This window comes from Loxodonta africana, chromosome 8 (genome assembly GCF_030014295.1).
Source record: "Loxodonta africana isolate mLoxAfr1 chromosome 8, mLoxAfr1.hap2, whole genome shotgun sequence".
Lineage (NCBI taxonomy): Eukaryota > Metazoa > Chordata > Mammalia > Proboscidea > Elephantidae > Loxodonta > Loxodonta africana.
Window position 1 is genome coordinate 73,028,960 of NC_087349.1, and position 144,179 is coordinate 73,173,138.

The 144,179-nt window shown below is 38.3% G+C and overlaps 2 protein-coding genes and 1 pseudogene across 5 annotated transcripts; 2 read left to right on the forward strand and 1 right to left on the reverse strand.

The window, feature by feature from the left end:
- The first annotated feature begins 9,554 nt into the window (after positions 1-9,554).
- Positions 9,555-14,803, forward strand: ARL4A (ADP ribosylation factor like GTPase 4A). 4 transcript variants are annotated; one of them, XM_010587240.3, is made up of 2 exons: positions 9,555-9,760; positions 10,899-14,803. In XM_010587240.3, the coding sequence occupies exon 2, from the start codon at positions 10,988-10,990 to the stop codon at positions 11,588-11,590; it is 603 nt and encodes a 200-aa protein (XP_010585542.1). In that variant the 5' UTR covers positions 9,555-9,760; positions 10,899-10,987; the 3' UTR covers positions 11,591-14,803. The 4 variants fall into 4 exon arrangements, with proteins under 4 accessions (XP_010585542.1, XP_003407154.1, XP_010585543.1 ...); XM_003407106.4 differs by having other exon boundaries at positions 10,902-14,803; XM_010587241.3 differs by lacking the exon at positions 9,555-9,760 and adding an exon at positions 10,025-10,464.
- A 16,855-nt stretch (positions 14,804-31,658) lies between these two features.
- Positions 31,659-32,308, reverse strand: LOC100668052 (protein BUD31 homolog). Its single transcript, XM_064290025.1, has one exon. It carries the CDS (start codon positions 32,142-32,144, stop codon positions 31,734-31,736), a length of 411 nt encoding a protein of 136 aa, XP_064146095.1. The 5' UTR covers positions 32,145-32,308; the 3' UTR covers positions 31,659-31,733.
- A 20,201-nt stretch (positions 32,309-52,509) lies between these two features.
- On the forward strand, positions 52,510-54,629 carry LOC100660663 (small ribosomal subunit protein eS4-like; annotated as a pseudogene).
- The last annotated feature ends 89,550 nt before the right edge of the window (positions 54,630-144,179 follow it).

Genomic DNA, 144,179 nt, shown 5'->3' on the forward strand with positions numbered 1-144,179 from the left:
AAGCTGCTTTAGTGTGTAATTTTAGCTGTCTCAAAAATCCAAGAAAGAGCCAAAATTTTCTCCCTCCAAGTCTGAAATGATGTCCAAGCTCCTCAGGATGGAAAAAATGAAATCTGGTGCCCTCATCCCTTTTAAGTCACTTAGAGTCATGTGTACTTAAGAGGAACAAGTGGAAAACAAAGAAAATTGAAGCTTTAGTGTTCCAAGTATTTCATTAAATAATTTATAATGTACTTAGGGCTAAAATCACAAGGAAAGATAATACATGGTACGATATATTATACCAATGCTTAAAGATCACATTGTATTCCCTTTACATGTTTCTTATTAATAGGTATTGTCATGTGTTTTTAATGCCCCACAGCCACTGTACAACTTTGGCAAACAGACTCTTTCTCAATATTATACATATGTACTGATATACTCTGTTTTTGCATAAATATATGTTTAACTTCCAAGACACAAATATCAGGCTGCAAAAGGAGTCCGTATATATAACACTGTCTGTGTTTACCCCAAAGTTTCACAAGTCACAAATGTGTTCAGCTTGGTAAGGATTCCGAACTTTCAGCCTAGTTTAGAATGTATACAAACACAACTGCCAAAACTGAGATTTGTGTCTCCATCTGCTGGCATAAAGGATTGCCAAATACCTTTGCTTAATCTTTGTTTAGTCCACTTCTTTGATGTAGCAGCACGGTTTTTATACTTCATTTGGAATGGATTATCTGTGAGATGAAAATACATAGAGGACACCATCTTAAACTGAATTCCTCAAAGACATTCTGTTGTTTTATGAAGTCTTGCAAATGTACTGGAGATAGTCAGCTAGTACATGCTAATTATTTGCTGATCAGCAAATCATTCTTCAGATGGCCAGATGTTTTGAACCAAAAACTCAGAGATCTATCAAAACATGATGATCTTTTCCCTTTGAAGTAAAAGAACAGTAGTGAATTCATTCAAAATGTTTCTTCTGAGAACAACATGAATAATAGTCTACATATCTATTTTGAGGAGTTGGAGTATTGCGTATGGCTTTTTTTTTTTAACCTCTATAGATATGCTGGAAACCATGGTGGTGGCATAATGATTAAGAGCTATGGCTGCTAACCAAAAGGTTGGCAGTTCAAATCTGCCAGGCGCTCCCTGGAAGCCGTATGAGGCAGTTCTACCCTGTCCTATAGAGTCGCTATGAGTTGGAATCGACTCAATGGCAATGTGTTTTTTTTTTTGGTATAGATATGCTAGATTTTAATATCCTTGTGCATAGGCAAATGTACAGACCTTTTTAAACGTTACGTGATTTACTTGCATGAAGTGATCAGTTTTGAGATCTAGCTATTGTTTTTTTTTTTTTAAATTCAATGGTTTTTGGTATATCCAGAGAATTTGTGTAACTGTCATCACAATTAATTTTAGAACATTTTTATTACCCCCAAAAGAAATCTTGTATTCATTAAAAGTCACTCCCCATAGTCCCCAAACCTCTTCCTTCCCCATTCCTGGGCAATCACCAATATACTTTCTGTCTTCAGCCTGTCTATGGATTTGTCTATTCCGGACATTTCATATAAATGTAAGCATACAATACGTGATCCTTTGTGACTGACTCCATAATGTTTTCAAGGTTCACCCATATTGTAACATGCATTAGTATTTCATATCTTTTAATTTGCTAAGTAAGATTTCTTTGTATGGATACAACTAATTTTATTTGTAACTTGATGGCCATTTGGGTTGTTTCCCCATTTTGGCTACAATGAATAAAGTTGCTATGAACATTTATGTACAAAGTTTTGTGGGGACATATATTTTCATTTGTCTTGGGTATATACCTAAAAGTGACATTGTGGGGCCACACAGTCATTCTATGTTTAACTCTTTGAGGAACTAGCAGGCTGTTTTCCAAAGCAGCTGTACCATTTTACATTCCTATCAGCAGTAACATATATTTTTTACTTGTAAAACAAAACAAAACAAAACAAAACTGCTTATTAGAGAGAATTAAAATGCTTTATTTAAATTATAGAACTAGGAATCGATTGGATTATTTCAAACTCCCCTCATTGAGCAAAATTACATTCACAAAAAAATAGTATCAATGCTTGGCTTTCCCATTTTAAATGGTAGGTGCCAAACTTAAGTATAGCATAAAAATTTAATTTGTAAAAGATAAGATCTATGTATGAGGGTGCATACACATACATGTCTATTCATTTATACATGTCAAAAACTAAAATAATTCTTTTCTGCTATGAAGGTTCTTTTTTTAATCAATCCCAGGAAAAAGGAGCCTGCTTAAAGGTAGTTTTGAGAGTTTACTTTCCAGTTTGATTCAAATAGTGGTGAGTAGATGAAAGAACTTGAGTTGAAGTGCATACAATTTTTTAGTATCAAATTATTTTATGTTCTTGAACTTTATTAAAACGGAATTTTCATACTCAAGAATATAATACTTCTTAATCAAATTTTTCTTTTTTAATCATTGGGTAAAATCTAAACAAATAAGGTTTTTTAAATTGTTTGAAAATTACAGCTTAGAATACAAAATATTAAATAGTAGCTGATTTTTAGAATAATGACCTTATCCATTTCTTCTAAGAAAGGAAAATTATTTTTATTACTTATAATTCTACATTGTAAGTTCACAAATTGCAAGCAAAATTCAAAAGAATCAATTCCTACCTTTCATTCCTGTATTATGAGCTAATCAACATCTCCTCTAATCTCCCACTGAATAAATGGGAAGATCTCGTAGTGACAAAAAGTAGAAAATATTAACTAAGTCCATTATTTATAGTTTCCTTTTTTATAACATATACAAAATTCTTTAAAATTTCCCCATATATTTACCACTTATGTAAATAAATAGAACTAAGCAATAGCTATAATTTTTCTCTTCTCTGTACAAAACATGGGGTGGCTGGGTGGCGTAAACTTTAAGTACTCCACTACTAGCCAAAGGTTGTCGGTTCAAACTTACCCAGAGGCACCTGGGAAGACAGGCCTGGCAATCTGCTTCTGGAAGATCATAGCCTTGAAAACATAAACAGCAGTTTTTCTCTGCACAAGTGGGGTCACTGTGAGTAGGAATACACTCAATGACAACAACATACAAAACATTGTTTTTTATATTGATTGATCTCCTGATATTGATGATTTAGCAACCACTGTTATGATCAGATTCTGACATCCTGAGATATTTAAGTTCCTGAAGAACCACATTTACTCTAAATTTAATATGCCATCCAGCACATTTTCAATTTATATCATAGATTGTTGATAAATATATAAACCCATAAGTATGTGGAACATCAAGATAACCCTCAATTTTCTATTAATAGGCAGTGCTATCTTTAAACAGAAGACAGCAGGGCAGTTTCTAATATAAGTTGTTTCTGTTGTGTGAAACTTTAAACTTTATTGCATTCCCTGATTCTGAAACTACATCTGGGTATGCCTTAAGACTATGAAATCCTTTTGGACTGAGAATATCATAAATTTGCTGCCAATTCTCAATAGATTCCAGACCAATAGCTATCAATCTTTAAATATTACACTCTCATGATAAATAAAGCATACTGAGGGATTATTTTTGCTAAAAACAAGAAATGTACTTTCAAAATAAGGACATGCTGATCTTCCATATTTATCCATTGATCTCATCTGTTTAGTTGAAAATTTCTAAAGGAACGTTCTTCCCTCCCTTGGTGGATCTGTTCACAATGCGTTACCCTGCACTCCACATCCCAAAGCCAATCAGCATGTGGTTACAAACACAGGTCTTACCCGGAGTCAGCCAAGTTACAAGTCAACCACTTAACCTCACCAAGCCACAGTTTCTTCATCTATAGAGACGACCACAATGACCTTGCTTTTCTTGTAGGGCACTTTGAAGATAATGGATATATGTGAAAATCTTTCTTTGTAAATAACTTGGTAAACTGTAACTGCTGTTCATTAATTTATTTACCTATTGATTTTTATAGAGATGTTTGATGTATCAAATATCACACTTAGGTCTCAGGGTGCTTATTAAATATTTGCAAATAGCAATTTTATCTCTCTCTTCTAATAGGTCAAAGTTATAGGGCATCTTTGCTCAGTTAATCTGTTTCATACCAAAAACTTCAGCAGCTTAATGTTTCAATATTAGCTACTTGTGACTAAATAGCTTTTTAGTTAATAAGTTCTGTGATCTTTAGGGAGATAAGAAAGTTAAAGTAATATATCAACAAAATACTATTTTATCTAACAATTACTGTTATACATATAGTAATTCTTTCAATTCTTCCCCCCAAAAAACAATGCACTGAGGAAAGTGAGGCACAAAGACTCTAAAACACACTTAATTTGCTCGTTAATTCATTCTATAAATATTTTCTAAAAGCCTATACCAATTGCAGATGTGGGACTAGTGGTAGAACCTTTTGAGAGCTAAGGTTCTGTTTGATTGTTCATTTGGTCCTATACAACCTAAAGAGGGTGCACTTACCACTCATATCAGGTCTTTTCTGAAAGCTTTTACTGTCACAGCACAGCCTGTTGTACCAGGGACAACTCATATTCACTTCAAGTAAAAGTCTTTTGTTTGCATATACCTTGGAACTTGGGAAACTCCATTACTATTGAGACAATGAACTGAGGTAACCCGGAATAGGAGGCAGCACATAAAAATAAGGAGTGGAAAAGATCATTTCAGTATGTGCAATGCTTAACTAAACTAACCCAGTGCCGTCAAGTCGATTAAAGTACATAAAAGAAAATCAGGATTATGGAAAAGACGCAGAATGCCACAGGCTTGCTCTGAGCATCAGATTTGATCTGGGTCCTAGTAAAAAAAAAAAAACTAGTCTTCAAAAAGGGAAACAAGGTAAATTACTCAGTTGTTGTTATTTGAAAGGAGAAAACATATCCATTTTTTAAGGTAGTGTTTTCTCAAATTTGTCTAATAATTAATTAATAATTAATTACGTGGGGGTAATTGTTGGAATAGCCCCTCCCCTGAAGATTCTGATTTGGGAGGTGTTACCTGGCCAACTGACTGGAAGATATCCATATACATGCCCATTTCAAAGAAAGACGATCCAACAGAATGCAGAAATTATGGCATAATATCATTAATATCACACTCAAGTAAAGTTTTGCTGAAGATCATTCAAAAACAGTTGTAGCAGTACATCAACAGGGGACTGCCAGAAATTCAAGAAGAGGACATGGAAGGAGGGATAAAATTGCTGGTGGCAGATGAATCTTGGTTGAAAGCAGGAAATGCTACAAAGATGTTTACTTGTGTGTTATTGACTACGCAAAGGCATTTGACTGTGTGGATCATACCAAATTATAGATAACATTGCAAAGAGTGGGAATTCCTGAACACTTAATTGTGCTCACGTGGAACCCGTACATAGGCCAAGAGGAAGTTGTTCAAATGGAACAAGGGAATACCGTGTGGTTTAAATTAGAAAAAGTGTGTCTGGGCTGTATCCTTTAACCATACTTATTCAATCTGTACGCTGGACTATATGAAGAAGAACTTGGCATCAGGAAGAGGGAAGAGGGCTTGAAGCACTTACTAGTGAAGATCAAAAACTACAGCCTTCAATATGGATAACATCTCAACATAAAGAAAACAAAAATTCTTACGAGTGGACGAGTAAGCAACATCATGATAAATGGAGAAAATACTGAAGTTGTCAAAGATTTCATTTTACTTGGATCCACAAACAATGCTCATGGAAGCAGTAGTCAAGAAATCAAATGACATATTGCATTGGGCAAATCTGCTGCAAAAGACCTCTTTAAAGTTTTGAAAAGCAAAGATGTCACTTTGAAGATAAGGTGCCCCTGACCCTAAGCCATGGTGTTTTCAATGGCTTCGCATGCATGTAAAAGCGGGACAATAAACAAGGAGGAATAAAGAAGAATTGATGCATATGAATTATAGTATTGGCTAAGAATACTGAATATGCCATGGACTGCCAGAAGAATGAGCAAATCTGTCTTGGAAGAAGTATAGCCAAGATGTTCCTTAGAAGCAAGGATGGTGAGATTTAGTCTTGCTTACTTTGGATATGTTAACAGGAGGAACCAGTTGCTGGACAAGGACATCATGCTTGGTAAAGCAGAGGGCCAGCGAAAAAGAGGAAGACCCTTAAGTAGATGGATTGATATAGCGGCTACAACAACAGGCTCAAACACAGCAAGGATTGTGAGGATAGCACAGAACCGGGCAGCATTTCCTTCTGTTGTATACAGGGATGCTATGAGTCAGAGCAGACTCAGCAGTACCTAAAAACAACAAATGAAATTAAAATGGAGTCGTGTGGTTCACAAAATGGTGGTGGTGGTTGAGTGGACAATGCCCCTAAAGCTTGTCTTTACCAAAACTTAAGCCTAACTTTCCTGTAAATCAGGTCACCCTAGTTGATCAAAAAGATTCCAAGAGTGCTTCCACCCTCATTGGCCAATGGAATCCTGAAAGCATTTCAATAGTAAATTACATAAGCCAATTAGAAATAAGCTTCTTTGCTTCCAAGTTTTGTCAGTAAAAAGCCAGTCACTGCTGATACTTGGTGGAGTACCTTTCCATATGCAGTTTGGTGCTATCTGATTCTCAAACCTCCTGCTTGAAAAAATCTCATCTAATAAATTTATTGTTGACTCTTTTGACAGAGGTATGGAACAAACCCTACCCAACCCAACCCATCGCCATCGAGTCGATTCCAACTCATAGAGACCCTATACGACAGAGTAGAGCTGCCCCATAGAGTTTCCGAGGAGCACCTGGTGGATTTGAACTCCCAGCCCTTTGGTTAGCAGCCGTAGCACTTAACCACTACACCAGCAGGGTTTCCCCACAGAGGAACAGGGACCAAGAATTTGTAACTTTACAATCACTACCAGGGGATTCCCATTATCAGCCAAGCTTGGAAAACCAGAGTCCCTAGTGTCTCAGTAATTTTTTCCTGGTGCCCCAACCCAAAAACCAAACCCGTTGCCGTTGAGTTGATTACAACTCATAGCGACCCTATAACGACCTTATAGGATAGAGTAGTACTGTCCCGTAGGGTTTCCAAGGAGCACCTGGTGGACTCAAACTGCTGACCTTTTGGTTAGCAGGCATAGGTCTTAACCACTTTGCCACCAGGGTTTCCTTTCATGGTGCCCAGGCCAAGGGAAATACCCAAAAGTTCCATTTATTAAATAAACCCACTGCCGTCGAGGACAGAGCCAAACAACCTAACAGTTGTAGTTATTAACATGGTCCAACAGATGTCACTATGTTTCCCTCAAAAAGTTAAAATACCCCACAGAGCCTCTCTGAGTTCTCTGAGGCAACCCAGGCCACCTCAGCACAAAGTCTGGAAAAAAAAAAAAAAGCTACAGTCTAATGGCAACAAAGATTTTCCTGGTGCAGCATCTAAATAAAATGTCTGAATGAGGCTTCCATAGGAAGATTATGCAATAAAGTAGCCATGTATTCTAAAAATTTCATCACTTTTTACATCATTTGTTGCAGTTTCCATATGGTTGTTATTGCTCTAGAATAGGAGTAGGCAAACACTACCAGTAAAGAGCCAAAGTGTAGTTATTTTAGGATTTGTGGTCTACATATGGTCTCTGTTGCATATCCTTTTCTTACTTTTTCTTTTACAGCCCTCTAAACATGTTTAACTGTTCAGGGATTTGGCTGATCCTGTCCCAGTTAAAAACCTAGTATAACATTAAAGATCAATTAAATAAAATTGATTCCACGAGGTCAGAGGCTCTCAGTATTTTTATATCGGATTTTTTATGCTCCAGGAAACACTATACAGAATTGTACCTTTGTGAGGACTATGGGAAGGGTATATCTGATTTCAAAGCTATTGTAAAAAAAAAAAAAAAAAATGGCTGTTTTTCATGGAATTTTCTTGCTTTAAATTCTTGATTTTTGGAGAATTGGCAACTTTTTCCAGTTTAAGAAGCACTATAAAGTTCCCAAGAAAGTGCTACCAGTCATTGAACTAAGTCCCTTACCATTTACTTGCTGATTACTATAAAGGGCTAATAAAATCTCATGATTTAAGCAAGGCTTGTTAGGTGTCATTGAGTGGGTTTCAGCTCATAGTGACCCCATGTGAAAGAGGAGAACTGCCCCATAGGGTTTCCTAGGCTTTAATCTTTATGGGAGCAGATGGGCAGGTCTTTCTCCAGCAGAGCTGCTGGGTGGGTTCAAACCAGGAACCTTTTGATTAGCAGCCAGCATGTTACCCATTTGCATCACCTAGGGAAAAATATGGTAAATATCACTGGAATAGTGCTTTTGAGAAAAGTCAGGAAGTTTCTTTAGAAGATTTCGATCCCATATTAAAAAAGAATTACCCAACCCCTTCAAAAAGATGTACTATGTTGGATTCTTCCAAGTCACAACCTCTTAAGCCTCCATCAAAAAGATGTTGCTCATTGAAGCTTTCTGAGAATGTCAAGTCAGTATCCCTCTTCTACGCTGTCACACCAAACCCAAAACCAAACCTGTTGCTGGCCAGTAGATTCCGACTTATAGTAACCCTATAGGGCAGAGTAGAGTTGCCTCATACGGTTTCCAAATAGTGACTTGTGGATTTGAACTGCCGACCTTTTGGCTAGCGCCAGCCAGGGCTCTTAACCCCGTGCCACCAAGGTTCCATGTTGTTGTAAACCAAAAAACTCACTGCTGTCGAGTCGATTCCAACTCAATAAAAAAGCACCCTGCAATTACCACTGATCACATTTTGAAATTAAATTTATTCATGTGACAATTTGGTTACTTTCACTTTTCTTCCAGGAGATTCTATCATTCCACAAGAGCAGAGACAGTGTCTGTTTTGCTCATCATTCTATCCTCGGGCACACAGAATTGTGCCTATTGTGTCCAATGAATATTAGTGAAGGGACACAATTACATTTAGAATCAGAATCATCCAATAGAAAGTATTATGCATTTAATGACCAGTAGACTTCAGTTTACTACTAGATCTTAGTTTCAGAGCCACCATTAATTTTCCTTGGGTCATTAGGAACAACTATTTAAACTTTCAAAGTGTATCTCCTTATCTATAAAACTGGGACATTTCTACCTGTCGCCACCTCTCGGGGATGCTGCCAGGATCATGTGGGAGGCAGATTGTTAATTTGCTTTGCAAAAGGAAGGCGCCTTACAGGCACCTGTCCTGCCTAGGTTGCTCAGCGCTGCCACAGAGGCAAGTCCACGTCACCCCATTATATAAGGGGCCCGCCCGTCCGGTGTCCGCTGGATTCCCTGACCCTGCGTCACGAGGCCGCCGCCCTGAAGACGTCCAACAGTGCCCTGAACAGAAGCGCTGCAGGGTGGGGCCTGCCCGAGGCTAACTGCCAGCTGCTAAAATCTCTGGCTACTGCAACCGCTCCGGGTCTGAGGCCGGAAGCCCCACCCGCCCTCGCCTGCCGCCAGCTCGAGGTCGGTTCGAAAGTGACCTTGTTTTGGCGTTGCTAGGAGACCTGGCTTCCGCGCGCCCCCTACTGGCCCGCGCGGGGGTGACGCGCGGGAAAGGGGCGGACCCGCGGCAGGCGCGGGGAGCTACAGGCGAGCACCGTTAGAGCGGCCTGGCACGGCGCCCCCCTCGGCGCCCCTGGAAGCGGCATCTCTTCCTCTACCACCGTCCGGCTTCGCTGGTGCCCGAGGGCAGATAACAGCGCGCCTCTTAAGTGGCTGGGAGCGACATTTGTTCAGGACTGGGGAAGGACGGTCAGTCAGGTGAGTCGCAGCGGGACTAGCAGCTGTGGTGGCCACGCCCTACCGAGGGAGCAGAGCCGGCTGGGTGCCGAGGAGCGCGGTGAAGGGGTCCAGCTGTGGAAAGGGTGGGCCTACCGTGGTGGGTGCCACAGGCCACATCGTTCACGCCTGAAGAGCCGGCGCGGCCGCAGTGAGCGCCCTCCGGCCAGCAGACAAAGAGTTAACGCGCCGGCAGTGACCGTGGGCCCCGGATGTGAGAACCGCGGCGCGGCGTCTGTCGGCCGCGCTGCAGGTGCGCCCGGGAGGGCGGAGCGGGCGGACTGGCGGCGACCTGAGCTCCCGAAGCTGTCTGTCATCGTGCAGGGGCCGCTAGGCTTCCTCCACGGGAGCCCTGTTTTCTAACTTGAGGGCAACAGGTGGTGCCTGTGGACCGCGAGATAGCCGGGCTTCGCCGCTGGGAGAGCGACAGTTAAGCTGGCCAATTAGGGCGCCGGGGCGGGAGTTGTGTGGACATTCTGGTTGGACTGACCAATGGGATTTGGGATCATGGGTGGGCTGCGAGGAGTGGGCGTGGTCGGAGTCTCAGTCCAAGGTTTCTAGTGCAGCGATTGCCAGAGCTGTGTGGAGAGCTAAGCCGAGCGGGCATGGGGTGCTTTCCACCCGTGTAGTAACGCCTTCCTGCCAGCCAATGCTTACTCGTTTGGACACAGACTCCAATTCAGGAGGTGAGAGCGTTGTTATATTTCTGGGTCGCGGGAGGGAGTAATAGTGACCTTGGTTATCCTTTGAACATGTGGAATTAGATCCCCAAGATTGTGTATTGTGAGTTTTCTGCCAGAAGAGGTACTTCTGTGGTTACGGCGACTTGGAGCAGATACTGGTGACAGGGTTGTCTCCGGAATGAGATCATTGAGTTTGGGGACCCAGGGGAGTATGAAAAGTACTTATTACTGTAATTTAAGTGAGTCTTAAAGAATTCCCATCAGTTATTTTGTCGTTTGTCTTAAAGATTGCCTGCGTTTCATATCTAAGTTTGTTGACTAAAGCAAGTTTTATCCATCAGGTTCCCCGTGTTGCTTATCAGAAATTGAGAAAAACAGTTATAGTGCGTTATTTCACAAAAATAACTTATTCATTCCCCTCCTTCACGTTCCCCCAGCAGTCTTGTAGCTGAATCACCTAGGAAGAGAAATTCAAAAGCCTTACGAAGAAATCGTTTCAACTTGGGATACTTATTTGCTACTGGAAATGGGGAATGGACTGTCAGACCAGAATTCTATCCTGTCCAGCTTGCCTTCATTTCAGTCCTTCCACATTGTTATTCTGGGTTTGGACTGTGCTGGAAAGACAACTGTATTATACAGGCTGCAGTTCAATGAATTTGTAAATACCGTACCTACCAAAGGATTTAACACAGAGAAAATTAAGGTAACCTTGGGAAATTCTAAAACAGTCACTTTTCACTTTTGGGATGTAGGTGGTCAGGAGAAATTAAGGCCCCTGTGGAAATCATATACCAGATGCACAGATGGCATTGTGTTTGTTGTGGACTCTGTTGATGTTGAAAGGATGGAAGAAGCCAAAACTGAACTTCACAAAATAACTAGGATATCAGAGAATCAAGGAGTCCCTGTACTTATAGTTGCTAACAAACAAGACCTAAGGAACTCATTGTCTCTCTCGGAAATTGAGAAATTGTTAGCAATGGGTGAACTGAGCTCATCAACTCCTTGGCATTTGCAGCCTACCTGTGCAATCATAGGAGATGGACTAAAGGAAGGACTTGAGAAGTTACATGATATGATAATTAAAAGAAGAAAAATGTTGCGGCAACAGAAAAAGAAAAGATGAATAGTAATACCTTTTATATCTGTGTGGAGTAGGTTTTCTTTGGTCTGATTTTGACAAATGGAAGAGTGTCTACAGCCTGGATTGCCTGCCTGCCCTCCTGGATGCTATCGCATTTTTGTTTTGTTGAACAATCAGATGCCCAACTCTGTTGCCTTGTGGAAGACGAGTAAACGCAGTGCTCCTTAAAGTGGTCTCTTCTGCACTCCCTGCACCTCCCCCGGCCCGCCCCCCCCCCCCCCCGCCATCTTTTGGTACTACCATTTTTTGAAAGCCAAGCAAGGATAGTAAATTGACCAGGAAAACAGTTGTGGAAATTTGACCTGAAGTTAGTGAAATAAAACTTTGAAGAGTGTCTACCTAGTGTTGTGCTTACATCTTTTTGGGGGAATCTTTTGCAGGGACTTTGCATAGAAGGCTTTTTAAGTTAAGATGAAATGCTAATGAATGGAAATGTTAAGATAGATTAATATAAACAGTTATGTGGGTCATGTTTGTCCATTTGGCCCTTTTTTTTTTTTGATGTAAGAACAAAGTGTTTGCTTTTTTAGATTTTGACCGAATTATTTTTATCAGTTTCTGAAATCAAACAATTCAATGCTATGTCTGAATTCTAGACAATATTTAAGTTGGTCTAAACTTAAAATAATCAAATGAAGGCATTTGGGGGCATATTCAAGTGCATGGATTAGTTTTCCTGACAAAGCATGTTTTGGTGTGTAGTCTTACTTTTTAGAAATAACTATGCATCTTTTACATGGTCAGATTTAGAACACCTTTTTTGGGGTTTAGGTTTATTGTAGAAATAGTTTGCTGTCAGAAGCACTTTCACTTGAATAACCTAAAATTACTTACTTGACTCTTTTATATAGTAAATTTGGGCATGTAGATGCGTATGCTTGGATACGTTTTTGGATTTATAAAGAAAGTAATTGATGAATTAAGTCAAAAGGATGTAATTGTGATAAATGGTCTCTAAAATATTAAAAAATATTCTATTAATATTTGCTAGCTGAACACAGATGTGGTTTTTCACATCATATTTTTGTAGTGTTTTGGGAGGAGCAAAAGCTTTATAAACACCACCTGATGCACTGTGGAGTGAAAATGTAAAAAATGTCATATGTGCGCTAAGCTTTAGTTTTTTGTTTACAAGCTGAACAGTGTTATATGGGCAGTCCGCTCCTGATTATAAGGAAGGAAGAAGTGGTTCAATACTGCAGATAAGAACTTCAATTATAGAAAATGAAGGGGAAAATAACAAAGCTCTGTTCTATGAAAATTCGCTGGTGCTGTTTACATTGGAATAAATTATTACAAGGAAACACCTTTACCAAATGTTTTGTCAATAGGCAAAGACTTCCATTGTATTCCATATGTTACTTCCAATGTAATTCCACGTATTAATAAATTTTTCTATTTCTATGTGTAAAGCCAACAGCTGTTTGTTCCGAAGATAACCAAAAGAAATGCACTTTGCTAGGTTTGGTTTTGGTTTCTAGTTTTGGTTTATTTCATTTTTCTTTAGTGGCACAGCTGAGTTTTTGGAACCTTGATTCTTGTTACACACAAAATGAAGTAGCTTCCTGTGGAGCTTTCATATGTTAAATGTACCTGCACTAGTGACAGTCACTTAGAATGTTTATATTTCTAGGAATGTGGATAACCTAACTACCAATAAACTCTACTTGAGGCACTAGGAGAACAGTGTTTGAGTTTTCATGTACTTCCATTTTTGCTTAAGCTTTTAATTAAATATGTGAAAACAACTTTGACAGCTGGGTTATATAAGTTCTATAGTAGTTGGGTTCATCTGCTCCTGTGTGACAGAGGCACTGAAAGCTATCTTCTGGGAGGACTTTTTTTTTTTTTTTTTTTTAACCCTTCGTTAATACTGAAATCGTGGTATATACTCTAAACATGACCAGCTAAACTCATGAAAGGTTAATAAAGCTTGCTTGAAAAAAAAAAAAACAAAAAACTTTGAGTCAATTTAAATTTTCAGCCTGCCTGGACTTTCCATATACTTCCTGTATAAAATAGTGTTGTTTTAACTATCTCTTGGTAATTTAAGGGTATTGACCATTATTTTCTAGGCTAAGAATTTGATAAGCAAATCCATGCTAAATTTTTCATATTTAGTGAATGAAAATGGCATGAACAATATATTTGTTTTTATTTCTAAGATACATTTTCAACTTTATTGTTGAAAAGTCTTTAAGATTTTTCAGTTTGCCAAATTCAAGTTCCTTACCATCTATTGTAGCTATTCATCCCAGAAGATAGTAAGATTGGGGGGGGGGTCTCAAGGTAAGTCCTGAAGAGTTTAGACAGTGCTTTTGTACTAGTTTTCTGTTGTTTAAAATGTACCTTTTTTTCCTAAAGTATATTTTTGAAATTTTTTTTATATTTGATGTTCCTTGGTTTAATACTAAACATTAATTCAAATTTACTATCAAAGAACAAAATTTAAAAAAATACTTGGTATTTTAAAAGGTTTAATGAAAAGTTAAATGTCCAGAGTTGTTCTAAAACAAATTATAACATTTAGGGGAAAAAAAAAGTTGTATACTTTTAAGTTTCCAGCATAGGTTCACTAAGAATTAAACATGTAAAAATGAACCTAAATCCTAATTGAAAGCCACAAAGTGATTAGTATAAATGTATATACAGAGATAATTAATATTAATGAATGATGGTTTATGAATATAGGGAAAGGCATAGACTTAGAATATTTTTGTTTTTACAAGGTATTTGACACTAGAAGGGTGTTTTCATTAAATTATTCATGTTGACTTCAAAAGAGGTCTTTGGTAGTAGAGTGTTTCAAGGTTCTTTTCAATATAACATTGTCAACACTAACAATTTTCGTCAGTGATAATAACAAAAATACAATATGTTCCTTAAAACTTTAGATGATGGAAAACTCAGCATTTAGGTAATAAAACTTAAAGTCTCAAGTATACCATCGTTTGAGATTGTAATTTTAAGTCCAACCCAATTAAATTTAGCAGAACAATAAATGTTTCAAAGAATCAGCTAAGAGAAGATTGAGGGCAACCAGATTTAGTTGCAAATTATGTGGAAATGTCTGGAGTGAGTAAATTAAAGCTTAATGTGGAACAGTAGTATGCCAAGCTAATAATCGTAAAGTTAATGTAAAAATGTTTGAAAATCAGAGATAATGGTTTCAATAAACCACTGTTAGAATATATATCAGATCCTGTTCATGCAAGTTAGAAATGTAGGGATATCTATATAGAAGGTTCATTTATAAGGATGTCCAATACACTGGCTGAAAAGAGCATGAGCTTTGGAGTTCGATCAGGGTTCAAATCCCGGCTCTTCTGCTGTTACACAGGTGACCTTTTGGTAAGTTAACTTGAAACGTCTCAGACTGTGAATGCCCTCCTGGTAAGATTAAAACTGTCATAGAGAATTTTGAGAGGATTGAATGAAATAATGTGTATAAACTATTTAGCACTTAAAGCCCTTAATCCATTGCTGTTGAGTTGATTCCAACTCATATAATAATAAAACTGAGAAAACCAAAAACCCACTGCTGTCAAGTCATTTCCAAGTCAAAGTGACCCTATATGAGAAAACAGCCCCACAGGGTTTCCAAGGAGCGGCTGGTGAATTAGAACTGCTGACCTTTTGGTTAGCAGGTGAGCTCTTCACCACACCGCCACCAAGGCTCCAGGTATGTAAGAGCTCAATAAATGGTAGATATCATTAGCATGTATGAATCAATATGTTTTAAAGAACAGAACGGTATCGTTGTTAATGGCATGCAAGCCCAGATTTGAATCCTGGATCCACCACTTAACTAGTTTCATCCTGGGTAATTTATTCAGCTACTCTCAGCCGTAGTTTCTTCACTTGTAACCTGAGGATTATGTCTATAAATCCTTACAATTGATTGAAAGGATTAAGGAAAATATGATTTCTAGCAGAGTGCCTGACACATAGTAAGCATAGTAAGATGACAGAAAAAACTCTTGATTTTTTTTCATAGTGTTTATATAGCATGGCATGAAACGGCAACTTGGTGGAATTTGGGAAAGTCTGTTAGCTGCCATTGAGTAGCTCCATGACTCATAGTGACCCCCTGCACAATGAAACTATTGTACTATTGTGATTCATACTGTTCTCACTGACTGATTTTTGAAAATAAATTGCCAGGCCTTTCTTCCTAGTCTGTCTTAGTCTGGAAGCACCACTGAAACCTGTTCAACATCATAGCAACACGCAAGCCTCCACTGACAGGTGCGTGATGGCATGAGTTGCATGGGCTGAAATCAAACCCAGGTCTCCCACATGGAAAGTGTGAATGTTACTGTAGAACCAATGCCCCTGCCTGTAGGGGATTAGGTATCTTAGGCAAGATTGGTTATAAACCAGGTAAGTTGAAAATTCTGGGTTATTAATCAAAATAAATCCATCCTTTCTTCGTTGGGTCCTCTCTTCCCTAGCTCTGTAATAAGGAAGAAATTGAAGAATGTCAAAACACAAGTATTACCTAGAGCTTTGTCCCTCAGCATTTCCTTCCTGCTTGAAGACTCAATCAGGTAATGCAGATTAACTGGCTGCAGTTGAGTCGGTTCCAACTCAGGGCAACCCCATGTGATTCAGAGTAGAACTCTATTCCATAGGGTTCTCAATGGCTGATTTTTTGGAAATAGATCACCAGGCCTCTTTGGGTAGTCTTGAACCCCCAGACTTTTGAGTGGCAGCTGAACACATTAGATGTTGTCTTAGTTGTCTAGTGCTGCTCTAACAGAAATACCACAAGTGGATGGCTTTAACAAATTTATCCTCTCACAGTCGTAGGCTAGAAGTCTGAATTCAGGGTGCCAGCTCCAGGGGGAAGACTTTCTGTCTGTCATCAATCTTGGTTGAGGAGCTTCTTAGCACAGGGACCCTGGGTCCAAAGGACATGCTGTGCTCCTGGTGCTTCTTTCTTGCTGATATGAGATCCTCATGTCTCTCTGCTCGAGCCTTTTATATGTCAAAAGAGATTGGCTTAAAACACAACCTAATGTTGCAGATTGAGTCCTGCCTCATTAACATCATAGGAGATTTACAACACATAGGAAAATCACATCAGATGACAAAGTGCTAGACAATCACACAATACTGGGAATTGTGGCCTAGCTGAGTGGACAGGTATTTTGAAGGGACACAATTCAATCCATGACAAATATATACTTAATTATTAATTATAAATGATTGGCACTGGTATAGGTTAATTAACACAATGTTTCTCAATGTGTGATCCCTGGACCAAAAGCATCAGAATTACCTGGGGACTTGTTAGAAATGCAAATACTCAAGCTCTGCCCCAGACCTAAGAAACAAGCTCTGGGGATAGGTCCAGTCTGTGTTCGCAAAAGTTGCACTAAATAAGGGGCACAGCGAACAAAGTCCACCTTCATTGCTAACTGAATGGATCAGCCTGAATCCAATTCCCAAAGTGTGGAAATGTATCCAGTCCTCACCTTCCCACTTCTTCATCCTCGCTACCAGCCATTCAACGGGGCACATTCTCTCTCTGATCCCAGCCACCTGGAGCTGGGTCGGAGCTCACAAGTTAGAAGGACACCTTCTTTCAGACTGCTGAAAAGGCAGATGCTGGCACCTGCTGGCTGTCACTGTCCCTGTTGGTTCTTTAACCCACAGAATTGGAACAACTCAAAATTCATGGAGAGTGTACTTAAGGAGCCCTGGTGGTGCAGTGGTTAGGCACTTAGCTGCTAACCTAAAGGTCAGTTGTTCAAACCCACCAGTTGCTCCACAGGAGAAAGATGAGGCAGTCTGCTTTCATACAGATTTACAGTCTTGGAGAGCCCATGTGGCAGTTCTACTTGTCCTATTGGGTGGTTATGAGTTGGAATTGACAATCAAAGATACAAATGAAGAGACACATAAGGTGAGGTCCGGGAAGTTTTACAGCCTGGAGCTTCCATGTCCCCAAAGAGGGATGTGTTTGCTACCCTTTCCCGTGCATAGTCACCAACCAGGAAACTCATCACAGCTTTAGGGTTCAGAGCTCTCATCAGCCTATCTATGTGGCTATAATAGATTACATTATGACTCCTGAGGCTTAGCATGGCCCTGAGGTGGTCCCTGTTAGCCTCCTCTCATTAGCTTTAGGTGTTGGTCCAGCTGGAGAGAAGCAAGAACAAAGGCCAAATTGCTTCCTGCAAGGTGATTCCACACCTCATAAAAGCCTTCCAGTTAACTCTGAGGTGCAATAAAGTTAACCACTGCGTTTACAGAAAATCCAGTCATTTATCATACTTAAGGAGCCCTAGTGGTACAGTGGTTAATCAACAGTTGAAATCCACCAGCCACTCCTTGGAAACCCTATGGGGCAGTTCAGATCTGTCCTGTAGGGTTGCTATGAGATGGAATCGACTCAATGGCAATGGGCTTGGATCATGCTTAAAAAAAGAAAAAAAGAATTTGGATTAAGATAAATTTTTTTTTTATTTCCAATGCTATAAAATTCAGACCTTTTTAAAAAAGCGCTTCTTCAGCAGCACAATGTTTACTTTATAGCAGGCTTCCAGTAAAACGTTACTGAATGAACTAATTGGTACCAGCACAACCACTGCTATCTGTCACATCTTACAGATTTGTTTAGTTTTTAAACATACATGCATACATACACTTAAATACAAAAGAAGGGAGCTTTGCTTGTGGACTGTGCTAAATATCCTAAGATGCTCAGCATTCTAAGGATGGGTGGTTGAAGAGCGATGTTGAAATTGACTAGTTGTAAATAAAATCTTAACTTTTTATTATGGAAAATTTCAAACTTGTACAAAAGTAGAATAGCATAATCAACACCCACGTATCTCTCATCTAACTAACTAACCCATTGCCTTCAAGTCGATTCCAACTCGTAGCAACCCTATAGGACAGAGCAGAACTGCACTGTAGGGTTTCCAGGGAGTGGCTGGTGGATTTGAGCTGTCGACCTTTTTGGTTTGCAGCCATAGCTCTTAACCACTGCGCCACCAGGGCTCCATCTCTCATCTAATAATTATCAACTCATTACCAGTCTGATTTCTTCTATACTCCCATCCACTTCCTTCCTGGCCACATTCCCTTTCCCCCTACACCTTAAGCAAGTCCTAGAAATTATATTTTGTTTATAAATATCTTGGCATAGCTTTTTAGGATCCTCCAAGAGTGACCGATGAGGTTTGTTTTGTTTTGAGTTGCATAATGAACTTACAGATTTAAACATATATAAAAAAAAAATTTTTTTTAATATGTTTTAACCCTTTGTAGCTTATTATCCTCATTTATGCTTAAATTGTTCCATCTTTAGAGAAGTGAATCCTTTTATGTAACCCTAGAAATCTTTGATAATTTCCTTCCTTTCTGGTATGACATAAATCTCCTACCTCATCTTATAGATTTCCCACTCCAGATCTGTCAATTTTCTAGGCGCCTGGGTTCCTTTTAATGGGAAATGGCAGAATCCATAATTTAGACTACTGGATTTGTCATTGCTTCTAGGCCTTTTCAGTGGATGGAGCTAGCTAATCTTTTTTAAAGATTAGATACATGATTAATTCAAACTGACACTTCTAATTCAAAGTTTTAAATTTAGAACGTTGGGGGTTTTACTTAACCTCAGTAATATTACTGATCTCCTTTCACCTGTGCAAAAAAATCCTAGTTATCAGTGACACAGAATTATTCATTTGCTTTTATTCCACCTTACTGTCATTGCAGTCTCAAAATAATACAGCACTACCGCCAACAATATGATTACTGAAAGAGGCTTAGAATCAGTTGTAGTTCCTTCTATCCTTAGAGCATATCTCCCCAGAGATATATAATAAATTCTTGTATTTTAATGTCAAGTAGGATTATTTAAGTGTTATTATGTCATCAACTGGTACATGTTAAGTATATTCACAAAACCTTTTATTTACTTTAAAGAAATGTTGACCCTGATTTATTTAATATGTAGAGTTCTTCCAGTATATTTTAAGATATGCAACTTGGGATAAAAAATTTTACACCTAATACTTTAGTAGCCTCTCTCTTATAAACTGAGATGTGTGAATATTTTCCAGAATAAAGAATTTTTTATAGGGATTTTTTTCCCATTTTCTGTCCAAGACCCACACTGGGTGGTAGAATTGTTTTGTGAAAATTTAAGTACTTTGCTTTGGAAGACATCCGATGGAAAATAGTCTCTGGCTGAAAAAGGACTCTTACCTTTCTGTTGTAGCTCTATGTAACATCACCAAGAATATGAATAGTCATTTGTTTTATTTTTTCTTATGTTTAAATGCAGAAACTGAATAGCTAAATAATAAGCAATTAGAAATCATGAAACATCCAGTGGGCCAAAGCATTTTTTTAAATATTAAAATGAGAAATGCTTGTTTCCCTTAGTCCATCATCTACCGCTAGGTACCCTGAAATGGGTCATAACAAAATGGAGTTTCCTAGAACAGCATTTTTCCACTGGTTATGTTCAGAATAGTTTAAGGAATGTTTTACAGTTCCTGGACTCTACCTTAGACATTTTGAATCACATCTCTAGGGGATGTGCACAGTACTTTATTTTCTTATTCTTCCTAGGTTTTTTAATTCATCTAAATCAGACAGATTTAGAAACCATCGCTTTGCAGCTTAAAAATAGTCAGCTACAATGCCAGAGAGATGGTACTTTTAGTGGCAGGAATACAACCCCCCCACCCTGAAACCCAAACCCACTGCCATTGAGTTGTTCCCTATTCATAGCAACCCTATAGGGCAGAGTAGAACTGCCCCATGGGGTTCCTAAGACTGTATCTTTATGGAAGCAGACTGCCACATCTTTCTTCCACGGAGCAGCTCATGGGTTTGAACCACTGACCTTTCAGTTAGAGCCAGGCTCTTAACTACTGTGCTACCAAGGCTTCTAGCGGCAGAAGTAAAGGGATTATAGGTAGAACTGGACTAGCAAAAATTGGCCTCCTGTCTTGGATCCCTTTTCTTCTGTATGTTGTGATTTATTTATTTATTTTCAATTTTTATTGGTTTGGCACTGATGTCATAGTAACCAGACTGAGAACATCGTCTGATTCAGGGGATGTCTCAAATGATTTAGGGGAAATCTGAGTAAGCCCAGCAGAAAGGCAATATGAAAGACACTTGCCTTTTATTGACCTTGTATACACTAGCATAATTTATGCTAAAGAGGCATAAAGTTTCCTCGAAGTTTATAAGTGGTCCTGCCCATCTCAGGAGAGAGAGAGAATAGCTAGGGATTTAGAGATGAAGTCCTAACTAGTCCCAGTGACTATTTGCCTACAGCCTGCAATGTTCTTTTTCTGGAACTGTCTTGGGAGCTTTGAGTGTTACGGATTTCAGTAGTCATAATCAGCCAATTATTTTGGGACTAACAGGTATGATAAGGAAAAATGAAAGGCATCTGACAGTATTAACACCTGAAGTAAAAGGGCAGTACCAAATAGTCTATAGCCAGTGGGCTACACCCAGACCCATTTGATTAATCAAATAAATAAATATATAAAACACATTCAGTTTATCAGCTTGGTAAACAAAGATTGCTGCTCTTGCTTGATCAACCTGCCAACAACTCCCCTCTTCAGGAACTGGTTGTTGGTTTTAAATTTTGGAGATAAACATTATATCTTGGCTTTGACAAGTATGTCAAATAACATGACATATTAGCTGTCAAAGTAACTTGACTGCAAGTTACTTAATTTCTCTGAGCTGCAGCTTTCTCAACTATAAAATGGTAATACTACCAGTTTTGCAGGGTTAAGTTATGGGAGAAGGTTTATAAATCATCTGACATGGTTCCTGGCACATAAATCAAACATAAACTCAAGAAGTATTTGAATGACTACTTCATGCTTCCAGGTATTTGGATTACAGAAATGAGCAAAACAGAAATGCGTACTGTATCTGTCTTCTGCACTAGAAAGTCAGCTCCACAGGACGAGGAATTTATCCATCGCCATATCCCTAGCTTTACAACATTGTGTGGCTTATTCTAAGCACTCAGAAATATGTGTGTCATGAACAAATGGATGAAGCTTAATTCTAATGGAGGAGTAAGACAAAAGTTAGTAAACAAAATAAATGCAAAAGGTAGAAGTGCTATGAAGGAAATAAAGGGCTGAGGATGGGAAAGCAATGGGATGTGTAAAGGTCCTGAGATAAAAAAGCATTTACTGGAGGTAAGAATAGAGAGTAGACTAGAATGGTTGGGACTGATGAGAAAAGGAGAGGATGGCTGGAGATGAAATTGAAACATCAGAGTAAGGCATTTATCCAGTCTGACAATTGTATCTTGAATGAAAGAGTTTAACTTGTTTTTATTTAATCTATATTTAAATTACAGATTACTGATGTTTGTGCTTAAATCTGCTATACTGTTTTCAATTTGTTCAACCATTTCTGTTTCTTTTTATATTCTTTCTTCTTTAGTTTCGATAAGTATTTTTATTCTTTTCCCTCTCTGTTAACTTGTTATATATTCTTCTACTATTCTTTTTCTTGTCTGCATAGTTAGAGCATACATCTTTGACTTATTAAAGCCAATTCCAATTTTCGGGCAATGTAAAATGTAGAACACTTTTTAGCTGTATTTATCTCCCTTGTGATATATGTGTTATTGTTGTTGTATATTTTAGGTCTATACATTTAAGATCCTCTTATACATAATTATTTGGATTTGCAAACATTATGTTTTTTCTTGAATCTCTAAGCTACAAAGAACTTCTTTATGTACTTTGGTCTACTGGTAACGAATTTTTCCATTTTTGGTTTCTGGAATATTTATTTTACTCTTAGATGATATTTTCACTAGGTATAGAACTTTAGATTAGTAGTTGTTTTCTTTTAAAATTTAAAGCTTGTCATTTTGTTGACTTCTTGCTTTCAGTGTTTTTTTTTGGAGATCAGCTCTTAGTATAATTGTTGCTCTTTTGAACGTACTATGTCTTTTATTCTCCGGTTGCTTGTAGGATTTATCTTTGTGTTTGGTTTTTGCACTTTGACTATGTTCTCTTTGTATGTATCCTACTTGGGATTTATAGACCTTCTCGAATGTGTGACTTGAAACCCCTGTCAGATAACACCAACATACTGATATCTGTGAGTCTGTTTGGAGCCTTGGTGGTACAGTGGTTAAGAGCTCAGCTGCTAACCAAAAGACTGACAGTTCAAATTCACCAGGCATTCCTTGGAAACCCTATGGGGCAGTTCTACTTACAGGGTCACTATGAGTCGGAATCAACTTGACAGGTGGGTCTGCTTATCTCTTTTTTTTTTCAAAAAAATTAAAATTTGTATTTCCCTCTTTTTTTCTGATTGACTGCCGTGCATTGTGCATAAAAACTTTAGAGATGATTTGAGGCCCTATAAGATGTCATTTTTCCTCAGAGTGATTTATTTTTGCTACAGGCAGTAACAGTTGGGTTAGATCATCTCTTTGGGCCTCCTTTTTCTTTTAGACCTTTCCCTCAAGTCTTCACTGTCTTTATAGTTCTCCAGTGCCTTCAAAGAGATTTTAAACAAAAATATGCTGTCTAGCTTTTCTACCTTCTCTTAGCTAGAAGTTTGGTCTGAAAAAGTAAAAATAAAAAAATTTTATTCTGAAAGCAATAAAACCCTCTGCCATCGAGTCGATTCTGACTCATGGTGACCCTATAGGACAGAATAGAACTGCCCCATGGGGTTTCCAAGGCTGTAAATCTTTACAGAAGCAGACTGTCACATCTCTCTACTGAGGAGCAATTGGTAGATTTGAACCAGTGACTTTTCAGTTAGCAGCCAAGTGTGGCATCAGGGTTCTTTTCTAAAAGCTATAGAAAGGTATTAAAGAGTTTTAAATGAGGGATTGACATAATCTGATTCAGATTTTAAAATGATTTTTAAATAAATATATTGCTTGTTTTGTGATCTCTTCCTTTAAAATGTCTCTAAAGTTGCCTTTTATCTTTATTTCCATTGTTATCATTCTAGTTTAAGTTCTAGTCACTAGCTCGGATTTTTTCTCAGTTTATCTCACTTTCTTGATCCCCTAAAGGCCATGTAAGGTATCAATGTTAGATTCATTGTCCTGAGATCCTGTTTGTTTTATGTTTAGATTTAAAAATTAAAAGTAACTATGCAGTCCTTTTCGACGGCACTGGGTTTGGTTTTGTTTTTTTTTATGCAGTCTTTTAAGTAAGTAGTATTCTAAGTTTTTTATAGCAAACCAGTTTAAGGTGGTTAAGCAACTTGCTCAGGGTGATGTAGCTAGTCGGGGCTACATTGAATCTAGGCCTCTTTTCAGAACCTGGATTCATTATTTAATATTACAGACATATAGTCTATCCAGACTGTATTTACTATAAATGTAGCTGCGTTTATATTCTGTTACTGCTATAGTCAAAATGAAGTTAAAATTTAAGTAATAATAAAGTGTTAAAACTTTTCTGATTGTTCATCCTTATCGATGTCAAGGTTGCTGGAGCTGGCCTTGATTGCGACACAGAAAGAGCTTTGGAAACAAGTGATTGGGGCTGTCAGGATGGCAAAAACCATGTTGGAAATGAAGCCACAAAGGGAGAAACTTTTCTCCGTGAACATTTCTTTCTTTCTTACTTGGTAACCCTGGATTTTAAGGCATAAATAAAAAATCCTGAATATGTGTAAGCAAGGCTGCTAAGGTCTTTAACCAGAATTTTTCTATAAGGGCTGTAAGGCATGAAGGAAATACAAAAAGTTACTACACTGGATAATGAAATAATAATAAAAAAAGTTTTATATCAAAATACTGAGAGGTTTCACTTTCTCTTATTTAAAAAAAAAAAAGGAAAGAAAAAATAAGGCAGTTTATCACGATGTGGTTGCTGACAGGTACTACTGTCATGTGAAGGCCTGGGCCATGAAAAACTCCAAAACCAAAAAACCAAACCCATTGCCATTAAGTCGATTCTGACTCATAGCGACCCTACAGGACAGAGTAGAACTGCCCCATGGGGTTTCCGAGGATATGTGTCTTTTTTTTAAAATAAAGTTGCTATTAATGTTCTGCCCATTAATCTACGCTCTTGTATCTGCTGTTCACTATTTTTAATTTAAATTGTCAGTTCAATTTTAAATATATTGTGAATTCTTGATGTGATTTGAATCTAGCTAACATAGTTTGAACAATAACTGGTTTCCCTATATATCCTGGAGTATTTACTTTGAATTCCGTAGATTTGAAATGGTACAATATCAGACCTGACAGAATAGAAAAGTTAATCTAAAAGAGTGGTGATGGTGATGACTTGGAAGAGCTCTCCAGAGAGAGGAAGTATGGCTAGAGAGAGGAATGCTCAGGAAGCTCTGGCTTGATGGGTGGAGCAGCAGCAGCCACAGGTTTTTACGGGTTCTGCTTTTATTGTGCTCCTCTGAGTGCTTTTTGTAACTGAAATCAGGTAGACAGAGGGCTTGTGCTGCATCTTGGGAGTCACCAATATTTCCAAGCAGTAAGTGTTACCATTTTGATTGCACAGCCTTGCCTAAATGTTTACAGCCCAGGCTTTCACAAGTATAGTGTAATACTAAATTGACCATGACCGTGAACAGGATGTCATTGTCATTCCTTTTAAACGACAGAGCAGTAATTTGGTAATGTGCGAACACCTGGATTTGTGTCTCCCTTAACCTGGATTAAAAGGGAGAGGAATAGTCTGAGTCTAGATACGTCTTTGTGAGATCTGACCCATGGCTCTCTATCCCTTTTTAAACATTATACTTGAATACACACCTATCTACATTCATTTTATTTCTTAGAACAGTGACTCCTTGAGGGAACCATCAGTTTTGCTATAGTATGTACAACAATGTGGGTGCTAAATGAATGTTAAGTACTAATAATAATGACTAATAACTCATGGGTGAGGCATTTGGTGACTCACCATTTATTATGTATTCACAGTGTTTAAACTTGGTTGTACAAATGTATCAGATTATTTCCTATATAAAGTTGGCTATTATTTTTTATTAGAATAGTCAACCACCTGAGTCATAGTCAAGGAATAGTACCTTTTTTTCCTTACTTTTAATTTTGAAACAATTTCAAACTTGCAGAAATGATGCAAGAATAATAGAAATGGGATGAAGTTTCTAGGGTCGAAGGCAGAGGACCATAGGCTCAAGGAACTTCTATGTCAGCTGACACAACATAGTTCCTAAAGACAATGTTCTACATCCTACTTTGGTGAGTAGCGTCTGGGGTTTTGAATGCTTGAGAGCGGCCCACTAAGATACAACTATTGGACTCTTCCAGTGTGGAGCAAAGGATAGTGAAAAAAACCAAAGACTCAAGGGAGCAATTAGTGCAAATGACTAACAGACCACATAAACCACAGCTTGCACCACTGCCAGTCCAGAAGAACTAGATGGTGTCAGGCTACCATTACCAACCGATCTGACTGGAATCACAACAGAGAGGGTCCTGGACAGTGTGGGAGAAAAATGTAGAACAAATAACCAAATTTGCAAAAAAAGGCCACACTTGCAGGTGTGACAGAGACTGCAGGAACTCCTGAGACTGTGGCCCTAAGACACACTTCTTTTTTTTTTTTTTTTAATTTTTATTGTGCTTTAAGTGAAAGTTTACAAATCAAGTCAGTCTCTCACCCAAAAACCCATATACACCTTGCTACACACTCTCAATTACTCTCCCCCTAATGAGACAGCCTGCTCTCTCCCTCCACTCTCTCTTTTTGTGGCCATTTTGCCAGCTTCTAACCCCCTCCACCCTCTCATCTCCCCTCCAGGCAGGAGATGCCAACATAGTCTCAAGTGTCCACCTGATCCAAGAAGCTCACTGCTCATCAGCATCCCTCTCCAACCCATTGTCCAGTCCAATCCATGTCTGAAGAGTTGGCTTCAGGAATGGTTCCTGTCCTGGGCCAACAGAAGGTCTGGGGGCCATGACCATGGGGGTCCTTCTAGTCTCAGAAGACCATTAAGCCTGGTCTTATGAGAATTTGAGGTCTGCATCCCACTGCTCTCCTGCTCCCTCAGGGGTTCTCTGTTGTGTTCCCTGTCGGGGCAGTCATCAGTTGTAGCTGAGCACCATCTAGTTCTTCTGGTCTCAGGATGACGTAGTTGCTGGTTCATGTGGCCTTTTCTGTCTCTTGGGCTCATAATCACCTTGTGTCCTTGGTGTTGTTCATTCTCCTTTGATCCAGGTGGGCTGTGACCAATTAATGCATCTTAGATGGTTGCTTGCTAGTGTTTAAGACCCCAGACACCACTCTTGAAAGTGGGAATGTAGAATGTTTTCTTAATAGATTTTATTATGCCAGTTGACTTAGATGTCCCCTGAAACCATGGTCCCCAGACCCCTGCCCCTGCTACACTGGCCTTTGAAGCATTCAGTTTATTCAGGAAACTTCTTTGCTTTTGGTTTAGTCCAATTGTGCTGACTTCCCCTGTATTGTGTGCTGTCTTTCCCTTCACCTAAAGTAGTTATTATCTACTATCTAATTAGTGGATGTCCCTTTCCCATCCTCCCTCCCTCTCCCTTCTCGTAACGACAAAAGAATGTTTTCTTCTCAGTTTGAACTATTTCTCAAGTTCTTATAATAGTGGTCTTATACAATATTTGTCCTTTTGCAACTGACTGATTTCACTCAGCATAATGCCTTCCAGGTTCCTCCATGTTAAGAAATGTTTCACAGATTCCTCACTGTTCTTTATCGATGCGTAGTATTCCATTGTGTGAATATACAATTATTTATCCATTCATCTGCTGATGGGCACCTTGGTTGCTTCCATGTTTTTGCTATTGTAAACAGTGCTGCAGTAAACATGGTTGTGCATATATCTGTTCGTGTAAAGGCTCTTATTTCTCTACGATATATTCCAAGGAGCAGAATTGCTGGATCCTATGGTAGTTCTATTCCTAGCTTTTTAAGGAAGCGCCAAATCGATTTCCAAAGTGGTTGTACCATTTTATATTCCCACCAGCAGTGTATAAGTATTCCAATCTCTCCACAGCCTCTCCAACATTTATTGTTTTGTGTCTTTTGGATTATTGCCAGCCTTGTTGGAGTGAGATGAAATCTCATTGTAGTTTTGATCTGCCTTTCTCTAATGGCTAATGATTGTGAACATTTCCTCATGTATCTGTTAGCTACCTGAATGTCTTCTTTGGTGAAGTGTCTATTCATATCTTTTGCCAATTTTTTAATTGGGTTATTTCTTCAGACACATTTCTGACCTGTAACTGAAGCCATTCCCCCAGACCACCTTCCAGCCAAACAATAGACAAGCCCATAAAATAAACAATAACACTCAAGAGGAACATGTTTCTTAGAACCATCAATTGTACGAGATTAAAAGGGCAATATTTACCCCAAAGCAAAGATGAGAAGTCAGGAAAGGGTAGAAAATCGGGGCAAAAGGAAAAGGGGAACCCAGGATGGAAATGGGGAGAGGGCTGACACGTTGTGGGGAATGAAGCCAAGGCCGTGAAACACTATCGAGTGCGAATCTAATTTTCTCTGTAAACCTAATTCCCAATTGGAAACCCTGGTGGTGTAGTGGTTTAGAGCTCCGGCTGCTAACCAAAAGGTTGGCAGTTAAAATCCACCGGGCACTCCTTGGAAACCTTATAGGGCAGTTCTATTCTGTCCCATAGGGTTGCTATGAGTTGAAATAGACTCGACAGCAATGGGTTTTGTTTGGTTTTTTAATGTACAATTAAAAAAAAAAAAATTCCTGTATACCCTTCACCCAGAGACTCCATTCAAGTTTTACCAATTATCTCAATAATGTCCTTTATAACAAAAGGTTCCAATCCATAATCAAGTGTTGTACTCAGTTATCTCATTTACACTGGGACAGTTCCCCCACTTTTTGTTAACTTTTGTGACTATGCCATTTTTGAAGAATAATATTTTGGAGACTGTCCCTCAATTTGAGTTTATCTAATGCTGCCTCTTAGTTATACCCAGCTTAAGCATTTTTTTCACGTAAGTGATGCTTAATTCTTCTCCTTGCATCCTATCATATGGCACATGGTGTCCTTTTCCCCAATACTGGTGACGTTAATTTTAATCACTTAAATAAAATGATGTCCATGAGGTTTCCCTACTGTAACATTTTGATAATTTTTACCTTTTGGATTTTGTAATTATTTTGTGGGGAGAAATTTTGAGACTATATAAAATCTTGTTCTTTGTTCCACTTTCACCCATTATTTTAGCATCCATTGCTATTTCTTACCTGATTGATAATTAATGTAGTGGTTGAGAAATGCCAATTTTCTAATTCCTTCATTCCTTTACATTTATTAGTATTATACACTAAGGCAGTGAATTCCCTTCTCCCCACTTATTTATTTGTTATTTCTATCATTGAGGTCTATTAATTCCTATTTTATTCCATGAGCTTTAATTTAGTACCTTCATTATTTATTTTGATGCTTTAATTGTCTCAATTTGACCAGGAGGAGTCTCTTCAATGTGGTTTCTGTATCCTTTTGATATGTCCCCATCATTCTTTACGCACTTCCTTACTTCCTGGCACAGAAAGATGTTCCAAGTTCATCTTGTTCCTTCCTAGTCCCAGCACTGGTGTCAGCCATTTCTTCAGGAAATCCCGTTTTAGTAGAGTGGTATGTGGAAACCAAGATCAAAGTGCTAGATGTGCTCATTTTTATTGGTATACTATGGCTTACAGATCCCTTTCCGGGGACAGAAAAATAAATTTATGCACGTACTTCTCTCTCTCCTCTCTTTCTCATTTATTTATAGCCTTAAGGAGTAAAGAGAAATCTGGCTTCCATGATCTCATTATATTATTTGCTTAATCCCTCTATGTGTAGCCAGTGTCACAAACATGCTGGGCTGCCTTTCTGCCCCACTTGGGCCTACCTAATGACTTTTTGGCTACATAGTAAGTAATGGAGGAAGGAAGGCAAGAAAGAAGGAAAGAAAAAAGGAGTTCTAAATTTAAATATATATATTTTTTGTGTGAAAATAATTTTTATGTGTAGGTATTATAGCTGTTAGTTTCCAGGAATGAACTTTATTCTTAATTTCTTATAGATCTTCAGAATGTATTCTAAATATTTTTGTCTTGTTATAGTCATTCATAGTACTCAATGGTAGCAGGCATTCGGTATACAAAGATGCATAAGGCAAAATCTGCAAAGAGCTCAGAATTTGATAAGGCAAGCAAGGAGGCATGTTAATTACTGTAATAATCTGATAAGGGTTATAGAAGAGGAATACTAAGTGTTTAAGGAGCACAGAGAAGGGATTAATAAATTTTGACACAGGCAGCTGAATGATTTTCTTCTCCATTAAGAATAAGAATCGAGAAAAAAAATAATAAATGGAAGGACATCTTATGTTCGTGGATTGGAAGGCAAATACAGTTAAGATTTGTTGTTGTTGCTATTAGGTGCCATCTAGTTGGTTCCAATATATAGCAACCCTACGTACAACAGAACGCACACTGTCTTCCTTTTTTGTGCCGACCCTCTATTTTACCAAGGATGACATCCTTCTCCAGGGACTGGTCAATTTTGATAACATGTCCAAACTATGTGAGATGGAAGTCTCACCATCCTCACTTCTAAGGAGCATTCTGGCTGTACTTCTTCTAAGACAGACTTGTCTGTTCTTCTGGCAGTCCATGGTATATTCAGTAGTTTTCGCCAACACCGTAGGTCCAAGGTATCAGTTCTTCTTAGGTCTTCCTTATTCATTGTCCAACTTTCTCATGCATATGAGGTGGTTGCAAACGTGGCTTGAGCCAGGCCCACCTTAGTCCTCAAAGTGACATCTTTGCATTTTAACACTTTAAAGAGGTCCTTTGCAGAAGATTTGCCCAGTGCAATGTGTCTTTTGATTTCTTGACTGCTGCTTTCATGGGTATTGATTATGGACCCAAGTAAAGTAAAATCCTTGACAACCTCGATGTTTTCTCCATTTATCATGATGTTGCATATTGCTCCAGTTGTGAGGATTTTTGTTTTCTTTATGTTGAGGTGTAATTCATACTGAAGGTTGTAGTCTTTGGTCTTCATCATTAAGTGCCTCAAGTCCTCTTCACCTTCACCAGGCAAGGTTGTATCATCTGCATATCACAGGTTGTTAATGAGTCTTCCACCAATCTTGATGCTGTGTTCTTCTTCACATAGTCTAGCTTCTGGAATTATTTGCTCATCATGCAGATAGAATACGTTTGGTAAAAGGATACAACCCTGATGCATACGTTTCCTGATTTTGAGCCGTGCAGTATCCGCTTGTTCTGTTTGAATGACTGCCTCTTGGTCTATGTACAGGTTCTGCATGAATGCATTTAAGTGTACTGAAACTCCCATTCTCCACAATGTGATCCATAATTTTTTACAATCCGCGAAGTCGAATTCATTTACATAGTCAATAAAACACAGGTAAACATCTTTCTGGTATTCTCTGCTTTCAGCCAAGATCCATCTGACATCAGCAATGATATCCCCTGTTCCACATTCTCTTCTGAATCCGGCTTGAGTTTCTGGCACTTCCTGGTTGGTGTACTGCTACAATTGCTTTTGAATGATCGTCAGCAAAATTTTATATGTGTGTGATATTACTGATATTGTTTGATAATTTCCACATTCTATTGGATCACCTTTCTTTGGCCAGGTAGCAGCCTTCTAAATTTCTTGGTATAGGTGAGGGAGCATTTCCAGCACTGCATCTGTTTGTTGAAGCATCTCAGTTGGCATTCTGTCAATTCCTAGAGCCTTGTTTTTTTGCCAATGTCTTCAGTGTACCTTGGACTTCTAGTTCTTGATCACATGCTACCTCCTGAAATGTTAGAACGTAGATCAATTCTTTTTGGTACAGTGACTCTGTGTATTCCTTCCATCTTCTTCTTCTTCTTTTTTTTTTTTTTTTTTTGAGGCTGAGAGGTTTTATTTTTACAAATCACGGCTGATGAACACCAAAGTCTTCCCCAGGGGAGCCCATGCTCCGGTGCGGGTCTGGGATAGTGCTGGCAGCTAAGAGCGACTCCCACGAGGGGGGGAAGAGCAAACACAGAGTCTGCGAAGTCCGAAGTCCAGGGTGGAGTGGAGTAAGGCTGGGGGGCCTCAGCCAGAGCACCCCCGGCAGCCTCAGTGCATGCACTCGATGATCCGGCCCACTTCCAGCTTGCTTTTGGGGACCCGGCAGATGCAGTTGGTCCCGAAGTTGGTGTCCCGAGTCTGAATGCAGCGCAGGCAGCACAGGTTCTCGTAGCCTTGCTTCTTCCACTTGGCGATCAGGTTTTTATCGGCGTAGCCTTCCTTAATGCAGTATTCGTACAGCTCTCTGCTTATGGCCTTCTGCTTATAAAAGAGATCAAAGATGTATCGGGTTTTCTGGTGGTGGATCCTGAAGATGGGCCACAGAGACTCCACTTTCCTTTTCCCCTCATGAGGCTCTGTCTCCGCTTCTCTCATCTTTTGATCTAATTCATCCAGTGTTGGTTCAATCAACTCCCAGCCATCTGGGGGAGCTTTCCGGCTTCTTTTGACTTTAGGCATTTTTATTCACAAAATAATTTGTAAAGATCTCTGGATTCTGCAGTCACAGGCTTGGGTTCTTGTTCAGCTCTACCATGTATTTGCTGTGACTTTGGGAAGGTCACTTTCCCTCTCTGGTCCTCAGTCTCCTCATCGAAAACGCTGTCTCTTTCAGCCACCGCGTCTTTGCTGCCTGCTTCCCCTTCCATCTTCTTTTGATGCTCCCTGAGTCATTCAATATTTTGCCCACAGAAGACTGGAAAATTGCAGCTCAAGGCTTGAATTTTTTCTTCAGTTATTTCAGCTTGAGAAATGCTGAGTGTGTTCTTCCCTTTTGGTTTTCTAACTCCAGGTCTTTGCACATTTCATTATGATACTTTGTCTTCTCGCTCTGCACTTTGAAATCTTCTGTTCAGCAGCTTTCCTTCATTATTTCTTCCGTTCACTTTAGCTACTTGACATTCAAGAGCAAGTTTCAGAGTCTCTTCTGAGATCCGTTTTGGTCTTTTCTTTCTTTCCTGTGTTTTTAATGACCTTTTGTTTTCTTCATGTATGATGTCCTTGATGTCGTCCCACAGCTCGTCTGGTCTTCAGTCATTAGCGTTCAGTGTGTCAAATTCATTCTTGAGATGGACTTCAAATTCAGGTGGAATGTACTCAAGATCATATATTGGTTCTGACTGACTTGTTTTAATTTTCTTCAATTTCAGCTTAAATTTGCATATGAACAATTGATGGTCTGTTCCTCAGACTGCCCCTGGCTTTGTTCTGACTGATGATATTGAGCTTTTCCTTCGTCTCTTTCACAGGTGTAATCGGTTTGATTGCTTTTCTGTCTGGTGAGGTCCGCATATATAGTCACTGTTTATGTTATTGAAACAAGGTATTTGCAGTGAAGAAGTCATTTCTAAAGCTGAAAGAACTAAAGAAAAAATTCAAGCCTTGAGCTACAATTTTCAAGGCTTCTATGGGCAAAATATTGAATGACTCAGGAAGCATCAAAAGAAGATGGAAGGAATACACAGAGTCACTGTACCAAAAAGAATTGATCTACGTTCTCACATTTCAGGAGGTAGCATGTGATCAAGAACTGATAGTACTGAAGAAAGAGGTCCAAGGTACATCAAAGACATTGGTGAAAAACAAGGCTCCAGGAATTGACAGAATACCAATTGAGATGTTTCAACAAATGGATAAAAAAAAAAAAAAAAAGCAGTGCTGGAAATGCTCACTCATCTATGCCAAGAAATTTGGAAGACAGCTACACACCAAACAACTGAAGAGATCCATATTTATTCCCATTCCAAAGAAAGGTGATCCAGTCAATGTGGAAGTTATCAAACAATGTCATTAATATCACATGGAAGTAGAATTTTGCTGAAGATTATTCAAAAGTGGCTGCTGCAGTGCATTGACAGGGAACTGCCAGAAATTCAAGCCAGATTCAGAAGAGGATGTGGAGTAGGGGATATATTGGTAATATCAGATGGGTCCTGGCTGAAAGCAGAGAAAACCAGAAAGTATCTGTGTTTTATTTACTCTGCAAAGACATTCAAGTGTGTGGATCATAGCAAATTATAGATAACATTGCAAAGAATGAGAATTCCAAAACACTTAATTATGCTCATGAGAAACCTGTACATGCATCAAGAGGCAGATTTTTTAACAGAACAAGGGGATACTGTGTGGCTTAAAGACAGGAAAGGTGTGCATTAGGGTTGTATGCTTTCATCATACTTATTCAGTCTGCATGCTGAGTGACTAATCCGAGAAGCTGGACTATTTGAAGAAGAACACAGCATCAGGATTGGTGGAAGACTCATCAACAACCTGTGTTATGCAGATGACACAATCTTGCTTGCAGAAAGTGAAGACAACTTGAAAGTGAAAATCAATGACTACCGCCTTCAGAATGGATTATACCTCAACATAAAGAAAACAAAAATCCTTGCAGCTGCACCAACAAGCAACATCATGATAAATGGAGAAAAGACTGATGTTGTCAAGGATTTCATTTTACTTGGATCCATAATCAATGCCCATGAAAGAAGCAGTCAAGAAATCAAATGACACATCACATTGGGCAAATCTGCAAAAGACCTTTCTAAAGTGTTAAAAAGCAAAGATGTCACTTTAAGGACTAAGGTGCGCCTGACCCCAGCCATGGTGTTTTTGATGGCCTCATACGCATGCAAAAGCTGGGCAATGAATAAGGAAGACAGAAGAATTGATGCCTTTGAATTATGGTGTTGGTGAGGAATAATGAATACACCATGGACTGCCAAAAGAACAAACAAATCTGCCTTGGAAGAAGTATAACCAGAATGTTCTTTAAAAGCAAGGGTGGCAAGACTTCATCTCACATACTTTGGACATGTTATCAAGAGGAATCAGTCCCTGGAGAAGGACATCATGCTTGGTAAAGTAGAAAGTCATCAAGGAAGAGGAAGACCCTCAATGAAATGGATTGACACAGTGGCTGCAACAATGGGTTCAAGCATAACAAAGATCATGAAAGTGGCACAGGACCGTGCAGCGTTTAGTTCCATTGTACCTAGGGTCACCATGAGTCAAAACTGACTCGATGGCACCCAACAACAGCACTTGTTTCATGAAAAAGTATATCTTTAGTTTAATTAGAATAATTATATTGCAATCAGAAGGAGGAGATGTGAAAAATCACAGTGTGGAATCCTGTGTGCGATATATTGAAAAAATGAAACGTCAGAGAAATGTATGGAAAAGAGGTATATGAAATATGACATATAAAAATAAGTATGATTGCACACCTATCAGAATGGCTAAAATAAAAAATGTGGCAATACTGAATGCTGGTGAAAATGTAGAGAAACTAGATCACTCTTACAATTCTGATGGAAATGTAAAAATGGTACAGCCATTCTGGAAAACTCTGGCAGTTTCTCATAAAACTAAACGTGCAACTACCATATAACTCAGCAGTTGCACTTTTTAGTATTTATTGCAGAGAAATGAAAACTTATGTTCGCATAAAAATTTGTACATGGGAAGGCAGAGCCAAGATGGCGGACTAGGCAGACGCTACCTCGGATCCCTCTTACAACAAAGACACGGAAAAACAAGTGAATCGATCACGTACATAACAATCTACGAACCCTGAACAACAAACACAGATTTAGAGACGGAGAACGAACTAATACGGGGAAGCAGTGATTGTTTTCAGAGCCTGGAGCCAGCGTACCAGTCAGGTACGGCACAAGCACAGAGAGCTGCTCCACCCCCCTGAACTAACCCCAGGAGGGGGACCAGCCGGTTCTGCGGGCAGCGTGGGACTCAGCCGGTAGGAGAAGTCCCCAGGAGGCAGTGACTGGTCTTGGAACGGGGAGAGCAGCGTCCCAGCTGGGGAACCGTCCCGCCGGGATTTGGACTGGACGCAGGTACGGCATAAACATGGAGAGCTGCTCCACCCCCCTGAACTAACCCCGGGAGGGGGCCCAGCTGGTTCGCGCGGGCGGCGTGGGACACAGCCGGTAGGAGAAGTCCCCGGGAGGCAGCGAATGGTATTGGAGCGGGGAGAACAGCATCCCAGCCGGGACACTCGGTCACGGCACAAGCACGGGGAGCTGCTCCACCCACCTGAACTAACCCCGGGAGGGGGCCCAACCGGTTCACGGAGGCGGCCGGGCAACGCTGCTGGAGGGACGAGAAGTCCCCGGGAGGCAGCGACTCATTTTGGAGTCGAGAGTGCACCGTCCCAGCAGGGGAGCCTTGACACTGGGTGTGGGGCTGGAAGCGGAGGATCTGACCGTGACTCCAGCGGGCCAGACGCCCCGGGGGCAATCTCCACACAGCCAGCACACATAGGCGACGTGCCCTGCGGGAATCTCAGATATAGTAGTCATTCCAAGCAAGACAAGCAACTCTGGCTATATTCTGAGGTGCTACTCTCCTATCTCTGTTCCCTCCCCCACCCCCAGGCGGCTTCCTTAACATCCGAATAGCCTGAGCCAGAGGGAGAACTCTGATAGGGATCTGACTGCGTTTCTTTTTAGCGCATTTTCTGGAAAAACTAGTTTCCCAGTGATGGCTCGGAGACAACAATCCATATCAAATCACTTAAAGAAGCAGACCATGACAGCTTCTCCAGCCCCCCAAACAAAAGAATCAAAATCTTTCCCAAATGAAGATACAATCCTGGAATTATCAGATACAGAATATAAAAAACGAATTTACAGAATGCTTCAAGACATCACAAATGAAATAATGCAAACTGCAGAAAAAGCCAAGGAACACACTGATAAAACTGTTGAAGAACTCAAAAAGATTATTCAAGAAGATAGCGGAAAAATTAATAAGTTGCAAGAATCCATAGAGAGACAGCATGTAGAAATCCAAAAGATTAAGAATAAAATTACAGAATTAGACAACGCAATAGGAAGTCAGAGGAGCAGACTCGAGCAAATAGAATGCAGACTGGGACATCTGGAGGACCAGGGAATCAACACCAACATAGCTGAAAAAAAATCAGATAAAAGAACTAAAAAAAATGAAGAAACCCTAAGAATCAAGTGGGACTCTATCAAGAAGGATAACCTGCGGGTGATTGGAGTCCCAGAACGGGGAGAGGGGATAGAAAACACAGAGAAAATAGTTGAAGAACTCCTGACAGAAAACTTCCCTGACATCATGAAAGACGAAAGGATATCTATCCAAGATGCTCATCGAACCCCATTTAAGATTGATCCAAAAAGAAAAACACCAAGACATATTATCATCAAACTCACCAAAACCAAAGATAAACAGAAAATTTTAAAAGCAGCCAGGGAGAAAAGAAAGGTTTCCTTCAAGGGAGAATCAATAAGAATAAGTTCAGACTACTCAGCAGAAACCATGCAGGCAAGAAGGGAATGGGACGACATATACAGAACACTGAAGGAGAAAAACTGCCAGCCAAGGATTATATATCCAGCAAAACTCTCTCTGAAATATGAAGGTGAAATTAAGATATTTACAGATAAACACAAGTGTAGAGAATTTGCAAAAACCAAACCAAAGCTACAAGAAATACTAAAGGATATTGTTTGGTCAGAAAACCAATAATATCAGATATCAGCACAACACAAGGTCACAAAACAGAATGTCCTGATATCAACTCAAGTAGGGAAGTCACAAAAACAAATTAAGATTAATTAAAAAAAAAAATACACATAACAGGGAATCATGGAAGTCAATAGGTAAAAGATCTCAATAATCAAAAAGAGGGACTAAATACAGGAGGCATTGAACTGCCATATGGAGAGTGATACAAGGCGATATAGAACAATACAAGTTAGGTTTTTACTTAGAAAAATAGGGGTAAATAATAAGGTAACCACAAAAAGGTATAACAACTCTATAACTCAAGATAAAAGCCAAGAAAAACGTAACGACTCAACTAACATAAAGTCAAACACTATGAAAATGAGGATCTCACAATTTACTAAGAAAAACGCCTCAGCACAAAAAAGTATGTGGAAAAATGAAATTGTCAACAACACACATAAAAAGGCATCAAAATGACAGCACTAAAAACTTATTTATCTATAATTACGCTGAATGTAAATGGACTAAATGCACCAATAAAGAGACAGAGAGTCACAGACTGGATAAAGAAACACGATCCATCTATATGCTGCCTACAAGAGACACACCTTAGACTTAGAGACACAAACTAAAACTCAAAGGATGGAAAAAAATATATCAAGCAAACAGTAAGCAAAAAAGAAGAGGAGTAGCAATATTAATTTCTGACAAAATAGACTTTAGACTTAAATCCACCACAAAGGATACAGAAGGACACTATATAATGATAAAAGGGACAATTGATCAGGAGGACATAACCATATTAAATATTTATGCACCCAATGACAGGGCTGCAAGATACGTAAATCAAATTTTAACAGAATTGAAAAGTGAGATAGATACCTCCACAATTATAGTAGGAGACTTCAACACACCACTTTCGGAGAAGGACAGGACATCCAGTAAGAAGCTCAATAGAGACACGGAAGACCTAATTACAACTATCAACCAACTTGACCTCATTGACTTATACAGAACTCTCCACCAAACTGCTGCAAAGTATACTTTTTTTTCTAGCTCACATGGAACATTCTCTAGAATAGATCACATATTAGGTCATAAAACAAACCTTTGCAGAGTCCAAAACATCAAAATATTACAAAGCATCTTCTCAGACCACAAGGCAATAAAACTAGAGATCAATAACAGAAAAACTAGGGAAAAGAAATCAAATACTTGGAAAATGAACAATACCCTCCTGAAAAAAGACTGGGTTATAGAAGACATCAAGGAGGGAATAAGGAAATTCACAGAAAGCAACGAGAATGAAAATACTTTCTATCAAAACCTCCGGGACACAGCAAAAGCAGTGCTCAGAGGCCAATTTATATCGATAAATGCACACATACAAAAAGAAGAAAGAGCCAAAATCAGAGAACTGTCCAGAGACTGGATAAAGAAACACTATCCATCTATATGCTGCCTACAAGAGACACACCTTAGACTTAGAGACACAAACTAAAACTCAAAGGATGGAAAAATATACTATCACCTTAGACTTAGAGACACAAACTAAAACTCAACTTGAACAAATAGAAACTGAGCAACAAAAGAATCCATCAGGCACCAGAAGAAAACAAATAATAAAAATTAGAGCTGAACTAAATGAATTAGAGAACAGAAAAGCAATTGAAAGAATTAACAAAGCCAAAAGCTGGTTCTTTGAAAAAATTAACAAAATTGATAAACCATTGGCTAGACTGACTAAAGAAATACAGGAAAGGAAACAAATAACCCGAATAAGAAACGAGAAGGACCACATCACAACAGAACCAAATGAAATTAAAAGAATCATTTCAGATTATTATGAAAAATTGTACTCTAACAAATTTGAAAACCTAGAAGAAATGGATGAATTCCTGGAAAAACACTACCTACCTAAACTAACACAATCAGAAGTAGAACAACTAAATAGACCCATAACAAAAAAAGAGATTGAAACGGTAATCAAAAAACTCCCAACAAAAAAAAGCCCTGGCCCAGACGGCTTCACTGCAGAGTTCTACCAAACTTTCAGAGAAGAGTTAACACCACTACTTCTGAAGGTATTCCAAAGCATAGAAAATGACGGAATACTACCCAACTCATTCTATGAAGCCACCATCTCCCTGATACCAAAACCAGGTAAAGACATTACAAAAAAAGAAAATTATAGACCTGTATCCCTCATGAACATAGATGCAAAAATCCTCAACAAAATTCTAGCCAATAGAATCCAACAACACATCAAAAAAATAATTCACCATGATCAAGTGGGATTTATACCAGGTATGCAAGGCTGGTTTAATATCAGAAAAAACATTAATGTAATCCATCACATAAATAAAACAAAAGACAAAAACCACATGATCTTATCAATTGATGCAGAAAAGGCATTTGACAAAGTCCAACACCCATTTATGATAAAAACTCTTACCAAAATAGGAATTGAAGGAAAATTCCTCAACATAATAAAGGGCATCTACGCAAAGCCAACAGCCAATATCACTCTAAATGGAGAGAACCTGAAAGCATTTCCCTTGAGAACGGGAACCAGACAAGGATGCCCTTTATCACTGCTCTTATTCAACATCGTGCTGGAAGTCCTAGCCAGGGCAATTAGGCTAGACAAAGAAATAAAAGGTATCCTGATTGGCAAGGAAGAAGTAAAGTTATCACTATTTGCAGATGACATGATTATATACACAGAAAACCCTAAGGAATCCTCCAGAAAACTACTGAAACTAATAGAAGAATTTGGCAGAGTCTCAGGGTATAAAATAAACATACAAAAATCACTTGGATTCCTCTACATCAACAAAAAGAACACCGAAGAGGAAATAACCAAATCAATACCATTCACAGTAGCCCCCAAGAAGATAAGATACTTAGGAATAAATCTTACCAAGGATGTAAAAGACCTATACAAAGAAAACTACAAAGCTCTACTCCAAGAAATTCAAAAGGACATACTTAAGTGGAAAAACATACCTTGCTCATGGATAGGAAGACTTAACATAGTAAAAATGTCTATTCTACCAAAAGCCATCTATACATTTAACGCACTTCCGATCCAAATTCCAATGTCATATTTTAAGGGGATAGGGAAACAAATCACCAATTTCATATGGAAGGGAAAGAAGCCCCGGATAAGCAAAGCACTACTGAAAAAGAAGAAGAAAGTGGGAGGCCTCACTCTACCTGATTTCAGAACCTATTATACAGCCACAGTAGTCAAAACAGCCTGGTACTGGTACAACAACAGGCACATAGACCAATGGAACAGAATTGAGAACCCAGACATAGATCCATCCAAGTATGAGCAGCTGATATTTGACAAAGGACCAATGTCAATTAATTGGGGAAAAGATAGCCTTTTTAACAAATGGTGCTGGCATAACTGGATATCCATTTGCAAAAAAATGAAACAGGACCCATACCTCACACCATGCACAAAAACTAACTCCAAGTGGATCAAAGACCTAAACATAAAGACTAAAACGATAAAGATCATGGAAGAAAAAATTGGGACAACCCTAGGAGCCCTAATACGAGGCATAAACAGAATACAAAACATTACCAAAAATGATAAAGAGAAACCCAATAACTGGGAGCTCCTAAAAATCAGACATCTATGCTCATCTAAAGACTTCACCAAAAGAGTAAAAAGACCACCTACAGACTGGGAAAGAATTTTCAGCTATGACATCTCAGACCAGCGCCTGATCTCTAAAATCTACATGATTCTGTCAAAACTCAACCACAAAAAGACAAACAACCCAATCAAAAAGTGGGCAAAGGGTATGAACACACATTTCACTAAAGAAGATATTCAGGCAGCCAACAGATACATGAGAAAATGCTCTCGATCATTAGCCATTAGAGAAATGCAAATTAAAACTACGATGAGATTCCATCTCACTCCAACAAGGCTGGCATTAATCCAAAAAACACAAAATAATAAATGTTGGAGAGGCTGCGGAGAGATTGGAACTCTTATACACTGCTGGTGGGAATGTAAAATGGTACAACCACTTTGAAAATCTATCTGGCGTTATCTTAAACACTTAGAAATAGAACTACCGTACAACCCAGAAATCCCACTCCTCGGAATATACCCTAGAGCTACAAGAGCCTTCACACAAACAGATATATGCACAACCATGTTTATTGCAGCTCTGTTTACAATAGCAAAAAGCTGGAAGCAACCAAGGTGTCCATCAACGGATGAATGGGTAAATAAATTGTGGTATATTCACACAATGGAATACTACGCATTGATAAAGAACAGTGACGAATCTGTGAAACATTTCATAACATGGAGGAACCTGGAAGGCATTATGCTGAGCGAAATGAGTCAGAGGCAAAAGGACAAATATTGTATAAGACCACTATTATAAGATCTTGAGAAATAGTAAACCTGAGAAGAACACATACTTTTGTGGTTACGAGGAGGGGAGGGAGGGAGGGTGGGAGAGGGTTTTTTATTGATTAATCAGTAGATAAGAACTGCTTTAGGTGAAGGGAAAGACAACACTCAATACATGGAAGGTCAGCTCAATTGGACTGGACCAAAAGCAAAGAAGTTTCCGGGATAAAATGAATGCTTCAAAGGTTAGCGGAGCAAGGGCGGGGGTCTGGGGAACATGGTTTGAGGGGACTTCTAAGTCAATTGGCAAAATAATTCTATTATGAAATCATTCTGCATCCCACTTTGAAATGTGGCGTCTGGGGTCTTAAATGCTAACAAGCGGCCATCTAAGATGCATCAATTGGTCTCAACCCACCTGGAGCAAAGGAAAATGAAGTACACCAAGGCCACACGACAACTAAGAGCCCAAGAGACAGAAAGGGCCACATGAACCAGAGACCTACATCATCCTGAGACCAGAAGAACTAGTTCGTGCCCGGCCACAGTAGATGACTGCCCTGACAGGGAGCACAGCAGAGGACCCCTGAGGGGGCAGGAGATCAGTGGGATACAGACCCCAAACTCTCATAAAAAGACCAAACTTAATGGTCTGACTGAGACTAGAGGAATCCTGGCAGCCGTGGTCCCCAGACCTTCTGTTGGCACAGGACAGGAACCATCCCCGAAGACAACTCATCAGACATGAAAGGGACTGGTCAGCGGGTGGGAGAGAGACGCTGATGAAGAGTGAGCTAATTATATCAGGTGGACACTTGAGATTGTGTTGGCAACTCTTGACTGGAGGGGGGATGGGAGGATAGAGAGAGAGGGAAGCTGACAAAATTGTCACGAAAGGAGAAACTGAAAGGGCTGACTCAAGAGGGGGAGAGCAAGTGGGAGTAGGGAGTGAGATGTATGTAAACTTATATGTGACAGACTGATTGGATTTGTAAACGTTCACTTGAAGCTTAATAAAAGTTAAAAAAAAAAATTTGTACATGGGTATGCATAATAGCTTTATTTATAATAGCCAAAAATGGAGTCTGTCCAGATATCCTTCAACAGGTGAGTGGTTAAACTGTGGTACATCCATACCAGAGAATACTACTATACAATAAAAAAAGAGCAAAGTATTAATACATGCAATAACTTGGATGAATCTCAAGAAAATAATGCTGAGTGAAAAAAGCTAATCCCCGAAGATTATATACTGTATGTTTCTACTTATATAACATTATGAAATGACAAAATATAGAAAAGGATTACGTATTAGTGGTTGTCAACTGTAATAAAAGGGCAGCATGAGGGATCCTTGTAGTGATAGAACCTTGATTTCTGTATCTTTGACTGAATCAACGTCAATATCCTGCTTGTGATAGTTTTGTGAGATGTTACCATTGAGCAAAATGGTGAAGGGTACCCAGATCTCTCTGTATTACCTCTTATAACTATATGTGAATCTACAAGTTTCTCAGAATAAAAAGTTTAATTTTTTTTTTTTAAAGAATAAGGTTCAACAGACTAAAACATTAATTTCTGTTTGACCTTCTGAATTCTAGCCTATCTTTTCTCCTTTTTATTCTTCTGTCCTAGTCATTCTCTAGGTGGCCGTAGACAATTAGGCCATTTCCCTCCATGGTCAATGAGGACAGTTACTGAGCAATAGGAAACAACTGTTCCTTAAAGGACTAATGTCCTGTTTCTCCCAGCCCCCAGATAGGAGCCTTTTGTATATTTCGAAACTAGCTTTTGACTTTCCAGTATATCAGAATTTTATTATATTTAATATCATATAATTATTTTGAGTACTGTGTATTTTTTGGTGTTTTCTTAAAGCTACCATTGTAAAATTTTTTATATTATTGAATGTCAACATTCTAGAATTTTTGTGCAGGTTCATTGTGTCATTATGTATAGCTTAATCAATTTACAGACAAATCACTTCAATTTTTATTATTTTGGTTAAACTGCTTTCCATTGTGTAAATGTCTTTAAAATATGCTTGTGAGTTAAGCCTGTCAACAATATGGAAATAAGGATTGGTTTTATCACTCTCCAGTTAAAAGTTAAAAGCTTCATGGCTTCCAAGGAAGAAGTTAAGGCACTAGGAGAAATTGGACCAGTTGGTACAAGTAGAATAAATACATTCAGGTTAGTGAATCTCAGCCTGTTTTTTGCCCAACCACTACTCCAATAACTGCATCTCAGTTTCTAGCTCAAAAAGCCTTGTTCTGCCTTATCAGCACTCCAAAACCCGAGACTGTATAGGATAGAGTAGTACTACCTATAGAGTTTCCAAGGAGTGGCTGGTGGATTTGAACTACCGACCTTTTGGTTAGCAGCCATAGCTCTTAACCACTGTGCCACCAGGGCTCCTCTCAATACTATTAAAAAAAAAAAATTATTGCCATGGAGTCGATTCCGACTCATAGTTCCCCCCGAGGGTTTCCAAGGCCATGATCTGTACAGGAGCAGACTGCCACATCTTTCTCCCACAGAGCATGTGGTGAGTTCGAACTGCCGGCCTTTCAGTTAGTAGCCCAGTGCTTAACCATTGCACCACCAGGTCTCAACATTAGCCTTCTGAAACTTGAGTGCTTAATTTTCAAAGAAAATCAATTAACAAAGGAAACCTAGTCAAAGATAATCAATTTACAAAGAAAAAAAATCTTCGAGATTACAAAAAGGTAATAACAATATAATAATCCATTAAAGTTACTGTCCTTCTGCATTACAGAAACTAATAGTTTTTTAAGTAGTTAAGCATGTATAACACCACCTCCAAGTGTATATTTTACAGCATAAAGAGATTCCTTAAACTGTTATTTGCAATTGAAATCATCTGTTTATATTTGATATGGAGAGTAGGTACTGGGTCACATTTTGACAAGGATCTCAGGCCTGTTGAAAGCTGGTTGTTGAAACTTAGGGTGGAGTCTACAGGAGAGGTTCCTTTTGGTTAGATATTGGACAGAGTCCAGTGGCACTAACAGGTTTACGGGGCTCATAGGCAATTCAGGTAAACTCAAAATGTCTGGGCAACCATGTACAAGGCTATTTATTTGCATGTTGGGGTCCTGAGGCAGCATCTCTACATGTTTAGGATTCATCTCGACATACCTAGAAACCCCGCCTTGGTCATCACCTTGGAATCCTGCCTAGTGTGGGAACAACTAACTCTCATTATTTACTTTCAGTCTGGATGGTTTCCTCACTGCTACTTTTACAACCAAAAAAGTTACAAAGTCCAGCGCTATGACCTTGTTCTTCCTTTTAGAGCCTTCCTTCTGTTCCCTTTGCTCTCCCTTGTAACTCTGGTAAAGAGGTAAACGTCATGCAAGTAGATTAAAATTTTTGAAAATTTGTTTTCAAAGCTGTTAAAGGAAGATAGTCTTCTGAGATTTTCCTCCTGGATTACTTTAGTCAGAAGTATACCGCGATAAAATATTTTCACAATCATTTTATGAGATATAATATTCAGCAAACTATAAAGCTGACCTTATTATTACGGAGTCTCAGGAAATGGGTAATAATTTTATTATTCTTTGTTTAGAGATAAAAACATTAAGGCTGACAATAACAAGTGATCTTAAAATAATGGTTAGGTTCCAGCTAAACTAGCCATTTGACAAGCGTTTATGGAAAGTGCTTGAGGACCAGCAGCAGTAATGATAGCAATAATAAAACATAACAGGATAGACTTGCCTCTTTAATGCCTGTGACTCTTGTATAATGCGTATAATTAACAATCCATCGAAACCATTGGAGAAACTTCCAGTAACATGGTTTAGGGAGAATTTTGTCCTCAGATTTTTTAGCTAATAATTTTCTAAAATGATTGGGAAAGTCATTAAATTCTGTTGGCTTTAAAACACTTGAGAATATGTAGTTGAAAATATGAAGTCCGACAGAGGATTGGAGTTGGTACCCTTTCTTTGAAACTCTACTCAGTAACCTACCAGTATGTTCTCAGCTTCAATGGAATGCCTAGTGTTTCAGTCTCAGGGGGTGAAATGAAGTGCTTGCAACAGGCTTTTGTTTTGAAATCTAGCAATTTCATAAGCCTACTGAAATTATGTTCTTCATTACTAAACTCTACTGGTATAAATATTATATAACAAGTAAAATTATTACTGAAAGGTAAATGAATTCATTCATTTGAACTTTTGTAACACAAGCATCAGGAAAGTAAACATTCTGCATTTCTTTCTAACAAAAAACATCTAAAGCAAATGCATTTTAACTTACAATATTTGCAATTTATTATAATAAATATCAGATCTTTTGAAGGTATAAAATTTTATATCAAGTCACAGTGGTGGTAAACATGTCTGCTTAACTGAAATATGAAAGTCTTGGTTGATGATTTGCCAAGGATTGATTTTTAAGATGTGGTTTCGGGGGGGGGGTGGAGTGTAAATAGGTTGAAAATATTTCTTTTTAATACAGTTTTAACTTAATTTAAAAAAAAATATTGTAATATGTTCTCTTGAGATATTGTGTACATGTGGGCATGTTCAAGGACATCCTTAGGACAAAGATTCCCAAATTTTCTTGGTTCGTGGCACCCTTAGTTTCTCCTTAACTTATTTGTGGTGATCCCAGGGCAAAAGAAACACCTGGTACTTTTATTTATTAAGTTGTTGTTGTGTATTGTTGAGTGGATTCCAACTTAGAGCGACCCTATAGGACAGAGTAGAACTATCCCATAGGGTTTCCTAGGCTCTAATCTTCATGGGCACTGGGTTTTTTAAAATCTTTATGGGAGCAGATCACCAGGTCCTTTAACAGTAGTAGTTTGTGTTGTGTCTGACAGATGTTGCTGTGTTTTCATCAAAAATTTAAAATATTCCACAACACTTCCATGAGTTCACAGCAGCACAGTTTGGGAACCATGGTCATAGCAGCATTATTATAATGGCAAAAAACTGGTATGACTTTAAATGCTCATTAATTGGGAGCATTTAAATAATAGTGTATCTGTACAATGGAATGCTATGTAGGAGTTTAAAAGGTCTGAATAGATTGGTACATACTGATTTAGAAAGCTTTCTGATTTAGAAAGCATATCATTGTGTGAAAATTGGAAATTTGCCAAGTAATAGCTGTAGTATGATAACCGTTTAAAACACATATAAAAAAGCACATTGGCATTGAGTCGATTCCGACGCACAGCGACCCTATAGGACAGAGTAGAACTGCCCCATAGGGTTTCCAAGGAGTGCCTGGTGGATTCAAACTGCTGACCTTTTGGTTAACAGCAGAACTCTTAACCACTATGTCACCAGGGCTTCCTAAAACACACATGTGTATTTGTAATTCAGTACTCTTTGTATATGTGTATTAATTAGATCTCTGGTACAGGGTGGGATGGGTTTTCTAGGTCATGTCTGAGGATCACGGTTTCTTAACAGTATGATTTGAACACCTATTATTTATCTATCTATTGAGCACCTACACTTAAACTTCTGCATTAGGGCTTTTGCTGTAGCTTATTTTTGGCATTCTGTAACCATCACATTCTCATAGAGACTTTCCTTAACTTCCCAATTTAAGTAGTCTCGTGGGTTGGTTTGCCAGGTGAGATACATGAAGGGAGAGTTAAATTTGAATTTCATACAAACAGTGAATAACTTTACAGTATAAATATGTCCCATGCAATATTTGGGGTATACTTTTACTTAAACAACTATTCCTTGTTTATCTGAAATTCAAATTTATTTGGATGCCCCATATATATATATATTTAATTGTTTTAAGTGAAAGTTTACAAATCAAGTTAGTCTCTCATACAAAAATTTATGTATACCTTGCTATGTATTCTTGGTTGCTGTCCTCGTAATGAGACAGCACACTTCTCTCCACCCTGTATTCCCTGTGTCTGTTCAGCCAGCTTCTGTCCCCCCTGCCTTCTCATCTCCCCTCTGGACAGGAGATGCCCACATAGTCTCATGTGTCTACTTGAGCCAAGAAACTCACTCCTCGCCAGTATCATTTTCTATCCCATAGTCCAGTCTAATCCCTGTCTGAAGAGTTGGCTTTGGGAATGGTTCCAGTCTTGGGCTAACGGAAGGTCTGGGGACCATAACCTCTGGGGCCCATCTAGTCTCAGTCAGACCGTTAAGTCTGGTCTTTTTACAAGAATTTGAGGTCTGCATCCTACTGCTCTCCTGCTCCATCAGGAATTCTCTGTTGTGTTCCCTGTCAGGACAGTCATCAGTTGTAGCCGGGCACCATCTAGTTCTTCTGGTCTCAGGCTGATGTAGTCTCTGATTTATGTGGCCCTTTCTGTATCTTGGGCTCATAATTACCTTGTGTCTTTGGTGTTCTTCATTCTCATTTGCTCCATGTGGGTTGAGACCAATTGATGCATCTTAGATGGCCGCTAGAGTTTAAGACCGCAGAAGCCACTCTCCAAAGTGGGGTGCAGAATGTTTTCTTCATAGATTTTATTATGCCAGTTGACCTAGACATCCCCTGAAACCGTGGTTCCTAGACCCCCGCCCCTGCTACGCTGGCCTTAAAAGCATCTCGTTTATTTCAGGAAACTTTTTTCTTTTGGTGTAGTCCAGTTGTGCTGACCTCTCCTGTATTGTATGTTGTCTTCCCTTCACCTAAAATAGTTCTTGTCTACTACCTAATTAGTGAATACCCCTCTCCCTCCCTCCCTCCCCACCCTCCTAACCATCAACAAATATTTTCTTCTGTGTTTAAACTATTTCTTGAGTTCTTATAATGGTGGTATCATACAATATTTGTCCTATTGCAGCTGAGTAATTTCACTTAACATATTGCCTTCCAAATTCCTCCATGTTATGAAATGTTTCATGGATTCATCATTGTTCTTTATTGATGTGTAGTATTCCATTGTATGAATATACCATAATTTATCCATTCATCCGCTGATGGGCACCTTGGTTGCTTCCATCTTTTTGCTGTTGTAAACAGTGCTGCAATGAACATGGGCGTGCATATACCTGTTTGTGTAAAGGCTCTTATTTCACTAGGGTATATTCCAAAGAGTGGGCTTGCTGGATCCTATGGTAGTTCTATTTCTAGGTTTTTAAGGAAGTGCCGAATCGATTTCCAAAGTGGTTGTACCATTTTACATTCCCACCAGCACTGTATAAGTGTTCTAGTCTCTCCACAATCCCTCCAACATTTATTGTTTTGTGTTTTTTAGATTAATGCCAGGCTTGTTGGAGTGAGATGGAATCTCATTGTACTTTTAATTTGCATTTCTCCAATGGATAATGATCATGAGCATTTCCTCACGTATCTGTTAGCTGCTTGAATGTCTTCTTTGGTGAAGTGCCTGTTCATATCCTTTGCCCATTTTTTAATTGGATTATTTGTCTTTTTGTTGTTGAGAATCACGTAGATTTTAGAGATCAGATGCTGATCGGAAATGTCATAGCTAAAAATTTTTTCCCAGTCTGTAGGTAATCTTTTTACTTTTTTGGTGAAGTCTTTGGATGAACATAGGTGTTTGATTTTTAGGCGCCCCCAGTTATCTAGTTTCTCCTCTGGTGTTTGTGCATTGTTAGTAATGTTTTATATACTGTTTATGCCATGTATTAGGGCTCTTAGTGTTGTCCCTATTTTTTTCTTCCATGATCTTTATCGTTTTAGATTTTATATTTAGGTCTTTGACTCATTTCTAGTTCGTTTTTGTGCACAGTGTGAGGTATGGGTCTTGTTTCATTTTTTTGCAGATGGATATCGTTATGCCAGCACCATTTGTTAAAGAGACTGTCTTTTCCCCATTTAACTGACTTTGGGCCTTTGTCAAATATCAGCTGCTCATATGTGGTTGGATTTATGTCTGGATTCTCAATTCTGTCCCATTGGTCTATGTATTTGTTGTTGTACCAGCACCAGTCTGTTTTGAGTACTGTGGCAGTGTAATAGGTTCTAAAATCAGACAGTATGAGGCCTCCCACTTTGTTCTTCTTTTTCAGTAATGCTTTACTTATCCGGGGCCTCTTTCTCTTCGTATGAAGTTGGTGATTTATTTCTCCATCTCATTAAAAAATGTTGTTGGAATTTGGATTGGAATTACTTTCAGTAGAATAATTTTTACAGCATTGAGTCTTCCTATCCATGAGCAAGGTATGTTTTTCTACTTATATAGGTCTCTTTTGGTTTCTTACAGTAGTGTCTTGTAGTTTTCTTTGTATAGGTCTCTTACATCTCTGGTAAGATTTATTCCCAAGTATTTTATCTTCTTGGGGTTACTATAAATAATATTGATTTGGTGATTTCCTCTTTGACATTCTCTTTGTTGGTGTAGAGGAATCCAACTGATTTTTGTATGTTTATCTTGTATCATGATACTTTGCTGAACTTTTCTGTTAGTTTCAGTAGTTTTCCTGAGGATTCTTTAGGGTTTTCTGTGTATAAGATCATGTCATCTGCAAATAGAGATACTTTTACTTCTTCCTTACCAATGTGGATGCCCTTTATTTCTTTACCTAGCCTAATTGCTCTGGCTTGGACCTCCAGCACAAAGTTGAATAAGAGTGGTGATAAAGGGCATTCTTGTCTAGTTCACATTCTCAAGGGGATTGCTTTCAGACACTCTCCATTTAGGGTGATGTTGGCTGTTTGGATGCCCTATATTTTTATTTGCCAATCTGGCAACCCTACTTCCAGTCGTTTTCTATTACAATACTCTGTTGTAGTTTCCTTCTTGTACTTACTACTGCTTGATATTTCTTGTTCATTTAGATTTTTGCATGTTTAATATCTGTCTTCATTTACCAGAATGTAGGAGCAACCTTATATTAGAGCAGGAACCCTGTCTGTTTTGTTTCCCATAGTAGTAGCAGAACCTAGAACACTGTTTAGTATACACTACATGTTCAGTGCACTCTGTTCTGTGGATGAATACCCAAACCCATTGCCATCAAGTCAATTTCGACTCATCGTGACCCTATAGGACAGAGTAGAACTGCGTCATAGGGTTTCCTAGGCTGTAACTCTTTATGGAAGCAAACTGCCACATCTTTCCCCTATAGGCTGGTGAGTTTGGCTTGTGGGTTCCAATCATTGACCTTTTGGTTAGTAGCCAAGCGCTTAACCACTGTGTGGATGAATACATATCTTCAAAAAACAAATGTTAATTTTCAAGGATAGTGTATTTTAAACTGAAATATTCTCTAACTGCCTTGTGTTTTGTAAAAATCCTCCCGTTTCCTGGAGTTCTATTATCACATAGTTATAGACAATGTAGTTTATCCTTTGGTGCTCCCAAGTGTCCCCCAGTCTTTCTAGAATAAGAAAAAAGCCATGCAACCCAGTTACAGAAAGAAAAGCTCTAACATGACTATTCTAGAGAACAACACTATTATATTTAGTAATCTTGGCAGAAGGGATGAGGAGAATATACTTTTCCAATTATGTATTTAAATATTTTTTAAAAAACTTAAAAAAATATATTTTAAAATGTATCAAATTTTAATTCCTGGGAGGCTGTCAACACAATAGGTCGTGGTGGAGTTAACTTTAAATGCAAAAAGTCATTTAAAATCTCACAGTAAGGCCTTTCCTACTAGAAAACCCTATGGAGTATAGGTCTACTCTGCACACATGAGGTCCCCAACAGTTAGCAACTAACAACAATAACTATCTATGCATATTTTTGAACTTTTTGTAAATGAGGTATTATATATAATTCATTAAATTAAAAATTTTAAATTTTTCCTTAGAAAATAATCTCCTTTCTGGTAGTTCAAGGGAAGGTAAATTGTTAGGGTGTTTTTCAAATATATTAATTAAAAAAATATTCCCTTGGGATATAAGTTTTAAAAAGCTTTCATTGATAGGATATAAAGATTCATGTGGTCTTTTTCACAATAAGTTTCCACATCTTCTTTGGGTGAAGTTTGCTAAGGGGTCTTTAGGCAAATTGATCCCAGTGAAATTAAAAGCTGAGTAATTATGAGGGACATTGAATCATTATAAACTGGTTTTGAATAATGCAGAACCTCTTTTTCTTCATTGCCAGTTACGGAGATCAGGGGATTTTAAATTACCTAACAGTTTCTAAACTGCACTCTGTTTATTTGAATGAAGCCTAAAATGGTAGTGGGATGTGTGTGCATAGAACCTTAAAATGTACATGATTGATCCCTTTGGTAAATTTTAACTCTCCACCTAAATTGTAAGAATGCCATGTATAGCGTATCAATATGCTTCTGAAATACTGATTGCTTCCAACGATCAAAACGTTAGTGATTATTTCATGATATTTAGAAATCCACCCGTTGTTAACTGGAGGTGTTTGATTTTGCAGCCTCTGCGAGCAGCTTCTAAACGTGCCTCAGCATAATCAGAGGGCTTGCTGAGTCTGTGAAAGCAGCTAGGTTTTGCTTGAATGAAATAACTGAAGAGCAGAAGGTTGGTGACCGGCTGTAAATAGCCGGCACTGGGCTCCACCAGAGTTCCCCACGGATGTTTCTCCGCCTGTCTTCTGCTTAGTGTGTGAGTGTGAGTGTGTGCGCATTAACTGATAAAACCCCCTTCCTGTTGAGCTGGGTTGGAACTAACCGGGGAGGGTGCAGCTTTGGAGGGGTTCTGAAATCTAAGAAAGAGCTTCCTTTCCCACCGCTTTCCGCTGAGTCAGTTACTGCAGAGTGCTCTGCAGGATCTAGAGGCCTTTGTGTTCAGATTATTTTACTAGCTATAAAAGCCACACCCTTGTGCTATACAAACAGAACATTTTGTCCTTCCAGGAGGTCTGTACTTTGACCACAACACTAGGATTTCAAAGCTGTCTCACAATCTTTGCCTATTGTGATGTAAAGTGTTAGGCTGAGTGAATGTCCCTGTTATAATGCAGATTCTTAAAATTATTAGCTCAAGGGTTACTCTTGCTACTGGAGGTTTTGAACAATGACAGTCTATCACTTTAAACAGGCTCAGAAATCCATTCATTTAAGGGGGAGGGGGGAGAAAAAGGAAGAAAAGTCCGGCTTTTCCTTCTTCACAGCGTTTCACCAGCCACAGCCCGAGGCTCGACAAACACTGAAGCATGCTACAGCGCCTAAGCATTGGATGCTTGACAAACTAAAGTGTTTTTGCGTCTAGGCCATTGACAGCTCCCCAAAAGCTGAAAGAGTGTCTTCCCCTTACAGTATTCCTCAGGAATAGACTCAAAGTATGCATTGACTGGAGATGAGGTAAAGAAAATACATATGTAGGACTTAAGAATGGACAGCAAGATTCAAACTAACATCACATACCCTGCAGGATTCATGGATGTCATCAGCATCAAGAAGACAGGTGAGCATTTCCACCTTACCTATGACACCAAGGGCCGTTTTGTCCTTCACGTATCACAGCTGAAGAGGCATAGTACAAGCTGTGCAAAATGAGGGAGATATTTATGGATACAAAGGGACTCCCACACCTGGTGACCCATGTTGCTGGAACCATCGGTCACCCAGATTCTCTCATCAAGGTGAATGACACAGTAGTGATTGATTTGGGAGCTGGCAAGATACCCGACTTCATCAGATTTGATACTGGCAAAATGTGTATGATGATCGGTGGGGCCAACCTTGGTGGTTTTGGTGTGATCACCAACAGAGAGAGACACCCTGGTTCTTTTGATGCATGCGAAGGATGCCAACAGCAACAGCTTTGCACCAGGCTTCCCAACATTTTTGTCATTGGCAAAGGTAATAAGCCTTGGAATTCCCTGCCCAGGGGAAAGAGCATTTGACTTATTGCTGAAGAGAGACAAGAGGCTAACAGCTAAACAGAGCTTTGGCTGAATTTTAAAGTAGGGTAGCTTCTTTGTTCAAATAAACAGTGAATTCTGGGAAAAAAGAAAAGCCCAATGACAGAAAAAAAGGCAGTGCTTTTTGATTTGGAAAAATCCATGCCTTTTTTTTTTTTTTTAAACATCACATCTTCATTTATAACAAGTACCCATTTATATATGTTACCATAGTACATGGCCTTTTGGTCTACACAGGCACCTGAAAGAAATGGAGTAGTGGAAGGAAGGATCAACTTGAAGACTGAGCCTCATCTGGCACTCTGTCTCCTGTTTCCCAGCATAGCGACAATCATCTTCATGAGATTTTCATTGTATTTCTATTCTTTTCAAACCCTGTTATAGGCTCAAATGCAACTTATATACTATTAAACTTTGAACTCAGTATAATAATACAATAGTTACCCTTCATTGAATGGTAATTACAAGCTAACTATGCTAACTGCTTTTGTTCATTTTCTCATTTAATTCTCAAGACAACTTTATGAAGTATCTCTGTAATCTTCCTCTCACTAATGAAGAAAGAGCGGCTTAGAGGTGTTAAATCTCTAGACATGACCACACAGTTAATAACAGGAAGAACTGGGCTTCTAAGGAGGTCTGGTAGTCTCGAGTTCAAGATCTTAACTACTAAGAAATTCAGCCCATTAATTATGACACCAGCCTTTGTGTAAAGGAGGGCTTGAGGTGGCAGCCTGGTCAGAGGGGGGCCAGAGGACGTGCTTTGAAGTGCTTGCCTAGGAAGCATGCTGTTTTTATTTAGACTGGATGCTTATTTTTTTTATTTTTTTGGTTGCGAGGGAGTAGTGCTGATGGATATTACTGGACAGCTCAGCACCTCCACCCACTGTCCCAACAAGCACTCCTTTAACCCCCCCAACCCAAGCCCTACTTGGCTGAAACACTGTGCTGCCTCTCCTATTGTTTCACTGCCTTACTTCAAGAAACACTGAAGGATATCAGTTTTTTGTTTTTTTTTTCTGTTCCAGCCAAACAGATCTTATTGAAGTCTCCCTTTGTACTGTCAGACCCCTTCCCTGTGTCATTATCATCCATCAAGCTTTATCCTAACCCTCCTTCAAAGTGAGTCTCTCAAAGTAAAATCATTATTGGTATTTTTTCTAGAGTCTAGAACCTCGGCTAATCTTACCATTTTCATTCATTACAAAAATGCTTGTTTTTCTTGGCAAAACTCAGTTGGGTCTCTTTGAAGCATTACTAAAACTTTTGGTTTATGGATGCTTATGTTTTTATTTATTTAGATATGAGATTTAATATCAGCCAAACATCGATACAAATGCCATGCATTTGGTGAGCCCTCAAACTGAATACAGATAATCCTAAAAAAAGCGTTTTTTAAAAATTTTAACTTTTTTTTTGCAAGAGTGAGCTGATTTGATCATTTTCTGGAAACCACTTCTTTTGGCTTTGGTGACACCAAATTTGTCTGATTTTCTTTGTTTTCCTTTACTGCTTCTTCTGGCTTCCCTTTGCTAGTTTTTCCGTTTCTACCCAACTGCTAAATACTGGAGAGTTGGGTTTGGGCTTTGGTCTTTGTCTACCCATTTTCTATCCCTTGCTGACCTTTACTGGCCCCCTGAATTTAAAAAGCATCTATATGCAGATGATTCTAAAATTTCCACCACCAGTCCTGATTTCCTCCTTCTTTTCAGATGTCTAATCCATACCTCCTTTTGGATATGCAATTAAAATGTCATGTTTACAAAGAAGGACTTTTAATTTTCTCTCAAAACTCTCTCTCCCCGTCTTGCCCATTTTAGTTAATTGTACTACTGCCCATGCAGTTGTTCAAGCCAGAAACTTGGTATCATCCTTGATTCATCTTTTACTCACTGACAATCCTAAATGCAATTCATCAGTGAATCCTACTTGCTTTCCTCTCAAAAATGTATCTTAAATCCCACCACTTATCACTGGTGCCACTAGAATGTGAGCCACCATTATCTCTCATCTGAATCACCAAAATGGACTCCTCACTGGCCTTCCAGCTTCTTCTACCTGCCACTCAGTCTCCATAGTGGTCTTTTTTTTTTTTTTTTTCATAGTGATCTTTTAAAGATATTACACATATAATTTTATTTCCTTATAACACTGTCCAGTAACTTCTTGTTTAACTCAGAATAAAACCTCAAATACTTACCATAGCCTGCAAGATTCTGTGTCCCCACATACCTCTCTTTGCTTAACTAAAAGCAAAAATAACCTCCCCCTTTCATGCAATGGAAACCCTGGTGGTACAGTGGTTAAGAGCTACGCTCCTAACCAAAAGGTTGGCAGTTCAGATCCACCAGGTGCTCCTTGAGAACTCTGTGTGACAGTTCTACTCTGTCCTATAGGGTCACTATGATTGACTCGACAGCAACAGGTTTTTTTTGTTTGTTTGTTTGTTTCCTGCAAAAGGTTCTTCCTACACTAGTTCCTGAGAAAGCCAAGGTCATTACCACGTTAGGGCTTTTGCCCTTTTTGTTCCTGCTACCTAAAATGTTCCTTCCACAGACCTTACAAGGCTATTTTTTTTCTTATCATTCAGGTTTCATGTCAAACTGTCTCTTCAGGGCAGCCATTCTAACCACCCTGTGTGAGATGGTGTCTCCTAACCTTGTCATTCTCCATTCCATTACTCTATTTTATTTTCTTCATAGCACTTATCACTGTCTGAAATTTTCTTATTCCGTATTCATTTTCTCCCAAGGTAATTTAACTTTCTAGAGGCTTTGTCTTTTTCATAGCTATAACCTCAGTGCCTAAATAGTACCCACCATGTGGAAGATGATCAGTACATAGTTGATTAATGAATCAAGTAGAAACAGGCATATGCTAAAAAATAAAATTGTGCTTTGAGGATATTGTGATGTCCATAAAATCTAAGATCAGAGGTGTAGTCAGGTCAAAGAGGGACCAGAAAGTTGTTCTGATATTTCTCTCACCAGTGCTGTTTTCTCTGTGGCCTTGTGGTCTCTTGTTTCTGTCCTTCTCTCCACAGCTGTTTTATTTTTTTCACTCTCTGTGGACCAGATTTTTTGTTTCTGCTTCTGCGAGGTCAGACATGCCACCTCAGCCCCTGCTTTACGTTACTTCCCAGTGCTAGTGTCCAGAAAAGAGGAAATAAAGCTTCTGAATCCCAGTTCCAGCCCAAGCCTGGAGAAGTGAGTAACTTTGGACCAGCTTGTGTCAGCTGTTTGCTTTGATTTACAATAGCCAGACTGGGAGGAAGGTCATGTTCTATAATCAGGCCCCAGGCCTGGTGGTGTTATGGGTGGAGAAATTTTCAGAGAAGTATGTGTGTGTGGGTGGGGATGGGGGTAGTGCATGGATTAGACAGACATGCTAATTTTCATATTCATGACCCACTCAATTGAATATTCCAGGTAAAGAATCAGAAAGGATCATGCTTTTTTTTTTTTTTTTTAATTAATAATAATTCTATTCAAAAGACTTATTTTTCTGTTTCATCATTTTTTTTTCTTACTGATTAAAAAAGAACTTGTACTATATGATTTCTCAACTCTCCTTGACTCAAGCTTTTCTCTAAGCTCAGCCTAACAAGTTCTTTTTTGTTTTATTTCTCTCTTCAATGTGAATGCCTAGTTTAGACTACAGGTAATTGCCAAGGAAACTTTTAGGGGGTAATCAAATATACTAGGAGTATGGTGACTAAGCAGCCCAGGATTCAACCACAGTTTGTTAAAATTGATTTAATTATAATCTTTATAATACGATCCTTAGTAACTGGGGGAAAAAAATGCGTAAGTATAGAAATTCCCACAAATAGAAGAAGTCTCTGTCCTATAGCGTCGCTATGAGTTGGAATCGACTCAATGGCTCTGGGTTTGGTTTTTTGGTTTTACTGAGAAGAAGAATAGAGCAAATTCTCTTAATTTTGACAATTCAGTGACAGTCTGAAAAAAAAAAGTCTGAAGGATGATGAATATTCACTTTTTTTTTTTTTTTTTGGCCAAGATTTACCCATACTAAGCTTGTGCAGGTACACCAGAGAAGGAAGAGGCAGTTGGTACACTAGAAATGTATCTTTCCGAAAGAAAGTGGCACTCCATGCCAGTAAAGAGGAGGTGGAGCCTCTTCACAAACTGGAATTATTCATCTTATTTCTTACCACATCAATCTCTCAATAGAACTTTTTAAGCGGAAATACTGGTTTTTTTGCTGGGATGGGCCTTCCTGTCTAGCACTGCAGCTATTTCCACTTAATAATTACATAATTGTTATGGAAATTCCCTTTTAAAAGCAATACTTAAGGAAATTGAGCAAGATTTCTTCTCAGACTTCTTAAAGAATACCTTATGTCAAATCAGGAATAAATGATGTTAAATTGTTTTCGATGGCATTGTTGCCACTAGAGAGAAATCAAAGAAATGCTTTAGTAGCCTTGTTGTTTTATAGAATAAACATCCTTTATTAATTTTTTTTTACCTGTGACAACAGAATTTTTTACATGACATCAAAATTATTTTGATTACTCAGAATGTCACAATATGAAAGATAGTAGAACTGTAACTTGCTCACCTTTTCTCCTTTGTATGATTGAAATTATACACCCAAACAGAGAAAAACAAGCCATTAGACATTGGAGGTCTTCAGAAACATGTTAAAACCAGAGAGAAAATAAAGGAAGAGTCATAAAATAATTTTTGTGTTGTATTAGATAAAATCCATTTATCTTCATGAATGACATCCCCACCAGTTTTCAAGCAAACTGATAAAAAAAACTTTGATAGAAAAGAAAGACTGAGGAAGATTCAGATAGGGGCCCTTGCTTTGCTTCTTCCTTGTTTTCTTCAGGGGTTATTCTTCTGGTGAAAAACATAGGGAAGAGGACAATCAGCTTTAATATTTTCTCAGTAGGAGAGAATCAGAAACTCTTTTCAAACCCCTGCCTTGGATACAGGGTTGTGATCAGGTGTGTTTGGGGATCATGTGTTGTACACATATTCCAGGATGTCAGCCATGGCCCAGACCTCTTCCTATGTGCTAGCCCTGTGTATCCAGCTGCCTTTATAACATGCCCTCCTGAAAGATCCACAGGCTATTCCAGCTCAAACTCCAAAATTGAACTCAAAGTTTTTCTCTTTATGTCTTCTTTCCTACCATCTGTCCTCCTGTCTGCTGCAAAAGACCTCTTTAAATTGTTAAAAAGCAAAGTTGTCACTTTAAGGACTAATGTGCACCTGACCCAAGCCATGGTGTTTTCTGTAGTCTCATTTGCATTCAAAAGCTGGACAATTAATAAGGAAGACAGAAGAATTGATGCCTTTGAATTATGGTGTTGGCAAAGAATATTGAATATGCCATGGACTGCCAAAAGAACAAACAAATCTGTCTTGGAAGAAGTTCAGCTAGAGTGCTCCTTAGAAGCGAGGATGGAGAGACTTCATCTTATGTGCTTTGGACATGTTATCAGGAGGAGTCAGCCCCTGGAGAAAGACATCATGCTTGGTGGAGTAGAAGGTCTGTGAAAAAGAGGAAGACCCTCCATGAAATGGATTGACACAGTGGCTACAACGATTATGGGGATGGCACAGGACCAGGCAGTGTTTCATTATGTTGTACGTATGGTTGCTATGAGTTAGAACAAACTCAACGGCACGAAACAACAACAACATGCGTCTTCCTTCCCAAATCAGGAAACTGGTATTCATTTCATATACTCCTTTCTCTGTCATACTTCCCACTCTTGACCTAAGTCACCCAGTTCCTTTTATTTTATGCTTTTCAGATCTCTCTGACACACCCTCTTTTTCCTATCTTGCCAGTCAGGTCACTGACCAGGCTCTCACCTGGTCTCCTCCCCCTCCAATTCCTCCTTTACACTGTTGCCACAGATTTTCTATATAGATCTGCCTTGGTGGGTCCAGTGTTTGAAATATTTTCATGGTTCCTCTTCAGGGTAAAGTTCCAACCTCTATTCTTTTCCCTTTAGGTCCCTCATGTGAACCCTGTGCTTCAGAAGTTCCCTAAAGTTGATGCTGTCTTTTTCCATCAGTGACTTTGCATATAGTGTTCTACTGGAAACACCCTTCCCACCCTTGTGGGTTTGTCCAGTACCTTCTTGTTCAAGGCTCAGTTCATGTGTTAACTTCCCTGACACTTCCATCTCCACCTTTCTGAATAATGTGCCTCTCCTCTGTGATGCCTAAACATCTATCTAGTATGTAGCTCTAGCATAACACTGAAAGGCAATATTCTATAGCTGAAAGAATACTGCCACTGGAGTCAGACAAACCTGGACTTATATTATGGGTCTACCATTTACTAAACATAAACCTGGATGTGTAATTTAGCCTCAATAAACCTCAGATTTTTCATGTGTAATTAATAATACAGGTAATACCTGCCAGATAGAATCTATATAAATTTTAAGTAAAATGAAATATAACGGCATAAAAAAATAGTGCCTGATATGGCGGGTAGATGAAGTTGGATCTCTTCCGTAACTGTGGGTGTACTGTGTTCCCCTTAAAATATTCAGAGCCAGGAATGATACAGAAATGCTGTCAAGGTGTCAGCCTTAGACACTGTTCTCCACTTTCTCCTTTGGAAATACGCTCTCCTCTCCTGGATTCCTTAACACAATTCTTGACTGTGTTCCTTCTGTCTTTCTGCCTGCTCATATTCCTTATGTTTTCCTCACCAATCCTCGTATACTTACTCCTTTAACTGTTAGAGTTCATGAGGCACTGTCCTAATCCCTTTTATTTCTCATTCTGTTTCTATTCCAAAGTTTCTCAAAGCTTAATTGACCAACTACATAAAAATTGCTTGCCTTCCCTACCCTCCAGAAAAGCAGCATAAGAATATTTGGGGTTGGAGGGAGATGGGCTCACGGGTCTGCATTTTTAACAAGTTCTTCAAGTGAGTCTTGGACTCAATGCCTTGGTAATTTCATCCTCTCCTGTGGCTTCAGTTACCATGCATTTGCTAAAGATTGTAAAATTTATGTTTCTATTCCAGACCTCTCTGTTGAACTCCCAACCCATATAGCCAACAACTCCTTGACATTTCCCCTTGGATGCTTCTTAGGTACCTAAACTTGAAATGTTCAAAAGTAAAACTGTCATACTCCTCTGCAAAGTGTTCTTACCTTAAACAAAGCACCATCTACACAAATGCTCAAACCCGAGGTCAGGCTTGTCATTCCTCTTCACCTCCCTCCCTCCATTTGACAACAGAATGGATGTTATATCTTGTGAATCTTTCTGCTTTTCTCTAACCCCATTTTTGAAGCCCCATCCACCCACCACCACCACCACTAGATAGCATCAATAGACTCCTCCTTGGTCAGTTTTCTCTATCACTCCACACATTCATCCATCTTTTCAGAAGTGGTCATCCTTGAAGGTATCAAAGGACTGTTTGCATTAAGGGATAAATCTATGTAGAGCTGGCTTTGTTCACAATAGTTAAGTTTGTACATAATATAAAATTAGGGAAGGCTTTAGCCAAAAATATCTGCATAGAACTCCCATCAATAGAAATTTTGCTCCTTTGACTTTGTAAGTCACTTAACTATATAATTACCCTGGGAGGTTAATATTTCTTTCCACTATTTAGCTAAAACTGAATATTTTAGTCAATAGCTTTCCTCCTACCAATAAACTGAGATTAGGTTTCCTGAGTGGAGGTAAGTTTTAATTCGGGGTGGTGTAGGATGGGGTGAGTCGGAAGGGGAATATGGATGGAGGTGGGCATTAAAGTATTAATGAAGTTTGGTTTTATAGTAGAGCCCTTTCTAGGGAGAGCAGTTCTGAATAAATGCTGTCCTCTTATAATAGCTGAGACTGTCAGAGGTTGACAAAATCTGCTGCTCCTTGGGAGCGGGTAACAAGGAATACAAGTAACATGGCGAGGTCTCTGTCTTTTGAGATCAGATGCTTTCCAGTTTTGTATTCTTATCTTTATCTGCTGTTTTTTTTTTTTTTTTTCATGGCAAAAAGGTTTCTATCTTAGTGTATTTTGTTTTATTCTAAGTCCTGTGTCTTGGTATGGGATCATTAAGTTGTAGACTACAAAAGCCCACACAACTTTGTTTAGGAGTTTTCTTGTAAATATCTTGGCAGCTGTCGTGGAAGAAAAGCACAAGACATATAGCTGGTCTCACGTGATCTGGACGTTTGTCAGGAACTGATTCTCTCGATTTTTTCTGTCCTTCTGGGGCCACATGGTCTCTTGTCCCAGCTTCTCTGTGTCAGCTATGCTCTTTGGTCTCTGCAGACTAATTTTCTATAAACATTTCCAGACTTTCTGTATAGGAATGCTTAGTGACAACGATCTGGGGGACAGGGATAATGCTGTGAGACTTATATAGAAGCTGCAAGCAAACTTTTTTTTATTAGATTTTATATTAATTTGGGATGGGATTATGTGGGTTTTAAGCCACCTATTAGCATATCACTATCCTGTATATTTGACCTGCCTGTGGCTATCCTGGCAGAAGTGAGTCCCTGTGACCTTTCAATGTCTTGATTCTAAATTCCTAGGTGAGAGAACATAGTTGCCCCAGCTTCAGTGTTCATCTGGTGAAAAACATCAGCATTCAGCCTGTTGTTAATAATTCCCTCCTTTTCCTGCATGGTATTTCAGACCTAATGAAGAAAGACAGACACTAGACTTCAAGTTAAGAGCTTTCCGTTAATAGAGAAAACTTGGGGCCTTAGAGGGTCCCAGATGTTATCACTCTGGTATTTCTCTTTTGGTACAGGCGAAAGACAAGACATGTAGCCTGGGTTAGCATGAGAAGTAGAACAAAAGCAAGCATTGGTAAAGGCCTTACTCAGATCCCTTGAACCATACATCTCCCATTTCCTTTGCTTAAGCTCATTTCCTGGCAGTCAGGCTTATGACTTTCTAAACTTTTTTACTGTGCAGTAGTTTACTAAAACACAATTAGCTCTTAACATCTCTCCTGTGCTTGCTGACATATCTTTGGAAGGTAGTTTCTTAGCGTTTCTATCTATGTGAATTATTTGATATGATTATATATGTATGTGTGTGTATATACATATATATACACACACATGCACATGTAAGTGGTGGTGGGTTGCACATGTAAAGAGTAACTGTTCATGAGCTCTTAAAAAAGTCTAGAAATAAAATTGTCAGCAAAATTATATACCTTTTTATTTACAGATACCTGTTCTTAAAGAACTTTAAATAAACACTTGTATACTTTCTCTGAGGAAACCATTTTCTTTTCTCTTCAACTCGTGGGAGGAAAGCCAACTGATTTTTTTTTTAGTCTGCATCTAAGTGTAAGGCTAGATGTTTCTTGGTGATATTTGTGACAATTTTTTACAATAAAATTTGAAATGCTCTGCTCCTTTCTTAGCCATAGTTTCCAATTTTATTCATTTACTAAAATTATTTCTTATGATAGAAAACTTCATTCAGGACTCACTCTTCTGGGTTTCCTCTTCTGAATAAAATGAGTTTTTCCTCCCTGCCTTCTATCTCTTCATTTTAAGCTATAATATGATGATCCTTAAAAACAAAACACACACAGGCAGGCTGCAGCTCTGGCATTGTTCCAGGATTCCATTTAGCCAGACAATGGGTGGCCCCAGCCCGACAGGACAGGCCGCCCAGGGAGTGTTGTGAGAGGAAGCCCATATTGGCCTCTTCAGTGTGTTGGGCTGCCTGAGCAGGGTCAATGGCACTGCTTTTACAGCTTGAGGCTGGGACTGGGGCAGACTGATTATTTTGCAAATGGCTGGTGATAAATATTCGGAGCACTATGAGTCAGAATCGAATCAAAGGAACGGATTTGGCCTGCTTATGCTTGCATTAAAAACCAATTATATTTGGTAACGTGTACTTAAAACTCCATTTTGCAAGTTTATTTTTTCCTCTTTTAAGAACAGTTCGGATAAAACTATGATCAATTTTGGAATAACTACAGTGAAGAAAGAAATGGCTTAGTGAAAAGTTAAAAATAGATGTCTTTTTTTAGTTTTCTCCTTTATTTCCAAAAGGCTTGCCAGTAGACTTGGGATGATAGTCTAAAAGCTAAATTAATCAAATGAAACAATGAAAAATGCAAGGATTAGCATTTTGTTGTTTTTAAATAAGCATCTGCTGCCTTCTATATTTGGATTTATGAATTCTTTTGGTCTTAGCAATTTTTTTTTTTTTAGCAATTTTTTATCACCCTTTGCAAGAAAATGAAGAGGACTGACATCTGATAAATGGAAAAGGCTAAAATCATATTTTTGAGGGAGGCATTTTAATTTACAAAACAATGAACACACATAAAACACTTCAGTTTACCAAACCCTTTAACATATGCTGCTTCAGTTTCTCCCAAATAGGCAGCACAATCCCTAGAATGTAGAATCCATAAAGGCAGGGTTCTTGGATTACTTATCATCACATCCACAGACCACTAGAGAAGGCCGGATCCCCAATACCAATAAGAAAACCCCTCAGAGAAGAGCAGGGGGAAGAAATTATCCACTTGTTGAAATATAATATGCCAAGACTGTGTTGGTGGCTTTACATACATGATTTTATCTCATAACGCCCGTTATTCCCACCTCGCCACCCCCTCCTTGCCCTGTAGAAATCTTTATCACGTTTTACAGATAAGGAAGCTGAGTCTCACAAAAGACCTGTTCTTTCTTAGCATTTTTTTTTTCTTTTTTTCTCTAAACCACAACACAAAAATTATAGGCTTAAAGTTGTTGCTGATTAAGGTTACACATCTTCTAATTGACAGATCTAGGACATCTATCTGCATCTTACGTCTCCAAGTATAGACCTGTTTCCACCAAATGCCACTTGTTATTTTAACCCACAATCATGCAAACACTGAAGAATTAGAGAGTCATCTTAAGTCTTGGTTGGAATAACCACCACCCCTTTTCATTGAGCTGATTCAAACTCCTGACAACCCATGTGTGTCGGAGTACAACTGGGCTCCATAGGGTTTTCAATGGCTTTTTTTTTTTTTTTTAGAAATAGATGGCCAGACCTGTCTTCCCAAAGCACCTCTGTGTGTGCTTGAATGTCCAACCTTTTGGCCGGTAAGATTTTAGGTTTTACCTTGGGAGATCTGGTGAGGATCTGGAAGGAAGACTTATATTCCTCTTCCTAAAGACTAGAAAAGGACATCATGTTTGGTAAAGTAGAAGATCAACAACAACAGCAACAAAAAAGAGAGAAACTCTCAGTGAGATGGATTGACACAATAGCCACAACAATGGCCTCAAACATACCAAGGATTTTGAGGAGACACAGGACGGACAACATTTTGTTCTGTTAAACATAAGGTTGCCCTGAGTCAAAGCTGATTTGATGGCTACTAACAACAACAACAAGACTATATAGGAAGTAGAAAAATAGCATTCAAAACAGCACTCAACACCAAATGAGCATGACTGGCAGCAAGGTGGGAAAACAAGATTAAGTCTTTCAGGATCCCTGTGTTTTTGCTCATTCCTCCCTGCTGCTTTTCCTTTCTTGGGGAAATCCTCTTTCTATGAGACCCACTCCTATGTCATTTTCTTCATTCTCCCCTCACCCTTTAAAGAGAGACTATCTTCCCCAATCTTTCGAAGAAAGGCAGGGCCTGCTGGCTTCTTGAATTTAGAGCAAAGGGAGACTAACTTATATAGGTGACATGCATCAATGATGTGTTGACTTGGATATCCTGAGCTTCAATTTAAGGGTGTTCCATTAACTTTACAAAAACATCCATTCTGGGTTATTTCTATCATATGAATGTCAGTCAGGCATGGGGAAAGCAGTGCTGATACACCAGGAGGGAAACCCTGTGGGGCAAGGTGGCTGGAGAAAAAAAGAAAATAAGTTTTAGGCACTTCTCTCAATAAGCTTGGAACTTTTATAAATTGGGTGTGGCCTGTAAGAAGAACAAGAAGGAATACTCTAGTTTCCTTCAGCATAATTATTTCTGAAGAAAATATATTAAAAAATCTCAAAATCTTTACTGTGTGCTCTAAGAAGTACTTCCAATTTTCTTCTCTGTTTTATAGTTTAACATGTTTCATTCAGTATATATATAAATTTGATATAAATTTTGATTTTTTTTTTTTTAAGTTTAAGAAAAACTATTTAATCCTAGTCGGATTCACAGAGTTTTTTTTTTTTTTTAACATGAAGTGAAACGGAAAAGTTGTTCCCCACCCGCAATGCTTAGAACGTGAGGGTTTTTTTTTTTTTTTTTTTATCAAAGGATGACAGGTTCTCCAGCCACACCCGTAGTCTCTTTAAAATATTGATAAAGCTGTCACTGGAGACACATTCTTGGGCAAAAGGTAATCAGCATGCTACTAATGACAGAAATTTGCATTTTATAGAACAAACATTTTCTTAAAATACAAAGTCTAGCAAAATAATAATAAAAAAGTGTGTACATCAGTGTGCTGATATAAGCTTTAAAAAAATACCGTAACTTTAGCTTCTGTTATTCAACTTCACCAGACTCCTCTGAGACATTTTGATTCCCAATAGTAGGTTAATTAGGTGGAGGAGATTTTAGTCCTTATTTTGGTGAAATGACGGTATTATTAAGGTATGTATAATTATTCAAAATCAACTACTCTGAAGCTTCTACTATGACTAGATTATAAAATGAGTGCATATTAAAAAGAAATAAGCCTCTAAATTCGCCTGAAACTGCCATTTCAAAGGAGGTTTTAAAGAAAAGGTACAAATTCAGTGAAACAACTGGTTCCCCATTGCCATCAAGTGGATGCCGACTCACAGCGACCCTATAGTACAGGGTAGAACTGCCCCATAGAGTTTCCAAGGAGCACCTGGTAGATTCAAACTGGCAACCTTTATGGTTAGCAGCCATAGCACTTAACCACTGTGCCTCCATGGTTTCCACAAACAACTGGTTAGTAGTCGCTTATTAATACTAATTATCATTCCTTTATTTTAAAATAAAAAGAGTACTTGAATCCAGCCTGAATATTTTCTAGTTGGTTTATAGGCCTATTTGCACTATTAAACTTCCTTAATCAAATGTTTTCCTCAACTTTTTGACTCAGTTGACAATTATTAAACTACTTATGTAATCTCTGAAGTTAGATACTCAAGCTAGATTCTCTGAAGAGAGAATGGATCAACGCTATAAATGTGAATGACACTATAAATGGGAATGGAGAAATTCTCCAGGAGCTGCCTGTCCAATAGTTAGCTTCCCCTTCTTAGTGTTGTCAGATTTAGCAAATAAAAATACAAGGCATATTAATATAAGTATATCCCATATATTATATGGGGCATTCTTATATTAAAAATTGATCCATGTTTATCTGAAATTCATATTTAACTGGACATTTTGTATCGCATCTAGCAACCTTTCTCCTTATTACTTACTACCAAATCTCTTCACGGAGTGAGGGCGTCTTGTCCAATTTAAAATAGTGCCTCATCCCTCATCGCAATTAGGCTGGTTGTTTGATTCCCAATTGTGGCCAGTGAAATATAATTAGAAACTAAATGACAGATTTAAAAAATTTTTTGCTACTTTATCTTTGCACTTTCTTACTTCTTTATGTCCAAACAAAATACAGTGCTCAGAGGAGGTGAAGCCATCTTGTCACTATGAGGATGGCACATATTAAAAATGGAAGAGCTGGAGGGAAGGAGCCTGGTTTCTTGACGAGATCCTTGAGTTGATGCACCAGCCCTGAACTGCCCACTTCAGAATTTTACTATTATGTGAAAACATAAACCTTTATTTGCTTAAGCCATGGCAGTTATGTTTCCCTTACAGGCAACTAAACAGAAGCCTAACAGTTTTATATTCCTGCGGAATCCTTTGAAATCAAATTCAAGGAATATCCTGGTTCATTTCTGCAAGATATATCTCTCTCCCCACTCTTCACGTCTATGAAAACAGTCCTTTCTGCTTCCTGATTCTGAGTGAATTTGGAGATAGCGTTGTCTCCATGACCAGTCTGAGGCAATGATAGGTTTGTCTGTCTGCTTTCCTAGCTGGTTTTCTGTGTACTTGTGTACATGCATATGTGTTGCAGTGCAGTTCATTTTGGCAACTACCAAAATAAGAGGGTGGTTTACATTTTATAACAATGTGGAAGCAAAAATAGGGTTCACTATGTGTTTTCCCCCAAATAAGGCCTTTAAACTCTGTTCCAAATTGCATTGCTTTTTATTTAAAATAAGTTATTTTAAGAAGCAAGAGTACCAGCTCATCTGTCAAACCACCCTTAATATGACCCAATCTTCCATCCCTCTCTAACTCGCCTAATCTTCCCATTGTCTCTTGTTTATCTTCATTCACATTTTCTTCACTTGAATTTTGGGATACTATACTCTTCCCATTTTCCTTCTATCTCATTATTACTCCTTCATGGTCTTCCTTTTTCTTTAATCTGGATTTTCATTGATAAAAATAAAAAGTAGTAGTACAAATAGAAGGCAGTAATAATAGTAAGAAGTAGAAGGTATTTATCTTCCCACCTCACTTGGTTGGAGTAAAGAAAAAAGCAAGACTCTCTAAAATGCTTTTGAAATGTCCAAAGTACCCCCTCCCCATTTTTGCCATTGTCTCCATTTTTAAGTGTACATTTCAGTAACATTAATCATATTCACAATGTTATGCAGCCACTATCTCTATAAATTCCCAAAATTTTTCACCACCTCAAACGACTTTATGGTCTTTTATACTGGCCTTCTTCCTTTCCCCAACTTTGAAATAATTAGAGTGCTTTTCTCTTCTCTAGCTATACTTGCTTCATTGATGGGCTTATTCAATCTCATGTCTTTAAATACTATTTAATGCTGATGAATCCCTCATTCTAATCTCCTTCCCTGACCTTTCTTTTGAGTTCCAGACTTCTATATTTATTGGTTTATTCCTTATTTCTATTTTGGCATCTAGTTGGCATCAAATTAACACATGCAAAATAAAACTCTGGAATTTCATCCTCTTACCTCAAAATCTACTCCCCCCACCCCTGTCTCTTCCTCACTTCAATATATGGCATTTATATTTATCCATATGCTTAGACTAAAAATCTGGGAATCATCTGTAACATTTTCTTTCTCTCATAGTCCAGTTCAATCCATCAGCTTGTCCTTTTGGCTTTACCTTCAAATTAAATCCCATAAGGAAGCATGTCCAAATCTTCCACCATTACCTATTCATCTCAGTCACTGCTATTTTCTGCCTGGACTACTGCAAAAGCTACAGGTCATCCTATTTCTATATTTCCTATATGTATAATCTGTTCTTCGTATGGCAGATTCAGTCTGCTATATGAAGAATAGACTATATATTCAGTCTATTGAAATAGCAGTTTAAGTCTATTGAAAATATAAATCTAGTAATTTCAACCCCCTGATGAATTCTTTCCAAAGAGTTCCCATCACATTCAAGGTAAAAAGCCAAAGTGTTTTCAAAGAACTACAAGATCATGTATGGGCACGCCCATGCCTGATTTCCTACTACTTAACCCTGATCTACTTGGCTTCAGCCGGCAGTGAATTTCTTGCTGCCTCAAGCAGGTCAAGATTTGCCTGCATCTGGATCTTTATATTATTTTTCTTACTCCCTACTCTTTTCCAAAGCCTAGTCATGTCTACCTCCTTCACATTCTTTGCAAATGTCACTTTATTGAGAGATCTTTCCTCTATGACAGTCTGCCCTCTTTCTACCCTGCAGAAATTGTATGATTTTAAAAATATATCACTGCTTGAAATTTTATGATTTATTTATTAAATAACAATGGTGCCTAATTTATGTTGTTCACGTCTTATACAGATAACACCTGGTATGTATTAAAAGTTCAGTGAATATTTGTTGAATTAACAAATGGATCTATTAATACTTTGTGGTTTTATAATTTTTAATATATGAAATTGATAGGTATTTCTTTTCATAACGTGCTATATCACAGACATTTTTGAAATTACTTATTCAACTTGGATATTTATTTGTTCTTCAGAAATGTAGTGAGAATTTATTCTTGAGCTTTGTTGTTAAAAGGAAAGACCTGGGCCACAACCTGGTTCTCTTACTTTGGGCAGGTTATTTAAGCTTTCTAAACATTTTTTATCTAGTTTTTCCTTTTGGAAGCAGGTGTAATACTTCCTACCTTATTGATAAAAAATATGGAGGCATAATATATTTAAAGTTATCTGTCACAGAAGGTGACACGTTAAGCACTCAACACATTGTAACCATTCCTATCATTGCCCTCTGCTATGCACAACTTTCACACACATTACATTCTATTTTTTAAAAATAAGGAATGTGATAAAGTAAAAATATATTGGACTGGGAGTGTGGAGACCTGTCCTCTAGGCCAAAATCTGCCACTTACTAGCTTTACTAAGAGGTTAAGAACATATTAACATCTCTGATCTTTAGAATGTTCATACATAAAATGGGGAGTGTGGGATGGGCATGGAGGGTGGGAGGTTGACTGTATTAAAAAAAAATTATAGGCCCCGTAACACCTTATATGATCCATAATTCTATGTGTATGGAAAGCTGTTTAGCAGTCTTAACGGAAAGTGTTTAGAGTTTCTTTGGCAAGCTTCATATATTTCAAAATGGAAAATTTCTCAATGCAGTTTGTATTTCTTCAGCATTCATGAAGTGGTTGAGATAAGAGTGTGGGATCAGAGCCACTGGTGAAAGAAACTGATGTTTTGAGAGCTTTATTACCTGTACACATTCAGGTTTTAACTCTAGTTTATCAAAGAAGTTAACTAACAAGTATTGAAAGCAGGTGTGATATCTCAGCTTCCCAGGACTTTATTTTGGAAACGATAGCCAAATGTGATCTCAGTATATAAAATCAATCATTTTGGTTACTAGTCATGTATTGATGAAATTAAATATTTTTCACGTGATGTTAAGTCATTTTTGTTTAGTTTTTGTTAAGTCAGGATATTTCCCACAATTTAATTGAACTCTGACATCCTCCTAAAATCACTTGTTATAAAAAAAAAAAAAAAAACCCCTTGGCCATCAAGTTGATTCCGACTCATAGCCACCCTAAAGGACAGAGTAGAACTGCCCCATAGGGTTTCCAAGGAGCGCCTGGTGGATTCGAACTGCTGACCTTTTGGTTAGCAGCCATAGCTCTTAACCACTGTGCCACAAGTTGTTATAGTAGACAAAATAATGTGCCCCTTCTCTCACGAAAGATGTCCATGTTCTTATCCCTGGAACCTATGGATATGTTGATTTATAATCAAAAGGCACATTGCAGATATAATTAAAGATCTTGAGATAGGGGAATTATCCTCGATTATCCAGTGTAATCACAAGGGTCCCTTTAAGAAGGAGGCAAGATGTCAGAGAGAAGAGGCTATGACGCTGGCTTTGAAGATGAAGGAAGGGGCCGTGAGCCAAGGAATGAGATGGTCTCTAGAAGGTGGAAAAGCCATGAAAACAGATGTTCTCTTAGAGCCTCCAGAAGGAACACCGCCCTTTAGACGCATTTTGGACTCTTGACCTCTAAAACTGTAAGATAATAAATTTGTGTTGTTTTAAGAAGTAAATTCGTGGTATCTCATTATAGCAACGATAGAAAACTAATATAGTTGTCTTGCAAAGATGATAGAATATGATAAAATTTTTAATAGAAAATATTTGTATTAAATTCAAAATTGTTTAGGTCATATTAGTAACTTGAATTAAAAGTTTTCAAAAAAGTTAATTACATGTAACAAGTTACCCGTAGCTATATTTAACCACAGAAAAATCACCTAGAGTAACTTTTCACTGTGAATCCGTACTTTTTTGAGAGATAATTATTACTGGATGGAGATAGATTCCAGTATATGAGATTGATGACTGACTTCTGACAAATAACTGACTTGCCTCTAACATATAGAATATGACAGAAATAATGGAGTGTGACTTTCAGGACTAGGTCATAAAAGGTATTGCCTCCTCCTCCTTGTACTCTCTTCCATAGCTCATTCTGTGAGAAGTTAGTTGCATTCAAGCCTTGCAGTGATGACTTCAGCCCTGGCTGTTGACTTGACAGCAATCTCATAAGAGAACCTGAACCAGAGCCATCCTGATATGACATTTTCAGATTCTTGACCTTCAAAAACTGCTTATTGTTTTAAGCCTCTAAGATTTGGGTAATTCGTTATGCGGTGATAGAAAACAAATACTCTTTCATAATATATTTCATGGGCTAAATGATGTTGTTATACTATGTAAATAAAGACACTAGCCTCATATTTTGAGCCATGGTGGTGTAGTGGTTAAGAGCATAGGCTGCTAACCAAAACGTCGGTGGTTCAAATCCACCAGCCGCTCCTCGGGGCAGCTCTACTCTGTCCTATAGGGTCTCTATGAGTCAGAATCGACTTGATGACACACAACAACAACGCTCGTGTTACTGAAGACGTTTACTTTTTTTTTTTTTTTAAACAATAGAGAAAGTAGGCCAGCCTGGATTAGGTTTACAGCTTAGGGAAGTGGAAAAGTGAGCAATCACACACTTTGAAAATTCCTTTGAGAGACAGACTGAAGTATTCACAGGAAAGTGACTTACGGAGGATAAAGGGTAAATATACAAAGCCCATTTTATCCCCAATATGTCCTACCAATTAACATCAGTTGCTTTTACAGTTCACAATCAAGTCGTATAATTAGAGAAGGATTAGGCTCTCTTATAGTGGACGGTTAATTTAAATTCTTTGGAAACCACTTGAAAGCACTTTCACTGAACCACTGAAAGACTGTGAGGGATGGCATTTAGAAATTATGTAAAAAGCATATAAATATTAGCAAAAGCCAAAATGATAACTGCTTAACAGTACCAGGGCCAAATTTTCTGAAACTTAAATCAAGGCAGAAAATATTTGTTATTTATGAGCTTTTATAAGAGTCTATAATACTGCCTTTTATAGACACCAGTGTGTGAATGCTTTATCATTCATTGACAGGAACCAAAAAAAACCAAACCCAGTGCCGTCAAGTTGATTCCAACTCATAGCGACCCTATAGGACAGAGTAGAACTGCCCCATAGAGTCTCCAAGGAGCACCTGGAGGATTCGAACTGCCGACCCTTTGGTTAGCAGCCGTAGCACTTAGCCACTACGCCACTGGGGTTTCATTGACAGGAAGGACGTAATAATTTATTTCAGATTGAGTGATTAGAGTTAACATGGCCAAATTATTTGTTTAGCTCTTCTCTCTCTCTTTTTTGTATTTATTTTTTAGTATCTAGAGGTATACCACCCAAGAGGGTCCTCAGACATTTCCCTCTTGGCATGTAGAGTTACTTGAACTTGATACTTCGAAAGAAGTAGCAGCAATAATCAACCACACCCAGAAACTCACTTAGTTGTCTGCCATTGGAGAAATTTAACTACACTATGAAAGCACTCTAGTTCAGGGTAAATACCTAACTGGCATTTACCTTCTTGGTGGTTTTGTTGAATCCAAGTCCTCATGTAAACAGAAAGATCTTTATGATAAAAAGAAATTTCTAGGATAGAAGCCTGGAGTTGTGTGTTGGCCTACATGTCAGGCCTTAAACAGAATAGATATTACTCACTGTCCTTTCTCTGGAAGAATGTGACTCTTATCATTATGACAGGGACAGGTGACTGGTATGTTACTTCAGCCTAATCACACTGCAATTCTCACTTCCTTCCATTGTAAATGAACGCAGACATGCAGGACTCTGGTTTCCAATGAGAACAACTCCTCACCTAGAGGCTATCTAGGCCTTGCAAGTTAGTCTATGGCTTTCATTTGCAAGTGAATCTTTGAAGGGCCTTCCTTCAATCCCAAGTCTGTCTCTTGGCCCCTTCAGTCATTTTATTATAGGTAATAGCCAAATAATCTCCCCTTCCAGCCTGAGTATACATGATATATGGTGTGAAAGAAAAAGCAGATGGGATTCCGGTTTTGGTGTCACCACTTCAGGCAACCACATTTACTGTACTCCCAGAGTGAAGTGGCAGGTTTGGGATGAGACTGAAAAGCTAGAGAGAATGTTCCTATCAAAGAAAATGCGTGAAAAACAAATCTGTTCGGCTGACCATCTGAGACACTGCGAATGCCAGGTCACGTGGAATCCCTGCATCACTGTTGAGACCCCAGACTGCAGCTGTTTCCTGTAATTCATTCATGTTGCGCCTGGGGGCTTAGGTCAATGCTTATTATCCCATTCCCCTTATTCAAACCCACCTGATGTTCCATCCCCTCTCTGAGCGTATTCCAAGAATGGGAGAAAATAAACCTCATTGAAAGCACAACAGATTCACTGCTACTTGTTGGTCTTTTTATCTGTCTAACTTGACTTTTAGAAAATGCTGTTCATAACACACTGATTTCATTTTAAGACCCGCTATTAGATTGGAGGAAACCCTGGTGGCGTAGTGATTAAGAGCTATGGCTGCTAACCAAAAAAAGGTCGACAGTTCAAATCTACCAGGTGCTCTTTGGAAACGATACGGGGCAGTTCTACTCTGTCCTATAGGGTCGCTATGAGTCGGAATCAAATCAATGCCAATGGGTTGTTCAGGTTGTTGAAGAGATTGGAACCTGCTATTTGAAAAATATGGAATTAGATTGATTGTTGAGATTAACCAATCTAACTAGTGTTAGTGAGCAAGTCCTCCAGTATAAAGAGAATGGACTAGTATTCCATGATGTGGTGATTACTTTCATTTCCAGGAAACCAGAAAAGTGCCACAATAGAGCTTTGCAAATACCCAGGTCCCAAAGACAGGGTGTGGTTTATCACAAATCTCTAAATCCTTGAGTTCTTTGTTCCAGGTGGGGTGTCATTTGTGATTACTTGTTCTGACAGCATGAGCCCCAGGCAAGATTCTCAAAGAAGAATATTAATTACTAGGGGAGAAAATAATACCTGTCAATGAGAAGCATATTTTCCATTTGCTTGTAGAGTTTTAGAATGAGGTCAGGTGTAGACACCTTAGGTTTTCTGAAGAGTGGATGCCTGTGATCCATTTTGTGTGCAACTTTCACATGGGAAGAATTACTGGAGGGGACATTTGGTGTCATGTTTCAGAATATTATTGAGTATTAAAATATATAGTGTGGATACCTGAATGGGATAATATGGCTGTAAGTTAAAGTCAAGAAAAAAAGACTCCGTTCTTAGGCAAAGATATGAAAAAGTTATGAACATAATAAGAGAGGATTCAGGGAGATGACAAATGAACATTTTTGCCACTTTGCTGAAATGTAGCATGTGACAAAAAACAAAAACAAAAAAACAACTCTAACAACTGAAAAATGTACCTCTTCTTGAAACTGGACCATGAGGTCAGAATCCTCACTTGTACAAGATTTATGCTCAAACTAAATAGAAATTTAGTTACATGTATTTTAAATTCAAGATATATAAGCAGAATAAATATGGCTTTGTTGGAAAAGTATAAAAGCAAAGATGTAGCAAAATGAAAAAAGGAAACTATAACATTTTGAAAATCTACTGTTCTCCATGTGCTATGCTAGGAAATCTACAATTTATCATGTTTAATCCCTTTAGCAACCTTTCAGGTTGACTTGATAGTTAGGTTTTTGTTTTGTTTTATTGTACTTTAGGAGAAAGTTTACAGAGCAAATTATTTTCTCATTCAACAACTGTTATATACAAATTGTTTTGTGACATTGGTTGCAATCCCTGGGGTGTGTCAACAATCTCCCCTTCTCCACCCCAAGTTCCCTGTTTCCATTCGTCCATTTCTCCTGTCCATTTTTTAAGTCTTCTCATCATTGCTTTTGGGCAGGTGTTGCCCATTTGATCTTGTACACATAATTGAACTAAGAAGTATGTTCCTTTTGTGTGTTATTGGTTGTTTTATAGGCCTGTCTAACCTTTGGCTGAAGAGTGAACTTCGGGAGTGAGTGGCTTCAGTTTTGAGTTAAAAGGGTATCTGGTGGCCATAGTCTCAGGGATTCATCAGTCTGTATCAGATCAGTAAGTCTGGTCTTTTTTTTTTTTTTTGAATTATTCAAAAATTCTTCTAGATTTTTCTCCTGCTCTGTCTGGGACTCTCTATTGTGATCCCTGTCAGAGTGGCTGGAGGAAGCTGGGCACCATCTAATTGTTCTGGGTTCAGGGTGGTGGAGGCTGTGGTACTTGTGGTCCTGCAGTCCTTTGGATTAATATTTCCCTTTTTTCTTTAGTTTTTTTCAATCTCCTTTGCTCCAGATGGAATGGGACCAGTAGATGTGTCTTAGATGGCCACTTGCAAGCTTTTAAGATCCCAGACACTGTTTACCAAAGTTGGATGTAGAACATTTTCTTTGTAAACCGTTATGCCGATTGACCTAGGTGAGCCCTGTGACCATGGTCCCCAGCCCTCAGACCCAGTAACTCAGTCCCTCAGGGTGTTTGGATGCAGCTATGAAGCTTCTATAACTTTGCCTTGATCAAGTTGTGCTGAATTTCCCTGTATTGTGTACTGTCTTACCCTTCACCAAAGTTAAGATTTATCTATTGTCTAGTTAGTAATCTCCCGCCCACCCCTCCCTCTTTTGTAACCATCAAAGATTGTTTCTTTTTGTGTGTAAACCTTTTCTCGAGTTTTTGTAATAGGGATCTCATTTAGTATTTGTCCTTTTGTGATTGACTTACTTCCCTCAACATAAAGCCCTCTAGATTCATCCATGTGGTGAGATATTTTGCGGATTCATCATTGTTCCTTATCACTTAGTAGTATTCTATTGTGTATATGTACCATAGTTTGTTTATCCATTCATCTGTTGATGGGTAGTTAGGTTGTTTCCATCTTTTTGCTATTGTGAATAATGTTACAGTGAACATGGGTGTGCATGTGTCTGTTAATGTGATGGCTCTTATTTCTCTGGGGTATATTCCTAAGAGTGGGATTGCTGGATCATATGGTATTTCTATTTCTAGCTTTTTAAGGTAGCTCCATATCGTTTTCCATAGGGGTTGTACCAATTTACATTCCCACAAGTGGTGCATAAGAGTTCCAGTCTCCCTGCAACCTCTCCAATATTTGTTATTTTTTTGTTTTTTTAAATAGTGCCAGTAATGTCAGGGTGAAATGGGTATCTCTATGTGGTTTTGATTTGCATTTCTCTAATGGCTAGTCAGAAACCCTGGTGGCGTAGTGGTTAAGAGCTACAGTTGCTAGCCAAAAGCTTGGCAGTTTGAATCCACCAGGTGCTTCTTGGAAACCATATGGGGCAGTTCTGCTCTGTCCTATGGGGTCGCTGTGAGTTGAAATCGACTTGATGGCAGTGGGGTTTTTCTAATGGCTAGCAATTGTGAGCCTTTCTTCAGGTGTCTGTTAGCCAACTGACTGTATTCTTTTGTGAAGTGTCTCTTCGTATCCTTTGCCTATTTTTTAAATGGATTATTTGTCTTTTTTTTGTAGAGGTGATCGATTTTCTTATAGATTTTAGAGATTAGACCTTTGTCAGATTTGTGATAGCCAAATTTTTTTTCCCAGTCTGTAGGTTCTCCTTTTACTCTTTTGGTGAAGTCTTTTTATGAACATCAGTGTTTGATTTTTTTAGGAGCTCCCAGTTGTCTAGTTTCTCTTTTGGTGTTTGTGTAGTGTTAGTTATGGTTTGTACTGAATTTATGGCATGTATTAGGGCCCCTAGCATTGTGATAGTTACCATTTTTATAGATGAAGAAATTGAGGCCCAAAGATGGAAGTAATTTAGCCAGTTTAGTGGAGTCAGGATCAAAACTCAGATTTTTTGCTACACAAAAGTCATATATATGTTTAAATTTCTAACTTTAAAATTAATAGATTTCATTAAAAGAAGACATTTACTTATTCATATACAAAATGTAATTTGAAAACTGGTTAATCAATTCCCTACTACATTTCCATAATTCGTATATACTTCTGTTTGTGAGGTAAGTGTATTATATGCTATATTTTTTTCTCATTTATTACTGTCTTTTTTTTTTTTGAATAATTCTCATGTGGTTTTATCTGTGATATATTTCTACTGATAACAGTCACTGTACACAATGGGTGACTATTTTCAAGCATTGTCACATCCAAAATTATAGTATTCATATTTTACAAGGTTACAATACAATTATCATAATTATAACTTTTTTTTGTACAGGGAATATCAAACTATCTTTTATTTTGCAGAATTTATCCACTTATAAGCTTATGTTGACTTGACAGGCCACTGCTGTATTAGCAAGAATAGTTCTACAAAAGGCGAAAAGAAACATATAAAGCACAAACTTTTAGAAGTCATTAGTCCAAACAAAAAAAAAAAACCCAAACCTGTTGCCATCGAGTCAATTCCTACTCTTAGCAACCCTATAGCACAAGGTAGAACTGTCCCATAGGGTTTCCAAGGAGTAGCTGGTGGATTCGAACTGCTAACCTTTTTGTTAGCAGCCATTGTTCTTAACCACTGCACCACCAGGGCTCCAGTTACCTAAAAATAGTACAAGAAATTAAGTGATTGACTTCTCTAAATGGCTCACCTACACCATTTTATTCTCCAGAAATTAGCTCTGAAAAGTGTTAGAAGACAAACGCAGCTTCAACATTAGAGATGGAAAATGGACCAGAAAATATGTTCAGAAGCTGGTGAAGACACTGAAAAGGGTATAATATAATCAGACTCTCTGTATTTACATTATCCATACAAATGAAATTTAAGAGTTTAAATTTGCTGTGTAGTGGCTTTTATATCTCTGTGACTTCAGTTATGCAATGGTTTTTATATGTCTTTGGCTTTGGCCAAGTCATATCACTTCTGGGCCTCACTTCTCCATACTTATAAAATGGGATGGCATTTCCCAAATTGCATTCTGTAGTAGGCTTATGTTTTCTTCAGATATGTAGATTATTCATCATAGGAGTGATTACAAGAGACTATATAAAGATTTCCAGAGTCTTGTATTTGAGGAATAGGAAAGAGAGGTTTTCTAGTTTGGATTCCCATGTGATTTATCTATATGATTTTGAACAAGTCACTTAAAATCTGTGTGAGATAATATCCACACAATAAACTGGAGATTCTTATTTGTACTCCTCGTTTCTCACTGAAATCTAGTGAGGATAGAGTACTTCGGAGTACTTTGAGGGGTGTAATGCACCACAAATATAAGGTATTACTGTTCTAAGTGTCTATTACTGCTCCTGGAAAAGAGAATCATTCATTGTAATAGTGAGTCAGTGAATTATCACTTTTGTAAAAACATCATTGCAGCTCCTGATTTACCCAAGACACTTGTAGCAGAATGTTAATCAAAATGTTTTACATTTTCTGGAGGAAATATGTATTAGATGTCTGTACTCTAAAATGATTATGAAAAATATAAATTTTGATACCAACCTAAATTGGGATTTATTATGATTGTCTTCTAATATCTGGATGCGTACTGATATATAGTTGTTGAAGTATCTAAGGTGAACATTTCACTCTGAATATGAACATTTGCTCTTTACCAAATCTATAAGTCAAATTTTAACATTTAATCATATTTTCTGTCATAGTTGGTATATTGAGGGTAAGTGAGCTGCTAGTGAGAGAAAGAGGAGCAAGGGGCCCGGGACTGTGCCTGAGCACAGATTATGTTTAGGAAACTGGAGGAAAAAATAAAACCCATGAAGGAAATGGAAAGGAGTATTCAAAGAGACAGGAGGAAAAACAAAACACGGCTGCACAGTTCTAGAAACCAAAGGAAGAGGGAATTTCCATAACTAGGGCTTGGTTGACGTAGGACAGAGGGAACTGGAAATGGCTGGGATCCAGGGACCAGATAAAAATCACAGGCTGAATCAGAGAAGGTCTAAAAGAATAAATGTAGTACAGAACAGGGGCCCAGCAGGTTGATGCTTGGCAGCAGGTGTCAGGTACTCTAGATGTGAGTACTTCTCCTACAGACCTGATTTCCGTTCCTTGGAAGCCTTGGTGTGGGAATAAATAGGTGGTAGCCCAGGAGGAATTGGGCAGGAAGCTAAAGGAGAGACCCAGGTGTGTTTGGCACAACATAGAAACTCAATGACTGGATAGAGAGCCTGAGGTTGGGGCTTGTAAAAGAAATACAGCTAGAGATGGGCTACTAGAAAGAGGAAACATAGCTGTAACAGAGCAAATAACAAAATAGATTTGATGTTGCTTACAGAGCCCATGGAGCCTCTTTTTATCACATGCTTAGGGGCCTAATTGATGCCTGAAGATTGGATGAGACTTAAACTAACTAATGGAAGGCAAGTGCTTAAAAAAAAAAAAAAAAACCAAATCCAAACCTATTGATTTCGGGTCATCCCGACTCTTATAGGACCCTATAGGACAGAGTAGAACTGCCCCATGGGATTTCAAAGGAGCAGCTGGTGTATTTGAACTGCTGACTTTTTGGTTAGCAGCTTGAGCTCTAACTACACCACATAACATATACCCAATAATTTTTTTTTTTTTAATGAATGAATGAAATGGTCTTAACTTTGGGTCCTGAAAGGTTTCCAGTCTCAGCCAAATAAGCCATTCTGAAAGTCAGTTTGCAGGAGTGTTTTCTAAATATGTTCCATGAAAAACTAATTTCTTTTTTTAATTGTACTTTAGGTGAAGGCTTATCGAACAAACTGGCTTCTCATTAAACAGTACACATATTGTTTTGTGACATTGGTTACCAACCCCACAAAATGTCAACACTCTCCCCTTCTTGACCTTGGGTTTCCCTTACCAGTTTTCCTGTCCCTTCCTGCCTTCCAGTCCTTGCCCCTGGGCTGGTATGCCCATTTAGTCTCATTTTGTTTTATGGGCCTGTCTAATCTTTGGCTGAAGGGTGAACCTCGGGAGTGAGTTCATTAGTGGGCTAAAAGGGTGTACGGGGGGCCATAACCTTGGGGTTTCTCCAGTCTCTGTCAGGCCAGTAAGTCTGGTCTTTTTTTTTTGTCAGTTAGAATTTTATTCTATATTTTTCTCCAGCTCTGTGTGGGACCCTCTATTGTGATCCCTGTCAGAGCAATCAGTCAGTGGTGGTAGCTGGGCACCATCTAGTTGTACTGGACTCAGTCTGGTGGAGGCTGTGGTAGTTGTGGTCCATTAATCCTTTGGACTAATCTTTCCCTTGTATCTTTAGTTTTCTTCTTTCTCCCTTGCTCCAGATGAGGTGTGACCAGTGGAGTATCTTAGATGGTTGCTCACAAGCTTTTAAGATCCCATATGCTGCTCACCAGAGTAGAATGTAGAACATGTTCTTTATAAGCTATGTTATGCCATTTGAGCTAGATGTTCCCCAAGACCATGGTCTCCACAGCCCCCAGCCCAGTAATTCAGCCCATCAGGGAATCTGGATGTGTCTGTGGCGCTTCCATGACCTTCCATTGTACAAGTTGTTTTGGCTTCCCCAGTACTGTATACTGTCCTACCCTTCACCAAAGTTACCACTTATCTGTTGCCTATTTAGTGTTTTTCCATCCCCACCCCTCCCCTCCCTTGTAACCATCCAAGATTGTTTCTTTTTGTGTGTAGATGTTTTCATGAGTTTTTATAGTAGTGGTCTCATACAATATTTGTCCTTTTGTGATTGACTTATTTTGCTCAGTATAATTCTCTCCAGATTCATCCATGTTGTGAGATGCTTTGCAGATTCATCATTATTCTTTGTTATCTTTGCATAGTACTCCATTGTGTGTATGTACCATAGTTTATTTAACCATTCATCTGTTGATGAATATCTAGGTTGTTACCATCTTTTTGCTATTGTGAACAATTGCTGCAATGAACATGGGTGTGTGATGGGTCTTATTTCACTAAGATATATTTCTAGGAGTGGGATTGCTATGGTATTTCTATTTCTAGGTTTCTAGGGAAGTGCCATATCATTTTCCAAAATGGTTGTACCATTTTGCATTCCCACCAGCAGTGCATAAGATTTCCAATCTCCCCTCAGTCCCTCCAACATTTTTCTTTTCTTTTTTTTTTTTTACTCATGCCATTAATGCTGAGGTGGAGAAACTAATTTCTTAGAGTATGATAAGTTTTACAAACCAAAGAGTTTTGTAGTTAATATGTTAGGCAAGTGCTGGGTTAAATAAAAATAATTGCACTTCTATACTGCAAAATTTCTCAGAGACTTTAGTATCTTAATATGTATTATGAATCTCTGAAAGATAGATAGTATATAGACTTTTCCAAATTTATTTGATCACAGATCTGTGCCCTCAACAAGCATCCCCTGGGCTAGTATTATGGGAAAGACATCTTAGGAAGGGTTGATATACAGAGTCACATAAAATTAATACAGGGATAAAAAAAGAGATCAAAGGATTTTGATATTGAGAAAAAAGGTATCTTTTTTAGTATTTTAAGTATTTCAAAAGCAAACATTCAAGGAATTAGAGAATCCTCATTGTACTCCTAATGTTTGCCTTCAGGGATGAGAGACTGTCAATGATCTTTGTGAATTTCTGGCCAGCAATGTGATATTGGGCTGGTTGAATCTGGAGAATATGGAACATTTTCAGAAAAGATGTATGGGGTGAGGAGGAATACGAGCCAGAGATAGTCACTTGCAATGTTTTTGCATTTTTAAAGCTTTATGTATTTTTTTTTCACTTGAACACCCAAGCCATGGGGAAAAAGAACCCTTGCCTGTGTATGTGTTGGGGGAGACAATCTGGGGAGAGGGGGTGGATCTAGTTCTTCTGAAGCCAGAAGCTATAATTTTTTTATGTCTGTCTCCACCCACTTAAGGGCAGAGTGTGTGCCTTGATTCACTTTTGTGTTGACAGCATCTCTCCCACATGCAGCACGTAGTGGATGCTCAGTAAATATTTGAACTCAGTTGAACTGAGAGGCTCTGAAGAAAGGGAGCAGGGCTTGTGTTCTTACCAGACATTTCCCTTAAAATGGCAGGCTCGTGGCACCTGCGTGGCTTGGGTAGTCTAGGGTAACTGAAGCACTCATTTCTTGAGGCTGATGTTTTGTTGACATCACCACATGGCATTTTCAAGGTGTTTTGCACATGTTTCACCAGAGTAGACACTGAAGCACATTGTAAAGACAAAAGCCCGTGGACTCTTCTTTATTGTTTGTAGCGGGAGGTCACCTGTAAAGTTACAAAGATTGTAGCTCTGGGAAAGGAGAAACAAACAAACAAACAAAACAAGACAAAAAACACCGGCAGAACAGCTGAACCAGAGATTATGGAAGTCTTTATTTCCAAAGAATTAGGAGGCTTAGGGATAATATCAAAGGGACTGATACTCCATCCCTTCCTCCAGCTTTTGGGCTGAAGGAAGTTAGACTGGCTTCAAATCAGACTAAAGTATAACGTCGTCACAACAGTAACTAACAAGCTTCTTACAGAAATGAGACTCCTGAAAAAAAAAATCAAAATTTTCTGAAAATGTGAATCTTTTATATGGATTTTGGATTTGGTTGAAATAATATTTAACTGAAGTATTATTACCAAGTATTAGGAGGAGAACACTTTGACTTATTTAATTCAGTTAGCAATTGAACTCCTGCAATGACATTGTGCTATGCTTGTCATCCTGATATGAAGAAAATAAGAGAATGCCTTATACCTTCACAGTTGTTTATCATTGAGTCAGAAAGACAGACATGTACCCTGGTGATGAAGTGAGTGAGTTAAAGCAATGGCAGGTCAGGGACAAGATCTTGAATAAGGACTGAGTGTGGAGTACTGGTGGAAACCCTGCTGGTATAGTGGTTAAGTGCTAAGGCTGCTAACCAAAAGGTCAGCCATTTGAATCCATCAGGCGTTCCTTGGAAACACTATGGGGCAGTTCTACTCTGTCGTATAGGGTCACTATGAGTCAGAATTAACTCGATGACAGCAACTGGTTTGTTTCTATTTTGTGAAGTACTGATAGAGTCCAAACTTGCTTGCTTGGGGTAGTGGTCTAAATACAGCCCAGCTATTTTGTTGGCTTTGAGAATCTTAATTAATTAGGGATGTGTCTGTGAGTTAGATAGGCAAATTCATAAATATGTAAATGAGAGTCTTTGTGATAGAAGGGCCAATTCCAGAGGATTCTTTCAAAAGAGAATAACTCAGTGCTTATTAAAAGAAACAATTCTGAGAGATCTAGACATCACAGAACTTTTACTGTCTCCTAACAAATAATTTTCATCTCTCTCTAATTCTTAAGTTCAGTATTTAGAATAAAATTGAGATAGTCACTTCCCAAAATTGTGTGACATAGGAAAAAGACCATGAATTCTGACAGATACTGGCTGATATCCTGGCTCCAGTAGTTAGTTCCTGATTGACCTTGGGAAAATTTCTGTATGCATCTGTTATCCCCTCTGTAAAAGAGAATATAACTCAAGGAATTGTTGTGAGAAACAAAGGAAGTCAGATTTTCTCATTCCATCCTCTCAAGGAACCTATACTTCTTTTTTTATAGCATTTTTTGCAGTTTGTAATTAAATAATTGTAAAATTAGCTCTTTCATGTCTGCTTCTTCTACCTTCTGCCAGGAGATAAGCTTCCTGAAAGAAAGAACTACATCTCTCCTCTTTACCAGGGAGTCGTCAGTGCCTAGCCCATCATTGAATAAATGCTGACTGGCAGAAACCCAAGCAGTACTATAGGACACAGTAGAACTGTCCCATAGGGTTTCCAAGGTGGATTCGAACTGCCAACCTTTGGGTTAGCAGCCACAGCTCGCTGGAACTCTTAACCCCTGTGCCACAACGGCTCCAAGCAGTATATAGCATATACCAAACAAACAAGTTGCTGTCGAGTTGATTCTGACTCATGGTGACCCCATGCATTGCAGAGTAGACCTGTGCTTCATAGGGTTTTCAAGGCTATGACTTTTTGGAAGCAGATTGCCAGGCCTTTCTTCGAAGGTGCTTCTGGGTGGGTTAGAACATTCAACCCTTTGGTTAGTAGTTGAGCGCTTTACCATTTGCGCCACCCAGGGACTCTTACATGACATAATCTGTGCTAGTAATAAACATTACTTTCTTTCCTTCTCCCACCGGGAAACCTAACAGTTTCTTTGCTTTTCATACTCTATTCACTTGTTTTGGGAATTTCTGTGCTTCTCTGATAATACATGACATTATTGACATATATCACCTATATTCCAGGTGCTACTCATCTGTAGCATGGGCTTTCCCAATCATCATCAAACTCTTTCTGAACTAAAAGCATAATAATCCCTACTACTTTTATCTTTCTTTAAATTGAAATTTTTCCTGAGTTGTTTCCTGTAAATAAAAAACAGTGAATTCTGGGTCTGCTTATATTGAACAAGAACCCTGGTGGAGTCAGTGGTTAAGTGACTGCTAACCAAAAGGTTGGCAGTTCAAATCCACGAGCCACTCCTCGGAAACCCTATGGGGCAGTTCTACTCTGTCCTATAGTGTTGCTAGGAGTTGGAATTGACTCTACTGCAACAAGTTTTTTTGTTTTTTTTTTTATATTAAACATTTTCCTTTTAATTTCATGTAAGTTTATAGGGTGAAGTAAAGATTTAGACTGGTTATTGTTACCTTTGAATCTCACTGCTGTCTAAAAACCAAAAAAAACCAATCCCACTGCTATCGAGTCGATTCCGACTCATAGTGACCCTAAAGGACAGACTAGTACTGCCCTATAGTTTCCAAGGAGCGCCTGGTGGATTTGAACTGCCAACCTCTTGGTTAGCAGCTGTAACACTTAACCACTATGCCACCGTGGTTTCACTGCTATTATACTGCATTATTTTGTGATTGCAGTAAGAAACCTAAACCCTACCTATCTCAATATTGTATTTACCCAAAGCCAGAAGGAAAATTAAAGGTATCATCCAACCCATTGTTTTCTCATTACACTCATTTTCATTTGACTGAGTTCTTCGTGAATATAACAATTGTTCCTTGATTTCTTCAACTCACACAGCAGCACTAAGCTATATCACAGTTTTAGGTTTGTCTTCTGCTTACATTCATGACAAGGGCTCTGAAGAACTGTACATTTCCAGGAGGGGAGTTTCCATGGAAACTTGGACAAAGGCAAAGCAAAATAATTTTTCAAGGCCCACAAGAAGAAAAATCATCTTTGCTTTTTGTTTGCAGTTCTATGTCCCCTGAGCAGTTCAGCTGGCTGGTACCGTCCTTACTCTCTAGGAATCCCTGTTTGAAATTTATATATAGCATAATGCATCTAAGAAATCTGCAAAATAGAATTTGGTAAGTATGGTTAAAAAGCCATTTCTCAGAAGGGCTGAAACCCAGAGGTCTTTCACAATATGATTTAAAATATTTTAAAAGCAATACAGTTCAGCAGCTACTGAATTATGAACATGGATTTGCTTTTTAAATTATAAAATCCTTGAAATAAGGTTCAAAGAAGAGAGTCTTAGGGCAGATAAATTGAATCAATAATTAGAGACAGTTTGATATTTGAAGACAATTTGTTAGTTAAAAATAAAGACCAGCTCAGAAAATATTCTACATTCTACTTTGGTGAATAGCGTCTTGGGTCTTAAAAGCTTGTGAGCGGCCATCTAAGATACTCCACTGGTCTCACCCCGTCTGAAGCAAGGGAGAATGAAGAAAACCCAAGACACAAGGGAAAGATTAGTCCCAAAGACTGATGGACCGCAAGTACTACAGCCTCCACCAGACTGAGTCCAGCACAACTAGATGGTGCCTGGCTACCACCACCAACTGCTCTGACAGGATCACAATAGAGAGTCCTGGACAGAACTGGAGAAAAATGTAGAACAAAGTTCTAACTCACACACACACACACACACACAAAAAGACCAAACTTACTGGTCTGACAGAAACTGGAGAAACTGCAAGAATATGGCCCCTGGACACCATTATAGCTCAGTAATGAAGTCACTCCTGAGGTTCACCCTTCAGCCAAAGATTAGACAGGCCCGTAAAACAAAATGAGACTAAATGGGCACACCACCCCAGGGACAAGGACGAGAAGGCAGGAGGGGACAGGAAAGCTGGTAATGGGAAACCCGAGGTCAAGAAGAGGAGAGTGTTGGCATGTCATGGGGTTGGCAACTGATGTTACAAAACAATGTGTGTATTAATTGTTTAATGAGAAACTAGTTTATTCTGTAAACCTTCATCTAAAGTACAATTAAAAAAAAAGAAAGAAAGAAAAAGAAAAAGACCAGCACAAAATGATTTCTAAGAAATTTGTGGGTCATTTATCTTGAGTAAAAGGTAGTCACGGGTGTTCATATGGATTCCTTTGGGTAATTGTGTCTCTCCCATTGGTTCATAAGGTCCTACAAAGCAGGCTGGATGGCTTATGTATTTGCGAATCTTTCATGGCACCAAACACCATATTTTTTAGCTATTTTGGGGGCTGGACTGATGGAGTGAAGAGCACCTACAAAGCTCCCCACAGAGTTTCTCAGTGCCACAGTCAGAAACAGAATATTTTGTTCTTCCCCAGGCATACAACTATAGTTACTCTTCAATGAATTCATGCTACAATTCAGACTTTACTTTTTTTCTTTGAACTTCATTGCGATCACATTAAAAAGTATATTCATTCTTTCAACAAATAACTTCTGAATAATTATTGCACACCAGATACTTTGCTTGGCATAAAGTGCTGGCATTTTAAAAAATGGCACAAAAGAAATAGTTTCTGTACACTGTGAAGTGACATAATACAGAGCTTTTTGGTTTTTTTTGGGGGGGGGAGTGGGGTAGTGTATGGGAGGGTCCAGAGCATAGGCATCTAAGGCATCTGACTCAGCTTAGTTGTGGTTGTGATACGGGGGTTAGATCAGGTAAGGCCTTCGTAAAGAGATGACATTTGTTCCTGAGTACTGAAGGACTATTGGATGTCAACCAGGCAGACAAGTGGAGGAAACACATTCAGAGAGAGGAAACGTATGTAAAAACACAGGAATATGGGAGAATGCCAATGTTTCAGGCTCTGAATGTAGGTCCTGAGATAGGGAGTGGGGGAAGCGAGCTTGGAGAAAAAGACAGAGCCAGGTCATCAAAGAATTTTTGTGCAAAGCCAAGGAGTGTGGATTAAACCCTAAAGGTGTGGGAATTTAAACAAGATTAAAGTGTTAAGTCTATATTGTCCTCCTGGTGGAAGTGTCCAGGATGGAGGAAGTCCTTGATAACAAGAAGACCAGTAGTAGGTGAAAGTAGCAGTGTTGTGAGAAATGGAGTGAGCTAAAACGCTGTGTGGAAGGCTGTATCCCGAGGATAGACAGTTTGGTAACCAGTGGTTTGGGATGAGGGTATAAAAAAGGGAAAGATTAGAGTAGACTTCAGGTTACTAGCATGAGAGATGGGAAGATGATAATGCCAGTAAGTGACATTAGTATGTGCGGAAAAAAAAAAAACATGAAGGTTTTAAGTATGACTGAAGCTTTGTACTGCCTGACTACTCATGTGACTGCAGGCAATATTCTTAACCCTTTTGAGCCTCCATTCTTTTGAAATGATCACATGGGACTGTTTGGAGAGTAATAAACATTAACATATTTAAACATTGACACATTTCATCAACCTGTATTTTCTGAGCATTTGTTCTGGCAAGAATGAGGGAGTCAGAGATGTATAAGCCAAGTTTCTGCCTTTGTGGAATTGGCATTGGACGAGTGGGAAGGTAGGCATAAGCAAGTTAACAAATAAATGAGTAAAGTACTTATAGATTTAGGAAGAGTGTTATGAAGGAAATAAACAGGTTGATGTGAGACGAGATTGTGAGTTCTACTGTTTGCAAGTCCTTTGGAAAGGCTAGAACTTCTAAGAGGGAGCCAGAGACATCTATTTGGAGTTGGGGAAGAGCTTCCAGGCAGAGAGAGCAGGAAATGCAAAGATTTTGAAGTGGGAAAGAATTTGGAAGGGCAGTACACATTTAGCAGTTCCTCAAATATAAAACCAAAAACCAAACCCATTGCTGTCCAATAGATTCCAACTCATAGTGACCCTATAGGACAGAGTAGAACTGCCCTACAGGGTTTCCAAGGAGCAGCTGGTGGCTCCTAACTGCCGACCTTTGAGTTAGCAGTCATAGCTTTTAACCACAGCGCCAACAGGGCTTCTCAAATATAGCGAGCACGTAATAAATAATAGATATTATGTTTAGAAACTAAAATCAAAAACAAAACAAAAAAACCTGTTGCTATCAATTCAATTCCGATTCATGTGTTACAGAGTAGAACTGCTTCATAGGGCTTTCTTGGCTGTAATCTTTATATAAGCAAATCGCCAGGCCTTTCTTCCATGGATCCATTGAGTGGGTTACAACAACCGTCAAACTTTTTAGGGTAGTAGTAGAGTGCAAACTGTTTATACAACCCAGGGACTTCTGTTTAGAAACAAGGAGGCACCTATTTAACCACATACCATGAAAAGTTAGCTTAATGAAATGCTTTTTTCATTTCTTCCATATAAAAAAAAACCCACTGCCGTCGAGTCGATTCCAACTCATAGCGACCCTATAGGACAGAGTAGAAGTGCCCCGTAGAGTTTCCAAGGATATAGATATCAGAATAATATTTAAAATTACCACTTTTACAAATATATTTTCATATTTAGGAATGTAAGTAAAATTGTAAATGGAGTCGGATAGGGAATTCTTTAAGGCAGTGTTGAGGTTTCTTGGCCAGGAATTCCCCTAAGGAACTTTGTGATTGATATTCCTCTCCACGGCTCTGGAAATAGAGATCCCTTACCTTTTTCCAATTAATTTTTTTTCCCATTTGTTTGAATCTGACTCAGTCTTAACACCAGTTGATTCTTCAAAGATGGGAGACTATTAAGTACCTTTTTAAAGTCTGAAAATTCATACAACCATATATAGAAAACTCTATAACCTTATAACTGATAATAGAGATTTCTAATAAAAGCACAATCTTTTTGCTTTTATTAGAAATCTCTATCACCAGTTGCTTCTGTATTCTTCTGTGCAGTGATACAAGATACGTTATTTGAATGATTAAAAAATATTACTTAATACAGACTCAGTGTTAGGCTTTTTTAAAATTATTATTATAAATGGTGAATATTATATGAAGTAATTCTTTTGTGACTATTTCATCCCGTTGTTCAAGCATCATGTCTTGGAGTTTATTATATCATTAGCAAAAAAAAAAAAAAAGATTATAAACAACTCTGTACACATCAACAAAGGCTCTAAATTTGATATGAATCCTAGGTAAGAGATCTGCCCACCATTCGTTCTATCTTCTTATACTAGAATGTGGAAACCCTGGTGGTATAGTGGTTGGCAGTTCAAATCTACCAGGCGCTTCTTGGGAACTCTATGGGGCAGTTCTACTCTGTCCTATAAGGTCAGTATGAGTTGGAATTGACTTGATGGTAATGGGTTTGGTTTTGGCACATAGTGAAAATGAGTTGAAAATATGTCTTAGTTATAAATTTAAGATCGAAAACTAAAAAAAAAATTAAATTTAGATAAAGGCTTATGGATGGAATGTATTAAAACATTTTGATTATGTACATTAAAATTTTAAAAATCAAACAAATATACCAAAAAAAAAAAAAGAAAGAGAAGAAAGAAATAGCTAGGTGGACTCTAGAACCATGAAAAACAGAAATACTGCCAATCTAGAATTCAATGAATGACAGTCTTCCCTTCTCTCCAGAGTGAATTCTAACAAAGAGCTAATGAAGATAAACAGTCTATTTAAGTGTTGTGGGAAAACTCCCCTTCAGCCAGCAGCTGGTGTGGCTGTTGTCATTCAAAGGGCATAAGTATGTAAATGTCAAATCATTGAATCATTAAGAAACTGAGGTGACAATGAGCTACATTCTCATTGAAACTTGAAAAATTTTTTTTCCTGGGCTTTTAAATAGATGATGTTGAATGGGAATATTAAGCTAAAGAAAAACTACAAGAAGTGGAAAATTGAAATAGTCCTCAGGAGACTCCTCAGGGAAGTTGGCTGTGGCTCTTATATACCAGTTGAAGTGTGCTTCTATGAAATGGCACCAGTAGGATTCTGAATCACTATCTTTTATATATGAAAAAAATACTTCATTGAGACAATGTCATGCTCCAATCAAATACAAAGATTGCCGTATTCTAACATAGACCAAAAAAACCAAACCCATTGTGGCCAAGTCATAGTGATCCTTTAGGACAGAGTAGAAATGCCCCATAGGATTTCCAAGGAGCAGTTGGTGAATTCAAACTGCTAACCTGAGCTCCTAACCACTGTGCCACCAGGACTCCTGTAAATGCCCTTCCCACCTCTGTGTAATGAGAGAAGTTGTGTCTTCACATTTTTAAAGGAAACCTAGGCCAGTAAGGTGCTGTTTGCCAGAATTAAGTTGGATATCATCCTCACATCCCCATTTCCTGCTTCCTCATTTACCTCTGGCTTCCATCCAGGATTATTAACTCAGACACTTATTCGTTCATTAGCTGGCGTCTTCTGGTCTAACACCATAATTGACCTTGGCTGTGCCCCCTGATTCTGTCTTTGCCACTTGGATCCAGTTTAACTTTGTATCTTATTCTCTTATTTGTATCATATTCTCCTCATTTTATTCTTGCTATACCCTGCCCTGAGGTTAGAGAATTGTAGGTATACCTAGAAATACCATTCTAGGAAAGAGCAGCTTTAATAATAGAGGTCTTAATGCCAAATCCGACACAACCATTTATTAATGGCCAGAAATAGATAACTCCTACATCCTTCAAGTTCAAAAACATTCATAGCAGATTTTCAGGATATTCATGGCTGCTTACATTTGAGCTCAGTGACACAAACTTTCTAGATAGTCTCTAGAAAGCAAGAGTACATTATTTATTCTGGAATGACAGCAAGCAAACAGATTGTCCTACATATAATCTGATTGTTTACATAGTATTCAATAAGGATGTCCACCAATTAGGAACCAGGAAAAAGTAAAATCAATTTCTAAACATCGCAAAAAATATAGCTGACATGTTAGTAGAAACCACTAAAATATGGTATCTAAAAATTCTCTCATAATTCATAAAATGATCTTTGCTTTAGGTCAAAATATACTCAAGGTTATTTTAATACATGAAATGTGGTTAGGGTGTGAGAAGCCTGATTCTACAGTCAGCTCATTGGAACTAGCCTTTCTGTTTTAGTCAATATAACAAATATGTTGTTGGTGTACTTCTCAGATCAACCTGAATCCCCGTTATCAGATGTCACAGATTGAATTGTGTCCCCCCCCCCCCCAAATATCTGTCAACTTGGCTAGGTCCTGATTCCCAGTATTGTATGATTGTCTACCATTTTGCTGTCTGATGTGATTTCCCTAGTGCTTTAAATCCTATCACTACAATGTAATGAGATGGATTAGTGGCAGTTATATTGACGAGATCTACAAGATCAGATAGTGTCTTAAGCCAGTCTCTTTTGAGATATAAAAGCAAGGAGCAGAGAGACAGGGAGACTCATACCACCAAGAAAGCAGTGCTGGGAGCAGAGTGTGTCCTTTGGACCTGAGGTTTCTGCACTGAGATGCTCCCAGACCAAGGGAAGACTGATGACAAGGACCTTCCTCCAGAGCCAATAGAGAAAGACTTCCTCTGGAGCTGGCACCCTGAATTTGGACTTGTAGCCTACTAGACTGTGAGAAAATAAATTTCTCTTCTTTAAAGCCATTCACGCCATTCACTTGTATTTCTGTTATAATAGCACTAGATAACTAAGATACGAGGTCTGAACACCCATTCCCCAGATAATTTGCTTGCAGTTTTGCCCCTAACAGCTGTCACCTGCAGCCTTATCCCAAGGACTATCATTGGGCCATTAAGCTGCTCTGCCCAGCAGCCAAGAGGCAGGATTCCAGGTTGGACCAGGCCAATGACTGACTCTTGCATGAGTATGAAAGCCCATTATGTGTTCAAAGGCAGGAAAAACTCCACAGATTAATGCCATAAATATAACATTTAAGTGATTCTAAAAAATACACTTTTCATGTTTGAAATGAAATATACCTTAAATTAATTTATCATAATTTAATTGATAGTGTTTTTTCTTTCTTTGAGCATATAATAAAGATGCATTTAATCGTTGATGGTATATTAAAGTCAATGAAACTTGGGACTAGAAAAGAGGAAACAAAAACTTTTGTCTGATAATAGTCAGGAAAGGGTGTATGGAAGAACTAGCATCTAAATTGGTAGCATGTAGAAGTTTCAAGTTGATTGTCCCATTGTTTTGAAGATACAGTATCTGGAAATTAAGACCTTTTAAGAAGTATAAGGGAGCAAGCCACATTTAATTGGATTCCTACTATGTGTCCAGTGTTGTACTAGGTTCTCTATCTTAAATACCTCTTTTTATCCTCATAATAATCCTGTTGGACAGAAGGTCACATAATCCGAAAAAAAAAATTCTGCCCTGGCCGAAGTCACATGCTTGGGAATCACTGCATTTACTGACGCTGAGCTTGTTTTACAACTATTTGTTTTTGATGAAATCCATTCTCCTAGCAGCTAGTCACTACTTCCTTCTACCCCAGCCCTAGGCAGGAAAGACACTAGCTTTGCAGCTGGTAGATTTGGGTTAAAGATCAGGCTCTTCCACAAAATAGCTGTGATATTTGACAAAATACTTAATATTTAAAATTAATTCTAAGAGAATTACACCTACCCCTAACAGCACATGGAGCCCTGGTGGTACAGTGGTTAAGAAGAGCTCAGGCTGCTGACCAAAAGGTGAGCAGTTTGAATCTACCAGTTACTCCTTGGAAACCCTATGGGGCAGTTCTACTTTGTCCTATAGGGTCATTGTGTCATTGTGAGTTGGAATCGACTCGACAGCAACAAGGTTTTTTTTTTTTTTTTTTTTTTTGGTTTTAACAGCACATATTAGGTGCAAAATAATTATTAGTTCACCTCCCTTTCTCCCTACCCCTTTATTTTCATTGTAAAATATTTTTCTTGAATAACAATGGGAGCAATGATGCCAGGAAAGCAAACCCAGAGACCCAGAGAATTGGGGAGCAGCAGTTATGTTCAGGGGTCAGACTCTACCCTAGGCCACAAGGACATCCTCACTGAGTCACTGGGAAACCAGTATCACCAAGAATTGAACTCCACAAGTTTGGCCTCCGTGTTCATCTTCTCTAGGGCCAATATTGGTATGAAGTGAGGAAGAGCCTACAGTTTAGAATTAGAGGTGCAACAATAGGAATTTAGGCAAGGTCTTTAATATGTTAATTATGTCATAATCTACTCTTTTCCTTAGATCCAATATATGAAAGAAATGTTTTTCTATCAAATACCCTTCCCCCAGAACAAACGAACGAACAAACAAACAAACCAGCCAACCCATTGCAGTCAAGTCGATTTCCAAGCCTATAGGACAGAGTAGAACTTCCCCACAGAGTTTCCAAGGAGCGCCTGGTGGATTTGAACTGCTGACTGTTTGGTTAGCAGCCATAGTGCTTAACCACTACACCACCAGGGTTTCCTTTCTATCAAATAGCATTTATTTAATCATAACTTACATTCCTATTTTTATTAATCTATAATTGTCAAATGGAGCTACTGAGCAGCATAAAATAGCCAGGGGGGTATTACTTTGAGTTGATATAATTCATTCGTCCTGTTATGTATCTCTCCTGCCCACAAATATCTCTTGTTCTCTCTCTGTGTGCAGGCGGTGTGTGCATTAGAGGGAATACAGTGTGAATACTGCTGCTTCCTGGCCCTCGAAGCATCTATGCTTCAGTCGAGGAAAGAAACAAAAGCAGAGTGTTTTGAAGACGGGACCATGGTACTCTAGGACCTCATAGGAAAGACTCTCTTTACCTTTTTAATGTCACAAACTCCTGAGAAAACACAACCCCAAAGCTTTAAATATGTAAAGCGAAAAGCATAGTGATACAAAAGATACTAGTTAAACTGAAATAAAATTCTATCCAGGGAAGCCTTGGGCATCCATAGATCCCAGGTTAAAAATCTCTGGGAGGAAGTTTTCATTAAGTGGGGGGGGGGGGACCAGCAAGAAGTAGTCAAGTAATGATAAGGAGAAATGATGAGTAATGATGATGAGGCAGAAAAAAATTATGTAAAAAGAGCCAGCAATAAAACCGGTACAGGATTTGCTTTCAGAGCTCGGAAGAGGAGTCTAGGATAGATTCAGTAAAAAGCGAAGAAATTTGTTGTTTTTGTTTGTCTGTGCAGCTACAATATTGGCATATGTAGCATTTCTATTGGGTTTTTGTCTTCTTAGTTTGTTGTTTAAAGAGAATACATAAAACTCTTCTTTATATAAAATGTTCTGTATGATTATGTACTAGGAACAAAAATGTATATTTTTCGAGTATATCAGTAACTAATATACATGTTACTCTGCTAACTTTCAAGATGAAAATGACTTAAGTAGATCAAATATACAGGTCCCAAACACTGTTTGTTACATTAAAAAGGGAGCCAATCAAAAAAAAAAAAAAAAAAAAAAAGGGAGCCAATCAAGGGACAGCTGAGGACCTAAATGTATATTTATGAGAGAGAACTTCCCTCTGATCCTGGGATTTTAGCTCTGAAACAAAGCACACAGCAGTAGGTTTCTGGTTTTTTGTAGCGTGTTTCTGGATATTATTAAGGTACTATGCAGAGTTTTAGAAGATGTATGTATCAGGTACTGTGTGCCCACAGCTTGGGTAATCAGTAAGTACTTGTTGCTGGAACAAGAAACACTTTTTCACAACTAGTAAAGGAAGGCAATACCTTAAAGATAGGCTCAGATAAGGCAGTTTTACTCTGTAAAGTCATAGAAACAGCCACCTAGACCATAAAATTAGGAAAAAATGAATTGTTACCCCACTGCTTACTAGGTGTGCTACTGAAAATCTTTGAGACAGTTTTGTGTTGGGAAAACAGCGATATTAATACTTACCTACTGGGCTTTTTGTTTTTACTGGGCTTAAATCAAATAATATACATAACACGCTTAATACAATGCACTTAGTTCCGTATAACCCTCTCCTTTTGCCTAAGGAGCTCTAGTGGCACAATGGTTAAGTGCTTGGTTGATGACTGAAAGGTTGGTGGTTTGAACCCACCAGCCTCTCCCAGGAGAAAGATGTGGCAGTTGGCTTCCATTAATGTTACAGCTTTGGAAACCCTGTGGAGCTGCTCTACTGTGTTCTATAGGATTGCTGTGAGTCAGAATCAACTTGACAGCAATTTTTCTTTTTTTTGGTTTTCTTTTGCCTGGATCCTCTGGCTACCTTTTAGTTTCTCTACTTACTTGCACAGATAGCTCAGCAATTGGTAAGGAGTAGAAGGTTTTTTTTTTTTTTTTTTAGGCGGTAAACAGAGACTGATTTCTATGCAACATTTCCTAGGCTACTGATTTGAAAGATCGTAGTTCCCCAGATAGTTTATGGATTTTTGAGTTAAATATGTGTGAATTTTCTGGGGGCACAGTTATGGATACTTAGACATAAACAAACACCTCGAGGGATTGGTTTACTGGCTATGAAGGCTTGGGGCCATAGCCTCGTGGGACAACTAGGTCAATTGGCTTAACATAGTTCATAAAGATAACGTTTTACATCTTAGTTTAGTGAGTAGCGTCTGGGGTCTTAAAAGCTTGCAAGCAGCCATCTAAGATAGAGCTATTGGTCTCTACTCGTCTGGAGCAAAAGAGAATGAAGAAAGCCCAAGATTTGAAGAAGTTAAGTAGCCTACAGGATTAATAGCCCACATGAACCATTGCCTCATTTAACCTGAGACCAGAAGAACTAGATTGAGCCTGTCTACCACCACCACCCGTTCTGACCAGGGACACGATAGAAGATTCCAGTTAGAATGGGAGAAAAATATAGAACGAAACTCAAATTCCTAAAAACTGCCAGATTTATTGGACTGACAGAGACTTAGAGGAACCCCCGAGTCTATTGCCCTAAGATATCCTTTGAGTTTGGAACTGAAGCGACTCCTGATGGCCACCTTTCATCCAAATAATACATTGGCTTATAAAATAAATAACATCACCCATGAATACTGTGCTCCCTTAAATAATCAACTGTACGAGACCAAATGGTCAACATTTACCCAAAATGAAGATGAGAAGCTAAGGAAGGGCAGGGAAGTCAGACCAATGGAAACAGAACAAAAACAATGGAAATAATGAGAATGTTGACACATTGTGAAAAATATAACCAATGTCATGGAACAAGTTGTATAAAAATTGTTAATTGGAGACCTAATTTGCTATGTAAACTTTCACCTAAAACACAATAAAATATATTTTTTTAAATGTATGAATTTTAATCACTTAGAGATCCCATATATAATGGCTGATAAAAAAGAAAAAAAATTTTTTTTATGGCTGATAAGACAATACTAAACAGACAAGAGGGCTAGATAGATTAAAATGTGTTCTGAAATAATATTTTCTAATATGGGACATCATAAACTAAGAAAGGTTAAGTATATGTAGGAATTGTTCTTCAGATACACTTTAAATTACTTAATTCAATCCAATTTGACAAGTTATACTGGGGACCTATTAGGTGTCCGGCTGTATACACAGTATTTCAGATACAAAGCAGAGAAGACATGCTTCCTGGCCTCAGTAAGTCTTGGTGAAACTGAGAATTGTGGGGCTAGGAGGGTAGGGAGGGCTGTGAACAGAAATAGCTAAATATTCTGTGATGTGAATGTAAATACAGTTCCAGTATAGGGAGACAGATAAGTGAGCTATTCTGCTTTGGGCAGGAGGAGAAAACTCTGGATAAGTGATAAGTTCTGGGAATAGAGAAAGAAATTTATAACCCCAGGCGGGAAACATATACCCTAGTTAGAGACTGAGGACAAAACTCAGTCTGAAGAGAGAGGAAGAGATTTTTCTCCAAAAATCAAGACAGCATGCTGAACTATGACAGAAATTAGTAGACTGCATTCTAGCATATGGTCTTCTTATTCTTCCTCCCAGGAAACTTCTTACACCTACACACACACACACACACACACACACACACACACAGACACACATCAGGAAAAAATACATAGTAGCTGAATCCCAAAGTTATGTCATTCTGTTACAAAGAAAGAAGAAATTTAGTTTGCAGGAAAGCAAATGGATATTTTATTCATATAGGAGGGGAAAGGGGTTCTGGGAGATGGTTGTTAATGGGTACCCTAAGTTCATATTTAAAAGGTGTTCCTTCATTCACCTTTAAAGCATCCGCTTCCTGGAATTTTTCAATGTGTTTGTTAATTGATCCTGAATTCAAATGAACCAAAGCAAAACACTACATTTAAAGTGAACAAATGTGTTCAGTTGCTTAATTCTGAGGAATGAGATAACCAAGAAAGGCAAAATCAATCGTACCACACCAAACCAACCAACCAACAAAAAAAAAAACCCAAGCCCATTGCCTTTGAGTCATTCTGACTCAAAGCGACCCTATAGGACAGAATAGAATTGCCCCATAGAGTTTCCAAGGAGTGCCTGATGGATTTGAACTGCTGACATTTTGGTGAGCAGCTGTAGCTCTTAACCACTATACCACCAGGGTTTCCAAACCAACAAAGGCCCCTTTGAAAGAAGTCAGTGTCATTATATCAATATTTATTGTTTAGTTTTAATTAGAAGCTACACCAAAAGCTGTGGCCCTGTGGAGGTTGGAGAATGTAAAGACACCCACAAATGCAGTCACTCCACTTTTAGCTTGTAGGTTTCTTTACCATCTGTCCTAGTTATCTAGTGCTGCTATAACAGAAATACCACAAATGGATGGCTTTGACAAGCAGAGGTTTATTCTACATCGATCTTCCCCTGGACTAAGATCTTTTCTGCACAGGAACCCCTGGTCCAAAGGATGAGCTTTGCTCCCAGCGCTGCTTTCTTAGTGGTATGAGGTCACCCTGTCTCTCTGCTCACTTCTCTTTTATTTCCCAAAAGAAACTGGCTCAAGACACAATCCAATCCGGTAGGTTGAGTCCTGCTGCATTAACATAACTGCCACCCATCCCCCTTCATGAACATCATAGAGGCAGGATTTACAACATATAGGAAAATCACATCAGATGACAAAATGGTGGACAATCACACAATGCTGGGAATCATGGCCCAGCCAAATTGGGGGACACAATTCAATCCATAACACCATCCATTATGCCCCTTCTCATCATCGTGCCTACTGTTTCATTTCTCATGAAGACCTCTTGTTGGTTAAGCAATTATTAAATGCAAATCCATAGAAGTTGTTGTTACCTGGATGTTTCATCTTTTCTTGTTGGGGATTGGGAGGAGGAGGAGAGTACTATGGAATAGTTGAGGCTGGGATGGCATCCTGTCACCAGTTTTTTTCAGCCCTCCCTCTTCTTTTTCTATAATCATCTGGCTCTCTTCCAGGCACACCACTTAACTGCACAGATAGCTTGGCAAGTAATAGAAAGGAGAAACTGTTGAGGTGAAATTGGTTTGGGCAGAGAAATCAATGATTCCTGTGTCTATGGAATATCTTCTAGGTTATTGATTTGAAGATCCTAGCTCCTTGAAAACCCTATGGAGCAGTTCTACTCTGTCCTACAGGGTTGCTATGAACTGGAATGTTTTTAGTTCCCCAGATACATCTCAGGTTTTTGAGTTAAACAGGTATAGATGAGGTCACTGTAAGTCAAAAATCGACTCAATGGTATCCAACAACAATAACAACAACAACAAGGTATGCATTTTAATTTTAATTGCCAAAGTTACTTAAACTTTTATGCAAAACAGTCACACTCTAAGGGATTTTTAAAAAGATATGTCTCTTCTGCTAGTTATAGATTGTGCCATAAATTCATCATCAGCAGATGGCTTTTTTTTTTTTAAGTGAGGTAGGAATTGCTAGATTGTAACTGATTCCACTCCATGAGATGATGCTGCCCTAGAACCTGTGGCTTACTGGGGCAATTTTACTGTGTAGCCTGGCACAGTAGTCCTCTAAACAAATACTGTTTCCTTTAGGGAATATTCAGCTAGTGATACTCCTTCCTTTGTAGAACTACGTTGAGATTTAAAGCGTGCTTCCAAAGAAACAGAAGTTCTTCAGCTTTTTTACAGCACAGAATTAGCATTATTTTTTTAATCATTTTGATTATTCATGGACATAATTAACAAGCTGTTCAGTTATTGACTGTGGATGTTCTATAGCTTCCAGGCTCTGCATTTCAAAATGCAATAGAGTTATCATAATAAAATTTGAACAAGGCTATGAAGCAGCAAATATATTTTTGCAACCAAGGCTTTGAATGTAAAAATCTTCTCAGTGCTCTTCATTATAGTGCCAGCTGATAGTGTATTTCTGAGCTTTCATTAAAAAAAAAAAAGTGGCTCTGTGATTCTGCTGAATAAAGCTGTATATAAATGAAGTATCTGCGACACAATCATAGGAAGCATATTTTTTGTTTCACCAGTACTTGCTTATGTTCCTCACATGAATAATATGATTGATTTTTACTTTATCTCCAACTGGCAGTGTAGTCATAAATCTATCTGTGAGGTATCCAGTGCAGGATAAAATGTTATTTTTCCTCAGTGTGGTCTCATTTGATTACAATTGCAGCCTTGCCTGGCTGCATTCCATCCATAATTAATCCTAGCTTTGGTTTCCAGTTGCAGGGAGGCCAGTGCCCATAGCCATTCACATCTTTAGATAACGGTCTGCTGTGCCAGCTGGCAAGTGAATGGAGACCTTTCACACTGAGTCTAATGGGCGCAAATGGCTGCGCCTTTGTCAGGGGCAGCTCTTTAAAAGATCTCGTGCCAGAGAAGGTTCAACTTGCTGTGGCTAACGGTCTCTTTGGCACCTCAGCCTTCTGAGTAAACACCACATGCAGAGAGGTTTCATTTTGCCAATTTATTTTAGTGCCTCTCATTCCACGATAGAAAGTATTCTCAGTGATGATAGGAAAATGCATTCCTTTATGACTTTACCTCAGGGGCCAGATCCCTCTTTCCCATGTATTGAGGTATAATCCCGTAAGCATTAGTGGCTGCCATTTTGTAATAATATAGGTATTTGTTTCCTATCATTTATTTCTTTTGTGTATGGTTTCACGTTACTCCCAAGAAAGAATGTGAAGTGAAAAAAATTACGTAATTATGTATCCACATCCAAAGCTGGCTGAAATTCAAATATGCTGAGACTTATTTTTGAGTAAGGGGGCACAGTACAAAAACAAATTATGTGTAATTCTAAATATGTGTGTGTATAGTCACTTGGTTTACTCTCCATAATGCGACCCTAAAAACCAAACTACGTGGGTTCGTATCTTTTGTATGAATTATGAAAGAATCCCATTTAAACAAACAGAATTCTGGTCCATTTGTGATGTACTCAAAGTAAATTTAAGCCAGATTTTAGAACTCAAATGTCTTCAGGAGCCATGCAGATAACTCTGAGTGCAGTTGGACCAATCTGTTGTCACTGCGTTGATTCTGGCTCATGGTGACCTCCGTGTGTTACAGAGCAGAAGTCAGCTCCGTAGGGTCTTCTTAGCTGTAATCTTTATGGAAGCAGATTGCCAGGGCTTTCTTCCATGGTGCTGCTGGGTGGGCTTGAACAGCCAGCCTTTCATTTAGTAGCCAAATGTAAACCACTTATACCACCCAGGGACCTTGAAGTGGACCAAGTGTGGCAATTTTGAGAGACTGCAGGAAATAAAGGGGGCAACCACAAACGGAGCAGTTCTAGCCGATTGTTGGCATGTAGAGGAAATGAAAAAATGAAGGTATCTGGGTCTAGAGATGACAGGTGGCTCTTTTGTTAAGGGGAGCCAGATCTCTTATTTTTATCTGAAACCTCTTCTTTTTAAAAGTTGGCAACTACAACTAGTTCAGTAAAAAACAATGGCAAAATAAAAATGATGCCATTTAGGGAGAGGACTGAGCCTGCATGCTGATTTTACCTTGCACCAAAAGTCTTATAACAGAATATGACATTTAAAATGTGCTTTGCTTCTAAGCCCTTACTCATCAGGGCTTCAAGGAAATCACTAGGGCTGTACCCACCCTTGGGATTCAGAAAACCTCCAAGGGATCTTAGAAAGAGGGCGCACTCAGTGAGGTTACCCCGGTCTTCAGGACTACCAGTTTCTCTGAGATTCTTTGGTTCCAAGAATTTGATCCCATCATTTGCCCTTGAAATTAGCCAATTCCAGGGCTCCTGGGCCATTGTAGGGCACAGGGATGTTTCTCTAGGGTTGGAAGCCCAGGGATGGCTTCGAGCTTCTCTAGGAGCATCATGCAGCCACTGCCCTCAGAGGCTCCTCTGCTATCCTGGGGAACTGCCAGAGAGTGGGACATTTTTTTTCCCACTCATTCTTTAAAATGCAAACCTCCATTCTCCCCCGCTGCCTCCCACTTCTCTCCTAGTACTGTATCTTTAATAAACAAACAAACAAACAAACAAACAACAAAAAACCCAAACCCACTGCCATCGAGTCGATTCTGACTCATAGCGACCCTATATCTTAAATAAGGTCAGGCTTATTCAACGAAGTGGAAGCTATCTTGGATAAGTGATGGAAAAAAATTCTGAGAAAAAACACATTTTTATTTCTTCTTATTCTTTTGCAGCAATAGAAGTAAAGCAAAAATTAATATCTTAATAAAGTATGCTGACTCATAAAGAAAACATTTTACAGAATTTCAGTTGGGAAAACACAGAAGTATCTAGGAACTCAGAAATAAAGCAATGATGGGGGTGGCGAAGAAACAACAAGAGGGAGAATATATGGCATTATGGGGCATAATGGTGAAAAGAATAGGTGTATATTTTACTATATTTATATTATTATATTTGGTATTGGAGAAGTTTTCTCAATATAGTAACAGGAGATAGGGATTTGGAAAGGGGTTTCTAGAAATTGACAGAATATACCTGAGAAAGCTTTAGACTCTTTCTGGGAACAGGCTGTGTCCACATGTTTGAACTGGGGAAATTTTAACCGAATTTTACAATGGAAAATAGTGTTCCATTGTCTACCTTAATGTAATTTGTTTTTCCCCCAAAAATTATACTTTAGAAAAAAGATAATTGCCTTATTTTTTAGTATAAATTATCTCACCCTGAAGGGCTCTTTTAAAATTAATTTGCACAACAAAATGCAGTTTACAGTAGATATATTGCCAGAAAACAATTCATCTTCCCCATTCAAGAATTTTATGTTTCTATATGTTTTTTTTTTTTTAGGGGTTGTCTTAGTCATGTAGTGCTGCTATAACAGAAATACAAGTGGACCACTTTAACAAAGAGAAATTTATTCTCTCACAGTCTAGTAGGCTACAAGTCAAAATTCAGAGTACCATCTCCAGGGGAAGGCTTTCTCTCTGTTGGCTCTGGAGGAAGATCCTTATCATTAGTCTTCCCTTGGTCTAGGATCATCTCAGTGCAGGAACCTCAGGTCCAAAGGATGAGCTCTGCTCTTGGCCCTGCTTTCTTGGTGGTATGAGGTCCTCCTGTCTCTCTGCTCGATTCTCTCTTTTATATCTCAAGAGACTGGCTTAAGACACTGCCTAATCTTGTAGACATCATCAATATAATTGCTGCTAATCCATCTTATTACATCATAATGATAGGATTTACAACACATAGGGAAATTACATAAAATGCTGGACAATCACATAATACTGAGAATCATGGCCCTGCTAAATTGACAGATATTTTGGGGGGACACAATTCAATCCATGATAGGGGTATTGCCTCACTATTGCAAGTGTTGATGTCTTTGTAGACAAACACTAAGATCACTTTTAAAAGCAAATGATTCTATCATGGAGGCCATGTGCGCATATTTACAAGATGAATATAATAGTCTTAATGTTTTGATTTGTAGTTTTGGATATAGTTTCCATCATATATGGATTAAAAGTGTTGCATCTTGAAAATTTGGACAGAAATAAAAGCTAGATGCCCTTGAAAACTGTTGAATGACTCAAAATGAAATTCTATTGGTCATGAAAGAGGCATGTGAATGATGTGGAAGAGAGATGTGGAGAGTTAAATATAATTGCTTCCCAAAATCTGAGAGTGAAAAACAGTAATATTTTGAAATAAATCTATTATTTTATAAATATAATTTTAAACCTAATGTGTAATGAAATTAATAAATTATTATTATAAACGGACCTTTGAGTCTTTTTCTAAAAGCTTATCTATTTAATTTTTAAACTTAACACTGAGAAAAATGAAATAAGATTTGGGGAGACTTCATGTATTCAGACATGTAAAGTAATTGGGATTAGGAGTTAATATGCACCTGAAATTCTAAATGCACTTGAACCTCAAAGGATTCAAAGTTTAAACCAGGAGTTCTTGTGCCTGGGGGGATATTACAGAGTTTGTTGATCCCATGTAACATGGGCAAAGAATTTTCTGAATGTCTATGTGTGTTTTTTGGGGTAAGGAAACTACATAACTCTTTTTCTGAGGTATCTCAATTCTTAAGGTGTTTAAGAACCAGCGCTTCAAAGCACCATGAGCTTCTCCCACAGGGAAAAAAAAAGTGAGAGTGGAATGTGGCTTGTATTCTAGAGTCCATTTTGGGTAGAGATTGTAGCTTTACCAGAAGTAAAGACTCCAAAGAAATATTGAAGGAGCCTGATCCAGGAAGATATTAAAATCCGTATTGGGGGAAGGCACTGAGAGGCAATAATGGAAAATTTTCAGAAGTGGTAACTCTTGAATTGAGGTAAGTAAGCACCAGTATCATATTTTCTGGTGTTTTATTCACAGCAAGGATCAGACTCTCGATGTAGGCACCAGTAAGCATTACTAGGCAGTGTGCAGGGTATTAAGCAAGTGGGTGGAGGTTCAAGCAGGGATCTATCCTCTGAGAGGTCCTTGATGTCATCAAGAAACCAAGATCAGCCCCAGGTAGACCTGGCAAACTCTGGAAGTAGTGCCATGACCACACTCGAGGCTCAGGTTGGAGCATCCTGCTGCGTTGATCATGATTAGTTCAAGGACTGAGCAACACAGAAACTATGGCTAAACAAGCTAAAGAAAGGCATGGGTCTGGTAAAGGTATAATTTCACAGGCCAAAGCTTTGAATAGCCATCAGTTAGGTGATGAGATGTTTATTCTGGGTCATATTGTTGTTAGGTGCTGTCAAGTTCGTTCTGACTAGTAGTGACCCTGTGTACAACAGAAGGAAACACTGCCCAGTCCTGCACCATCCTTACAATGGTTGCCATGTTTGAGCCCATTGTTGCAGCCACTGTGTCAATCCATCTTGTTAAGAGTCTTTCTCTTTTTCACTGACCCTTTCTCTCCTTTACCAAGCATGATGTCCTTCTCCAAGGACTGGTCCCGCCTGACAACATGTCCAAAGTATGGGAGACAAAGTGTTGCCATCCTCATTTCTAAGGAGTACTTCGGCGGTACTTCTTCCAACACAGACTTGTTCGTTCTTCTGGCAGTCCATGGTGTGTTCAATATTCTTCACCAACACCATAATTAAAGTGCATCAATTCTTCTTTGGTCTTCCTTATTCATTGTATGTCTTTTTTTTCTTTTTCTTATTGTACTTTTGAGGAAGGCTTACAGAGCAAACTAGTTTCTCATTAAACAGTACACATTTTGTTTTATGACGTTGGTTAGCAACCCCACGACATGTCAACACTCTCCCTTAATGACCTTGGGTTCCCTATTACCAGCTTTCCTGTCCCCTCCTGCCTTCTAGTCCTTGCCGCTGGACTGATGTGCACCTTTAGTCTTCTTTTGTTTTATGGGCCTGTCTAATCTTTGGCTGAAGGGTGAACCTCGGGAGTGACTTCATTACTGAACTAAAAGGGTATTTGGGGGCCATACTCTCAGGGTTTCTCCAGTCTCTGTCAGGCCAGTAAGTCAGGTCTTTTTTTGTGAGTTAGAATTTTGTTCTACGTTTTTCACTGGCTCTTTCCAGGATCCTCTATTGTGATTCCTGTCAGATCAATCAGTGGTGGTAGCTGGACACCACTTAGTTGTACTGGACTTAGTCTGGTGGAGGCCGGGATAGATGTGGTCCATTAGTCCTTTGGACTAATCTTTCCCTTGTATCTTTAGTATTCTTCATTCTCCCTTGCTCCTCATGGGGTAAGACCAGTGGAGTATCTTAGATGGCCGCTCACAGGCTTTTAAGAACCCAGATGCTACTCACTGAAGTAGAATGTAGAACATTTTCTTTATAAACTGTGTTGTGCCAGTTGAGCTAGATGGCCCCTGAGACCATGGTCACCACAGCCCTCAGCCCAGCAATTCAGTCCCTCAAGGGTTTGAATGTGCCTATGGAGCTTCCATGACCTTGCCTTGTCATTGTATATCTTTTGCATGCATATGAGGTGATCGAAAATATCATGGCTTGGGTCAAGTACACCTCAGTCCTCAAAGTGACATCTTTGCTTTTCAACACTTTAAAGAGATCTTTTGCAGCCAATTTGCCCAATGCAATGTGTCTTTTGATTTCTTGACTGCTGCTTTTCCATGAGCATTGATTGTGGGTCCTTGACAATGTCAATCTTTTCTCCATTTATCATGATGTTACTTATTGGATTTTTGTTTTATGTTGAAGTGTAATCCATACTGAAGGCTGTGGTCTTTGATCTTCATCAATAAGTGCTTCAAGTCCTCTTCACTTTGCAAGCAAGGTTTTGTCATCTGCATATCACAGGTTGTTAACAAGTCTTCCTCCAATCCTGATGCCCTGTTCTTCATATAGTCCATCTTCTTGTATTTGCTCAGCATACAGATTGAATAACTATAGTGAAAGGATACAACCCGGACTCACACCTTTCCTGACTTTAAACCACCCAGTATTCCCTTGTTCTTTCAAATGACTGCCTCTTGGTCTATGTACAGGTTCCTCATGAGTACAATTAATTGTTCTGGAATTCCCATTCTTCACAATGTTATCCAGAATTTTTTATGATCCACATGGTGGAATGCCTTTGCATAGTCAATAATACACAGGTGAACATCTTTCTGTTATTCTCTGCTTTCTAACAAGATCCAAGACCCATCTGACATCAGCAATGATACCCCTCATTCCAAGGCCTCTTCTGAATCTGGCTTGAATTTCTGGCGGTTCCCTTTTGATGTATGGCTGCAACTGTTTTTGAATGATCTTCAGCAAAATTTCACTTGCGTGTGGTATTAATGATATTATTCGATAATTTCCGCATTCTGTTGGATCACCTTTCTGTCAGTTTGTCGTGCTGTGGTGGCTTGCATGTGGCTTTGATGCTGCAAGCTATGTCATTGGTGTTTCAAATACCAGCAGAGTCACCTATGGTAAACAGGTTTTAATGGAACTTTCAGACTAAGATAGACTAGAAGGACCTGGCAGTCTACTTCTGAAAAAATTGGCCAGTGAAAACCTTACGAATAGTAGCAGAATATTCTGGGTCATACTTGTTTGTAAAAAGCTGTGATTTTCTTATTGTACTGATTATACTTTATTGTCTATTGAAACTGTTTTATTGTTCAGTTGTGGTTGATTTACAAAAGATAAATACTTGGGTACTATTGACATGTATACTTTTTTTATTTAAGAGAATAATTTCAAATCAAGAGAAAAAATGGTGAGTCCAAATGCCAGTGAATCCCTAGGCTACCATCACTTTCTACATAGTCTATTTGAAGAAAAGGAAACAACATGTTACAAAGAAATCTTATAGATACGTAATAACTTTTTTCCCAATCAAATTCATATAGTGCACTGAATAGTTTGGTTTTGTTATGGATTGAATTGTGCCCCCCAAAAATGTGTGTCAGCTTGGCTAGGCCATTATTCCCAATATTTTGTGATTGTATACCATTTTGTGATCTGATGTGATTTTCCTATGTGCTGTAAATCCTATCTCTATGATATTAATGAGATGGAAATAGCGGCAGTTATGTTAATGAGGGGAAACCCTGGTGGTTTAGTGGTTAAGTGCTACGACTGCTAACCAAGAGGTTGGCAGTTCCAATCCACCGGGTGCTCCTTGGAAACTCTATGGGGCAGTTCTACTCCATCCTATAAAGTCGCCATGAGTTGAAACCGAATCGACAGCAGTGGGTTTGGCTTTGGTTTTTGTTTATGTTGATGAGGCAGGACTCAATCTACAGGATTGGATTATGTTTTGAGTCAATCTCTTTTGGTATATAAAAGAGAGAAGCAAGCAGAGAAGAGAGATATCGGGGATCTCATGCCACCAAGAAATAACGCCAGGAGAATAGCGCATGCTTTGGATTCGGGGGCCCCTGCACTGAGAAGCTCCTCAACTGGGGAAAATTGATGACAAGGACCTTCCACCGGAGCCCACACAGAGAGAAAGCCTTCCCCTGGAGCTGGCACACTGAATTCGTACCTCTTAGACTGTGAGAGAATAAATTTTTCTTTCTTAAAGCCATCCACTTGCGGTATTTCTGTTATAGCAGCACTAGATAACTAAGACAGGTTTCAGAAAATAAAGATGAGAGATAAGCTTCCCTGGGGTTTAAAGATGTAAAACTCTTACTAAGGTTAATGTGAGCAGCATGTTGAATTCCCCGCCCATCTTACTGGAAATTTCCCTAGAGAAATGGCTTAATAGTCGTAAAATTATTTCTCTTAGACCCTAAGTGATTTCACTTGCCTAATTAAAAATGCATGTATAAGCCCTTTATGGCTCTATCTGGTTGCCAGGCTGTCAGAGGGTATTCAACACAGCCATTTCTCATGCCTCAAATTTTTTTTTTTTTCTCCCTGTACTACTAGATTAAATCTCTGACAATTCACTGAGGATCATGTCCACACTTGACATTTATTATTATTGGGAGAGGAAAAGGGGAATTTTATTTTTTATATAATAAAAATTATCTTAAATAGTTAGCAGCTAGTTAACACAATGTAATCTCATCCGTGGTGTGTGTTTTATTTACAAGCTAGGGAATCTCATTTACTGATGCCTGAAGTTTGAAATCCCATTACTACATGTTATTATGCTATATTTCATAAATGGTTTCAGTTAGCTCCTTTTGAGTTGAGAATACTGAAAATACATTGGATTCCGTTTATATTATTAGATTATTGAAATTTCTAGGTACATTAACTTGAAATATAAAAATCAAAGATGCATTACGTACCAAAAGAGAGCTTTCCATTAAAGCAAATATGACAACTCTTATCTGCAAATTATTTAGAGTCTAAACATGCAGTTATATTTGTGTGTGTGAATGCTGAGCATGTCTCTAATTTTTTTTAAGTACAAAAAAACAAAAAAGAACTTTGTATAGGTGTGAATGAAGGTGGGCTTGTTGTAGGAGGAGATTATGATAGCAAGACTGATGCAAAATATTTGGAAGCAGTATCGGGCCAAGAGTGGCATGGTGATGCTTAGAACAATGATGTACAGAAAATGAGGATCCAAAGAACTGTGATTTATTAGGACAAAAGAGTCCTGTGAGCATCTAGGAGGAAAATAGTTGGAAGAGCTTTCTTTTAAGAAAAGCAAAAATAAAATAAAATAAAAAGATGGAGAGGAGTGAGTTGCCACAACTAGTTCCTGTTCTTAGAAGAGAAGCAGAATTTATTAAAGAGGAAAAGAAATTATTAAAGAGGGGCTAGACTCTTCAAAGGGTTAAATTTTCCAAAAACAGAAGGAGGTGAGAGACTATTGCAGGCAGGTGGATTCCAAAGAGACTTAGCAGTCATTTGCATTGCAGAACTTGACTGAAGATACTTTGTGTGATAATTGTGAAAATGTGATAATGGTCTGAAATGTTGGATAATCCATTTGCATTATGTAGGCCGAACTCTTCATTTTAGTAAGATTCATGCTGAAGTGTTTAGAACTGAAGTGTCAGGATGTATGTCACCTATTTTGAAATGGTTTGGCAAAAGGGAAATATGTGTTTACATATGGAGGCAAACAGAGCAGTTGTGACAATTTGCACATCAGTGAATGAAGGTGAAGTGTATATGTTTGTTTATTACATTCTTTTAACTTTTATTGAGTTACTGTTTTCAAAATAATAATAAACCCAAACAAATAAATAAATAATACTACCCCCACAAGCAAGGAGCAAATAAACAGCAGAGAACATGTGCCAGAGAAGATAGTATAATAAGCACACATGTATAATTGTTTCCTTTTGTGACTACAGATGATAGTGAAAAACCCCAAAAAGGTGTAAGCTCATAAAATTAAGTGAATATGAGGCGTACGAGTAATTTCAATAGATTTCTGGAAGCAGAAAGAGTATTTGTTAAGTGTAAAGGAGGAAATCACACCTAGAATATGCATGAAGGAGAGAGTACAACTAATATGCCTAAAGATACTCTGGAATCAGAGAGAGTAATGACATGGATACTAGGAATATATGTGAAACTTCAAATAACTATCCTTCTCACATGTAAAAATTACCAAACCCAGTACTTATCCACAGACACACAGACACAGACACACACACGCACACAAAGGGAATTCCTCTCAATAGGAACAGTGAGTGTAATTAGTTGGTGCTAAAAAATTTTTTTTTTTTTAAGTACCTCAGAGGAAACCCTGGTGGCATAGCGGTTAAGTGCTACAGCTGCTAACCAAGAGGTTGGCAGTTCGAATCCACTAGGTGCTCCTTGGAAACTCTACGGGGCAGTTCTGCCCTGTCCTATGGGGTTGCTATAGGTTGGAATCGACTTGACAGCAGTGGATTTGGGTTTGGTTTAGTACCTCAGAATAAAGACCTAATTATTCTGGCATTTGAGTTCCTCTACAAGGTAGCTTTCTTCTTCCCTGCTCTCCCTAAAGCAAAGACAAGTTCTGCTTATATACCCAGAGCTCTTCAACAATAATTACACTGTTGCATTATTAAATTTGAATAGAAAATCAAGAATCACTGTGTATTTGATGAGTGCTTGCAACATGAAAGAGAAATTATAAGATGAACAATTTTAAGCATTATTTTGGAGGACAAGATATAAGTAATAAAACAAAAGAAAATTAAAAACAATCAAGCAAGGGAACGAATAAAAAAATCCCCAAACTCTAATACGTATTCTTAGAGTGATTTGAGGAGATATTGCATAATAAAACAAGAATAGAATGCAATTAAAAGAAATAGAAAATAAGAGCTCTTAATAGTTAGAAACATGATTTCCAAAAATATTAATGTAAGTGTTGAAATATAAAGTCAATGAAATTTTCCAGAAAGCATAACAGAAACAAAACATATGTGAAAAAAAATTAAAGAAATAGAGAATTAACCTAAGAAGTCCAGGATGTCAATAATTGATATCCTAGAAAGAGAAAATGGATGGGAGGTTATTATCAAAGTGATACTAGTAGTATTAATGGTAGTAATACTAACATTAATATTACAACTAATCATAATAATACTAATATATTGCCCTGCTATTTTATGAATTTAAAATTCTAACTAATTAAATTCTCACATCAGATAAGTTATAAACTATTCCCAGTGGCCCAAAGCTAGTATGGTAGTAGTATCACACCAGAGTCTATGTTCTTAGGCATTAGTAAAGGGCATTAGTCTTCAAATTCATATGACCCATCCAGTGCTCAGGTCAGTTATTGAAAAAAGTCCAATAAAAGGACACAAACTTAGTAAAATTTCATAATATCAAGGAAAAGTGACAATCCCAAAAGTTTTTGAAGGAAAAGAAAATCAACAACTGATCATCTAAAATAGGAAAAATAACCAGTCATTATACTTCTCACAACTGTTAGAAGACAATGTTCAAAGTTCTAAGAGAGAAATGATGCTCAATCTAGAATTCTATAATCAGCCCAAAATTTAAATATAATTAAGGGAAAATAAAGATATATTTAGGCATCCAAAAACACCAGGTATTTACTCTTTCTCAGAAAGTATCATTAGAAATTATTACAGGCAAATGAGAGAATGATGGATCTGGCAAAGGACTATATCTAAAAGACTTGGAAAATTTTTACAACTCAGTAATAACACCACCAACCCAGTTAAAAATACTCAAAAGATTTAAACAGAAACTTCACAAAAGAGGATATACAAATGGTCGGTGAGTACATGAAAAGATTTAAATGTCGTTAGGCATCAGGAAAATGCAAAATAAACCCCCAATGATTTGTCAATATACACACACACAAGTATAGCTAATATTAAAAAGAGTGACAATACCAAGTTTGGGTAAGGACGTGGAGCAATTAGAATGCTCATATATTTGCTGATAGGATTGTATAATGGTACAACTATATTGGAGAACACGTTGGCAGGTTCTTATAAAAAAAGCATGCAATCCAGCAAGTCCACTCATAGTCTTTTTCCCACGATAAATGAAAACATTTGTCCATGCAAAAATTTGTATGTGAATATTCATTGTAGCACTATTCATAATAGTTGCAGACTTGAACTTTAATAGGTGAATAGATAAATAAATTGTGAGATAGCCGTCTAAAGGAACAAATCACTGGTATAGTAACACCATGGATGAATCTTAAAAACATTAAGCCAGACACAATAAATACCCAATACTGTATGATTCCATTTATATGAAAATATAGAAAAGAAGCTCTAATCTGTAGTGAAAAAAAGCAGGTCAGGTAGTGTTTATTCTAGCTGGTGGTGGGAGAGGTGGAATGCAGAGGTACATGGGGGAACTTTTCGGGGTCATAAAAATCTTGATGTTGGTGGTGGTACACATTTTCCAGCTGTATACATTTGCCAAAACTCATTGAATTGCATTAAAATTAGTTCGTTCACTGCATGTAAATTATCCCTTAATAAAGTTGATTTAACAACAGAGGAAGGCATGAGATTCAGGAAGGAGGATATTCCTCCAAATATGTAGTGAAGGCCAGTCCCAGGATGTAACTGTATAGACTTGGAGAATAATTAGTCCAGACTGGAGCAGAGAAATGGAGGGTTCTTGGGGGTATCTTGTCCAGAAAAATAGAAGTAGAATTACTAGAAAAGAAATATGAATGAGTACTTAGAGAAACTTGAGGATGAGCATAAAGCAATTTGTGGATGGTAAAAAATGGCATCCATTTGAATGTTAAGTGCATTCTACACTGACTGGATCAGCACTCAGTCCTAGCACAATCCTGTAATGTAAACATTATGTTATATAATTATGTATAGTTATGTCATACAATTCTTTATATTTTTTGAATATATAGTGTTAACGATATATGTTCAACCTTAGAGCATAAATGTTAACAAACTTGACACAGATGAAGCTGACATAGGTTGAGAGATGAAAGTAGTTGAGCAGAGACGAAGCCAAGAGGCATGGACTATGGTTGATAGGAAAGGAAACGGGAGCTTCAGTACATTGTTTGAAGTTGCAGAGTGCCAAGTGGAGGAAATGACTGTAACATTCACTGTATTGGGTGGGAGGAAACCCTGGTGGCATAGTGGTTAAGTGCTATGGCTGCTAACCAAAAGGTCGGCAGTTCAAATCCACCAGGTGCTCCTTGGAAGCTCTATGGGGCAGTTCTACTCTGTCCTATAGGGTTGCTATGAGTTGGAATTGACTCGATGGCAATGAGTTTTTTTTATTGGGTGGAAAGGAAAGGGCATGGGATATGGTCATGTGAAATAGTCCTCAGCTATTATGGCAATCAAGAGAGTATGTCTAAATTTGTTCAGTCAAGAAATAGCAAAGTAAGCATCTTTAAAATAGATGTGGAAGTAACCAGAAGAAAGACCTAAATCAGTTGAAAGTGGTTGCTTTTGGGGAGAGGATTTGCGAGAGGGAAGGAATAAGGCAGATTTCTCTTGTTTTTCCCTATAAAACATATTTTATTTGAATTTTACCACTTCCATGTCTTACTGTGTTAGAAATTAAAAAAAAATAGCTAAGTTAAAAAGCTTCCAGGGTCAAATATAAGATAGCAGATAACTAGCTAGGGAGTTTAGATGGCTGAAAGTAGGGTAGATTCAATATGAGTATAAAGGCATGAACTTCAATAGTACTGAGTATCCCAAAGGGCACAATGGTAAATGTGAGCTGATAGTCAAGTAAAATATTCATTACCAAACCCAAACCAAACCCATTGCCGTCAAGTTGAGTTCTGACACATAGGGACCCTATATGCCACTGAGGTTTTCCAAGGCTGTAAACCTTTACGGAAGCAGACTGCCACATCTTTCTCCCGGGGAGCGGCTGGTGGGTTCCAACTGCCCATCTTTCGGTAAGCAGTCGAATGCTAAACCATTGCCCTCTCAGGGCTCCTAAAAAGATTCAGTAACTAAGTTGAATTACTCTGATTTATCTAATGAGAAAAAGCACTTTGTCCTAAAAATATGTGACCACTGGCATGACATGCTAATATCTTCTTTCTAAGAATAAATGAGGAACCAGAGGTTCCAAGAGGATTTTCTTCCCCCATCATTCACACAGCTAGTGGTGGAAACAAAGAATAGGAGATAAAATCAGGATATCTTGTGCTTAAGGAAAGCCAGGGGGGATATTCCCAGTTACGCCCTTTGCTGGCCCCAAAACAGCCTATAGAGATTGTGACCTCTTTTCTATTAAAACTTTAGTTTCGCTCCACCTCATGTCTCAAATGATCACAAAGATACCACAAACCCAGAATCAGTTTCAAATTGCTTTACATTACTCAGGAAATACGTGCTATATAGCTTAAAAAACTCAAACAACAAACTAGTAGTTAATGGGCTTTGGAAGGGCAAGGGTTTGTTAGGCTAAAGTCATTGCTCTGAACCCTTAGTGTGCAGTACAATCTGTGCCTACACCTGACCACCACCAGGAATTCTGATGCAATAGGTGTGGGATGGGGGCTGAGAATCTGTATTTTAAAAAATTTCCTATCTCAAAGTTCATGCATAAGACAGATTGACTCTTTGGCTCTCACCCAAGCTGTACACAACTAGTCACAAAACAGGTTTTAATTCAGCCCCAATCTATCTGTCCCTCAACTCATGAAACACCTCTGCTTCTGTTTCTACCCTTTGATTCCTAAACTCCTTGCTTCCTGCAAAGATGACATAAATTGGCTCTTTGCTTTGTTCAGAGAAATTGTGTTTAGCAAGCACGGGTTCCCCTTAGCAAGTAAAAAAATTCAGCTTTGCATTAGGTGTATTGGAAGAGTGGCTCTTTTGTTGACACTTGTCAAATGATTCTGACCCCTGCTCTCAAGTTTTTATTTATATGGAAGTTGTAGTTTTTCTATACTTTTTTTCCAGAGTGTTAAAATACAGCTCAGAATCACATTGGCAAAATTGGCAGACAAACCAAGCCAGTCTTCCTTTCCTGATGGTGATTCAGTGGACTTTATACTCTGATGCGGTGGCTGCCCCGGGCTGATCTCAGCACCTGCCTCTTTATGTGACAGAGCTTTTATTGGTTCCTGTAGAAATGGCAAGGAGAACACTCATACCTTCAGTTCAGGTTTGTTGAAGTAAGTAGAATTGATCCCCGAAGTGTGTACTATATGGGAATATCCTATGTAATAATTCTATGAAAACACTGTACTTATAAGGTATTTATAATTAAACATCATGATACAAAATTCAGGGGATATGTTGAAAGCGGCTGTACCACATTTAAAGCATATGTTATAAATGTTATGATATTGTTCACTGTATAGTAAACAGAAAAAAAGTCCCTAAAATATATTAAAGATAAAGACCTCATCAAAATTAAAAACTTTTGCTCTGCAGAAGACCCTGTTAAAAGACAAGCGACATACTGGGAGAAAATACATATCTGACAAAGGGCATGTATCTAGAATATATAAATAATTATCAAAATGCAACAATAAATAAAACAATGAAATTAGAAAATGTGCAAAAGATATGAACAGACATTTCACTGAAGGGTGTACAGATGACAAATAAGCACATGAAAAATATGATCAACATTATTAGCCATTAGAGAAATGCATATTGAAATCACAATGAGATATTACTACACACCTATCAGAATTTGGTTAAAAAAATAATAAAATAATAACACCACCAAATGCTGGTAAGGGTAGAGAGAAACTAGAGCACTCATACATTGCTGATGGGAATGTACCAATGACACAGTCACTCTAAACATAATTTGAAAGTTCTTTTAAAATGAAAAACAGACTTACCATATGGCCCAGTTATTGTACACTTGATGATATGTTCCAGAGAAGTGAAACTTATTTTCATGCAGATGCAATCTTCAAAAAAATATTCATAACAACTTTATTTGTAATAGCCAAACACTGTAAACTACCCAAATGTCCTTTAGTAGGTGAATGGTTAAATTGTGGTGCATACATACCAGGGGATACTGCTTAACAATAAAAAGAAATGGACTATTTATACAAATAATAATTTGATGAACCTCAAGGAAACTATACTGAGGGAAAAAAGCCAATCTCAAAAGTTAACATATTACATCATGCTATTTACATAACATTTGTAAAATAATATAGCTATAGAGAGTGAGAATAGATTAATTGCCACGGTTTAGAGATGGAGAGTGTGAAGAATATTGAATATACCATGGACTGCCAGAAGAACGAACAAATCTATCTTGGAAGAAGTACAACCAGAATGCCCCTCAGAAGCAAGGATGGCGAGACTACGTCTTAATAGTTGGACATGTTGTCAGGAGGGATCAGTCTCTAGAGAAGGACATCATGCTTGTCAAAGTACAGGGTCAACGGAAAAGAGGAAGACCCTCAACGAGGTGGATTGACACAGTGGCTGCAACAATGGGCTCAAGCATAACAACGATTGTAAGGATGGCGTAGGACCGGGCAGTGTTTCATTCTGTTGTGCATAGGGTCACTATGAGTCGGAACCGACTCGACGGTACCTAACAGATGGAAGAGGTGGATGTGGCTGTAAAGGAATAGCACAAGGGAGTCTCGTGGTGATGTAGCTTGTAACTGTTTTATATCGACTCTGGTTGTGGGTATAGGAACCGACACGTGATGTAATTGCAAAAACCTAAATGTACACGCACACGTGCATGTATAACTAATAAAGTCTGAATAAGCTCTTTGGTTTGTTCCAGTGTCAATTACTCGATTTTCATATTCTATTTTAGTTATGCAACATGTTAACATTGGGGAAGGCTGGGTGAAGGGTGCATAGGACCTCACTCTACGTTTCTTTACAACTTCCTATGAATCTAAATTATTTTTAAATAAAAACTAAAAAAAAAAAAAAGGAGTGAAAAGTTTGTTTCAAAGATTGAGAAGTCATTTACAATTCTTGGATATTAATTAAACTTTGTTTAAAATGGGTTTGCTTCAATGATTGAGTGGTTTAAAAAAGAAACCATTGCCTCTGTTAATAACACATTTCACAAAGAAGCATAAGTTAGTGAACAACTGGTAGTGATCTCATGATATAAATAAAATATTTCAGAAAATTAAATTTTAATGATATGTAATCCAATGTAATATTATAAAATAAAATGTGTCATTAAAAAAATTAAAAATCTTTGATTTAGGCATGTTGGTACAAGATTGCTAAAAATCTTGTGAAGTACTTGTCTTTATTATAGATTATATCTTTGCAAGTTTTAAATTTTTAAATCTTTTATTAAATAAAAAAGTGACAGGAGATGGTAAGTCTCGCTTAATTTTTATTACAATTAAAAAAAATACACATAGATTTAAAAAATATTTTTCAAAATGTTCTTAAAATCTGAAGAGGAAACCATTGCCCTAGTGCATGTAAAATAGAATTCTCCATTAAAATATTTGATGAACATTTCAGAAATACATCTGTTGTATTGAACAGGGTACAGCTGTGTTTAAATTTTTATTTTTATGCACATGAAGCTCTGTTGAAAGAAAGGATAATAATGTTGGTTCCCCTCACACACAGCATGTGTTTAAATGGCACACATTTTCCCAGTCACTTTTCCTCATGTTTCAGTTAGAATTTCTAAATGCTTGGCTTTTCTTGGGCCAAATTGGAATTGGCTTTGATTTTCCAGGGCTGCCTTGAGTTTCTTTGTGGCAAATGGAATTGATTTAATTATTGACGTTTCAATAATTAAAACGTCACACTTCAGAAAGTTATTAAAAAGGGAACACAGGCGTGTCTGTGAGTCTAGTTTCATGACTTTTTTTTTAAGTGAGATGAATTTAATGTCTAAATATGAAATTACATTTTCTAATTATGACTAAATTTTCTAATTATGGCAATATTGTTGTTGTTGTGTGCTTTTGTGTCGATTCTGACTCATAGCAACCCTATATGACAGAGTAGAACTGCCTCATAGGGTTTCCTAGGCTGTAATCTTTAATGGGGCAGGTCTTTTCTCTCACAGAACGCCTGGTGGGTTTTAGCTGTTGACCTTTCCAGTAGCAGGGAAGTGCTTAACCCCTGTACCACCGGTGCTCCTTATGAAAAGATTTCAGTGTCATATATTATTTGGAACTATTAACTTATTTTCCAAAGGAATTTGGGGGTCACTGTTTTGGATACTTTCGTAGATCTCATCACAGTCTTCACACCTCCTACCTGAAAGCCATCAGTGATCACCTTAATGTAAAATACTAACTCAAAGTTTTTCCCGTTATCCATTCATCAGAGCTTGTGGCATGGCGTCTGGTTCTTGTCACAGATGTACTTAACAGCACGCAATAACAATAACACAAGTCCACTGATAAACCCATGTATTCTTCTGTCACCCTTATTTAATGGACTTTTTTCCATTGGTTGTTCTGTCTGTGCTAAACTTGTTCACCATATCTTGTTGTCACTCAAACAGTATATTAAAAACATACCTCTGTCACCTAGATCCAGCCTAATCCTTAGAAAGAAATCTCATAAATTTTAATTGTCTTTTCTATTAACATATAATTAGCTTTCCTGATATTTTGTATTCTGAAACTGAAAGGGTGTATAATTATGAATTTGCTCTCACCACATGGATAAGGCACACAGCCAAGTAGCCTTCATGTATTGTTAAATGTATGCCATGACCAGGTACATTTAGTTGGACAGTGCAGTTATCTAGAGCTTTGACAATTTCTTGGATATTGTTTAAGGGCTCAACTCAGGACCTTCAAAGTTGTTTTGTGGTCATAGTAAAGGTATGTGATGGACTTATAGCCTGTCAGTGGCATCTATTCCTAGGTTGTGAGGATTAGACGTTAGTAGAAGAAGCAGGATCATTTTCATAGGCACATCTAGAGACTTAACGGTTTTTGGCCAATGCTTATTAAAGGATGGTGCTTGTAACCTGGTGGCATGGAATATGACTTCAGGTGTTGTATGAATGAACCATTTTTTATTTTAATAGTTATGTACTTATTTCAGTGTGTACTGAAGTACAACTAGACTTTAAATCCATGATTTCACACATATTTTTGCTTAAGGTGAATAAAGTAAAAAATGTAAGTTTAAAGAAAATATTATCTAAATTATAATATAGATGTTATGTAAATGTGAAAAAAATTATGAAGGACTTTTTTCGAGTGAATGAGTTTTGTGAAGCAATGTTTTAAGGCACAGAAAATAGTGTTCATACTAGAACACAAGAGGGGCTGGAAAAAAAACAGGAAATATACTAACATTTGTTATTATGGGCAGGTGTTTTGCCAATTGTTAATCTATTTAACCTTCTTCAAAGCTATGAGGTAGGCATTGTTATCAGTAATTTGCAGGTGACAAAACCTCAAGGTCACATAACTGGCCTTAAGTGAGTGGTGGAGCAAGAATTCAAAGGCAGACCTCTGATTCCAAAGCCCACGAACTTTTCACCTCAAGGTAAGAAAAAAAAAGAGTAAGGTCAAAGAGACATTTAGACATCTGTGTTTGATTTCTGAGTCTGCCACTGACTGCATGGGTTATTAATAAATTGTCCCCTCTTATTTTTCGCCTTTAACAGGTACAAAGGCTGACCACTTACAGTTTGTTTGCCAAGTTTCACAAGCTAATACCTATGTGTAGAGCACTTCAAGTGAAAGATAAAGGCTCATTATTATTGTTTTTTAAAGTTTAATTTAGCTCAGTGGTTCATCAGATCAAAGTATACATATAAAAAATGAAAGAGTATTAAAGGCCATGCCCATCTAACTTTACTTTTTAAAGTACATAGTTTTCTTTTGATCAGCAATGATGTTCTTTGAACTTAATTATGAGGCTAGTATTGGGGAAGGCTTAAATTAATATATTCAACTTAATATTAGAAGCCTGGCAATAAGTGGAAATCCAGATGAGGAAGAAAAGCGATTTCAATTTAAATGATAATTCTTAAGAAAGGCTAGTTCAAAACTCTTCTTTGTTACTTCTCTCAAAAAAAAAAAAAAAAAAAAGAATCATGCATTTCTAGTACAAATGACAGCCTTGACTTTTCAAGATGCACATCGTAGGCAGCACGTGTGAGGTGCTTCTCCTCTTCTCCCCTGGGTGTCCAACATACACAACTCCCACATCCACATGCTCACACACAACACACATAAACATCATTCCAAACACACTGACATACACCCACACACTTGCACATACCCACATTACTGTCACACAAACACACCATACCATGTACACCATATGTACACAACTCATACATCCACACACTACATCATACACACCACAAATGCCACTCACACATGTACCCCCGCCCCCCACATACACACTCACACCACTGCCATCCATAGGCACACCCCCACACAGTCACCCCTAACAAGCGTGGAAAACGAGAATGAGATTACTTCTTGAGACTTAAAATATTTATCCTACACGTAATGAATCAAGGCTGAGATATGCCATGTTGCCTTAAAGCTCTGTTTCCCAAAAGTACCAAATCATAAGAGTAACTTGGGTCACTTGTTAAAAATATAGTCTTGGCCGTGTCCCAAATCCTGAATTAGAATTCACAGCGAGGGGCCTTGAAATCTGTATGTTTAATATGTGCCTCCCCTCCCTCCCCTGCAATTCTTTTTGAGAGAGAATGGCTTCCTAGTATGACTTGTCTATAACTGGAGTGAAGCAGGGATAGATTTATCTGATGCGGATGAAGTTTAAGCTTCAGGGTTTCTACTTGCTGGGACCCTCCAAAGGCTGTATGGTTCTTCTCTGGGGAGGCAGCAGCCCCTACCCTAGCCTGGGAGGGAAGGGGATCCTTTCTAGCAGGGGGTATGGGCAGTCCTAGGGCCAGTCCATGTATACCTGGGCACCAGCAGCAACTTGGCCCTGATGAACCTGAGAGCATCCTGACACTAAATTTGATCCTGTTATGGATTGAATCGTATCCCTGCAAAATGTGTATCAACTTGGCTAGGCCATCATTTCCAGTATTGTGTGATTGTACATCATTTTGTTATCTGATGTGATTTTTCTATGGGTTATAAATCCTACCTCTATGATGTTAATGAGGTGGGATTAGCAACAGTTATGTTAATGAGGCAGGACTCAATCTACAAGATTAGTCAACCTCTTTGGAGATCTAAAAGGAAGAACTGAGCAGAGAGACATGGGGGCCTCATACCACCAAGAGAGAAGCACTGGGAGCACAGCACGTTCTTTGGATCCAGGATCCCTGTGCAGAGAAGCTCCTAGACCAGGGAAAGACTGATGATAAGGAACTTCGTCCAGAACCAATACAGAGAGGCTTCTAGCTTCCTAGACTGTGAGAGAATAAATTTCTTTTTGTTAAAGCCATACACTTGTGATATTTCTGTTATAGCAGCACTAGATGCCTAAGAGAGACACCAAGGAAAGGATCTGGACCAGAAGCCGAACCATGGTTTGGGGTTCCTATGATACAGGTTTATGGCTGTCTTATTCACCTCGTATGCCCAGGACCACAGGGTGGGTGAGCAGGGAGGTGGAAGGAGGGCTGCTGTTCTTGCTGGAGGAGCTGCAGCATTAGGGGACCCTGCAAGGGAGTTCAAAGGGCTGGGATTATACAAGAATTCGCCTTCCCCTTTTTGCCTTCCCACCTCCTGAGCAAGAAACCAATGTGTTATTGCAATAACAATTCATGAAGCTAAAATAAACTTTTCTAAACCTCTATTAAAAAAAAAAAAAAGAAACCCACACATTTTGATGTACTTGCAAGGGGAAAAACTGAAATATCTTTCTATTCTCTCTATAGAAAGTTATATAATTGCATTTATATAAAGAAGGAATAGAAAATGTAGGAAAAATATTAAAAATGTGAATTAGACAATAATATTAGTAACAATATTAATACAAATACACTGTTTTCCAGAAACCTTGGTGGCATAGTGGTTAAGAGCCATGGCTGCTAACCAAAAGGTTGGCAGTTCCGGTCCACCAGCCACTCCTTGGAAACCCTATGGGGCAGCTCCACTCTGTCCTATAGGGTCACTATGAGTCAGAATCGACTTGATGGCAGTGGGTTTGGTTTTTGGTTTATACTGTTTTTCTGGACTTTATGATGCTGGCGGTATTTACTAGCTTTCTAAATTTGTAAATGGTTATGATTTATTTTGTCATTCTAAATAGGTAATCACTTTTATACGTAATTTTGTATTTTTTAATAAAGACCCCAAATTATATAAACTATACAATAGCAGCCAAAACTGAATCTGTCCATGGAATTACAGAAAAAGAATAATCACAGAAACATTGTCAAATTTCATCAAAAATCTTATCCAGAGGAGATGCTGTTTCCACGGACCACATGAGTTTCCCAGTTGTTTCTCAGAAATCTCTCTCCTGTAAATTGAAGCCTTGGTGTATTGGACTCAGGTTTTACTAAATGTCCAGATCATAGTCCATGTTCATCCAGGAGCTGCCTGATGGTTTCACTTTCTATATAGTTTGCTAAAAAAAGAGCTGATTAGTTGAATGGGACATCTAGTTTCGTAGGTTAACATTTGTTCTACATTTATAACTTGGTTCATTTATCAGTCTGTTGTAAACTTTGTTAGTGTGGATCTGTGTTTTTGAGAGTAAGCCACTCCCGGACACACACAAAAAATTTCTGAGCTGAAAGGGTACAGAGGGCCCAGTCCTGGACTCTGATATTCGCAAATATCAAACATCCTATTTGTAGCCACGTGGCTAAATGTGCCATTCCCATGAAACCTGCTCCTAGGTGCAGTTTTCGTTTTCTTTATATGATATATGCACCCTCTTCTTAATTCCTTTATTTTATGGAAGTGGACAGCCCTATTGTCAAAAATTATTTCACTCATGACTCAGTGTGTAACTTTAAAATCAAAGTTGACTTTTGTTCTTTTTGTTTTATAACAAATTTCATCCGCTGAAAGCTAGCTCATAAATTTTTCAATTTCTCTTCTACTGGCCCGCTTTAGAATTTTGGAAGCTAGGATTCTGTTTGATGTGTAGAGACTATTTTGTTGAGAGACGTTGTTTAGCACATGTCTCAGCCAAATAGTGTTTCTTTCTTTTTTTTTTCCTCAGATTAGGAAAGTGTTTGTAGAAAATCTAAATACAGCTTTGAAATATTCATATTTCTTTTTTGAAAACAACCCAGAACTCCTAATACAGTCTTTTAGAACGTGGCCCATATTTGTTCTTAATTATTTTTATAGTTCGTTTGTTGAGCTTTGTTGTTCTAGGACCTAGCAGACAAAAGAACACCTTCTAAATAGCTACATACAAGGAGCCCTGGTGGTGCAAAGAGTTAAGCACTCTGCTCTTAACTGAAAGGTTGGTGGTTTGAACTTACCCCGTAGCTCCACAGGACAAAGACCTGGCTGTCTGGTTCCATAAAAATTACAATCAAGAAAACCTTATGGGGCAATTCAGTAGAAATGGGGTTACATGGGGTCACTATAAGTTGAAATCTACTTGACAGCACCTAACAATAACAACAACAGAGCTACATACAGCATTAGGGGAGAATGAACTCATAGCAGCTCATAAACTGTTTCAAGTGTTATTTCATTTCACAGTTGGTAAAAGAAAAATAACCCCCAAGAATAACAAAAAAAAAAGGATTGTCCAGTATATTGACAATCTTTATGTCTTCTCTGCCAAATTTCTGTTTGTACCCGTCATTCTCTCCCATTCCTTGCATTTCTCATCCTGTCTATCTACTGCCTTGAATGGGCTATTACACATTAAGAACCAATTCACTCCCTAGAATTAGGAGATTGGGAGACCATATTGGAACAAAAAACTCTTAGAGAGCAAGGAACACTTTTTCACTGTTCTTTTTCTCGTTAGGTGATTCAGAGATATATCCCTAAGAATGATTTTACTTCAGAGACCCAGAGTTCCTGTTGCATGGAACTTTGCATAGTACCAAGGAAGATTGGATTCTTAGAAAGTATTTTTTTAAGGTAATGATTTACTCTGCCAGTTCTCTATCTGAATTTTATTTCAGGTCAGTTTATGAGATAGGTATTCTAGAGATGCAAAAGTTTAAACCATTTTTACCAAAATAAGCTTACTTCATTTGCAGCAATATTCTGAAAATCTTAGGTCTTATGAAAATTTCATCACTTTAGTGGATGCTGTGGTGCACTATCGAGATGCCTTCTTTATGGTCGAATACTCATTCTACCAATAGTAGAGGATAACAGCTGAGAACTTATCAAGGCATTGCTCTTTGCTGAAGGGAGCTGCCTCACGCAAGTTTATAAACCTTCATCGGTGGCAGCTCATGTCCAATGGACTGGTAGATTGGAGGAGGTGGGAGTAGCAGAGGCTCAACCCTCTCACCTCATCTGGGACCACTACGAATGGCCATCCTACCCCACAGCTCCCTGTAGGATCTGGAAAGGCTTCTGTGGCTACTGCACTGAAGTTACTTCTTCTGTCCCAATCCTGCTTTCTTTACTCTTTCCTTACAGGTGTTCATCCAAGAGCATTCCCCAATCAGTTTACCACACACAAATTTCTGTTCCTTAGTCCTTTTCTTGGGGATCCTGACTTAAAACAGACATATATTCCCATTAATTTTACTTTGAAATATGTATTGTTAGTTACATTAATACATTTCAGCTTCTGATTTTCATCTTGTCTTTAGTGGTGAATGAGGCCAACAAAACAATTTGTCCCATTCATGATCAACAGTTATAAAACTGCTAACCCGGAATCTAGTTACATGATCCTTTAGGCTTAAAATGTATATACTTAAAGGCACAAATCCATTAATAACTAATAGGATCATCAATTACTTAAAATGCTGCAAGCGTTATATTATCAAATTTCTAAATTGTCTGATCAGTGTTGTTTGTTTTTTAGTCCATTTAGAAATTCTAGTTTAAACCTTGAGCTACTAAGAGAAGCTTAAGCCCAGAAAAGAACATTATAATTCACTGCTCCCTTCCTTCAAAGACAATAAGAATACTTCCTGTGAAAAAATAGTGATGAGCTAGAATGGTGGTGGCTTTTGAGGTTGTCAGACGTCCGAGATCTTTATGAGGAGTTATATGATTTAAAAAACTATGATTTCTCCTACATTTGAATGAAGGAAATCACGAGAAAAAAGAATAGTTCTGTGGCTTTGTAGATAAAATCCAGGTTGCTTCTGCTTCATAGGCGAAGAAAATCTGTGAATGAAACATTTAGCCATCTCCATTTATGGCCGTAGCTAGCCAATTTCCTGTTAACCTGTCTTAAATCTATGAGTCGGAATCGGCTCAATGGCAGTGGTTTAGGTTTTGGGTTTTCTCTTACACCTAAGTGATTTATGGACTTTTTTCCGAAGACTGTCAATAAAAGCAAGAATAATGACATCTTTCTTTAGGCAGAGTGTGTGTATTGTCAAAACCTGCTATTGCTTATTTCAATTTATGAGAAATCATAACTGGCCCTTTGTGTATGTGCTGGTTGAGAAACGTGGTGAATCTGACCTCTCTTTTACTTATGGGACTGATTAGAAGCTGGAAACAAAGAAATATAAAACCCACTTCTGAGGGCAAAATTCCTCTCAAATGCTTTTGAGAGGTGGCAGAAGATCATGTATTTATTTCAATATAAGGACTAGTTAGACTTTGGCTTAAATCAAATTCTTCTTATCCTGAAAGTATATTTTTGAGGAAGCAGTAGTAGAACTTTTCAGTTCATGCTTTATTTCATGAAATATTGGAATTATTTTATAAACAGGTGAATAGAATTTTTTGTAGAGTTACTAAATGGATAAGAAAATTTTAGACCCCCAAAAAACCAAACCCATTGCTATCAAGTCAATTCCGACTCATAGCGACCCTATAAGACAGAGTAGAACTGCCCCATAGAGTTTCCAAGGAGCGCCTGGTGGATTTGAACTGCTGACCTTTTGGTTAGGAGCCATAGCACTTAACCACTATGCCACCAGGGTTTCCAAAGAAAGGTTTAGGCAATGTAAAATATATTTATCTTATTAAAAATGATATATACCAATGGGAGGTTTGATTATAATTGGATTAAGTGCCTACAGGGTACTTAAAAAATTCGATTTTCTCCAGTCTTACATGACACAAGGAATCTATTATTCAAAGAAATTATTAAATGTTATCCAAAGAAATTATTATCACCCACAGTCATTTTAATACCCGAATCATTAAAATATCCAAGTAACTGAAGTTATATAATGCTCTGGGGCGGGGGTGGGAAGCGTGTGTGGATTTAAATATAGATTCTTATATTATACTCTCTCTCTTCACTCACACACACACCACATCACACAAGCTTATGTATGTATCTCGAATCTCCATGATGTGTGGTACACTTTAAGGATATTCTCCAGTCCGTCAAAAGTATGACAAACCCTGAAAATTATGTCATGTGAGATGAGCTTTGTTTAGGAAAATTTTTCTCTAGCAGACTTACAGCTTTCCTATCCCTGACTCCAATCCCATTTTGGTCCTCTGTCTTTATCTTCAGTTTACTCATTGTTTTGCTTCCAATTTGAGCAGTGGTTCCCTGAGTTCTCTTGGCTTTAAGCACTTCTTTGCAACTGTTCTTAGACTAAATAGCTGGACCAGGCCTCCTTTGGGGTCCTCCTCAAGGATTCAGCTTTTGAACTCCCTCCCTGCTCTTCCACACACACCTCCACACACGTATCTGTATGCTGGCCTCCAAGGCAGCTTTTATTAAGTGAGGTCTAGGCTTCCTCCATTTTTGTTCCAAATTCAGAGGGATGAACCAGAAATACTACATCTCTTTCCCAATCTTGACTCTACCTCCACTATCCTCTCCCTCCCTTTTTTTTAATGGAGTTTGGTTATCTAAATGCAGACATGTTTCTAAGGAGAAGTGTGTGTGTGTGGGTGGGTGGGTGGGTCGGTGGCATGTATTTTTGTGTTTATTGTGTTTTGAAGGACCAGTTACATAATTCAGCCCTCTCAAAGAGAGATCTCAGACTGTGACTAGTGAGTTCCTATCCAACCTATTTAGGTCTGTTCAAATAAATAGCACAGTATTAAGATAAAGCAGATTATCATAATACTATCTAAGCAGAGGAGTTTGATCAGTAAAATAAGATTCTCATTGTCTATGTTGTAAAAATGGTGTAGCGTTGAATCTCACCTGACATCAGGAGGGAGAAGGATAATCACCATCAGCATCAGCCCAAGGCTGATTCCTGTGAGGTGGGGATTCAGACATACCTTCATCTCCAACCTTTTTTACCAATTCTGACAAAAACTGTCCCTCCCATGGCAGTCTCTAAGTCTCTGCTGGTTCAATAATTCATTGCAATGCCCACACAGAACTTACAGACCTTACTTATGCTCGTGGGGTTTACTATGGAAGTGACAGGTTACAATTCGAGATCGACTTGGAAGTAGAAGGCACAGCTTAAGGTACAGTTCTTCAATCAAGACAGCTTCTTGACTGCCCGCAAGCAGGCCTCTCTTTCAACCCTTGGCCCTCTTTCCCTTGACCCTTGGCCCTTGGCCCTCACTCTCGCTCTTGGCCTGGCCTCTGACCTGCTCAGGCAAGTGTTATGAAACTCTTTAGCTCTGCTGATAAGTGCTCAGAGGCTCCCCACTCCTCCATGAAGCCTCCTGCCTGAAGGTGCTCAGCTTTCTTGCTCAGCAGGGCCATCCTGCCAGTCCCATTCTGCTGCCATTTTGTGCTGTCTTTAGCATTACAGCTGTCTGTCTCCTGGGTCTAGGAGGTTCTCAGCACAGGAACATGGTTCCAAAGGACATGTTCAGCTCCTGGCTCTTCTTGATGGTAGTGAGGCCCCCTCTTTCAACCTCTGGGATTGGCTCCCTTTAAGCTTAGTGGGGTGGCAAAACTGACCAATCTCCTAGAAGAGTTCCATGCACCTTATTTGTGAGGTCCTATCCCTGAAAGAATACCGTGCATCTTATTTGCATTAGCAAAACTGTCCAATCTTTTTGGTGGGCCACAAGCACCTTATTTGCATTAAAAAAAAAAAAAACAAACTCATTTGCTCTCAACTCTATTTTGACTTGTAGCAACCCTGTAGTCCCACACAATCATTTTGTGAGAGTTATAAGACCATGGCTAGAAGGGCTATAAAAGCAATTCATTGCACTGCATATGTTTGATCATTAAGGTTGTGTGTCAACTTGGCTGGGCGATGATTCTCAGTGGTCTGGCAGATATGATGTAGTTTGGCAGTCATATAATGACATAATCACCTCCATAATGAGATTTGATATAATGTGATCACCTCCATGATGTAATCTGCTGTGAGGAGTCAATAAGTTGAAAGGGAGTGTCCTTGGGAGTGTGGCCTGCATCCAGAATAGGTGGACTTTCTGGCAAGGCTGGAGGGCTTTTGCTTGCTCTGGATCCTACAGCTGGATCCTGTTCATCTGACCTCTGGTTCTTGGGGCTTGAGATAGCAGCTTAACTGCCATCTTACCTGCTGGTCTTAGGATTCATCTGTACCTACAGCCTGTGAGCCAGAGGCCCGCTGTCTGACCTTCTGATCTTGCATTCACCAGGCCTTATGGCTATGTGAGTCAGGAGAGGCCTCCAGCTTGGGCCACAGACTTCAGACTTTCCAGCCTCTACAACAGTGTGAGCCGTTTCCTTGATATGAATCTTTCTCTCTCTATATATTTGTATGCTTTACTGTTTTTACTTTTCTAGAGAACCCAGCTTAAGACAATATGTATACCTGTTGGGCACACATATAATGCAAGTCAGAGGAAATGATATTTCTTAAGCTTAATTAATGCAAGTCAGAGGAAATGATATTTGCTTTGCAAAAGTCAATCAAATAGAATTTGAAATCAGAGTCATAGGATTTGAAATCAAAGAGATACTGTAATCATTGCTTTTCAAGATTTTTACAGTGGTGGAATCCTTTCCTCAACCAAAATCTTACAGAGAAAGTGGGAAAGTGGAGCTGCTCTGATAGTGCTGATGGTGGTGGTAGGGTGGAAGCCCAATTGCTACTTCTGACAGTGGCCTCTGGGCCACCTCTTCAGAGTGCCAAGTGCTTTTCAGAGCATTGTTTGAAAATTGTGTATTTGTCCAACCTCTTCATTTTACAGAGAAGGAATCTGAGGCATGGGATTTAAATGACATTACTAGAATCTCCTAGTTATTTTATGGCAGAGACAGGGCTCAAATCCTTTGTTCCAAACTCACGGTACAGGTCTGCTTCCATTAAGACACACAGGCTCTTATATTTCTACATAAGGATCACAATACAAATATTGCATAATATATTTTGTGATTTTATATGAATTTTATAGGAAGTATTATGAAATTTATGTATTTTCAAAACAATTTACACGCTCTTAATTTCTGAACCATTTGTTTAAAGAGGCCCAGCAAATCCAGATATTTGATTTAAAAACAAAAAATTCAATGAGTTGAATAGAATGTCTTTTTTATTTAAGTTAGTTCCAAATTAAATCATTCCATGGATGGTAAAGAAAATATAAATAGCTCAAGAGAGTTTCTGTATTTATCTAAAGCCCAAGCTGGCTTCTGGTTGGCAGTTTTAAGCTGATAAGTATAAAGGCCAACCTATTTTAAGCTCTTTACCCAGTTAGCTGTCTGAAACAATTCCACAGCTCAGGCAAAAAGGCTAACTGGGTAAACAGAACATTCACAAATAAGTTCTGTAGAATCCAGTGTGGAAATTGAAAAAGCTAAGAGAATGTTTGGCCTTATAACAACTGTGGAATTTGAGTCAAAAATAAAAGTACTGCTGGTGATTCCCCATTGACTCAGGGAATGTCTGCCCAACCCTGGAAGCTGTTTCTTTGGGTTCTGTTTTTAGAGTTTCTGGTTTTGGAGCCTGTTCTAAAAAAGAGAACTGTGAGAATGCTTATAGCAGGGCCTTGGGCTTGTCTTTAAAGAAGAAGAAAGAAAGAAGAGCCTAACTCTGTAATATTTTTTGCCAGTCACTTCCAGTTGGCCATTTTTGCCTCTGGGAAGAATGACAGGTGTGTGGATTTTCTTGTTTATGGCCTAAACTATTGCTTGCAGATTCCTTAAAGCAAAAGTGGACTCACATATTTGGGCTCCACGTTGTTCTCTAGGCGAATAGATTGCCAGGGTCTGATAGCATATTCCCTCTGTGCTTTCCTATGAAATCATTATGTCTGCCTTGAGTCATTGACTCATTTAATGCCATCAAGATGTAAACTCGTTGACAATAACATCCTCCTATCTGAGTCAATTTAATTTTACTATGGCAGCACATGTGTACAAAGGCAGGTGCCACTGGCAGAGTCATTGGCCTTCAGGGTAATCATTAGTGAATCTACAGTCAATTGACCATTGCTTGCCGCTGCTCTACAGCAGGATTAGGGGAAGATAGAAGGCAGGTGAAATTATTATTAGGGGTGAGGCATTGCATCATTGTAGACACAATAAAATGCTTCCTTTGTTAAAGAATATAAACCTCAGGTGCAAAGTCCATAGGAATTGAAAAGTGGCTGGGCTGGCTCAGCAAGATGGGGGAGTGGGAAGAATGCGAAGATTGAGTTTGACCTCTCTTTCAATTTACCCTTTCTCCCCAGATATAAAATCCCTTTCTAAACACCCTCCTTCCACCTCCAGGATTGCCCTTTAATATTCTACCAGATAGACATTGGACCCTTTGCTACTAATCTTTCCTTTTCATATCTTTAGTTGACTCTACTGCCCTGTCCTCTGCCAGGAAAATGTTAAACTGTTTGGGGTTAAAGTGCTCAAGTTTAGTCAGTTAACAATAAGCAGCGTGGTGTCACAGGTGAGGTATAAGCCGAAAGGGCTTTAGAATCAAACAGGCCTGGATTCGGTAATTCACCTTGTATTTTTTGCATGGTCTTGGAGAAGTTATTTAAACTGTTTGAAGATCAATTTATTTGTAAAATGTGGATAATCATTTATAAGTCATAGATAGGGTCATTTTGAAGATTAAATGAGGTTAAAGAGACTAGTATTCAAAAATGTTAGTTCTTTGTTTTTGTTTTTTCTTTCCAATTCCCTACCCAACATTTACAGATTATCAGCAATCTGAAATCTCTGAAGTATCTGATGGTGGAAGTTCTGAGAATGAACGACATGAATGAAGTACAGATTTCTAGGGATAATTCCTTTTTGAGAGTTTTTCTAGTCCTATGTGTGAGTATATTTGTGTGTTAAGGAACACGTGTAGGCAGACAAATTTAATCATGTGTGTTAGGTGTCTTTTGATTGGACTTTCAGATACACTATTCTTTTTCTAACTATTACACTTTGGAAGAAAAGGCTTGCTGATCTACTTCTGGAAAATCGTCCACTGAGAAATGGAGCATAGTTTTTCTCTAAAATACATGGGGTAGCCATGAGTCAGAATCAACTCCAAGACAGCTGGTTTTACTGGTTTCTCCTGGTTTGTGCTACCAGAAGCTCTTTTTTACTTTATCAGCTGGCTTTCTTGCCTTGTGGCTTTTGCTTAAGTTTGGTCGCTGAGGAACCCTTGCAGGAAATCCAGACGGATTCATTCTCCTTGGTACCTTTTTGGGAAGTTGCTCAGGGTGTTACTGTAAACTGAGCCATCAAGGCTCTTAAGCCCTCAAAGCTTCCTTTTAAACTGGACAACAGGGAAAGGAAAAAGAGTTATCTTCCTGTTAAATCCCCTAGGGCTGGCTGTGGTCTCCTTGATAGGTCACTCATTCTTTCAAGATGAAATTTTCTACATGTCCCTTCCCTTCTGGTTCCAGTAACTGCTCCCTCTCCTTGCCCTTTTGGATCTAGGGGTGTTAGCTCATTGATACCAGCTCAGCATTGTTGCTGTACCTCTTATGACTCTTATTCTATACCCACACCTCTGTAAATAGCCCCTTTGTTAATAAACTCTTCTTAAATTACCCTAATTTGAGTATGTATTTGTTTCTTGTTGGAATTTTGATTTATACCTCATGTAAATAGAAGAATTAAAGAAGAGGACTAACTCCTGTAATGCAATTTAACTAGGTTAGACTATCAGGCTCCTAAAATTTGTAGTCATGTTTTTCTAGGTCATGTTTTGACATGAAGTGTATCTGACTAACTATCATTATTGTTTAAATCTCCTCTGTGATCTTGCTTAACGCTTAATCAATGTTGCTTGGAAAGCAGAACCCAAAACCAGAAGAGAAAGATGAGGAAAGGCTACAGGACGGATACAGGTATGTGGCATATACTTTCATGGAGACATTCAAAGACAGTTGTTGAAATAAATTTGGATTTTCCTTTACAATTGTGCCCGTAATGGTAATGGGTTTCCCTTCAATCTCTCTGAACCAAGGCTGCATCTGGGGCACAGGGTTCACTTGAAACCTTCACACCAAATATTGGAAAAGCCCCACTTCAGACTATAGGAAACTGAAACAAACAATATGAAGACGTCATTTGGTAATTCCGAAAATCTTTTGTTCCTGTTGTATCTGGTTCCTTTAGGTTTGGTTTTGAAAGAGTTGGAGGAGACAACATTAGATAGAAGAAACTTCATGAGAGTTCTAGAGTCTACAGTGATGGGGACATTGACATAAGACCGCACCTGGCCCAGAAACAGGGTGGAATCTCTTAGGCTCCAAACTTAAAAATTCAGCCTCCAGAAAAAATTGATCGTTAACACAAAGATAGTGTCTAAAAAAGAAACTCTTATTTGGTCAAAAAAATATTATTCTTTTTCCTATTTTTGTTTCTCTAGGAATTTTTTTCTTCTTCCATCAAAAGACTGGTGTATCATAGACCAATGGAATAGAATTGAGAACCCAGAAGTAAAGCCATCCACCTATGAGCAGCTGATCTTCGACAGAGGGTCAAAGTCCATTAAATGGAGAGGAATAGCCTCTTTAATAAGTGGTGCTGGCAAAGCTGGATATCCTTGTGCAGAAAAGTTAAACAGGATCCATATCTTCACCATGCACAAAAATTAACTCAAAATGGATCAAAGACCTAAATGTTACAGCTAATACTATAAAATTCCTGGAAGATAACATAGGATCAAAACTAGGGGACCTAATTTTTGGCATAAGTAGTCTATCAAACAAAACTAAAAATGCAAGAACAGAAGATAAATTAGATAACTGGGACCTCCTAAAAATTAAATACTTATGTTCATTAAAACACTTTACCAAGAGAGTAAAAAGAGAACCTACAGACAGGAAAAAAAAAATCTTTGGCAGTGACATATCTAATAAGGGTCTAGTCTCTAAAATATATAGAAAACTTCAACTACTCAACAACAAAAAGACAAACAATCCAATCAAAAAATGGGCAAAGGACATGAGCAGGCACTTCACCAAAGAGGATATTCAAACAGCCAACAAATACATGAAAAGATGCTTGGGATCATTAGCCATTAGAAAGATACAAATCAAAACTACAGTGAGATACCATCTCACTTCTGGAAAAATGGCAGTGATCAGAAAACAGAAAACAACAAATGCTGGTGAGATTGTGGGGGGATTGGAACTCATACATTGCTGGTGGAATTGTAAAATGATAAAACCACTATGGAAAACATTATGGCGCTTCCTCAAAAAGCTAGAAATAGAAACACCTTAAGATCTAGCAATCACACTCCTAGGTATATATCCTAGAGATATAAGAACAGTGACAAGAATAGACATATGCATATCTTTGTTCATTGCAGCATTATTCACAAGAGCAAAAAGACAGAAACATCCTAAGTGCCCATCAGTGGATGAATGGGTAAACAAACTGTGATATGTACATACAAAGGAAAACTACACAACTATAAACAATAATGAAAAGTCTGTGAAACATCTTAAAACATGGATCAATCTGAAGGACATTATGCTAAGTGAAAAAAATCCAATAAAAAAAGGCAAGTATTCCCACTGTTGTAAAAGTCAAGAATAGATATACACAGAGAAAGCAAAGTTCTTTGATGGTTACCAAGGAGTGGAGGACAATGTGGGCGGGGGGGGGGTAGGGGGGATTATCTTCTAGGTAGTAAACACTTGTAACTTTTGGCAATGGAAAAGGCCAGTCCCAATATGGGTGAAGTCACACAGCTTGACCAAGGTAAAGAAGAACACGAGCAAAAGGGATAATTTCAGTAAATGCTATAATATATACAATTTTACAACAGTAAAAACAACCAAAAAATATGTGTGGATGCATATATGTTTATAGGAAGGCAAGTGTAACTAGATGCACATGCAGGTACAGGTGTATCTATAGGCATATGTATACACACATTTGGGTGTGCTGCATATATATCCACATACGTAACAAACCACATGGGGGGACAGCTATGAAGGCTTCCTGCACTGATCCAAACAACTTTTGCAATTGATTTACTTGGTCAAAAGGCTTCGGACAGCAGTCTTGGGGGACAACTTAGTCAATTGGCATATCATAGTTCACAAAGTTACTGTTCTACATCTAGTTTGGTGAGTAGTATCTGGGGTCTTAAAAGCTTGCAAGCAGCCATCTAAGATACAACTATTGGTCTCTACTCTTATGGAGCAAATTAGAATAAAGGAAACCAAAGGCTCAGAGAAGAAACTAGCCCATGGGACTTATAGCCAACACCATAAATCACAACATTTTCTAACCTGAGACTAGACCTAAATGGTGCCCAGCTACCACCACTGACTCTTCTGACCAAGGGCACAATAGAAGGTCCCCGATAGAGTGAGAGACAATTGTAGAACAAAATTCATATTCCTAAAAAATGCCAGACCTACTGAACTGATAGAGACTAGAGGAACCCCTGAGACTATTATCCTAAGATACCCTTTGAATTTGGAAGTAAAGCTGTTTCTGCAGTTCACCTGTTAGCCAAGATAATAGATTGGCTTATAAAATAAACAATATCAGCGACAAGTAATGTTTTCCTTTAAACAATTAACTGTATGAGACCATATGGTCAACAGTTACCCAAAAGCAGAGATGAGAAGGCAAGGAGAGGAAGGGAAGCTAGAGCAATGGAAACAGAACAAACTGGAAATAATGAGAATGCTGACCCATTGTAAAAAATTGTAACAAATGGCACTGAACAATTTGTACAAAAATCGTTAAAGGAAAACCTAATTTGCTGTGTAAACTTTCACCTAAAACACAATAAAATATTATTTAAAAAAAAATAATAAGACTGGTGTATATGGCAAGGCAACATTGAAAATACCAATTTATGCTTTTCTCAAGGTTTGAAATCTTTATTCTAATTTAAACTTTAAATAACTTTTCTACCTCATATTATTCATTTGACAGCAATTGTTACAAGAGATAGACTGCTCTTTCCTGGCACTCTTCTCATCTGTTACTATAATAATATACTTAATCAGTGAAAATTTCACAGAGAACTGGCAATATTTTAGATTTTTGTCTTTTGACCGGCACTGCATTAATTTAGAGTATAAAAAGCTTAGCAATCAATGTACAAGTGTCTCTACTTTCTCACTCTGCCATTTCCAGATGAAACAAGTGCAGTTATGGCACATATATGAACATAGGAGGACAAGATTAGCAATTTTATTGTATGGTAGATAATAGAAGATAATTCATACAGAAAGGATTATTTCCTGTGTGGCTCTTCAGAAATGTTTATTTAATAAGACAACACAATACTTGTTAAGACAGGATGATCTCAGTCACTGTTTCGTCTACTGCATATTTATTTCTAGAAATTATTTTCTTACCTTCCCACAAAATAACTCTCCATCTTGCATTTACTGGGGAATTGCTAAATTACATTTCCCTTGCCAGATTTTTTTTTTTCCTTTTCTTTTCTTTTTCCAATCATTCTCTATGTAGACTTCTTTTTTTGGTTGAGACATACTATATTCAGATGTTAAAAAAAAAATCTTTAACAAGGTCTTTAACAAGAACTTACATATTTTGGATTGGAGGTGGTCATTATGAGGCATACAGAGATGTGGCTTAAAGTAGGTGGTCTTAATCTGGGTTTACAGAGACCAGTGTGATCCCTGGAAGACTTGATGTAGTCTATGAATGACTCTCTTGGTGTTATACCGAGAAGGGGTCTAAATATCAAAAGCCTTCTTCTTATCAATTTCAAAAACTGTCACTTGGTCACTCTAGAAAACCTAAGGAGGCAAGGCCAAGTACTTTGTGCCAGAAGCCTATAGAAGGGATGATTCTAGTGGTTAACCTTTATGAAATAACCTTGACAGGGACCCAAAGGATTGTTTTCTCTGTAGATACGACCTGGATTTCACATTTACACCAGGACTTTCCCATTACCTTAATTTGGGCCATAAGAATTTATCATGGTTTACATGCAGTTCCGAAATCAGGTTAATTCTTGAGGCACATATGATTTCGGGATAAGAACAGATGGTGAGGCATTATGTTTTTGTGTATCTTGTTATTTCTTAGCTAAATCTGAATGACAACAGTAAGGCAAGTCTTAAATTGTTTCTCATTAGTTATTCTGCAGAATGGAATCTTCTTGGGTAATAACTTTTTAAGCAATCAGAAACCTAGGAGGATGTTCTGGTCAATGACCTCTAATTAGTTGCTTCATAACATGGTTACACAGTTGTATCATCATTTCAGCCTGACCTTTGAGGTGATGGAAACTAGAACTAAAAGTTGAGGTTTGTTTCCTGCTCACAAATACTTTTAAATCATCGTAGGTAAAATCATGTCAATGGTAAAAAATTCTAGCAGATGGAAAATTGTTGGTTGCTACTAAATGTCTCTAAGCTATGATTCTTGAAGTAGAGAAGGAACTAAGACTCTTTTTTCTGTTGTTCAAATAGTACATATATTATGAGATTGTCTACTAATTATATAATTTACCTTTAAGTAGTTACTCTTAAATAAAAAATGCATGCGCTTGGTAAAAACGTTCAAATGGTACAAGTGTGTGCAATGAAAAGTAAGTCTCCTCTCTACATAACCACTCTTGCAACCCAGTCCTACTCTTCAGAAGCAGCCACTGCTGACGGTTTCTTTTGCAACTTCCCATATATGTAAAATATATAAAGGACATATTTAAAAATAAATTAATGATATTTTTACATAAAAGAGAACATATGTACAATGCTCTCTATCTTGCCACTTTTTCTTAACATCCTATTTTAAAGATTTTTCAATATTTCTCATGTTGTTGTTGTTAGGTGCCACCGAGTCAGTTCTGACTCACAGCAACATTACACACAACAAATGAAACACTGCCTGGTCCTGAGCCAACCTTACAATTGTTGTTATGCTTGAGCCCATTGTTGCAGCCACTGTGTCAGTCCACCTCACTGAGGGTCTTCCTCTTTTCTGCTGACCCTGTACCAGGCGTGATGTTCTTCTCCAGGGACTGATCCCTCCTGACAACATGTCCATAGTATGTAAGATGCAGTCTCGCCATCCTTGCACCTGAGGATCATTCTGGTTGTACTTCTTCCAAGACAGATTTGTTTGTTCTTTTGGGCGTCCATGGTATATTCAATATTCTTCACCAACACCACAATTCAAAGGCGTCAATTCTGCTTCGGTCTTCCATATTTATTGTCCAGCTTTCACATACATACGATGCGATTGAAAATACCATGGCTTGGGTCAGGCGCCCCTTAGTCTTCAAGGTGACATTTTTGCTTTTCACACTTTAAAGAGGTCTTTTGGAGCAGATTTGCCCAGTGCAACACGTCTTTTGATTTCTTGACTGCTGCTTCCATGGTTTTTGATTGTGAATCCAAGTAAAATGAAATCCTTGATAATGTCAATCTTTTCTCCATTTATCATGATGTTGCTTATTGGTCCAGTTTTGAGGAGTTTCATTGTCTTTATGTTGAGGTGTAATCCATACTGAAGGCTGTGGTCTTTGATCTTCATTAGCAAGTGCTTCAAGTCCTCTTCACTTTCATCAAGCAAGGTTGTGTCATCTGCATAACACAGGTTGTTAATGAGTCTTCCTCCAAGCCTGATGCCCCGTTCTTCTTCATACAGTCCAGCTTCTCGGATTATTTGCTCAGCATACAGATTGAATAGGTAAGGTGAAAGAATACAACCCGGACACACAGCTTTCCTGACTCTAAACCACTCGTTATCCCCTTGTTTTGTCCAAACAACTGCCTCTTATCTATGTACAGGCTCCTCATAAGCACAATCAAGTGTCCTGGAATTCCCATTCTTCACAATGCTATCCATAATTTGTTATGATCAACACAGTTGAATGCCTTTGCATAGTCAATAAAACACAGGTAAACATCTTTCTGGTATTTTCTTCTTTTAGTCAGGATCCATCTGATGTCAGCAATTATATCCCTGGTTCCACGTTCTCTTCTGAATCTGGCTGAATTTCTAGGAGTTCCCTGTTAAAAAAGTGCTGCAGCCGCTTTTGAATGATCTTCAGCAATATTTTGCTTGCGTGTGATAGTAATGATAATGTTTGATAGTTTCTGCATTTGGTTGGATCACCTTTCTCTGGAATAGGCATAAACATGGATCTCTTCCAGTTAGTTGACCAGGAAGCTGTCTTCCAAATTTCTTGGAATAGATGAGTGAGCACCTCCAGGGCTGCATCCATTTGTTGAGACATCTCAATTGACATTCTGTCAATTCTGGAACCTTGTTTTTTGCCAATGCCTTCAGTGCAGCTTGGACTTCTTCCTTCAGTACCATCAGTCCCTGATCGTATGCTACCTCTTGAAATGGTTGAACATCGACTAATTCTTTTTGGTATAATGACTCTGTGTATTTCTTCCACCTAATTTTTTTTTTTTAAATAATTTTTATTGTGCTGTAAGTGAAAGTTTACAAATCAAGTCAGTCTGTCACATATAAGCTTGTATACACCTTACTACATACTCCCATTTACTCTCCCCCTAATGAGTCAGCCCACTCCCTTCTTCCAGTCTCTCCTTTCATGACCATTTTGCCAGTTTCTAACCCTCTCTACCCTCCCATCTCCTCCCCTCCAGACAGGAGATGCCAATACAGTCTCAAGTGTCCACCTGATACAAGTAGCTCACTCTTCATCAGCATCTCTCTCCAACCCATTGTCCAGTCCCTTCCATGTCTGATGAGTTGTCTTTGGGAATGGTTCCTGTCCTGGGCCAACAGAAGGTTTGGGTACCATGACCACCGGGATTCTTCTAGTCTCAGTCAGACCATTAAGTCTGGTCTTTTTATGAGAATTTGGGGTCTGCATCCCACTGATCTCCTGCTCCCTCAGGAGTTCTCTGTCATGCTCCCTGTCAGGGCAGTCATTGGTTGTGGCCGTGCACCATCTAGTTCTTCTGGTCTCAGGATGATGTAAGTCTCTAGTTCATGTGGCCCTTTCTGTCTCGGGCTCATAGTTATTGTGTGACCTTGGTGTTCTTCATTCTCGTTTGATCTAGGTGGGTTGAGACCAATTGATGCGTCTTAGATGGCCGCTTGTTAACATTTAAGACCCCAGACGCCACATTTCAAAGTGGGATGCAGAATGTTTTCATAATAGAGTTTATTATGCCAATTGACTTAGAAGTCCCCTTAAGCCATAGTCCCGAAACCCTGCCCTTGCTCTGCTGACCTTCGAAGCATTCAGTTTATCCCAGAAACTTCTTTGCTTTTGGTCCAGTCCAGTTGAGCTGACCTTCCCTGTATTGAGTATTGTCCTTCCCTTCACCTAAAGTAGTTCTTATCTACTATCTAATCAGTAAATAACCCTCTCCCACCCTCCTTCCCTCCCCCATCTCGTAACCATAAAAGAATGTGTTCTTCTCAGTTTATACTATTTCTCAAGATCTTATAATAGTGGTCTTATACAATATTTGTTCTTTTGCCTCTGACTAATTTCACTCAGCATAATGCCTTCCAGGTTCCTCCATGTTACGAATTTTTTCACAGATTCGTCACTGTTCTTTATCGATGCGTAGTATTCCATTGTGTGAATATACCATAATTTATTTAACCATTCATCTATTGATGGACACCTTGGTTCCTTCCATCTTTTTGCTGTTGTAAACAGTGCTGCAATAAACATGGGTGTGCGTATATCTGTTCATGTAAAGGCTCTTATTTCTCTAGGGTATATTCTGAGGAGTGGGATTTCTGGGTTGTATGTCTTCCACCTTCTTTTGATGCTTCCTGTGTTGTTTAATGTTTTCCCCATAGAATCCTTCACTATTGCAATTCGAGGCTTAAATTTTTTCTTCAGTTCTTTCAGCTTGAGAAACGCCAAGAATGCTCTTCCCTCTTGGTTTTCTATCTCCAGCTCTTTGCACATGTCATTGTAATTCTTTACTTTGTCTTCTCGAGCCGCCCTTTGAAATCTTCTGTTCAGTTCTTTTACTTCATCATTTCTTCCTGTGGCTTTAGCTGCTGTTGACGTTCGAGAGAAAGTTTCAGAGTCTCCTGTGATATCTGTCTTGGTCTTTTCTTTCTTTCCTGTCTTTTCAGTGACCTCTTGCTTTCTTCATGGATGATGTCCTTGATGTCATTCCACAACTTGTCTGGTCTTCGGTCATTAGTGTTCAATGCGTCAAATCTATTCTTGAGATGGTCTCTAAATTCAGGTGGGATATACTCAAGGTCATATTTTGGCTCTGGAGGACTTGCTCTGATTTTCTTCAGTTTCAGCTTGAACTTGCATATGAGCAATTGATAGTCTGTTCCACAGTGAGCCCCTGGCCTTGTTCTCACTGATGATACTGTGCTTTTTCATCATCTCTTTGTACAGATGTAGTCAATTTGATTCCTGTGTGTTCCATCTGGCAAGGTCCATGTGTATAGTTGCCTTTTATGTTGGTGAAAAAAAGATTTCCATCTTTTGCATTCCAATCACCAGTAATTATCAGAGCATCCTGATTGCATGTTTGATCAATTTCAGACTCCAGAAACTGATAAAAATCTTCAGTTCTTCATCTTTGGCCTTAGTGGTTGGTGCATAAATTTGAATAATAGTCTTATTAACTGGTCTTCCTTGTAGACATATGGATATTATCCTATCACTGACAGGGTTGTACTTCGGAATAGATCTTGAAATGTTATTTTTGACAGTGAGTGCAACACCATTCCTCTTCAAGTTGTCATTCCTGGCATAGTAGACTATATGATTTTCCGATTCAAAATGGCCAATACCAGTCCATTTCAGCTCACTAATGCCTAGGATATCGATGTTTATGTGTTCCTTTTCATTTCTGACAATTTCCAATTTTCCTAGATTCATACTTCATACATTCCAAGTTATGATTATTAACGGATGTTTGCAGCTGTTTCTTCTCATTGTGAGTCATGTCGTATCAGCAAATGAAGGTCCCAAAAGCTTGACTCCATCCATGTCATTAAGATCTACTCTACTATGAGAAGGCAGCTCTGCCCCAGTCTTTTGAGTGCCTTCCAATCTGGGGGCTCATCTTCTGGCACTATATCAGACAATGTTCTGCCACTATTCATACAGGTTTTGCTGGCTAATTCTTTTCAAAAGTAGACTACCAGGTCCTTCTTCCTAGTCTGTCTTAGTCTAGAAGCTCGGCTGAAACCTGTTCTCCACGGATGACCCTGCTGGTACCTGAATACCGGTGGTGTAGCTTCCAGCATCACAGCAACACGCAAGCCCCCACAGTGTGACAAACTGACAGGCACGTGGGGGTCTCTATGACTTGGGATCTACTGAATGGAAATGGGTAATATTTCTCATGAATCTATTTTATTATTTTAACCAGCCTTGTATCTAATGTGTGGTTTAAAAGATTTCACAATGAATACCCTCTACTTCCATTTTTGCTGGCACGTATGAATTTCTCCATGGAATTGCTGTATGAGAGTATGTGTGCATTAGAATTTTGATAGATAATGTAGATATTTCCAAATGACATTCCAAAGAGGCTGCGTCTTTTTATAGTCAAACTAGACCTGATAACAGTGCCTGTTTCTCTACCCTCTTGCCAACATTATGTATTATCAACATTTTTAATCATTTTTTTACTGAAAGGTAAAAAAAAGTACTTCATACTTCATTTCTGTTTTGCAGTGAAGTATGTGTGACCTATTTGTGTTTATTTTTCCTGTTTTGAGCCACTGTTTGTATTTGCCTATTTTTCCAGTTGGTTGTTGGGTTAAGGAAATGAGGGAACTAAAACATATCGACATATGTTGTAAATAATCACTCCCAGTGTGTTGCTCGTTGTTACACTTTGTTAATCTCTTGCCATGAGGCAATTTGTAATGTTTATGAAAGCAAGTCTATTAATCATTTCTTTTAAAGATTTCTGGATTTTATGGCTTGCTTAAAAAGACTTTTTCCATTTCATGATTTTTTTTCTTATTGTCCATTTTTTCCCAACATAGTTTTTGTTTAATGTTTTACTTTTAAAAATTTCGTATATTTGGAATTTTTATTTTTATGTAACCAAACCTGATTCTGACTCATAGCGACCCTATAGGACAGAATAGAACTTCCCCATAGAGTTTTCAAGGAGCACCTGCTGAATTCGAACTGCTGACCTTTTGGTTAGCAGCTGTAGCACTTAACCACTATGCTACCAGGGTTTCCATTTTTATATAAAGGACCCAGATTTCATCCCCACAAAACCAAAACCAAACCAAACCCATTGCCATCAAGTCTATTCCGACTCATAGTGACCCTGTAGCACACAGCTGAACTGCCCCGCAGGCAGTTTTCAGGGAGCATCTGGTGGATTCGAACTGCCAACCTTTTGATTAACAGCCATAGCTTTTAATCATTATGCCCCACAAATGACTAATTTTTAAGCATCACTTATTGATTTAGCCTTCCTTTCCCAGCTGATTTGGAAAACCACCTTTACTGTATACTAAATTCTCGCCCGCATTTGCCTCTATTTTGGCATTCTACTCTGATATCTCTTGGTTCCTGAGGCACCTGTATTTTAACAACTGAAAGGGCTAGCTCTTTGTCACTACCCTTTTTTCATGTTTAGTCTAAAACCAAAACCCGTTCCCGTCAAGTCAATTCTGATTCATAGTGACGGTGTAGTGTCTAGCATGCTTATATTTACCTCTTTATTTTCCATTTTCCCCATGGAATTCATATTAAGTTCCTAAAAATATAATTTCATTTGTTGGTAATCACATTGAATTTATGAATTTATTCAAGGAGATCTGGTATCTTTATAATATTGTATCCTTCTATCCAGAAACAAGATGTATTTGTATTTATTCCTTATTAGAATTTTCGAGTTTCCTCATCTAGGTCCTGTTTCTGAATATTTTATTTATGTTTATATCTATTTTTACATTTTTGAGCTTTTGCAAAAGCGTAACATTTCTTCCTTTGCATTATACACTGCTGCTCTAACAGAAATACAAGTGGATGGCTTTATCAAACAGAAGTTTATTCCCTCATGGTCTAGGAGGCTAGAAGTCTGAATTCAGGGCACCAGCTCCAGGGGAAGGCTTTCTTTCTTTTTTGGCTCTGGAGGAAGGTCCTTGTCATCAGTCTTCCTCTTGGTCTAGGAGCTTCTCCTTGCAGGAACCTTGGGTCTAAAGACATGCTCTGCTCCCAACACTGCTCTCTAGGTGGTACAAGGTCCCCCTGTCTTTCTGCTCGATTCTCTCTTTTATATCTCTAAAGAGATTGGCTTAAAACACAACCTAATATTAAAGATTTAATCCTCCCTCATTAACATAACTGCTGCTAATTCCGCCTCATTAACATCGTAGAGGTAGGATTTACAACACATAGGAAAATCACATCAGATGACAAAATGGTTGACGATCACACAGTAATGGGAACCGTGGACTAGCAAGTTGACAGATATTTTTTGGAGACACAATTCAATACATGACACCTATCTTCTTAGTCCTCTGATGTTGATATTTGTTTCACATCCTCCAGGCGAAGCTTTTTATCCGACAACTCTGTCCTACCCCATTAGTGGTTTTGGCAACTGAAAAGCCGTATATAGGGACCCGGGGAATTCCCTTGTGTCTGTACATTTGGCTCCTTTCATTGTTCTAGGAATATGTACTATGTATGGAGTGCTATTTTATGTTACTTTTTAATTTATTTTTGAGCAGATAATGTATCCATATGGTTCAAAATTTTAAAAGTGCAAAAGACAAACAGTGAAAAATCACTCCTCTCTCTAAACCTTATTAAGTCTTTCATTAGAGTCAACCTTTGTTATCAGTTCTTGTTAATCCTCTAAGAGTTACTCTGTGCATACGCAGGCAAATACAAATGCACACATTTTTTACTTTTCACACAAATGATGGTATGCTATACATACTGTTCTCCACTTTATTTATTTACTTTTCCTTGTCAAGTTATCTTAAACATCATTTCTGTTCACTCTGTGATATATTATTTCTCTTCAACTGATTTCAGCAGCTATTCTCCCTTGTACTCCTTTTGCCCTCTTCCTGCAAAGATGAAACATTTATGTGTATTTTACCTTCAGCACTTTGTGGCCACCCCCTCCATGGTCTACAGCCTGCCCATGGTTCCAGAGACACTCAGCGTATAACTCAATCCCATTTGCCGTCGAGTCTATTCCTACTCATAGCACCCTATAGGACAGAGTAGAACTGCCCTATAAGCTTTGCAAGTAGTAGTTGGTGCATTCGAACTGCTGACCTTTTGGTTGGCAGCCGAGCTCTTAACCACTATACTACCAGGTTTCCACTCAACATAAAAGGAGCTATAAAAGATGGGGTAGACGTGCATGGGTGG

Excerpts from the sequence above, each read along its gene's own strand:
- ARL4A (XM_010587240.3), top strand. The coding sequence starts at position 10,988 with ATGGGGAATGGACTGTCAGACCAGAATTCTATCCTGTCCAGCTTGCCT.
- LOC100668052 (XM_064290025.1), bottom strand. The coding sequence starts at position 32,144 with ATGCCTAAAGTCAAAAGAAGCCGGAAAGCTCCCCCAGATGGCTGGGAG.